The 122,466-nt window shown below is 44.6% G+C and overlaps 1 protein-coding gene across 1 annotated transcript; it reads left to right on the plus strand.

Annotated features, from left to right (window-relative positions):
- Positions 1 to 52,180: 52,180 nt before the first annotated feature.
- STUM (stum, mechanosensory transduction mediator homolog) lies at positions 52,181 to 103,375 on the plus strand. Its single transcript, XM_069954768.1, has 3 exons — positions 52,181 to 52,468; positions 80,901 to 81,080; positions 101,676 to 103,375. Exons 1-3 carry the CDS (start codon positions 52,309 to 52,311, stop codon positions 101,708 to 101,710), a joined length of 375 nt encoding a protein of 124 aa, XP_069810869.1. The 5' UTR covers positions 52,181 to 52,308; the 3' UTR covers positions 101,711 to 103,375.
- The last annotated feature ends 19,091 nt before the right edge of the window (positions 103,376 to 122,466 follow it).

Below are 122,466 nucleotides of genomic sequence, written 5' to 3' on the forward strand. Positions count from 1 at the left end.
GGACTTTGCTAATCCAACATGAAAAACATACGGTAATAGGAAACCCTAGATGTGTTCTATTACCGTGATACATTGCTGTATCTTCATGCCGCCCAGGAGCTGCCACATTTCCTTAAGGGGCAATATACACTCCTGATCTATATTAAAATTTGATGAAGAATGCCTCAATGCTGAAATGCGTCGGTGTATAAGAAGGTTTTATAAGGCTGGTGGCGTTTCCTGTGTTTTATATCTAAGACATGTCACCTGAGTAATCTGTAAATGTATAATATAGATCACAGTCATACATTACAGCTTGGCACAGGACATAGGGAGCTTTACGGGGCCTATAGCGATTCCCTTTGATGTTGTTATAAGGTATTACGGGTTATAAACAGAGATGATGAGCGGCAGAGAATCTCTCATCAGAGGTCACTTATCCAGTGTGACTGACTCCATAGAGTGGCCCTCCCGGACAAACCTCTGCTGTGATGAATGTCAAAATGGCAATCAGCCTCCAGATTACGCGTGAGATCTACAGTTAGCCCTTCATTACCAGACCCAGACCCCGGCACAAGCACCATCCGATCTCCCTAACCTCCTAATGTATACTTCCAAAAAGTCATAGAACTTTATTTTGCATTATATAGATATTGGTTATATACCGTATTTCTCCACTGTAAGTGAAAAAGGGGCATAGACCCAAATGTCTGCTCTACTGCTCCCCCCGTACATGTATAAGCCGCTGCCAGACTTCCACCTTGAGAACAAAGGATCAGGATTCTGCTCAATTCTTTTCTGCCATCAGGAAAAATCACCACCATCCACTAAACCAGGGATGGGGAACCTTTGGCCCTCTAGCTGTTTTCAACCTACAATACCCATCATGCCTGGACAGCCAAAGCTTTGCTTTGGCTGTCCAGGCATGATGGGTATTGGACTTTTGCAACAGCTGGAGGGCCGAAGGTTCCCCGTCCCTGCACTAAATGGTTGGTTTTCCAACACCCTCAATGTCCTTTCTTCTCACCTGTTTTTTGTGATTGGTGGCGATCAAAGTGGTCAGATCCCTACCAGATACTTTTCAGCTATCCTGTGGTTATAACATTGGGTTAAGCCTTTAAAATCCATACAATAAGCATTAATTTCATAAGCTCACCTAGACAGAAATTTATCCTGCACTTTATAGCTATGCAGAGGATTCGTAGCGAGGGTCCCTGGTAAATGGCGCTCCATCTACTTGTCCCTGGATTATTGCCAATTGCCTTGTTTATTGTTTTTTCGCTCTGATCTATGGTCGCACTCTCCGCTCTTGTTATTTTTATATTGCCCAAGCCGTGCTATTACTACATAAGGTGGATATTATCTTGTCACCCGCAATGGAGAATCCTCTCATACCAGAAAACTACCAGCCAAATGACTCCATTTGTCTACGCCTCCATTACAATACGGGGCTGACGCTGCCAGATGAATTGCTGCATTTACAGGAGAAGGGATAAAAGAGCTAGAAAAAACAAAAAAGAAACACATCAGAACAATGAAAAACAATCCTGCCCCATTCTCCTATATTACACTTATAGAGCTGAGTTGGATTTAACCCCTTCCTGCCACAGGCGTTTCAAATTTTTTTTAATTCCATAACTTTTGCATTTTTTCCTCAACAAGTCTTTTTTTGGCATAATTATTGTTGTGTAAATGGCACAATACAATATACTGTACTAAATAATGTTCCTTATCCTGAAGGAGCTGTGTATAGTAAGGCCTGCTTGCAGTGTAAGGCTATGCTCACACACCGTATATTTTCGTAAAACCACGGCCATTGCACAAAGGCCGTGATTTTTATGGAAATATACGTGTCATTGCGGCCTAGGAATCCTGGCCGGAGCGTATACACATAGTATACGCTCCGGTCGGGATCTCTCACGGCTGTCAGTTTTCTGCGGCCTCTATTCATTGAATAGTGGCCGCAGAAAACCATGTCAGTGCACACTATGGTGTGGGCGGATCCGGCAGCCCCTGTGTCCCTGCAGCCCTTGTTAAATGATAATTGGGCTGTGTAATAGGCCCAGTAAACGAGCACCGATCTAGCAGATCGGACGCTCGTTTACAGTTATTATCGGGTCCCCATTAGCCCGTGTAATAGTACCCTTACAGCGACAGGTGACACCAGTAGATAGATAGCATCAAGACAATAGTAGCTCCCTGTAGAATGACCTCTTCAGAGGTCACAGAGTGCGCTCAGTAATGCTTCACATTCATCTCAAGGGGACAGACTCTGTCGATTGTTGTCTAAGTTTATAAGGCTTGCTGTAAAGCATGTTACTAAATGCTGTTAAAAACAGCTCAGACAAGATGGCAGACTCCATATAAATGTAGAAAAACTGGCGAAACATTAGGGAAGATTTATGAAGTGCTGAAAGTTGCATTTTGTGGTGTAAAGGGCCTAGATGCGAATAAATCTATCTTTCGTGAATACATTTTCATATCTGGCCCCTCTATGTCAGTTGCGCCAGGCGTCGAGGAGGGGGTGGAGAGGGGGCAGAATGGCCAGGCGCGGCCTTTGCGTCTCCGAATTTAACATTTTTCTAGAGGAAAAATTATAAATAAACCTATGTCAGCTCTGAGTTGGTGTAGGCATCGTGCCTCTACATAAATCTGGGGAGCATCAGCACAGTGGGGACATTTTTAAGCTGTACTTAAAAAAAATGCTGGATTTAATAAATGTCCCCCATTCTCTTTAAGGGTGCCTTCACACCTACCGTATCGCAGCAGAAAATCCGCTGCAGATCCGCAGCTGATCTGCAGCAGATTTAACTAAATGAATGAACACAGCATTAAATACGCACTGTCAAATCCGCTGCGGATCCGCAGCAGATTTGTAAGTGCGGATTTGATGCTGTGTTCATTCATTTAGTTAAATCTGCTGCGGATCAGCTGCGGATCCGCAGCGGATTTTCTGCTGCGATACGGTAGGTGTGAAGGCACCCTAAAGGAGAAGTCCGGTGAAAAATTTTATTAAAGTGTTTTATTGCCCCCCAAAAGTTAGACAAATTACCAATAGACTTATTACGAGAAATGCTGCGCTTACTACTGCATCAAGGCTTCACTTCCTGGATAACATGGTGATGTCACTTCCTCGATAACATGGCGATGTCACTTCCTGGATAACATGGTGATGTCACTTCCTGGATAAAATGTCGATGCCACGACCCGACTCCCAGAGCTGTGCGGGCTGTGGCTGCTGGAGAGGATGATGGCAGGGGGATGCTCAGTGTCCCTCCAGTGCCCTGTGTCCCTCAGTGTCCCCCTGCCATCATCCTCTCCAGCAGCCACAGCCCGCACAGCTCTGGGAATTGGATTGTGACATTACCATTTTATCCAGGAAGTGACATCACCATTTTATCTAGGAAGTGACATCACCATGTTATCCAGGAAGTGAAGCCTTGATGCAGTAGTAAGTGCAGGGAAAAAAGCACTTTATATGCATTTCCCATAATAAGTGCATATTGGTGATTTGTATAACTTTTGGGGGACAATACAATACTTTAATAAAAATTTTCACCAGACTTCTCCTTTAAGCACAGGTTCTAATAGTCACTGAATATCAGTATTAACCGTATAAAATATAACACCGTCTCTTAGTTTTGCGAAAAAAATAATGTAGTTCCCTGCAGGGAGAGAGGTGCGCAGGGTCAGCATAGGTCGATACAGTGACAACTTTTTGCAAAGTGCAGTGTTGATGTTGGTTTTCCAGCTGACTGACCTTTCCGGAGACCTTTCTTACAGCTGAGAGCATGTTTATTACAAATCACAGAGAAATACCCAGTGCCCTGGAGAGCGAGCCGCACTGTTATTTCCAGCATAAATCCACAGAGACAGAAGAATCTTATACAAGTTCATTTGTATCTAAGCGGCTCATCAGGTGTAAATCCCCCCATCTCAGTAATGCTAAAAGCGTAGATGCTGTATATTCTGGAGGAGAGGGTTTATATGAGTTATAGTCCCTCAGCTGATTATGATACAACTGACTAAACCATTATGTGGTCTGCAGCTAGAATTTTAGGGTATGTTCACACTACGGAATCGATGCTGTGGATGACGCTTGAAATTACACCTGTCTCATTGATTCAATGTGATTTCTCAAGCGGAATCCGCCCTCCGCCCACAGAATTGACATGTCAGTTAGAATTCATTTGTCACTTATATTAGTACTAAATATTAGTGTCATGTAAGAATCTGTGATCAGATCTCCTGTCAACTACAACGTTTAGCTACAAACAAGTTAATTGGTTCGTGGCATCTGTCAGATGGAAATTGCACTTTTATAAATCTTCCGGAATGTTCTTGCTCTTCTCTTCTTCTTATCGGCACCAGGAGACGTATTTGGAGACTTTGCTGGCAATCCGCTCCACAAGTCGTGGACTGATAGGCGGACGGTCTAATCTGTCTTCCCGGCACTTAAAGGGTTCACATTGTTCTATGATACATCCGCAGGGACTTTCCCTTCCCAGCATGAAGAATAATATAATGTAGTCTTCACCTTAAGCAGAGCTGGCAGATTCTCTTAACGTGTATTTATTTCAGGATGTATTCACACACGCCTCTCGCCCTCCATCATTATTTTTGCTGTTATTTTTCGGACTTTCTAAACTCCTGGAAGTTCTGAGCCCTGATGGGAAAAGCAGTGAGGTCGCCTGAGGAGGGGGGGGAGGGGCGACTTTCCTTATATTAATCTGCGTCTGTTTTTAGTGTCTGAAACCTTCCATCAAAGCTACTGAAGAACGCATTATTGCTATTTTTGCAGTTTTTCATGGCTTTTTATTTCTTTTGTAAGGGTTTTAGGTGACTCTTTTGATTTTGTAAGGTTTATATGTTTTTTTCCGGTGTCTTTCAGTTCCTTTAAAAAAGCCTAAAAGAGGTCCAAAATAAATAACGCTTTACATGTACTATAGACTATATATTGTATATTACCATATGGCTACGGAGTTCACAAAAACGCAGCTAAAATGTCTTTATGAGTGGACAGGAGGAGCAAGGCCCACAGGCTTCCTCTATGGGGGAAGGGGGACAGGACTCACAGGCTTTTTTCTGGGTAGGGGAAGTAAGACCTACAAGCTTTCTGTATGAGTGCTGGGGGAAGAAGGACTCGCAGGCTTTTTCTATGAATGGGTGGAGAAAGCAGGACTCACAGGCTTTCTTAATGAGTGGGTAGTGGGAGCAGGACTCACAGGCTTTCTTAATGAGTGGGTAGTGGGAGCAGGACTCACAGGCTTTCTTAATGAGTGGGTAGTGGGAGCAAGACTCACAGGCTTTCTTAATGAGTGGGTAGTGGGAGCAGGACTCACAGGCTTTCTTAATGAGTGGGTAGTGGGAGCAGGACTCACAGGCTTTCTTAATGAGTGGGTAGTGGGAGCAGGACTCACAGGCTTTCTCTATGAGTGTATGGGGAAAGCAGGATTCACAGACTTTTTCTATGAGTGTATGCGAGAAGCAGGACCCACAGGCTTTCTCTATGAGTGTATGCGAGAAGCAGGACCCACAGGCTTTCTCTCTGAGTGTATGGAGAAAGCAGGACTCACAGGCTTTCTCTATGAGTGTATGGGGAAAGCAGAAATCACAGGCTTTCTCTATGATTGAATGCAGGAAGCAGGACTCACAGGCTTTCTGTACAAGTGTATGGGGAAAGCAGTAAGAGAAACAGATCACTAATCTCATGGAGACCAGCCAAAGATAACACTAAAGTGCACTATGAAGTGTAATCCTAGGTGCATTGCTCCTTGAGAAACATGAATATGCACAAAAGAGAGTTAGTGGAGCCTCATTTAAGAGTCTCGAAACACAGGACTAGCCAGAAATCCCTCCGGGAAGGACCCAGCCAAGGAGTGGCTCCTGTAGAGAAACTACCAAAACCACCATATTAAGTGGCCCTATAAGTCAATGTAATAACAAGCGAAAAACCAAGGCCTGGTATCCATCTACATACAGCTGTTTCGGGGTGTTGCCCCTCTTCAGTGTGGAGCAGGATTCTGGCTAGGTGGGAGCAATGCCTAGTAAAGCCATAAGAGAAACAGATCACTGATCCCAGGGAGACCAGGCAAAGATAACACTGCCGGCTGCCAATTGGAGCGCACAATGCAGTGGAATCCTAGGAAATCCTCTACTAGGCATTGCTCCCACCTCAGAATCCTGTTCCACACTGATGAGGGGCAACACTCCGAAACAGCTGTTACATTGACTTATAGGGCCACTTAATATGGTGGTTTTTGTGGTTTCCCTACAGGAGGACCCCCCCTTTGGCTGGGTCCTTCGCGGAGGAATATCTGACGAGTCCTGTGTTTTGAGACTCTTAAATGAGGCTCTACGGGCTCTCTTTTGCATATGGAGAAAGCAGGACTCAAAGTCTTTCTCTATGATTGTATGTGGGAAGCAAGACTCACATGCTTTCACTATGATTGTATGTGGGAAGCATGACTCACAGGCATTCTCTATGGGTGGGCACAGAAGCAGGACTCACAGGCTTTCTCTATCAGTGTATGCGGGAAGCAGGACTCACAGGCTTACTCTATGGGTGGGCACAGAAGCGGGACTTATACATGCCTTGGTGCATTGTAACCCTCTAGCAACAAACAATATAAGTAGAGATGAGCGAACCCCGAGTATGCTCGAGTCGATCCGAGCCCGAACATTCGGCATTTGATTAGCGATGGCTGCTGAACTTGGATAAAGCCCTAAGGCTATGTGGAAAACATGGATTAAGTCATTGGCTGTATCCATGTTTTCCAGACAACCTTAGAGCTTTATCCAGGTTCAGCAGCCCCCGCTAATCAAATGCCGATCGTTCGGATCGACTCGAACCCGAGCCCGGTTCGCTCATCTCTAAATATAAGTCATGAGGTCATATGAGGTTTTAGAGATGTCCCATAATGCCATTCTACTAACCTTTACAAAAATAGTAATAGCTTATTCCAAGTGTCAATCAAGCTGCCTGTCATCTGACACACACACTGAGGGGTGAATGTGGCACTTGTCTCCGTGCCCTTTATTCTTCTTCACTGCATTAATTTACATGTCATGAAACATGAAGTGATTAAATCTTCCCTCATCAGCCGCTCGGTGCACGCTCCAGTGTGTAATGTCTGTGCTGCAAATCTGAAGCTTGAAACCTTTCCCAAAACTGTGAACTGAGCAAACGTCAATAGGATTCCCCATGGACAAGTCACCGTCCTGAGCCAGCTGTGCACCAGCTGCCTAAAGCCATGAAGGGAATTTTTACTTTACATAAATAATAAATACACAATATATATATATATATATATATATATATATATATATATATATACACATACATCCTGTATTATACTCCAGAGCTGCGCTCACTATTCGGCTGGTGGGTGAGTCACTGTGTACATACAGTTCTATGCAAAAATTTTACACAGCTATATGCAGATGAACCTCTGGGGCTTTGACCCCTAATGAGAAGATTTTACTATTATAAACAGACATGTATGATATTCCCCATTGGATTCTTTTGCGGTGTAATACAAGGACACACTGGGTCACATCACCTTGTCGCTGCGTTTCTGCTTCATTTTGTACACTGTTCTCCACTGTTTACTTAGCAGCAGGTATGAACCGGCTCTGGTGTCACCTTAGCCATGAAATATGGAAGTGTTTCTCTATCACGTAATGTGCGGTGGAGGAGGGGTGTCCGTAGGTGACGCTCTCCACGTATAGTAAATGACTCTCATTAGCTCCACATGATACAGCAAATTATTGTGCACCAGAAACCTCTTCCGAGACGGCGACGTTGATGGCCACTTCATTTTTACTCTAAATGCAGCTTTTAGCCCCTGTCCCCAGAGGCACTCACTTCAGTAACGCAAGGATTTATGACGACACAATGAAAAGGAATTAAGGAGCGATTTTCTCTACTGCACTTTATCAGATTTTTTTCCTCCTCTTCTGGAATTTGCTAAAAAATCCACAGATCACTTTGTCTCCGTAAACCATAAGCTTAAGGAAAAGCTGGAGTTTTGCTCTAAGAATGCCACGGTTTACATCGCTTATATCGTTTTCAGTGAAATTATTCCAGTCACATAAAAAGTTGTACTCATAATTCTGTTGTCTCCCATTTGCTGATATCTTATCAACAAGACTTGTGGCCACAGGTTGCCTTATTCCTGCAGTCACAAGAGTCTAGGTGGACCTTGCCATTGGGGAAAATTAGCTACTGGGGATCTAGCTACTGGGGGAAACTAGCTACTGGGGGGACCTAGCTAATGGGGGAAACAATCTACTGGGGGGACCTAGCTAATGGGGGAAACAATCTACCAAGGGAAGACCTATCTAATAGGGAAACCACCTATTGTAGGTCCTCGTTAATGGATGAAACTACTTGTTGCAGGACCTAGCTTATGGGGGAGTCTGCCTATTGGGGGACCTAGGTAATGGGATTTCCAACATTACCTAGGTCCCCAAGTAGGAGGTACCCAGCTTGCGGAAAACTACCTACTGGGGACCTGGCAAATTGGTAAACTACCTATTGGGGGGGGGGGTACCCAACTAATGGGGAAAACTATGTATTGGTGACCTTGCTAAGGGAGAAACAACCTACTGGGGGACCTAGCTAATGGGGAAGACTACCTGGGGGGCCTGATAGGGAAGGGAGAGAAAATACTGATGCACTGTGTGGGATCCAGAAGACGGTTGGGTGAGCCAATGAAATTAAATACCTAAATAAAATACAAGGTGGACCATGCAAAAGGGGGAAAACCGGCTACTGCTGGGAAAAAGGATGTAACTAATGGGGGGGGGGGGGGGGGTTTCTACTGGGGAATTTGGCCAATGGGAAAAACTACTCACTGGAGGACCTAGATTATAGGGGAAACTATCTACTAGGGTGGTACCTAGCTAATGGAGAAAACTACTGGGTCCTAGCTAAGGGGGAAACTAACTACCGGGGACCTAGCTAATGGTGGAAAATACCTATTGGGGACCTAGCTAGTGGTGAAACTACCTGCTTGGGTTGGGGGGGGGGGGGGGGGGAAAAGGAGCTGCCTAATGGGGAAACCACCTTCTGGCCACCTAGCTAATGGGTGAGACACCTACTGTGGGACCTAACTTATGGGGGAAGCTACCTGGGGGTACATCTTAAGAGGTAAATCTACCTACTTTAATGTCTTCTACTTTGAGATACTCTGATACCACACTATACCACATGTGATTTCCAAAGGACAGAGTTAGACCCTAAACAAGCAATGTCAACAGAACTATTATTATGTTGGCTACATTATTTGTTCCATAGGCTTCTTCCGGTTGCAGTACCTAGGACAGCAGCTTCCTAGCAAGTAGCCATCTCATATCTAACCTTGTCGGACATATTAGCTCTCATGGGGCTAATATAGCGCACCTATAGGATCGGTAACTTTTTGTGAACCAACGTTCCTTCTATGCCTCTCACTGTGCAGAGTGAATCTCTTACTGTAGAGCATGAAACATTTTCTGACGTCAGTGACCATGTGACCTCGATGGTTTACAATGTCTGCGAAATGGAGGAAGTAGCCAACTTCTCCAATCTCCCTTAAGAAATAAACATGGCTACTGCCAGAGACATCACTAGATGAGTAGAAGTAAGACGTGAGATTTATAATGAAGAGATGAGGCAGATTTATTACCATGAGACCGTGACCCTGGAGAGTTGTGTTTCTGGGAATCTGCTTTATATGGAATGAATATTTCCTATGCGGAGACCACATTACAGAACATACCGGAACGTCTGACTCTTTGCTATAACATGAAATTGTTGCTAAGAGACTCAAAACGACAGATCTTTCTTCCAAAGATAGAAAAATCCATATTCATTAACTTCTCACTTCGTAGTCGCACCCGCTAATTCATTGAACATTATAAAATAATATTTGGGTGGCACAGGGTAAACGTGATTGTAAAACAGGAAGAAGTTTTTACATAGTTAGACGGGAATTCTGTGGGAATTGGAGAGTCGGGCTGAGCTGTGAATGATGGGTCCTGGGGGTACAGCAATAACAGCCGACAATATGGGGCAAATACCAGTGTTCTGTACAGATGGAGGGTGGGAGCTCAGATAACACCACCATATGGTGGCTAAATTGTACCGCCATACAGTGACCAGATAATATTACCATATGGTGAATGAATAAGAGCATTATGCAGTGACTAGATAAAACCATCATATCTTGGCTGAATAATCCCGCCATACAGTGACTGAATAATCCCGCCATACAGTGACTAAATAATCCCGCCATACAGTGACTGAATAATACTGCCATACAGTGACTGAATAATACTGCTATTCAGTGACTGAATAATACTGCCATACAGTGGCTGATTAATACTGCCATACAGTGACTGAATAATACTGCCATACAGTGGCTGATTAATACTGCCATACAGTGACTGAATAATACTGCCATACAGTGGCTGATTAATACTGCCATACAGTGACTGAATAATACTGCCATACAGTGGCTGATTAATACTGCCATACAGTGGCTGATTAATATTGCTTTATTAATTACTGCTGACACCAGTATAAGGCCCCTAGCATATTATACACCCCAGTATCAGGCCCTGAGTATATTATAGACACCAGTATAAAGCCCCCAGCATATTATAGACCCCAGTATAAATCCCTCAGCATATTATAGACCCCAGTATCAGGCCCCCAGCATACTATAGATCCCAGTATAAGGCCCTCAGAATATTATAGACCCCAGTATCAGGCCTCCAGCATACTATAGATCCCAGTATAAGGCCCTCAGAATATTATAGACCCCAGTATCAGGCCTCCAGCATATTATAGATCCCAGTATAAGGCCCTCAGCATATTATAGACCCCAGTATCAGGCCCCCAGCATACTATAGATGCCAGTATAAAGCCCTCAGCATATTATAGACCCCGGTATAAATCCCTCAGCAACTATAGATGCCAGTATAAGGCCCCCAGCATATTATAGACCCCAGTATAAATCCCTCAGCATATTATAGATCCCAGTATAAAGCCCTCAGCATATTATAGACCCCAGTATCAGGCCCCCAGCATACTATAGATGCCAGTATAAAGCCCTCAGCATACTATAGATGCCAGTATAAAGCCCTCAGCATATTATAGACCCCAGTATCAGGCCCCCAGCATACTATAGATGCCAGTATAAAGCCCCTAGCATACTATATATCCCAGTATAAAGCCCTCAGCATACTATAGATGCCAGTATAAAGCCCCCAGCATACTATATATCTCAGTATAAAGCCCTCAGCATATTATGGATCCCAGTATAAAGCCCTCAGTATATTATAGACCCCAGTATCAGGCCCCCAGCATATTATAGATCCCAGTTTTAAACCCCAATATTAAAACCCCCAGCACTGGTCTGTAGTGAATCAGTAAGGAAAGAATTCCATAAGAAATAACACCACAGACATTTTAGTTTAGAAGAAGAAGCAATGCTTCCTTTATTGAACATATTTGTTAGAATTTTATTGGGGAGTCTTACAGGGGTATTAGCTGCATTGCACCTGGACTTGCACCATATAACAGTGACAAGTCCAGCTGAAATTTACAAGTGCAAGCGATGGCTGCTAACACCCCTCTAAGAGCCCCCAGGATAGGCAGAGGTTCCATATTCTGTTACATAATGCGGCTGGCGGCTCTTCTAACTCCAGTGGAGTGTGAACCCGAAGAGTCACCACCGAGTGATCCAGAGGAAGGCGAAGAAAAACCCCGAAGATTTCAATCTCAGGGGAAAAAATAATTCCTTCCTGACCCCACAAGTGGCGATCGGATATCACCCTGGATCACGGCTATCATCTGCCTACCGCTGCTGGCCCTTACCTATTTATGGGGGATTCTAGGGGAAACGCCGTCAGGTGGTCTTCCTGATGTAGACATCCGCTCTTCCTCCCACAGGCGGTCTGCCTCCCACAGACGGTCTTCCTCCCACAGATGATCTTCCTCCTACAGATGGTCTTCCTCCCGCAGGCGGTCTTCCTCCCGCAGGCGGTCTTCCTCCCGCAGGCGGTCTTCCTCCCGCAGACGGTCTTCCTCCCGCAGGCGGTCTTCCTCCCGCAGGCGGTCTTCCTCCCGCAGGCGGTCTTCCTCCCGCAGACGGTCTTCCTCCCACAGACGGTCTTCTTCTGCTCCTCTTGGGCTCCTCTATCAGGCTTACCAGCTATGAATGCTGAAAAAGACAAGCAAAAAAAAAAGGGGGGGGGGGACCCTTACCTTGTACTGTATGCAGCTCCTCTTCAGCTTCTTTTCCAGGCTTACCAACACAGAAGAGACTCTCACCTTGTATGTATAAACGCAGTCTAAGCAGGTAGTGTTCCTGATGCAGACATCCATCCTCCCACTGGTGGTCGTCTTCAGCTTTTCTTCCAGGCTTTTCCAACTGCAAATGCTGCAAAATACAAGAAAGAAAAATAGGGAGAGGGAAGAGACTCTCACCTTGTATAAATGAGGAGCTGGACTGCTCAGCCAGGTGCGGCCTGTAGGATCGGCAAAAAGCTGCAAATGAGCCGCCCTGGCAGTGTGATTCCTTTATGCATATATGTCATTGTGATGTCATAGAAGGTTGTGATGTCACACAGGCATGTCTAGGCATGCTTTTTCCCATTAAGCCTCAGTGACATCACACCATCTAGTTACATTTGTATCCACCTGCTCCCTGTTAGCGCGGTTACTAGGCAACAGTCAGACATAGGATTGTCCCATTACCACCCTGTAAAGTGTAACTGTCATATAAAACATCAATAGTACAAGCAATTATAAGACTATATAGCGATTATAAGAAAGTCTGTAATAGGTTTTATGAGGCAAAAAAGCCTCTTTCTGTACTCAAAAACTGTTTCCCAGCCTCCCCCCCCCTCACTTTTTATCCCCTCATTACCAGGCAAAGTCCTTTACATCATTGTTTCTCAACCTGCAGTATGTGGCACAGGTAGAGCGGTTATGTTTGAGGTGTAAAAAAAAAACAACTTTTAGTTTGGGTGCCAGGACCCGGCTATGATTGAGAAATGTCCTGACACCAATCACCATCGCTGCTTTCACCTTCCCTCCCACAGCAGCAGCCGCTCAGCAGCCGGCACCAGCGCCGTGTGTGGGGGGGGGGGCGGAGATGGTAATGCTGCTAGGGGAAGTAAGGACACTGGGGGAGATTTATCAAACTAGTGTAAAGTAGAATCGGCTCAGTTGCCCCTAGCAACAAATCAGATTCCGCCTTTCATTCCTCACAGACTCTTCAGAAAATGAAAGGTGGAATCTGATTGGTTGCTAGGGGCAACTGGGCCAATTTCACTTTACACCAGTTTGATAAATCTCGCCCAGTTTGCCTAATTGGCCCCCCGTGACTGCTCCGAGCCCGCCTTCCTCCAGCTCCTCCCACCGGTCTCATCTTTCCTCGTACCATTCCTAGCGTGCATCGTCTGATCGCGGGGGAGGGAGTTATCAGGCTACATGGGGGGATATCTGGATACATGTGGTGTGGTGTCTGCCTGCATGGGGCCTACATGGTTGGGAGATACACTGTATGACTACATGGGGACGTATTTGGCTACATGGTGACTAATTTGGCTACATGGGGTGAGGTATATAATAACATGGGAATGTATCTTGCTACATGCTGGAGGTATATGGCTACACTGGGACATATATGATGTTGGAGTTGGTTTCTTATTTGTCAGTTTCTTATTCGCTGAATTGTTCATTTTAATTTTTTAGCCATTTTTCTTCAAGAAAATTTATATTAATCATAATTTACCCTTAAAGGGGTTATCCAGTGCTACAAAAAAATGGCCACTTTCTTCAAGAGACAGCGCCACTCTTGTCTCCAGTTCAGAACTTGTTTTGGCTCCCTTAGACATACCTGGCTGAAGGGGGTATACCTATCATAAAAAGGGCACATCTAGTGACAGACAGCATATGTGGCTACAAGGGGTGTATATGGACATATCTGGCTTCATACCTGGCAAGGGGCATATCCGACTTCATGGACCATAGTTGTATGGGTTATACCTTGCAGCAGGGGGCAAATCTGGTTATAACAAGCATTGCATTGCATTATTACTGGCCACAGGGCATGTTATAATTGAGGAAGGAGACATTATTACTGACTGAGGGGGGGGGGCATTATTTGACATTATTCGAGCATTGTTACTGGGTCCCACAGATCAGTCACATTGTTATGGGGGAATCTGATCTGGGAACCAACTGATGACAGAGACCTTATGCAGAGCCTATGGCAGGTATGTGACCTTATCATGATAACTTTTATTATCAATGGCATCTTTGGGGGGGGGCAGTACTCAGCTGGAGCATCTTATAACATGGGCTACCTGGCTTGCAAATGTTGTTAAACAGTGGTCTAGGGTAGTAAAGGGGTTAATGTCGGCTCTGTGGCACGGGAGAGGAATGTGTTTATATAGCAGATTTTGTTCTATTTATTACCAGCATTTAATATTCATTCCCATGTTTTTTTGGATTCCAAAACACGACAATATCGCGCTGGCAGCGGCCCCAGAATAGTGGAGCGGGCCAGTGACGCTGCCAGAAGTCCTCTAAGCAGAACACAATTTGAAGATGTCTCCCACATCCCGTTATTCCTACCTCCTTGGGGTCTGTGATGTCAGTTTGGGGTATATACAGTAAAGGGGTGTTGTTGTTGGTGGGGGGTGACACCATTTTATTCTCACTCTGGGTATCAGGCCCCTAATGATTTATTGCAGTGCTGAGGAGAAGACCGCAGACATTGTTCCATTTCCATTACAGGATCTACAGTAACATAAAACCTAACTCCCTCCCCTGTATCCAGCTGATCCTGAAACGTGAGCGTGGTGGGTGAGACGGGCCGTGTAATGCCGCTTTCTAGACTGGAGTATTTATAGACATTCAATTTCCCAGTCTTTATAGTTACATTTAGGGCCAATAAAGAGTTTACTATAGATTGCTGGAAGGAGCCCAATTCCCACAGACAGGGGGCCTGCTGCAGTCCATGTGTGGGGGTCTTATTGAGTAGTAGCTGCAGGGGTCCACCATACATCGGCATCACTGATAATTACAAGTTTTGAAATATATTTAACAATAGCGGCCAAGCTCATATATCTAAGTGTATTATGCATCTAAGATGCATCTAGCATGTGTGATACTGAGTCAGTGTATCTAAGTCTATTGTATTTTATGTTGCCTGATGTGTCATTGTATTTAATCAATGTCATTGAGTCAGTGCATGAAATGCTATAATCTGCCTAAACCAGTGTATCTCAGCCTATTATGTGTGATACACTGAAACTATTCCTGTCATGTTTAATACTTCCTGATAGGCCAATGTGTCTGAGCCTATGATATGTGAAACAGCCTAAATCAGTTTATCAAAGCTATCATATGTGATATCGCTGGCTGAAGAAGTGTATCTACATTTACCATGTGTGATACTGTCGGCTGATCTTGTGTATCTAATCCTATGTTTGATGCTGTCTGCTGAGTCTATATATTTAAGATAACCGTGTGATACTTAGCCTTAGATACACCAGATTATGGCTATCATTACTATTTCAACTACCTGTTGGTTACTGGCTCTTGTGTCACATGGGCCAATGTATCTAATCTATCATGTATGATACTGTCTACTAAGACAGATCTATGCAGAGGAGCAGTTGCCTATGTGGTGGCTTATTTTTCCATACACACTTGTGGTATATGGTCCTGATGGAAGGTGGCTATCAGTGCTACTGTACAGCTCAGCCAGAGGTGGAATAGTCATGACACCAGTGCTAGTCCAGTACACAGGTGTGATGTTGTTACCTGGCTGTACGCTCCAAAAATGGTCGGTGACCTGCCGGGTTGTGATGGGTTCCTTGGGCTCTTGTCATGGTGGTCCCGAGTGGCAACTGAGCCTTCTGGACTATCGGTACTGCCACCGACAGAAGGGGGAAAAATAACCCATGGTGTGCGACTAGTGTGTATAGGTGCTGGTGCGGAGGAAAGGATGACTGAGTCCCAATGATAGAAAAACACAACAGCTTTACTGTACAGTCTCTTAGTAGTACAATACAGTTTGGCAGCAGAAGATAAATCTTTACACAGACTTTAGTGCTTGAACTGGTTCGTACTGAGGAGATGCTTAAAGAAGTAAAGTAGAGGTAGTTGTAGCGGTGCTTGAAGAGTTGAAAGTAGAGTAGAGCGGCTTAGAGGAGAGGAGTTTGTCAAGGGAGTCCTAACCCAATTTAGCAATGTACTCTGCAGGAACTTGAGAGAATACTTCAGAGTGAGGAGTGTACTTGTACCCGTGTATAGACTTTAGTCTGACCACCTTTTGCCCTACAGTGTTGAGTGACTCGTCCTCTTAGGGTGATACAAGCCCCAGCCTTGGTTACCTGGATAAAGCTAAGTTCCCGAGGCGTCCCAGTTACCAATAGGATACGAGATAGGATATGTAGACCTTCTAGTAGCTTTGTCCTATCCAGGCTAGTTCCTCTTGTGTATCAGGATACTGCCCTGCACTTTTAAAAGTTAGGATTTTCTGACTCTTCTCCCTTTGTAGTGTTTAGCACTGCATAGTAGATATAGTAGGAATACCAAATGAACTGGTTGTCTCTAGCTGCATCTGACCACACGTGTGTTAGACTCCACACACAACTAACTGACTTGTCCCGGATGAGGGTCCTGGCAGAGCCAGGATTGGCTTGGCTGCAGCAGGGATGTCTCCTCTGTGTGACCTTCGCGCACCAGAATCTGGGTATGAACTGAGGCTCCCACCAAGTAACTTCCTACAGGGAATGTGTTATCCACCCTGTCAGTGGTGGAAAGGAATGTGTGCAAAATAAAGAAAAGAAGAGATAGGTTAGAAGTAGAGAGCATCTCCTATAGGTTAGCAAAAGCACATGGTATACACAAAACAATAACCCATTCCCAACTTCAGCTGTGCATGAAATAATAAGACTTAGAAATAACACTGACACCTAGTGGTGAAACTACAGAACACTACCTTCATCACAACTTAAAGGGGTTATCCAGCGTGGGGGCACTTTTTGGGGGGGGAACGGGGAGGAGGTGGCTGAAATAAAAGACGTCCTCTTACCTCCCCGGTTCCAGCGGCGGGTGACGCATCACGGCGCTCCGGTGCCCGGTTCCCGTCCGCTTCCTGGTGTCTGATGCCAGTGAAGGAGGCGGGATCCGAGCGGACTTCAAACGGATCCCGCCTCCTTCACTGAGTGGCTGAGCGGCCCTGAGACGTAGCGTCTCGGGCAGCGTCAGACACCAGGAAGCGGCCGGGAACCGGGCACCGTGATGCGGGACCCGCCACTAGAACCGGGTAGGTAAGTGGACGTCTTTTATTTCAGCAACCTCCTCCTAGGTCCCCCCAAAAAAGGGCCCCCACGCTGGATAACCCCTTTAACCTGGAGTAAGAAGCTTTTGCGACAGGTGCACAGGAGAAAAGAACACCTGTGGTGGGACACCACACCTACAGCAACTAGTTATATTGCAGCTTTCACTTTTGAGAGGCCTGACTGGTTGCTACTGGCAATAGCTTCACTGCCCCACTGCACAAGGTTTGATAAATCACCTATGGATCTAAGCCTATGTTGTCTTATACTCTTAATCAAGTGTATTACTATTTCACCTATGGAGAGGTCTAGACCATCATCATACTTCGTTATGGGTCAGGTGAACCTGAAGGGTATTGGCCAGGTTTCCCATGCGATGGGGCAGGAATGAAGGGATGGTGAACAATCTTCACCCCTGTGATTTTGAGGTCTTGTAATGACATGTTGTGGCCCCATTTGATCTCAGGGGCCCGCTGCGCTCTATTCATGTCCTTCATACATAGTCATAGAGAACTAAACCTGACTTCCACCATCTGCTCTTCGTGTCTTCTTCCTCTTGGATGAGCAGAGCTGACGTCTCTTCCATGTCTTCCTCCGAAACATTATCGCTCACCCAGGCGCAGTACATTCCCTATGTCGTTGTATGTGCTACGGTGAGGCCTTTAGGCGCTAAAAAGTTCCAGCCATGAAAGGGTTTACACATCTATAGTAATTTTCGTAATCCAACGCCTATGAGTATTATACATCGCCCTAACAACCAACCGTTAATTTATGGGGAGCTCTCCGTTGCTAAAGGATAATTGTTCATTTTCTGTCTAGGAAACAACTGGGGGGGAAAGTCTCAGTGTCGGCCCCATAATGCTCCTGACCTAGTTCAGTCCCTAAAACCCCATGATTACTTTTTTCACATTTATTTTTTCAGGTTTTTATTCAATTTTCCCTATTTTGTTTTTAATTAATTGTTTTATTATATTTAACCTAAGATTGTTAAACAAGTTTTATTTAACATTGTTGTTATTTTATGTATTCAGTTTAGCAAGTTTTTTTTATTTTACTTTCTTTTAAAAAAATACTTTTACCCCATGCACTTTTGGAATAAATCTAGATTATAATGTAGTGCTCCTCAACCTGTGGCTGTGTACCTGCTGCAAAACTTAAACTCCCAGCATTCCCTGACAGCTGCAACAGCTTGTACTGGGGGCATTGCTAAAGCATGTTTCCATAGCTAAAAATCGGTGCTGGTTCAGACATGGAACCCATACTGATTTCTTCATAAAAAGAGATTGAATGATGAAAAATCACATAAACAAATAATGGGAAAAAATTGCATCAAAAATGAATTTTCAGCACAAAAAAGGCATTTTTCTGTTTCCTCTCTACATGCATTCTCCCATTAAAATCAATAGGTTGATCTATTTGTTTAAATTAAGTTTGTAATTTGTAATATACTTAAATAGATAACTTAGACAGGAGTACAGTGACAGGTGACAACGGTGTATTTATATAACACAGACAGGAGTATAGTGACAGTTGACACCAGTATATAGATAACAGACAGTAGGACAGTGACATGTGACACCAGAATGCAATGTACAGGAATAGTTTTGCTACTGCTAAGAGTCTGTGTACTTATAGGTAAGCACTGAATTATTTTTGCTAGAGGTTCCTATGCAACCCTGTATTGTATTTCCCATAACTGTAGTATTCTCTTTTGACCACAAGATGACAATAGAGAGTATTTTTTTAACCCGGCCAAATTAAATTTTTGCGTTTTCGTTTTTCCCTCCTTGTGCTTAGAAGGCCATAGCACTTGCATTTTTCACCTAGAAACCCACATGAGCCCTTATTTTTTGCGCCACTAATTGTCAATGTGTGGTGAAATTGAAAACGCATTTCTTTTATTTATTTATTTTTTGTTTTTACGCCGTTTTCCCTGGGGTAAAACTGACTTGTTATATATGTTCCTCAAGTCGTTACGATTACAACGATATATAACATGTATAACTTTTCTTTTATCTGATGGCCTGTAAAAAATTCAAACCATTGTTAACAAATATACGTTCCTTAAAATCGCTCCATTCCCAGGCTTATAGCGCTTTTATCCTTTGGTCTATGGGGCTGTGTGAGGTGTCATTTTTTGCGCCATGATGTGTTCTTTCTATCGGTACCTTGATTGCACATATGCGACTTTATTACATTTTTTTCTGGATTAGATGCGACCAAAATTGCACAATTTTGCACTTTGGGATTATTTTTGCGCTTACACCATTTACCGTGCGAGATCAGGAATGGGATTAATTAATAGTTCTGGCGATTACGCACGCAGCAATACCAAACATGTTTGTTTATTTATTTATTTATTTGTTTTTACTTATAACATGGGTGAGGGAGGGTGATTCTCACTTTTATTAGGGGAGGGGGATTTTTATTAATATTAACACTTTTTTTTTTTTTTTTTTTTACTTTTATACTTATACTATAAGCCCCCCTGGGGGACTTCTAGTATAAGTACACTGATCTCTCATTGAGATCTATGCTGCATAGATATGCAGCATAGATTGATGAGATAGGCACTTTGATTGCTTCCGGCTGCTGCAGCCGGAAGCAATTGAGTGCCGAGCCGGGATCAACACCATTACGGCGTTGAGCCTGGACGGAAGAGGATGTGTGGATCGCTCCTCCGGGACGTTGTGGAGCGATCCACCCCACTAGACACCAGGGAAAGGCTGCATCAGGTAATCGGATGCAGCTGTCAACTTTGACAGCTGCATCCGATTACTTTATTAGTGGGCACGGTGATCGGACCGTGCCCGCTAATAGCCTACGAGCCTACGAGTGGCACCCGGGACCGCGGTGGTTTAGAGTGTGGCCGCCGCACGGCCCTCCTCTGAACACACAGAGGCAGGCCCTGGACGTACAGGTATGTCCAGGGTCGCCTAAGGGTTAAAAAACAGCACATTGAGGGGGAGATTTATCAAAGGGTGTAAAATTTAGACTGGTGAAAACTGCCCACAGGAACCAATCACAACTCAGCTTCCAGCTCTGGTGAAAGGAAAGAGGAGCTGTAATTGGTTGCTGTGGCAAGTTTGCACCAGTCTAAATTTTACACCCTCTGATTTTACACCCTTTGATAAATCTCCCCGTGAAAGTCTATTGGGGTTATTGTATTTTCTATGTATGCTGTTTTATGTTGCCAGACACGTCTCACTGCCCTGTCCTACCAGAGGCCTTTCCTAGAAAGTTCCCACCAATGGGATGTCGAGTTGCTTCAACTATTCTCCACCAATAGGAGATTAGCCAAGATTTAGCCCTCATATAGGGGGTAGTGGTTATCTTGGTTGGATTAGTTAGTTTAGGTAGGTATGCTATTATAGGGTTAATAGGTATAATAATTGATAATAATATAATCTATCTATCTCTCTACCTATTCCATCTATCTATCTATCTATCTATCTATCCATTCTTCTATCTATTTATCATCTATCTATCTAATATTTATCGGGCAGCATGAGGACTACACCAATGCTGATGGGCCTAGCATGGGGCACATACACAAGCTAAAGACTAGAGCAAATTTTAGGATGTATAAAAAAAATAAATAAATATATATATATATATACTAGAAAATGTACCCGGCGCTGCCCGGGTATAAAGTGTCAGTGTGTTAATTAGATTTGTTCTAAGGTGCCCAGGAGGCCAAGCTAAAGGTATTGTTTCATCTGAGTTAATCAGTGGAATTATTGTATACCTGTAGTGCATAGTTGGAGGGGTTCTGTATACCAACAATGTATAGTTTTTAGGGGTCTCGCATATGTGTAGTGCATAGTTGGGGGGGCTGTATACCTATAGTGTATAGTTGAGGGAGGTCCTGTATACCTGCAGTGTACAGTTGGTGAAGGTCCTGTATACCTGTACTGTATAGTTCGGGGGTCCTGTATACCTGTAGTATATAGTTGGTGCTGTATACCTGTAATGTATAGTTGGTGGAGGTCTTGTATACCTGTAGTTTATAGTTTGAGGGTCCTGGATACCTGTAGTGTATAATTGGTGGAGGTCTTGTATACCTGTAGTATATAGTTCGGGGGGTCCTGTATACCTGTAGTAAATAGTTTGAGGGTCCTGTATAACTATAGTATAGAGTTGATGGAGGTCCTGTATACCTGTAGTGTATAGTTTGGGGTCCTATATACCTGTAGTATATAGCTGGTGGATTTTCTGTATACCTGTAGTATATTTGGGGTCCTGTATACTTGTAGTATAGAGTTGGTGAAGGTGCTGTATACCTGTATTATAGAGTTGGTGTAGGTCCTGTATACCTGTAGTGTATAGTTTTGAGGTCCTGTATACCTGTAGTGTATAGTTTGGGGTCCTATATACCTGTAGAATATAGCTGGTGGAGTTCCTGTATACCTGTAGTATATTTGGGGTCCTGTATACTTGTAGTATAGAGTTGGTGAAGGTGCTGTACACCTGTATTATAGAGTTGGTGTAGGTCCTGTATACCTGTAGTGTATGGTTTTGAGGTCCTGTATACCTGTAGTGTATAGTTTGGGGTCCTATATACCTGTAGTGTATAGTTGGTGGAGTTCCTGTATACCTGTAGTATATTTGGCGTCCTGTATACTTGTAGTATAGAGTTGGTGAAGGTGCTGTACACCTGTATTATAGAGTTGGTGTAGGTCCTGTATACCTGTAGTGTATGGTTTTGAGGTCCTGTATACCTGTAGTGTATAGTTTGGGGTCCTATATACCTGTAGTATATAGTTGGTGGAGTTCCTGTATACCTGTAGTATATTTGGCGTCCTGTATACTTGTAGTATAGAGTTGGTGAAGGTGCTGTATACCTGTATTATAGAGTTGGTGTAGGTCCTGTATACCTGTAGTGTATAGTTTTAAGGGTCCTGTATACCTGTAGTGTATAGTTTGGGGTCCTATATACCTGTAGTATATAGCTGGTGGAGTTCCTGTATACCTGTAGTATATTTGGGGTCCTGTATACTTGTAGTATAGAGTTGGTGAAGGTGCTGTATACCTGTATTATACAGTTGGTGTAGGTCCTGTATACCTGTAGTGTATAGTTTTGAGGTCCTGTATACCTGTAGTGTATAGTTTGGGGTCCTATATACCTGTAGTATATAGCTGGTGGAGTTCCTGTATACCTGTAGTATATTTGGGGTCCTGTATACTTGTAGTATAGAGTTGGTGAAGGTGCTGTAAACCTGTATTATAGAGTTGGTGTAGGTCCTGTATACCTGTAGTGTATGGTTTTGAGGTCCTGTATACCTGTAGTGTATAGTTTGGGGTCCTATATACCTGTAGTATATAGTTGGTTGAGTTCCTGTATACCTGAAGTATATAGTTGGTGGAGTTCCTGTATACCTGTAGTATATAGTTTTGGGGTCCTGTATACCTGTAGTGTAAAGTTTGGGGTCCTGTATACCTGTAGTATATAGTTTTGTGGAGGTCCTGTGCACCTGTAGTGTATAGTTTTGGGGTCCTGTATACCTGCAGGGTTGTATTTACCCGTATGGCAGTGTTATTCAGTCACAGTGTGTTGGTATTGGTCATGTCTGGTATGGGGGTGTTATCCAGTCACAGTATGGCGGTATTGGTCAGGTCTGGTGTGGTGGTGTTATCCAGTCACGGTATGGTGGTATTGGTCAGGTCTGGTATAGCGGTGTTATCCAGTCACAGTATGGCAGTATTGGTCAGGTCTGATATGATGGTGTTATCCAGTCACAGTATGGCGGTATTGGTCAGGTCTGGTATGACAGTGTTATCCAGCACAGTATGGCGGTATTGGTCAGGTCTGGTATGGCAGTGTTATCCAGTCACAGTATGGCGGTATTGGTCAGGTCTGGTATGACAGTGTTATCCAGCACAGTATAGCGGTATTGGTCAGGTCTGGTGTGGCGGTGTTATCCATTCACAGTATGGCGGTATTGGTCAGGTCTGATATGACAGTATTATCCAGTCACAGTATGGCGGTATTGGTAAGGTCTGGTATGACAGTGTTATTTAGTCACAGTATGGCGGTATTGGTCAGGTCCGGTGTGGCAGTGTTATCCAGTCACAGTATGGCGGTATTGGTCAGGTCTGGTGTGGCGGTGTTACCCAGTCACAGTATGGCGGTATTGGTCAGGTCTGGTATGGAGGTGTTATCCAGTCACAGTATGGTGGTATTTGTCAGGTCTGGCAGTGTTATCCAGTCACAGTATGGCGGTATTGGTCAGGTCTGGTATGGAGGTGTTATCCAGTCACAGTATGGCGGTATTGTTCAGGTCTGGTGTGGCAGTGTTACCCAGTCCCAGTTTGGTATACCTGTTGTGCTCTGTATATACATGTACTGTATAGATGGAGTAGGGGGTCCTGTATACATGTACTGTATGGATGGAGTAGGGGGTCCTGTATACATGTACTGTATAGATGGAGTAGGGGGCACTGTATACATGTACTGTATGGATGGAGTAGGGGGCCCTGCATATACATGTACTGTATGGATGGAGTAGGGGGCCCTGTATATACATGTACTGTATAGATGGAGTAGGGGGCCCTGTATATACATGTAATGTATAGTTGGAGTAGGGGGTCTACCAGTTATTACTGTAGATGTTGTGGGGCAGCTTCCCTAGCAACCATTGCTTCCAGTGAAAATGAGAGCAGTAATCCTATTGGTTGCTAAGGCTCCAACTGCCGTGTCTGCTGCAGCTAATTATATCACCTGTGTTTGCAGTGAGGAGATTTTCCCATTCATCTCTATGGGGCGCCTCTCTTTCCCCTCCCCTCCTGTACATCTGGCGGGGACGGGACCTTCGCAATAACCTTCCTGGGCACCCAATGTATCTGTGTGCCAAATTTGGGGTCAAACGGTTCAGGCGTTTGGAAGTCTATAGAGGACAGACAGACAGACAGAAGGACAGACAGACAGACAGACTTTGATTTTTATGATATAGACTAGAAAATGTACCCGGCGCTGCCCGGGTATAAAGTGTCAGTGTGTTAATTAGATTTGTTCTAAGGTGCCCAGGAGGCCAAGCTAAAGGTATTGTTTCATCTGAGTTAATCAGTGGAATTAGTGTATACCTGTAGTGCATAGTTGGAGGGGTTCTGTATACCCACAATGTATAGTTTTTTGGGGTCTCGCATATCTGTAGTGCATAGTTGGGGTGGCTGTATACCTATAGTGTATAGTTGAGGGAGGTCCTGTATACCTGCAGTGTACAGTTGGTGAAGGTCCTGTATACCTTTACTGTATAGTTTGGGGGTCCTGTATACCTGTAGTATATAGTTGGTTCTATATACCTGTAATGTATAGTTGGTGGAGGTCTTGTATACCTGTAGTTTATAGTTTGAGGGTCCTGGATACCTGTAGTGTATAATTGGTGGAGGTCTTGTATACCTGTAGTAAATAGTTTGAGGGTCCTGTATAACTATAGTATAGAGTTGGTGGAGGTCCTGTATACCTGTAGTGTATAGTTTGGGGTCCTATATACCTGTAGTATATAGCTGGTGGAGTTCCTGTATACCTGTAGTATATTTGGGGTCCTGTATACTTGTAGTATAGAGTTGGTGAAGGTGCTGTATACCTGTATTATAGAGTTGGTGTAGGTCCTGTATACCTGTAGTGTATGGTTTTGAGGTCCTGTATACCTGTAGTGTATAGTTTGGGGTCCTATATACCTGTAGTATATAGTTGGTGGAGTTCCTGTATACCTGTAGTGTATAGTTTTGGGGTCCTGTAAACCTGTAGTGTATAGTTTGGGGTCCTGTATACCTGTAGTATATAGTTGGTGGAGGTCCTGTATACCTGAAGTATATAGTTGGTGGAGGTCTTGTATACCTGTAGTATATAGTTTTGGGGTCCTGTGTACCTGTAGTGTAAAGTTTGGGGTCCTGTATACCTGTAGTATATAGTTTTGTGGAGGTCCCGTGCACTTGTAGTGTATAGTTTTGGGGTCCTGTATACCTGTAGTGTCCTGTATACCTGCAGGGTTGTGTTTACCCGTATGGCAGTGTTATTCAGTCACAGTGTGTCGGTATTGGTCATGTCTGGTATGGGGGTGTTATCCAGTCACAGTATGGCGGTATTGGTCAGGTCTGGTGTGGCGGTGTTATCCAGTCACGGTATGGTGGTATTGGTCAGGTCTGGTATAGCGGTGTTATCCAGTCACAGTATGGCAGTATTGGTCAGGTCTGATATGATGGTGTTATCCAGTCACAGTATGGTGGTATTGGTCAGGACTGGTGTGGCGGTGTTACCCAGTCACAGTTTGCCGGTATTGGTCAGGTCTGGTATGGCAGTGTTATCCAGTCACAGTATGGCGGTATTGATCAGGTCTGGTATGACAGTGTTATCCAGCACAGTATGGCGGTATTGGTCAGGTCTGGTATGGCAGTGTTATCCAGTCACAGTATGGCGGTATTGGTCAGGTCTGGTATGACAGTGTTATCCAGCACAGTATAGCGGTATTGGTCAGGTCTGGTGTGGCGGTGTTATCCAGTCACAGTATGGCGGTATTGGTAAGGTCTGGTATGACAGTGTTATCCAGTCACAGTATGGCGGTATTGGTCAGGTCTGGTATGGTAGTGTTATCCAGTCACAGTATGGCGGTATTGGTGAGGTCTGGCGTGGCAGTGTTATCCAGTCACAGTATGGCGGTATTGGTCAGGTCTGGTGTGGCGGTGTTATCTAGTCACAGTATGGCGGTATTGGTCAGGTCTGGTATGACAGTGTTATCCAGCACAGTATGGCGGTATTGGTCAGGTCTGGTGTAGCAGTGTTACCCAGTCACAGTTTGGTATACCTGTTGTGCCCTGTATATACATGTACTGTATAGATGGAGTAGGGGGTCCTGTATATACATGTACTGTATAGATGGAGTAGGGGGTCCTGTATATACATGTACTGTATAGATGGAGTAGGGGGTCCTGTATATACATGTACTGTATAGATGGAGTAGGGGGTCCTGTATATACATGTACTGTATAGATGGAGTAGGGGGTCCTGTATACATGTACTGTATAAATGGAGTAGGGGGTCCTATATATACATGTACTGTATAGATGGAGTAGGGGGCCCTGTATATACATGTACTGTATAGATGGAGTAGGGGGTCCTGTATATACATGTACTGTATAGATGGAGTAGGGGGTCCTGTATATACATGTACTGTATAGATGGAGTAGGGGGTCCTGTATACATGTACTGTATAGATGGAGTAGGGGGTCTACCAGTTATTACTGTGGATGTTGTGAGGCAGCTTCCCTAGCAACCATTGCTCCCTGTGAAAATGAAAGCAGTAATCCTATTGGTTGCTAAGGCTCCAACTGCCGTGTCTGCTGCAGCTAATTATATCACCTGTGTTTGCAGTGAGGAGATTTTCCCATTCCTCTCTATGGGGCGCCGCTCTTTCCCCTCCCCCTCCCCTCCTGTACATCTGGCGGGGACGGGACCTTCGCAATAACCTTCCCGGGCACCCAATGTATCTGTGTGCCAAATTTGGGGTCAAACGGTTCAGGCGTTTGGAAGTCTATAGAGGACAGACAGACAGACAGACAGACAGAAGGACAGACAGACAGACAGGAGGACAGACAGAAGGACAGACAGACAGACAGACAGACTTTGATTTTTATGATTATAGATATATATACACTTCAAAAGTTTGGGGTCACCCAAACAATTTAGTGTTTTCCATGAAAAGTCACACTTATTCACCACCATACGTTGTGAAATGAATAGAAAATAGAGTCAAGACATTGACAAGGTTAGAAATAATGATTTGATTGTGAAATAACATTGTTCTTACATCACACTTTGCTTTCGTCAAAGAATCCTCCTTTTGCAGCAATTCCAGCATTGCACACCTTTGGCATTCTAGCTATTAATCTGTTGGGGTAAGCTGGAGAAATTGCACCCCACGCTTCTAGAAGCAGCTCCCACAAGTTGGATTGGTTGGATGGGCACTTCTGGCGTACCATACGGTCAAGCTGCTCCCACAACAGCTCAATGGGGTTCAGATCTGGTGACTGCGCTGGCCACTCCATTACCTATGATAGAATACCAGCTGCTGCTTCTGCTGTAAATAGTTCTTGCACAATTTGGAGGTGTGTTTAGGGTCATTGTCCTGTTGTAGGATGAAATTGGCTCCAATCAAGCGCTGCCCACTGGGTATGGCATGGAGGTGCAGAGTGATAGCCTTCCTTATTCAGAATCCCTTTTACCCTGGACAAATCTCCCACCTTACCAGCACCAAAGCAACCCCAGACCATCACATTACCTCCACCATGCTTAACAGATGGCGTCAGGCATTCTTCCAGCATCTTTTCATTTCTTCTGCGTCTCACAAACGTTCTTCTTTGTGATCCAAACACCTCAAACTTGGATTCATCCGTCCACAACACTTTTTTCCAGTCTTCCTCTGTCCAATGTCTGTGTTCTTTTGCCCATCTTAATCTTTTTCTTTTATTGGCCAGTCTCAGATATGGCTCTTTCTTTGCCACTCTGCCCTGAAGCCCAAAATCCCGCAGCTGCCTCTTCACTGTAGATGTTGACACTGGTGTTTTGCGGGTACTATTTAATGAAGATGCCAGTTGGGGACCTGTGAGGCGTCTGTTTCTTCTAATGTGCTTATCTTCTTGCTTAGTTGTGCAACGCGGCCTCCCACTTCTTTTTCTACTCTGGTTAGAGCCTGTTTGTGCTCTCCTCTAAAGGGAGTAGTACACACCGTTGTAGGAAATCTTCAATTTCTTAGCAATTTCTTGCATGGAATAGCCTTCATTTCTAAGAACAAGAATAGACTGTCGAGTTTCAGATGAAAGTTCTCTTTTTCTGGCCATTTTGAGCGTTTAATTGACCCCACAAATGTGATGCTCCAGAAACACAATCTGCTCAAAGGAAGGTCAGTTTTGTAGCTTCTGTAAGTTATACTGTTTTCAGATGTGTGAACATGATTGCACAAGGGTTTTCTAATCATCAATTAGCCTTCTGAGCCAATGAGCAAACACATTGTACCATTAGAACACTGGAAAGATAGTTGCTGGAAATGGGCCTCTATACACCTATATAGATATTGCACCAAAAACCAGACATTTGCAGCTAGAATAGTCATTTACCAGATTAGCAATGTATAGAGTGTATTTCTTTAAAGTTAGGACTAGTTTAAAGTATCTTCATTGAAAAGTACAGTGCTTCTCCTTCAAAAATAAGGACATTTCAATGTGACCCCAAACTTTTGAACGGTAGTGTATATATATATATATATATATATATATATATATATGCACAAGCCAAAAAGACAGAAATGGCTGCACATCGCACCCATGGCTGACACAAAAGCTTATTCAGCTACATTTAAAACCAACATCAGAAGTTAGTATATAATTTGGCCAAACCATATTGCCTCATGTACCACGTGCAGGTCTTCTGATACACATGAGTCCCTAACCAAAAAACATCACTGTGCTGGTCAGCGACCACAATCCCCGCAAAACGTGCGCAAGCAGAGAAGGGGGACCACGGAAGGGCCCTGCAACCCCATTGTCACAGGACCAGACCCTAAAAGGCCCCCCCAGACCCCGCAGACGCCACCGGCGGAAAAAGTGGACGCCAAGCAACACAAGTGTGAACAAGCTCTTACCTCTCTCTCCATTCCTCTGCAGGTAGAATGGGAGAATACTAGGAGATCCTCCCCTTATGTACACAGGTGCTTTTCCCATTCTGTCTGCAGCAGCTATGGTGAGCGCAATACCTCATCCAGACTTGTGCTGTTTGGGGGCGACCTTCTCCGCCGGCGGTGCTGGCCGGGTTCTGGTGTGGTGTTTTTGGGTCTGGTCCTGTGGCATGGGGGTCGCAGGGCCTTCGTTCCCTGACTGTGCACGCCTGCGGGGTAGTTAGCCACTGACTGGCATGGTGTGGACTTATTGTAGGGACCCATGTGTATCAGATACCTGCACGATGGTACATGGGGCAGTATGGCTTGATCAATTCATACACAAAATTCTGATGTGTTTTTTATTTAGCCTAGGGGCACTAGTATCAGCCATAGGTGTGAGGTGCAGCGCTCTTTTTCTTCCCTAAACGGCATATAAATATATATATTGTTAACATAAGACAATATTAAAGTAAGGCTATGTTCACACTACGTAAAAGACCGGCCGTTCCGTGTCCCCGGCCGGGTCACGGAACGGCCGGTCTCTCCCGGATCATCTCCGCCGATACTTAAGTACCGGTCGGATGATCTTTACGGCCCCAGAGCTTTGATGCGGGCGCATCAGCGCGCGTCCGCATCAGAGCTTCCCATAGCACACAGTGAAGTGAGCGGCTGGAGCCGCTCGCTTCACTGTGTGAACTGACAGGTCTTTCTGCGTCCGGAATTCACTGAATTCCGGCCGCAGAAAACGGGATGGGATCCCGGCCGGAGCATATACGATGTGTATACGCTCCGGCCGGTATCCCATTGAAAGTAAGGCATTGTTCCACCGCGCAAAAAGTACGTCCGTTGTTGCCATAGGCAACAACGGCCGTACTTTTACGTAGTGTGAACATAGCCTAATACCTTAAAAACATGACTACTAATATCATCACAACATAAGGACTAATACCACTATACCAGAAGAGTCAAACTCACAGCCCATTAGCTGTTTCAAAACTACAATCCCCATCATGCCTAGTCTATATATTGTTATTAGAAAGTATGTTACTGCACGCAGCTTTGGAATAAATCCAGATTATGAGGCGACAGCTTTATCTTATGTTTCATAGTGAATGTAAGTGACGTGATTCAAAGAGAATTTTATTTTTCCCTCTCTCTTAAAATAAAATTATACCCAGCAGGATTGGGAACATCTGTTGTCTGTCGGCTTTCCTATTTTAATCACTGCTTGGAAGGTCATAAATCATCTTTATAATGATATATTTATTTCTGGTTATTTATAAAGCATCAGCGTACATTTTTATCTCTGCTGTGCCGGACCCGATGCCCATCGCGGCGTTAGCTGCAAAATCCTTTCGCTTTGTGTTTTTACCAAGTTTTTCAATTATCTCCCCCTCAGGGAAGGCGCGATGCAGGGTCTGACATAGAAAGAGACTCGATGGGAGATCACAGGAAGATTTTGAATAAAAAATTTAGATATTTTAACTTTGTTGTATCCACAACTTGCTTGATATTACATGAAATCCAAGGTTCTGGAAATTGCACCATAATAATCTGCCACTGTCTATCTGAGATTGTGTCATTTACAGATCCCCCATAACAGTGTCACCCACGGATCCCGACTATCATAGAAACTCCATTGCAAACATTGGTAATGATCATTGGAGTAGTTGGAGTGAGAAAGAAGCGAATATTAAGTACTATCCCTCCTCTAGTGCTGGATTTACAATTTACACTGTTCAGTATTGCTGTATAATGTCCTCTATGCTACTGCTGCTTTAGAGGATATGCTATAGAAATATTAATAAGCAGGATCCCCTCTTCTGTGTATGTTGAGTACAAGTGGCTGCAGCAGGTGGTGTAGTGCAGGGCTAGCTGGGTGCAGTAGTGCATTGTCACGAGGCATAGTGGTGACGCTAGTGTCCCCTGTGTACCACACACACTCCTTTCTCAATGAGCTGTTTTAGTCATGCAAAGTGCAGGACACAACATTAAACTTTACTAAGCAGTTTTTGTGCAAGAAACCTGACTTTCTTATATTCGCTTGTACTATTAATTTCTGCAAAGTTGTTTAAAACGTCAGTTTCACTTTAAGGGTGCGTTCATACCTACAGGATCCGCAGCAGATCCGCAGCAGATTTGATGCTGCAGATTTGATGCTGTGTTCAGTTATTTAAATGAAATCTGGTGCGGATCCGCTGCGAATCGGCAGCAGAAAATACGCTGCGGATCCGGTAAGTGTGAACATACCCTAAGGCTATGTTCACACGCTAAATTTGATTAATATGAAACTTTGTGCTATCGTCTATGGAATCCCGGCCGAAAATTGTCATATACGAGTTATTCAATGGCTGCCCCTCATGTTCACACAGGGCAGATTATCCTGAAAAGTTCTCTTAAAATGACAGGTATGCTTTAGGGAGATTGTTTAGAAAGCAACATTATAGGGGTTATATGGACCTAATTTGATATCTGACTGTTCTCGTGTGTGATCTGCATACAGGAGGCTCTATATAATATGCAGTAATGATGTGCAGTGTATCATTAGCCTCCTGTTCATACACGGCCTCACAGCCAGGCAGCAGCTCATTTTTCCCCTTGTCCTTTCATCACACATCTAGGGGCGCTCGCCCTCTTTGATGGCAGGAATACCCCGCACCTTACCGTTCATTACTCTCCCGATCGCTAAATATTTACAGGCGACCAAGAAATACAATTACCCCTGACGCTGCCTCCGAGATATTGCTTATGGCGTTAATTGATGCTGAGGCGGAAAAAATCTATTTAAGTGAAATAAAAGAATTAGGAAACCTGTTTGTGGATGATTCTTTACGGGGATTGAAGCTCGGTGGAGAAATGCTCTGCAATTGAGTATTTCAAGATACTTTTTTTTCCCTGCAAATCTGCAAGGCAGATCATAAAAGCAGCAGGGAGGAGCCGGAGGCAGCGAATCCACCACCGAGCTGCAAAGGACTGTTAACTGCTTAGGTGCAATGATGAGATGGATAGATAGATATGAGATAGATAGATAGATAGATAGATAGATAGATAGATAGATAAAATTCCACAATGGATTGTACTCAAAAGACAATAGGGGACATTTATGAAGTCCGGCGTTTTTTACTTCTGGCTTACAAATGTCCCAGCAGCTCCTTAGCTCAGGGGATTTATGTAGAGGCGCATTGCCTCTACATAAATCCCGATCACACGGAGCCTGTCCGTGCGAAAATGATGAAACCTAGGTTTCAGTATCATTTTCACGGACAAATGATAAATGTGGCGCACGCAGAGGCCGCGCCCCCTCTGCGTGCAGCCGCACCAACGTAACGCTACCTCTCCGCCCCACTGTCGAAGGTGGGGCAGATGCGGAAAAATATTTGCATAAATTCATTCTAATGGAGCCGCGTCATACAGGGGAGGGAATTCCCTCCCACTGGGGGTGGGCCTGACGGCCTCCAGTGCTTGAGCACCGGCCGGTTCCGGTGCATAGAACGGCACTGTGCACGGGAACCGGGCCGTGGTCTGAAAAATGGACCGCGGCACCGGCTTCCCCATGACGGCGCTGTTCGATTCGTGGGTTCAGATTAAAGAGGATGTACCTGGTGGTACATCCTCTTTAAGTAAAGGTAAACTTGATTGGTTCTGAGTTGATTGTGGAGGTGACCGTCAGCTGTACAGCAAGTGTGTGATTGGTGTATGGAGACATAAAATAGACAAGCTACCTGATTACCACTACTAGAGTTGAGCGAACCTGCCGGATTTTTGGTTCATACGAACCAGAAATCTCGGCATCTGGCTCCCGCTGTGTGCCGGCTCTGTGCAGCGGGTGGATACAGCGTAGGGAACGCCTAGAAAACTGGGATACAGCCTATGGCATAGGCTGTATCCCAGTTTTTCAGGTGTTCCTTAGGCTGTATCCACCTGCTGCACGGAGCCGGCAGACAGCGGGAGACAGATGCCGAGATTTCTGGTTCGTACGAACCAGAAATCCGTCAGGTTCGCTCATCTCTAACCACTACCCTTGACAAAGCTTGTATAGCGAAACGCAGCATTGGGTGAGTGGTCTTACCAGGCAGAATACGTTCATACCCGGAGGTTCAAGTATACTCCTCTTTGTATATATTTTTTTACACATTTTTTTATTACCTTACTTTGTTTATATTACTTTGAACTTACACTTATATAGCAGTATATATATTTAGATATTTAATTTATTTAAGCACTGTTGGAGTTCCTTGTTTACTTGCATTTGTGCACTTTTATACCTCCTGGCACTGAGTGATATACCATCAACTTAATTTAGTACATAGAGCATACATTATTCATCTATTTTTTGCCCTGTAAGCCATCCAATGTATGTACTGTATCATTTTATGCTTCCCCCTTTTTTTAGTATTGTTTTAAAACATGTTTTTTGTATGTAACAATAAAGCTTTGATTTGATTTAATAATTTAAGAATATTGTCCAGCATCTTTTTTGGTTGTAGGATTTATATATTGTTTGATGTATATGGACATCAGTTACTAGTAGTCCTCTTTAGGTTACTATATTAGACATATATGTATAAGCTGTCTTCAGCTATTTCCAAGTCTGGTACCCGAAGGTTGCTGGGCTCCACATGGAGGTCACACTGCAGAAGATAATAGGATATTCTGGTAAATTATTTATAAGGAGACAACAATCTGTGACAGAAGTGATGGGGTAACTTTACTGAATACATGTCAGAAAATAACATGACACAAAAGGTCTCCCTGATTTATCAGATCATGTGACAGGACAATGTGAGAATTACTTGACAAGAAGCTGAAAACAAACATTTCCCTACATGTTCACTGTGAGATCAATCAGATGTGTGGACATGTTATATAACAATCATGTCGAGAAGGATGTATTCTATAAAAAGCTCACAAGAATTTAGAAAACTATTACTTTACTGAAAGAGTAGCAGATGCTTGGAACAAACTTCCAGCAGATGTCTGGGATGCCTGGGATAAACATATCTATCCTAACATAATAAGAAGGGAAATACTAAATGGGCAGACTAGATGGACCCAGTGAACTTTTTCTGCCAACAATCCTCTGTTTCTATAAAAATACTGTTCAAAAGTGCAATGCTACTCACTTCTCTATAATTACTATAATACTGCCCCTATGTACAAGAATATAAATACTATAATGCGGTTCAGTGAAGAAAAAGAGTGCTGCACCTCACACCTATGGCTGACGCTAGTGCCTCTCGGCTGCATAAAAAACATCAGAATTTTGTGTATGAATTGATCAAGCGACACTGCCCCATGTACCGCGTGCAGGTATCTGATACACATGGGTCCACACTGTGTCGGTCAGTGGCCACCACCCCCGCAGGCGTGCATGAGCAGGGAAGGGGGGCCATGAAACGGCCCTGCAACCCCCATGCCACAGGACCAGATCCAAAATGCCCCCCCAAAAAACTCCCAGCCAGCACCGCCGGCGGAGGAAGCTGCCCCCAAACAGCACAAGTCTGGATAAGGTATTGCGCTCACCATTGCTACTGCAGATAGAATGGGACAAACAGGAGGGATAAAAGCACATGCACTCAGGTGTCTCCTGCTAATTGCGGTCATGTGGGTCTTCCAGGAGGAGTGCAAAAACACTGAGAAAAGAGAGAAACAAAATACGGTTCAGGGAAGAAAAAGAGCGGCATTAGTGTCAGCCATAGATGGGATGTGCAGCCGTTCCTTTCTCTCCAGTCCGTGTTTTACAGTTCTCCCTCTCTGAACAGCTCGCACTCCTTTATAAGACCCACATGACCAAAATTAGCAGCATATGCCTGTGCTCACATGTCAGTACCTTATGTCTTCCCCATTCTGTGAGAGCAGCAGTGGTAAGTGTAATACCTTATCCATACTTGTCGTTTGGCGGCAGCCTTCCCCGCCGGTGGTGCTGGCCGGGTTCTGGTGGGGCTTTTTGGGTCTGGTCCTGTGACATGGGGGTTGCAGGGCCGTTCCATGGCCCCCCTTCCCTGCACGTGCACTCTTTGCGGGGGTGGTGGTCACTGACCGACACGGTGTGGAGTTAGCGTAGGGACCCATGTGAACCAGAGGACCTGCACGTTGGTAAACGGGGCTATTATGGCTTGATCTAATCATATACAGACACTCTGGTGTTGGTTTTTAATATAGGCCTAGCGGCATTAGTGTCAGCCATAGATGGGATGTGCAGCCGTTCCTTTCTCTCCAGTCCATAACTACTATAATACTGCTCCTATATACAGGAGTATAACTACTCTATTACTGCCCCTATATACAAGAATATAACCACTATAATACTGCTCCTATGTACAAGAATATAACTACTATAATACTGCTCCTATATACAAGAATATAACTACTATAATACTGCTCCTATATACAAGAATATAACTACTATAATACTGCTCCTATGTACAAGAATATAACTTCTATAATACTGCCCCTATATACAAAAATATAACTACTATAATACTGCTTCTATATACAGGAATATAACTACTCTATTACTGCCCCTATATACAAGAATATAACTACTATAATACTGCTCCTATATACAAGAATATAACTACCATAATACTGCTCCTATATACAAGAATATAACTACTATAATACAGACAAGAAGAGAAAATAGCGCTGCACCTCACACCTATGGCTGATACTAATGCTTCTCAGCTACATTTAAAAGCCAACTCCAGGATGTTGGTATATAATTTGATCAAACCATATTGCCCCATGTACCAGCGTGCAGGTCTCCTGACTCACATGGGTCCCTACACTAACTCACCACTGTGTCAGTCAGCGACCGCCATCCCCGCAAGGTGTGCACAATCAGGGAAGGGAGGCCATAGAACGGCCCTGCAACCCCACTGTCACAGGACCAATACCCAGAGGCCCCTGTAAATCCCAGCAGGCACTGCCGGCGGAGAAAGCCGTCACCAAACACAAGTGTGAACAAGGTCTAAAACACTCACCACACTCCAGCAGGTAGAATGGGAAGGATAGGAGGTACAAGTCATGTGTGCACAGGTGTCTCCTGCTAATTGCGGTCATGTGGGTCTTACCAGGAGGAGTGCAAACACTGAGAAAAGGGAGAAATGTAAAATACAGACAAGAAGAGAAAATAGCGCTGCACCTCACACCTATGGCTGATACTAATGCTTCTCAGCTACATTTAAAAGCCAACTCCAGGATGTTGGTATATAATTTGATCAAACCATATTGCCCCATGTACCAGCGTGCAGGTCTCCTGGCTTACATGGGTCCCTACACTAACTCACCACTGTGTCAGTCAGCGACCGCCATCCCCGCAAGGCATGCACAACCAGGGAAGGGAGGCCATAGAACGGCCCTGCAACCCCACTGTCACAGGACCAATACCCAGAGGCCCCTGTAAATCCCAGCAGGCACCGCCGGTGGAGAAAGCCGTCACCAAACAACATGGCCTCCCTTCCCTGACTGTGCACGCCTGCGGGGGGTGGTGGTCACTGACCGGCACAGTGTGGACTTAGTGTAGGGACCCATGTGTATCAGATACCTGCACGAGGTACATGGGGCAGTATGGCTTGATCAATTCACATACAGAATTCTGATGTTTTTTATGCAGCCGAGAGGTACTAGTATCAGCCATAGGTGTGAGGTGCAGCACTCTTTTTCTTCCCTGAACCGCATTTTGTTTCTCTCTTTTCTCCGTGTTTTGCACTCCTCCTGGTGAGACCCACATGACCGCAAATAGCAGGAGATACCTGAGTGCTCATGGTTTTAATCCCTCCTGTCTGTCCCATTCTATCTTTGATAGCTATGGTGAGTGCAATACCTTATGCAGACTTGTGCTGTTTGGGGTCAGCTTCCTCCGCTGGTGGTGCTGGCTGGGTTTGGGTGTGGCATTTTTAGGTCTGGTCCTGTGGCATGGGGGTTGCAGGGCCGTTCCATGGCCTCCCTTCCCTGACTGTGCACGCCTGCGGGGGTGGTGGTCGCTGACTGGCACAGTGTGGACTTAGTGTAGGGACCCATGTGTATCAGATACCTGCACGAGGTAAATGGGGCAGTGTGGCTTGATCAATTCACATACAGAATTCTGATGTTTTTTATGCAGCCGAGAGGTACTAGTATCAGCCATAGGTGTGAGGTGCAGCACTCTTTTTCTTCCCTGAACCGTATAACTACTATAATACTGCCCCCTATGTACAAGAATATAACTACTATAATACTGCTCCTATATACAAGAATATAACTACTAAGTATAAGAATATAAATGTAGTAGTTGTGGACACCTTCTCCCTATATTTCAGCATTGTTTAGATAACTTTTATTCAGAATACTATTATATATAACCACACCTGAAATTTTCAGACTTTGTGCAGTAGAAGATCTGGCCCAGTATCCTATGACCCAGGATATGTTGTTTTTTTGCTGACAAACAATGTGGTGATATAAATCTGAAATTTCCCAGATGGATAGTACTGGCAGAACTGATGAGCACTCCCAGCTGCATTACACCAAAGCTAAAATTAGCCGTATGATTCTATCTAGTGCACATAGGACCTAGGAGATGAAGAGGTGCCCAGCCCCCGCTGCCCTTGCATCCCCTCCTATTACCAGAATGCTGAGGGGACTGCTAGTACCTGACTCAGGTGACCCTGACCATTGGCAGCCAGCCCATATTAGTTGATACAATAACTGGTGGGTCCTCCTGTTTGCACTATGGCTAGGCTTCATATAGCAGAATAGCATTGATCAGGATGAGCGATGACTTATGGGACGTCTCTTGGGGCAGTCTTCATGGTGAGAGGTTATTACTGTTGATCCTGGACTGTCTCTCATTAAGGTATAGGAAAATTACAGCATTGTATGACTATTCCTTACAGACGGACACATAGTATGCACAGGAGAAAGCACAGTCCAGCAACAAGCTTATAATAATACACAGAATACCACACTTCATCCATTGTATACCCAACTGAGATGTAGGAAGTTGTCTGCAGGATCCAACCATATTGTTACAACATATGTACTGCATTAATGGGGTACCTATGGGTGGAGCCCACAGATTTGGATAACTGCATTGTAGTTTTGTGGAGAAGACTTTATGATTTGTTGTGTGATTTGGGTGTGATGTGTAACTCTGACTGTAAGCGGACAAAAAGTTTATTGCTGCAGGAGGGTCCTTGTACAGCTTCCCCTCTCTTGTTTGGCCAACTACTTTAAAGGGGGAGTTCAGCAAAAAAAAAAATCTTTCAAATCAATTGGTGCCAGAAAGTGTCAGAGACTTGTGATTTAATTCTATTAAAAAATCTCAAGTATTCCAGTTCTTATCAGCTGCTGTATGTCCTGCAGAAAGGGGTGTATTCTTTCCAGTCTGGAGAGCAGGTTAAGTTTTCTATAGGAATTTGCTGCTGCTCTGGACAGTTCCTATAATAGACAGAGGTGGCAGCAAAGCACACTGTGTCAGACTGGAAAGAATATGACTTACAGCAGCTGATAAGTACTGAAATATGCGTCTGGGTAAATGCGAGGACCTGTTGTAGGTGCAGAAATCTACACCTACTCTGGGCCATTACTGACATTACAAAGTTGCCACAAAGTTGCATATAGGGACTTGTTTACATCAACCTCTCTGAAGGAAGAGGAAGAAGGGGGTTAAGAGCAAAGACGGACTCAGAAGCTCTCTCACCGTCTTTAGAGTGACTGTGCGACTGACTGAGTGACTGAGTGACTTAGCGGGAGGAAACCCTAGCCCCTCTATGATAGGGTTCTATTGATTCTAATGGAGTCACGTCATAGAGGGGCTGGGGTTTCTTCCCACTAAGGGTGGGTCGGCCCGCCTTCAGTGCTTCTGCCTGGGCCTGGTGGTACAGTCACTTTAACAAAAATCAGCATGGGGATTTTCTACTGTCCTGGACAATTCCTGTCACAGAAAAAGGTGGTAGCAGAGAGCTCTGTGTCAGTCTGAAAAGAATACACCACTTCCTATAGCACATACAGCAGCTGTTAAGTACTGGAAGATTTGAGACTTTTTAATAGTAGTAAATTACAAATCTCTGGCCCTATGTGGGACCAGTTGATTTGAAAGATTTTTTTTGTGAACTACCCCTTTAAGGCTTTTCCCAAAAGTCTGCTGAGCTCTGGAGCTGCAAGACACTTCCTTATACTTCTCTGGCCAGGCAAGACTGCGAGGATAGTTCAAGCTATAAAGTACTATAGTACTTATATTTTTGAATATAGGAGCAGTATTATAGTAGTTATAGGCAACAGTAAGGAAAATAGAAGCGAGCACTCACCACTGGTCTCCGTGGAATGCTTTATTGATCCGGGTGGACACACAGCAGGGAAGGGGGAAGATGCAGGGCCGTCTTAACAGCATTATGGGCCCCTGGGCAGAGGTGCGAATTGCCCCCCCCCCCAACCGCCGCCATCAAATCCCCCACATAGTAGCCAATGCCCACATATAGTGCCCCCCATAGTAGCCAATCCCCCCATATAGTGCCCCCCATAGTAGCCAATCCCCCATATAGTGCCCCCCATAGTAGCCAATCCCCCCATATAGTGCCCCCCATAGTAGCCAATCCCCCCATAGTAGCCAGTGCCCCCATAGTAGCCAGTGCCCCCCATAGTAGCCAGTGCCCCCCATAGTAGCCAGTGCCCCCATAGTAACCAGTGCTCCCATAGTAGCCAGTGCCCCCCATAGTAGCCACTACCCCCATAGTAGCCAGTGCCCCCCATAGTAGCCAGTGCTCTTATAGTAGCCAGTGCCCCCCATAGTAGCCAGTGCCCCCATAGTAGCCAGTGCCCCCCATAGTAGCCACTACCCCCATAGTAGCCAGTGCCCCCATAGTAGCCAGTGCCCTTATAGTAGCCAGTGCCCCCCATAGTAGCCAGTGCCCCCCATAGTAGCCACTACCCCCATAGTAGCCAGTGCCCCCCACAGTAGCCAGTGCCCCCCATAGTAGCCAGTGCCCCCCATAGTAGCCACTACCCCCATAGTAGCCAGTGCCCCCCATAGTAGCCAGTGCCCTTATAGTAGCCAGTGCCCCCCATAGTAGCCACTACCCCCATAGTAGCCAGTGCCCCCCATAGTAGCCAGTGCCCCCATAGTAGCCAGTGCCCCCCACAGTAGCCAGTGCCCCCCATAGTAGCCAGTGCCCCCCACAGTAGCCAGTGCCCCCCCATAGTAGCCAGTGCCCCCAATAGTAGCCAGTGCTCCCCATAGTAGCCAGTGCTCCCCATAGTAGCCAGTGCCCCCCCACAGTTGCCAGTGCCCCCCACAGTAGCCAGTGCCCCCCCATAGTAGCCAGTGCCCCCATAGTAGCCAGTGCCCTCCACAGTAGCCAGTGCCCCCCCATAGTAGCCAGTGCCCCCATAGTAGCCAGTGCCCCCCAAAACAACAAACCAGTTACTCACCCATCCGCCGGCCCCAGCAGCTGATGTCTCCCGGCAGCGCGCCACTCCCGTCATCCTCCGGAAACAGGCAGCGGGGTACAGAGACGCTGCCTGTGACCTGGATGTGTCGAGCAGCCGGACACTTCCGGCACAGGCAGTCTCTCTGTACCCCGCTGCCTGTGCCGGAGGATGACGGGAGAGGAGCAGCTGGGGCCGCCAGACGGGTGAGTTCCGGGACCGCCCGCCCCTTCTATCGCCGCTTAGCTGAGCCGATCAGAAGCCCAGGAAAGTGCTGCTCATTGCACTTTCCTGGGCTTCTGAGCGGCTCAGCTGAGAAGCGATAGAAGGGGCGGGCGGAGGGGATCGCTCAGGGCCGCTCACTATGCATATGCATAGTGAGCGGCAATAGAGGGGGCGGGCGGGACGGCTTCCTTGCGGTGCTCAGCCCTGCTTGGAAGCCGTCTTCGCTTTATAGGACGCACTTAGTTTTATAAGTGCGTCTTATAAAGCAGAAAATTTAGGTATGTCACAGAGGGCAGGGGGCCCCCTAGGACGCAAGGGCCCCCGGGCAGCCGCCTACCCTGCCCAATGGGTAAGACGGCCCTGGGAAGATGGAGGAGCGGGTGCAAGCCAACAAACGTTTTCACGCAGTTACGCGCTTCGTCAGGTACGGCATATGTCACACCAGTGATATTATAGTAGTTATATTCTTGAATATAGGAGAAGTATTATAGCAGTTATGCGAACTGGAGAGAATGGAACCGCTGCACATCCCATCTATGGCTGATACTAATGCCGCTAGGCCTATATTAAAAATGAACACCAGAGTGTCTGTATATGAATTGATCAAACCATATTGCCCCGTGTACCACCGCGCAGGTCCTCTGGTCCACACGGGTCCCTACGCTAACTCCACACCGTGTCGGTCAGCGACCGCCAACCCCGCAAAGCGTGCACGTGCAGGGAAGGGAGGCCATGGAACGGCCCTGCAACCCCAATGTCACAGGACCAGACCCAAAAAGCCCCACCAAATCCCAGCCAGCACCACCGGCGGGGAAGGCTGCCCCCAAACGACACAAGTATGGATATGGTATTACACTTACCATTACCATACACAAAATTCTGATGTGTTTTTTATTTAGCCTAGGGGCACTAGTATCAGCCATAGGTGTGAGGTGCAGCGCAATTTCTCTTCCCTGAACCGCATTTTGTTTCTCTCTTTTCTCCGTGTTTTGCACTCCTCCTGGTGAGACCCACATGACCGCAATTAGCAGGAGACACCTGAGTGCACATGGTTTTAATCCCTCCTGTCTTTTCCCATTCTGTCTGCAGCAGCTATGGTGAGCGCAATACCTCATCCAGACTTGTGCTGTTTGGGGGCGACCTTCTCCGCCGGCGGTGCTGGCCGGGTTCTGGTGTGGTGTTTTTGGGTCTGGTCCTGTGGCATGGGGGTCGCAGGGCCGTCCCATGGCCCCCGTTCCCTGACTGTGCACGCCTGCGGGGGTGGTGGCCACTGACTGGCCTGGTGTGGACTTAGTGTAGGGACCCATGTGTATCAGATACCTGCACGATGGTACATGGGGCAGTATGGCTTGATCAATTCATACACAAAATTCTGATGTGTTTTTTATTTAGCCTAGGGGCACTAGTATCAGCCATAGGTGTGAGGTGCAGCGCAATTTCTCTTCCCTGAACCGCATTTTGTTTCTCTCTTTTCTCCGTGTTTTGCACTCCTCCTGGTGAGACCCACATGACCGCAATTAGCAGGAGACACCTGAGTGCACATGGTTTTAATCCCTCCTGTCTTTTCCCATTCTGTCTGCAGCAGCTATGGTGAGCGCAATACCTCATCCAGACTTGTGCTGTTTGGGGGCGACCTTCTCCGCCGGCGGTGCTGGCCGGGTTCTGGTGTGGTGTTTTTGGGTCTGGTCCTGTGGCATGGGGGTCGCAGGGCCGTCCCATGGCCCCCGTTCCCTGACTGTGCACGCCTGCGGGGGTGGTGGCCACTGACTGGCCTGGTGTGGACTTAGTGTAGGGACCCATGTGTATCAGATACCTGCACGATGGTACATGGGGCAGTATGGCTTGATCAATTCATACACAAAATTCTGATGTGTTTTTTATTTAGCCTAGGGGCACTAGTATCAGCCATAGGTGTGAGGTGCAGCGCAATTTCTCTTCCCTGAACCGCATTTTGTTTCTCTCTTTTCTCCGTGTTTTGCACTCCTCCTGGTGAGACCCACATGACCGCAATTAGCAGGAGACACCTGAGTGCACATGGTTTTAATCCCTCCTGTCTTTTCCCATTCTGTCTGCAGCAGCTATGGTGAGCGCAATACCTCATCCAGACTTGTGCTGTTTGGGGGCGACCTTCTCCGCCGGCGGTGCTGGCCGGGTTCTGGTGTGGTGTTTTTGGGTCTGGTCCTGTGGCATGGGGGTCGCAGGGCCGTCCCATGGCCCCCGTTCCCTGACTGTGCACGCCTGCGGGGGTGGTGGCCACTGACTGGCCTGGTGTGGACTTAGTGTAGGGACCCATGTGTATCAGATACCTGCACGATGGTACATGGGGCAGTATGGCTTGATCAATTCATACACAAAATTCTGATGTGTTTTTTATTTAGCCTAGGGGCACTAGTATCAGCCATAGGTGTGAGGTGCAGCGCAATTTCTCTTCCCTGAACCGCATTTTGTTTCTCTCTTTTCTCCGTGTTTTGCACTCCTCCTGGTGAGACCCACATGACCGCAATTAGCAGGAGACACCTGAGTGCACATGGTTTTAATCCCTCCTGTCTTTTCCCATTCTGTCTGCAGCAGCTATGGTGAGCGCAATACCTCATCCAGACTTGTGCTGTTTGGGGGCGACCTTCTCCGCCGGCGGTGCTGGCCGGGTTCTGGTGTGGTGTTTTTGGGTCTGGTCCTGTGGCATGGGGGTCGCAGGGCCGTCCCATGGCCCCCGTTCCCTGACTGTGCACGCCTGCGGGGGTGGTGGCCACTGACTGGCCTGGTGTGGACTTAGTGTAGGGACCCATGTGTATCAGATACCTGCACGATGGTACATGGGGCAGTATGGCTTGATCAATTCATACACAAAATTCTGATGTGTTTTTTATTTAGCCTAGGGGCACTAGTATCAGCCATAGGTGTGAGGTGCAGCGCAATTTCTCTTCCCTGAACCGCATTTTGTTTCTCTCTTTTCTCCGTGTTTTGCACTCCTCCTGGTGAGACCCACATGACCGCAATTAGCAGGAGACACCTGAGTGCACATGGTTTTAATCCCTCCTGTCTTTTCCCATTCTGTCTGCAGCAGCTATGGTGAGCGCAATACCTCATCCAGACTTGTGCTGTTTGGGGGCGACCTTCTCCGCCGGCGGTGCTGGCCGGGTTCTGGTGTGGTGTTTTTGGGTCTGGTCCTGTGGCATGGGGGTCGCAGGGCCGTCCCATGGCCCCCGTTCCCTGACTGTGCACGCCTGCGGGGGTGGTGGCCACTGACTGGCCTGGTGTGGACTTAGTGTAGGGACCCATGTGTATCAGATACCTGCACGATGGTACATGGGGCAGTATGGCTTGATCAATTCATACACAAAATTCTGATGTGTTTTTTATTTAGCCTAGGGGCACTAGTATCAGCCATAGGTGTGAGGTGCAGCGCAATTTCTCTTCCCTGAACCGCATTTTGTTTCTCTCTTTTCTCCGTGTTTTGCACTCCTCCTGGTGAGACCCACATGACCGCAATTAGCAGGAGACACCTGAGTGCACATGGTTTTAATCCCTCCTGTCTTTTCCCATTCTGTCTGCAGCAGCTATGGTGAGCGCAATACCTCATCCAGACTTGTGCTGTTTGGGGGCGACCTTCTCCGCCGGCGGTGCTGGCCGGGTTCTGGTGTGGTGTTTTTGGGTCTGGTCCTGTGGCATGGGGGTCGCAGGGCCGTCCCATGGCCCCCGTTCCCTGACTGTGCACGCCTGCGGGGGTGGTGGCCACTGACTGGCCTGGTGTGGACTTAGTGTAGGGACCCATGTGTATCAGATACCTGCACGATGGTACATGGGGCAGTATGGCTTGATCAATTCATACACAAAATTCTGATGTGTTTTTTATTTAGCCTAGGGGCACTAGTATCAGCCATAGGTGTGAGGTGCAGCGCAATTTCTCTTCCCTGAACCGCATTTTGTTTCTCTCTTTTCTCCGTGTTTTGCACTCCTCCTGGTGAGACCCACATGACCGCAATTAGCAGGAGACACCTGAGTGCACATGGTTTTAATCCCTCCTGTCTTTTCCCATTCTGTCTGCAGCAGCTATGGTGAGCGCAATACCTCATCCAGACTTGTGCTGTTTGGGGGCGACCTTCTCCGCCGGCGGTGCTGGCCGGGTTCTGGTGTGGTGTTTTTGGGTCTGGTCCTGTGGCATGGGGGTCGCAGGGCCGTCCCATGGCCCCCGTTCCCTGACTGTGCACGCCTGCGGGGGTGGTGGCCACTGACTGGCCTGGTGTGGACTTAGTGTAGGGACCCATGTGTATCAGATACCTGCACGATGGTACATGGGGCAGTATGGCTTGATCAATTCATACACAAAATTCTGATGTGTTTTTTATTTAGCCTAGGGGCACTAGTATCAGCCATAGGTGTGAGGTGCAGCGCAATTTCTCTTCCCTGAACCGCATTATAGCAGTTATATTCCTGTATATAGGGAGCAGTATTATAGTAGTTATATGGACAAGAAGAGAAAATAGCGCTGCACCTCACACCTATGGCTGATACTAATGCTTCTCAGCTACATTTAAAAACCAACTCCAGGATGTTGGTATATAATTTGATCAAACCATATTGCCCCATGTACCAGCATGCAGATCTCCTGGCTCACATGGGTCCCTACACTAACTCACCACCGTATCAGTCAGCGACCGCCATCCCCGCAAGGCGTGCACAACCAGGGAAGGGAGGCCATAGAACGGCCCTGCAACCCCACTGTAATAATGTAGGGACTCATGTGTGCCAGAAGACCTGCACGTAGTACATGAGGCAATATGGTTTGATCAAATTACCATATATACCAACATCCTGGTGTTGGTTTTCAGATGTAGTCAAGAGGCATTAGTGTCAGCCTTGGGTGTGAGGTGCAGCCGTTTCTTTTTCTCCATTTTTGCATTTTACATGTTCTCTTTTCTTCATGTGGCTAGCACTCCTCCTTGTAAGACCCGTGTGACCCTAATTAGCAGGTAGCACCTGGGCCCATATGGTAAGTACCTCTTCTTTCTCTCATTCTACCTGCTGGTGTAATAGTGAGTAGTCACACCTTATTCACACTTGTGTTGCTTGGCGGCCGCCTTCTCTGTCGGTGGCGCCTGCGAGTTGTGGGGGGCCCAGTGGGTTTGTTCCTGTGACAGTTGGGTTGCAGGGCCATTCTGTGCCCCCCTCCCCTGTTGGTGTTTGCTTGGCGGGGTTGGAGGTTGTGTTGTTTTTAGTGTAGGGACTCATGTGGCCAGAAGACCTGGTACATGAGGTACATGAAGCAATATGGTTTGATCAAATTACATTCCAACATTCTGGCGTTGGTCTTGGGGGCTGTGTTCACACTACGTACATTTCAGTCAGTATATTTCAGTCAGTATTGCGACCAAAACCAGGAGTGGATAAAAACACAGAAAGGATCTGTTCACACAATGTTGAAATTGAGTGGATGGCCGCCATATAACAGTAAATAACGGCCATTATTTCAATATAACAGCCGTTGTTCTAAAATAACAGCAAATATTTGCCATTAAATGGCGGCCATCCACTCAATTACAACATTGTGTGAACAGATGCTTTCTGTGTTTTTAATCCACTCCTGGTTTTGGTTGCAATACTGACTGAAATATACATATACTGACTGAAATATACGTAGTGTGAACGCAGCCTAAATGTGGCAGAGAGGCATTAATGTCCGCCATAGGTGTGAGGTGCAGCAGCTCCTTTTTCTTTTGCATTATAGTAGTTATATTCTTGTATACAGTATAGGAGGCAGTATTATAGTAGTTATATTTCTGTATATAGGAGCAGTATTATAGTAGTTATATTCTTGTATATAGCAGTATTATAGTAGTTATATTCTTGTATATTGGGGGGAGTTCTATAATAGGTATATTCTTGTACATAGGGGGCAGTACTACAATTGTTATTCTTTAAAGGAGAAAAAATAATGCAGAGCACTCAGTATTATACATATTTTACATATAAATCATATTTGACCTATTAAGAATTACAAGTTAGTGGGTATATTAATGAGGGCCACCCTGAGAATCAAACATCTGTCCTGCAGTTCCCCAGTATACTTAGAGAATGGCTGCCTCCATGCAGGGTAACAAAGGTCATTCTGTAAAACACATCGTTCTCCATGTCTTGGAGTGACAGCAGTACAGCAGCCTGGGATGAAATATTAGTAGGCTTCTTCTTTGGATTGTTTCCTCTTCATCTACAAGAACAGTATTAGAGCAGGAAGATTAATTGCTGGAAGAGAAAAACCTTTTGATAGGGATGCTCGGCTGCGTACTAATGTCCCATGTGAATAGTTTCCTGAAATCACAACGTGTTAAGCCGCTGATATTTCTTCTGACCTCCTGAATAATGAGATATCTGCTGGAATTCGCCCAGGACAACATATCTGGCCACATCTCCTATTTGTGCCTGTCATAGGAATGAGGATTCTGGTGGGGTCTAGGTTCCGAGTTAAAATAGTGAGGCCCCAAGAAAAGTTTTATCTATCTATCTATCTATCTATCTATCTATCTAAAATGTAATTTAGCAGCACTCCTTAGATGTCAGTGGTGCCAGTGGATTTTGCCCAGACCAAAGGCTAAAGCCCTTATTCCACGGGCCAACTGACAGGAACAAATCGCTGATCGTCCGGGCAGCCCATAGGGTACAGCACCATCTGCTGCCGACACTCCTATTCCACGGAACGACGGCAGCAGATCGTCGCTGTATCAGTCGTTTGTTTTTCAACATGTTGAAAAACAAATAACTGCAACGTTCAGCTGACATGAACGATGTCGGCTGATCGTTGCTGTGAATTCCACGGGACGATTACACAGGTCAACAGCATTTTTGGGGCCAAAGATATTTCAACGAATTTAGGGTAACTTTGGGGTGCTGATTCTGAATATGTCATCAGTTTTGCCAGATTGGCTCAAGTTTTTGAGAATTTTCGTGAAATGTGTAAAAAAAAAAAAAACGTAATTTGCTACACGCGCATTAACTTTATTGCTATTGTCATGAATACAATAAATTTTACAAAGTAAATGTTGATTTTAGTTTATTTTAACTAGTTTTAGAAAGTAATCTTCAAAAATGAACAAGACATGAAAAAAAACTTGAGCCAATCTGGCAAAACTGATAGCATATTCAGAATCAGCACCCCAAAAATACCCCAAAATCATTAAAATATTTTGGACACCAGTAAATTTTTTTATTTTGTTGACCTGTGTTATCGGCCGTAACGGCCGATATCAGCCGAATGCAGCCGATAATCGTTCCGTGGAATAGGGCCTTAAGGTAAATATACAAAGGATAGTCCACAGCACTCGATGTACACTCACCGGCCACTTTATTAGGTACACCTGTCCAACTGCACATTACCACTTAATTTCTAATCAGCCAATCACATGGCGGCAACTCAGTGCATTTAGGCATGTAGACATGGTCAAGACAATCTCCTGCAGTTCAAACCGAGCATCAGTATGGGGAAAAAAGGTGATTTGAGGGCCTTTGAACGTGGCATGGTTGTTGGTGCCAGAAGGGCTGGTCTGAGTATTTCAGAAACTGCTGATCTACTGGGATTTTCACGCACAACCATCTCTGGGGTTTACAGAGAATGGTCCGAAAAAGAAAAACATCCAGTGAGCGGCAGTTCTGTGGGCGGAAATGCCTTGTTGATGCCAGAGGTCAGAGGAGAATGGGCAGACTGGTTCCAGCTGATAGAAAGGCAACAGTGACTCAAATAGCCAACCGTTACAACCAAGGTAGGCAGAAGAGCATCTCTGAACGCACAGTACGTCGAACGAGGCAGAAGACCACACCGGGTGCCACTCCTTTCAGCTAAGAACAGGAAACTGAGGCTACAATTTGCACAAGCTCATCGAAATTGGACAGTAGAAGATTGGAAAAACGTTGCCTGGTCTGATGAGTCTCGATTTCTGCTGCGACATTCGGATGGTAGGCTCAGAATTTGGCGTCAACAACCTGAAAGCATGGATCCATCCTGCCTTGTATTAACTGTTCAGGCTGGTGGTGGTGGTGTCATGGTGTGGGGAATATTTTCTTGGCACTCTTTGGGCCCCTTGGTACCCCTTGTGGCGTTGCAACGATGCTCAATTGGTACCAATTGAGCATCGTTGCAACGCCACAGCCTACCTGAGTATTGTTGCTGACCATGTCCATCCCTTTATGACCACAATGTACCCAACATCTGATGGCTACTTCTGTTCCAACAAACACCCCTAATATCAACAAGCTGGCGCCATGACTCAAAAAGAAAAGTGCAGTGGTCTGGTATCCATGTCCCACCTACTATTAGAATAATGAAGTTGTTGTCTGGATAAGGGTCATCCTACTAAGTATCCTAAACTGTATCCGGGTATCGTAAGTCGTAAGTATTAGCTTCTATCTGACTTGTCACACTGCAAAACACTAATATACACTGGTATAAATTGCAAGGTTTATAGGGGTGTGCCAAGTTTAACATTACTGTGCATTTGCCACACCCATTAGTCACATGTAAAAGGAAATTAGAATTTTGGTCACATGACCTTCCCACAGACAGCTTCAATGAGTAGTGCACTCTGAGGAAGGAGTCTACCAAGTTCAAACTCTTTCCAGGTGAGAACCAATCCGTGCAAACCAAAGTCCAACCCTTCTCCGCAGAGAGTGGAAACTTATTAGTTAGTCCAGGCTTTACCAGCATGCAGCATGCCTTAAATCAGTGCTCCGTACCTCCAGTTCTCAGGGACCACAGGTCACTGACTATAATTATATTATTTGTGAAATACTAAGGAAATACTAAGGAAACCCATAGGTGGCCATGAGGACTGCAGTTGGGGAACACTGCCTTAAATTTTCTTCCTATGTGGGCACTTCTGGGTATCATACAGCGATGCAACTCTTGCTTGGCTCATAGGGGACCATTAGCTCACTCTGTCACATGGCAATGAAAGATAACACCACTACTCCCAGCCAGTCTACAGTATAATGCCGAGTTCACACAGCATATGACACTGGCCGTTCTGTGACACAGCCATGTTACAGAACGGCCGGTGTCAGTGAAGTTAATCACAGCCGATACTGCAGCCGGTACTTCATTTCTTTTGAATTAGAAGGCACATACGGGTGTATCTGCAGTCCAATTCACCATGGCCGACAATGTAAAGTGCGGCTGGAGCCGCACTTTACATTGTCTGCTCTGTCAGTCTTGTGCAGCCACTATTCAATGAAAAGCTGCTGCACAAAACTGACATGTCAGTTTTTTCTGCGGTCGCAAGGAATCCCATCCGGAGTGTATACTGTGTATATACACTCCAGATGGGATTCCATTGAAATCAATGTGATCTGCAATTTCATTAAATGTCGGCCGAGGTTGCAAAACTACAACTACAACTGTTGTTTAATAAAATTATATGTAGTGTGAACTTAGCCTAAAGTCACCCTGAGCTGAGCAGTCCTGATGAGCGAAGTAATGGATGATCGGAGACAGTTGTACAGCACCCTCCCCAAAGAGGAGAAAACTATAGCAGAATGATCCCTTGGATTCGTATATAGGAAAGCCAAAAACTGACTGTTCGGCCAAGAATTATTGAAAATGTATGAAGAGCTTTAGTAAAGGGAATAATATGAGTGCTTGCAGATTTCCCTGTATAACTAGAGGTCTTTGTATGTCTTTCCCAGGTTCTCCCTCCTCCATATCTAACATATAGGGGAAAAAATGTCTACTTCTGAAAGTGTAGTAATTGGTCAATAGAAATCTATGTGCCCCTGAGTCTGCTACATCATGTCCTTCCTGGGCCCCGGAGCTTATTATTCCCTACTGTAATATGTGGTGAGACGGGGAAGACGAGCTTCTAGAAGAGAATGACGATTATTATCCGGAGCTGTCAATAAGGTCTCTGACAACCTACAACCCGGTGTATGCATAACTATTCATCAGGAGGAAAATCAATACACAGCACTGGTTATAGAGGATAATACTATATACAGTATGTGTATATATATATATATATATATATATATATATATATATATATATTTAAGAATCAGGTGGCTGTCAGGAGGGATATATTAGGACCCGTCAGTCCGATGCACAATGGGCATCAGAACTGGAGCATGGAGAAATGGAAGAAGATGTCTGGTCTGATGGATCATGTTCTCCATCATATGGACGGTCGGATGCGTGTGTACCACTTACCTGGGGAAGAGATGGCACCAGAATGCACTATGGGAAGAAGACAATATGGTGGGGACAGTGTGATGGGGAATGTTCGGCTGGAGACCTTGTGTCCTGGTATCCTGTGGATGTTACTGCGACACCAACCACCTACCTAACCATTATACACACCAAGTCCTGCCCTTCATGGCGATGGGGCCCCCTAATGGCAGCGATCAGAAGTATATCGGTGACTCAGCCCACAGATTCCCCAGACCTCAAGTTATTGAAGATCACACCTCACAAGATAGATAGATAGATGGATAGATAGGAGATAGGTAGATAGATAGATAGGAGATAGATAGATGGATAGATAGGAGATAGGATAGCTTAAAATAAATCATCCCCTAAATGTAAGACCCCCGCCGCCACCAAGGTTATGTCTAGTTAAGCTGGTTTATGATGACAACTACTATACAGTATATAATAAATGTTCATTTTTTTTGTTCAACAATAAGTGTGAATTTTTCATGGAAAAATAAGACATCCCCTGAAAATAAGACAAAGCGCATCTTTGGGAGCAAAAACTAATAAAAGACACTGTCTTATTTTCTGGGGAAACACGGAACACGGTAGGACCAAGACTTCTCACAATATTCAAAAGGATCGCCCACAGCACTCCAATTCGTGTTAAAGAAACAGTGTTTATTCAAACATAATGTGCAGCACAGCACAACAAGTTAAGTTATAGATAGATAGATAGATAGATAGATGATACATAATAGATAGGAGATAGATAGATAGATAGAAAGATACATAAAAGATAGATAGATAGATAGATAGATAGATAGATGATAGATAGATAGATAGATAGATAGATAGGAGATCGATAGATAGATAGGAGATAGATAGATAGATAGATAGATAGGAGATAGATAGATAGATAGATAGATAGATAGATAGATAGATAGAACTGACTTTGTTGCCACTGATTTGTAACCAGGCAGTACTGTATTTTCCTCAGAGTGAATCACTTTCTATATATATATATATATATATATATATATATATATATATAGATATATATATATATATATATATATATATATATATATATATATATTCAGTGACGAATGTAGTGGGTGACATCAGGCTGTGACCATAGAGCAGGGACATGAGATCACAGATCCCATGGTAGAACATTGTAGTTGTCCTCTCTCCTGTCTATAATGGCAGATACCAGGGAGCAGCAGACTACAGGCAGGTAGAGATGACAGTCTGCAGATGTGGTGGCTCCAGGTAATGTATTATACACCAGTGATATTAGGGGTAGTAGTAGTAGTAGTAGTTGATGTGCGCAGCTCTGGAGGCAGCAGTGTTCTGGGAGCAGGGATGAGGGAGGAGGAGGAGGGATAACAGGCAGCAGAGGAGGAGGAAGGAGAGGAGCGGGCACAGTCTTCCCTCTACTCCGCCGCCATCTGACCCCACAACCCTCCACAACTTCCAGGACTCCCATCTCTCCTGACAGAGTCTGCACAGCTGAGGGGCAGCATGGATATCAAGGAAGGGGACACAATAGAGAAGGGGGCAGCCAGTGGGGTGGTGGTACAAGTGAGAGAGAAGAAAGGACCCCTCAGAGCTGCAATCCCCTATATGCCTTTCCCTGTGGCTGTCATCTGCCTCTTCCTCAATACTTTTGTACCAGGGCTGGGTAAGTGCCTTATTTCTTATGTCCTGGTGGGTAATGGGGCTGGGGGTGAGTGGAGCCTTCCATGTGCTCTACTCCTCCTCACCACCACCTGTTCACTGCAAAGTTTCTTTCTATGTGAATTGTTATTCCCGGCAGAGAGAATAGAATTGTTACACAGGTGTTACTGATATATACTGATATATACTGATACATTATATACTCTATACAATGTAACTATATTACTGTATATACCCAATACTCATACCATGCCATGTAACACAGGTACAGTATATACTAAATACTCATACCATGTAACTAGATTACTGTATATACCCAATACTCATACCATGTAACAGCTACAGTACATACTAAATACTGATGCAATGTAACACAGGTACAGTGTATATACTCAATACTCATACCATGTAACACTAATACAATGTAGCCTGATACAGTATATACTCAATACTGATACAATGTAACACTAATACAATGTACCCTGATACAGTATATACTCAATACTGATACCATGTAACACTAATACAATGTACCCTGATACAGTATATACTCAATACTGATACCATGTAACACTAATACAATGTACCCTGATACAGTATATACTCAATACTGATACAATGTAACACTAATACAATGTACCCTGATACAGTATACACTCAATACTGATACAATATAACACACTGATACTGTGGATATACACAGTACTCAATACTGATACGATGTAACAGACTAATACAATGTAACACAATGATACTGTACACTATATACTCAATACTGAAACTTTGTAATATACTGATACTGTGTGGGTGTATACTCACTACTGATACAATGTAAAACACTGATACAATGTAACACACTGACAGATCTGATGCAATGTACCACACTGATACAATGTAACACACTGACAGACCTGATACAATGTAACACACTGATACAATGTAACACACTGACAGACATGATACATTATAACACACTGATACAATGTAACACACTGACAGACCTGATACAATGTAACAAACTGATAGAATGTATCATAATGATATAACAGATACAATGTAACACACCAATGACTACTGTTATATCACTGATAAAATGTAACACACATAGAACTTCTACAATGTAGCACATGGAAAGGTACCAATTGTACTGTATATCATTGATACAATGTAACACACTGATATAACTGACACATTGTAGTATATGGATACAGCTATGTGAGTGATACAATATAACACTGATATACCTGATACAGTGTAGAATATGAATATGGCTATATACAGTGTAGCACATGGACACTCTTATATCATTGACACACTATAACAGATTCATGTCCTGGTTTTACAATAAAATCTAATATACCAATGTAATATAACACACTGGTACTGTAATTGTATAACATACTGATACTGTACTTTACTATCACTGATACCATGGGAAACAAGCTAATACATCTAATAGAGTTTAACACACTGATATAACGTAACAGATACCATGTAACACACTGTTACCCTGTTACTATAGCACTGATACCATGTAACACACTGTTACCCTGTTACTATAGCACTGATACCATGTAACACACTGTTACCTTGTTACTATAGCACTGATACCATGTAACACACTGTTACCCTGTTACTATAGCACTGATACCACTGATACCATGTAACACACTGTTACCCTGTTACTACAGCACTGACACCATGTAACACACTGTTACCCTGTTACTACAGCACTGATACCATGTAACACACTGTTACCTTGTTACTATAGCACTGACACCATGTAACACACTGTTACCCTGTTACTATAGCACTGATACCATGTAACACACTGTTACCCTGTTACCATACCTCCCAACTTTTGCAAAGAGCAAAGGGGGACATGTGCGCAGCGGTCCCCATAGCTACGCCCCCATAGCGACCCTCCATAGCCACGCCCCCATAGCAACCCTCCATAGCCACTCCCCTACAGCCACCACATGCTGCTGACTGAATAGTGCCCTATACAGTATCCAATCCCCCCCAAAATGCCCCACATTGTATCCAATCCCCCACATAGTGCCCCACATAGTATCCAATGCCCCATATAGTGCCCCACATAGTAGCCTATGCCCCTATATAGTGCCCCACATAGTATCCAATCCCCCCATATAGTGCCCCTCATAGTAGCCAGTGCCCCCATATAGTGCCCCACTTAGTAGCCAATCCCCATAGAGTGCCCACATAGTAGCCAATGCCCCATATAGTGCCCACATAGTATCAAATCCCCCTAATATAGTGCCCACATAGTAGCCAATGCCCACATATATGCCCCACATAGTAGCCAATCCCCCATATAGTGCCCCACATAGTACCCAATCCCCCCCATATAGTGCCCCACATAGTAGCCAATCCCCCAATAGTGCCCACATAGTAGCCAATCCCCCCATATAGTGCCCCACATAGTAGCCAATGCCCCCATATAGTGCCCACATAGTAGCCAATGCCCCATATATGCCCCACATAGTAGCCAATGCCCCCATAAAGTGCCCCACATAGTAGCCAATGGCCTTATATAGTGCCCCACATAGTAGCCAATGCCCCCATATATGCCCCACATAGTAGCCAATGCCCCCATATAGTGCCCACAGAGTGGCCAATGCCCCCAAATATGCCCCACATAGTAGCCAATGCCCCCATATAGTGCCCCACATAGTATCCAATCCCCCACATAGTATCCAATCCCCCATATAGTGCCCCACATTGTATCCTATGCCCCCATATAGTGCCCCACATAGTAGCCTATGCCCCCATATAGTGCCCCACATAGTAGCCAATCCCCCCATATAGTGCCCCACATAGTAGCCAATCCCCATATAGTGCCCCACATAGTAGCCAATCCTCATATAGTGCCCCACATAGTAGTCAATCCCTCCATAGAGTGCCCCCATAGTAGCCAATGCCCCATAGAGTGCCCACATAGTAGCCAATGCCCCGTATATGCCCCACATAGTAGCCAATGCCCTCATATAGTGCCCCACATAGTAGCCAATGCCCCCATATAGTGCCCCATATAGTGCCCCACATAGTATCCAATCCCCCATATAGTGCCCTACATAGTAGCCAATGCCCCCATATAGTGCCCCACATAGTAGCCAATGCCCCAAAATATTCCCCACATAGTAGCCAATGCCCCCCATATAGTGCCCCACATAGTATCCAATCCCCCATATAGTGCCCCACATAGTATCCTATGCCCCCATATAGTACCCCACATAGTAGCCTATGCCCCCATATAGTGCCCCACTTAGTAGCCAATCCCCCCATATAGTGCCCCACATAGTAGCCAATCCCCATATAGTGCCCCACATAGTAGCCAATCCCCATATAGTGCCCCACATAGTAGCCAATCCCCATATAGTGCCCCACATAGTAACCAATCCCTCCATAGAGTGCCCCACATAGTAGCCAATGCCCCATATAGCGCCCACATAGTATCCAATCCCCCTAATATAGTGCCCACATAGTAGCCAATGCCCCCATATAGTGCCCACATAGTAGCCAATCCCACCATATAGTGCCCCACATAGTAGCCAATCCCCCCAATAGTGCCCCACATAGTAGCCAATCCCCCCAATAGTGCCCACATAGTAGCCAATCCCCATATAGTGCCCCACATAGTAGCCAATGCCCCCATATAGTGCCCCACATAGTAGCCAATCCTCCCATTTGTGTGGCCCCAGCGAAAAAAACAATAAACCAGTAACTCACCTGTCCGCCGGTCCCAGCAGCTCCTCTCCCGGCAGAGTGCGCACTCCCGTCATCCTCCGGGGCGGGCAGCTGGGTATACAGACACTGACTGTGCCGGAAGTGATTCATGATAGAGGCTGCAAGTCACTTCCGGCACAGTCAGTGTCTGTATACACCGCTGCCCGCCCCGGAGGATGACGGGAGTGCGCGCTCTGCCGGGAGAGGAGCTGCTGGGACCGGCGGACAGGTGAGTTACTGGTTTATTGTTTTTTTCGCTGGGGCCACATATAATGCGGGACACTGGGTGCCATACCGGGACCGCGGGACAGCACCCCGAAGACGGGACACACTGTTACCCTGTTACTATAGCACTGATACAATGTAACACACTGTTACCCTGTTACTATAGCACTGATACAATGTAACACACTGTTACCCTGTTACTATAGCACTGATACCATGTAACACACTGTCACCCTGTTACTATAGCACTGATACAATGTAACACACTGTTACCCTGTTACTATAGCACTGATACCATGTAACACACTGTCACCCTGTTACTACAGCACTGATACCATGTAACACACTGTTACCCTTTTACTACAGCACTGATACCATGTAACACACTGTTACCTTGTTACTACAGCACTGATACCATGTAACACACTGTTACCCTGTTATTACAGCACTGATACCATGTAACACATTGCTATCCTGTTATTCATAAAATCTGAGATGTGTGATACAATGCAATACAGTCATATCTTATATTATTAACCCTGAGCAGTGTAATAAAACGCAGCGCAATATTAATCCCATACAACCTAGACCGGACACAAGACGGACGGAGCACAGACTTATACAATGTAACAGTCTGATGTGACTGATCCTGAGCTGCAGACACACTGACAGAGCCATGCACCTGATATTGGTGGGACAATGCACAGTGATGTATGTGACCCTGCTGGCAGATTGCTATCACAGATGATACTTAGAGTGAACCTGCAGATGATTATTCTGCCCTCTCTAGTAGCTGCAGATGACAGAAGGAGAGGAGATGAGCGCTCTCATATATACAGCGTTATAGGATTTACTGAGGGATTTATGAATAAAAGAAGAGTAAATCAAGAGTGGAGTCCTGCTCTCCCCTCCCACATATAGAGACTGATAGCATACTCCACCCACATATAGTGACTGACTCCTTACTCCACCCACATATAGTGACTGACACCTTACTCCGCCTACATATAGTGACTGACACCTTACTCCACCCACATATAGTGACTGACACCTTACTCCACCCACATATAGTGACTGACACCTTACTCCGCCTACATATAGTGACTGACAGCTTACTCTACCCACATGTAGTGACTGACAGCATAATCCACCCACATATAGGGACTGATAACATAATCCACCCACATATAGGGACTGACAGCGTACTCCACCCACATGTAGTGGCTGACAGCATAATCCACCCACATATAGGGACTGACAGCATACTCCACCCACATATAGTTATTCACAGTTTACTCCAATCACATATAGGGGGGGATTTATGAAGACCGGCGAACAAGTACGCCGGTCTTATTTTAGGCCCTGTCCTCTTTTCCCCAAAAGGATTCACTAGGAGGCGAATCCAGCCGGCCGGGTGCCCGAACCTGCACCCGGCATACTTAATCTTCCAGCAGGTGTAGATTTGGATCATGATTTATGCCTGCGAGCAGACGTAGATCATGATAGATGAGTCGCGGAAGGAGGTTACGCCTCCTCCCTGCTTTGTTATGCCCCTGAAGCTTCCCCAGCCCGCCGATCGGGCGAGTGGGGCGTACGGAGGCGTACGCCAGGGAAAAGGGGCGAATATGCACCTTCTCCCTGGCATATGCCTTGGGCATATCTTTCATAAATGTCCCCCATAGTGTCTGACCACTTACTCCACTCACATATAGTCACTGACAACTTACTCCACCCACATATAGTGATTGACAGCTTACCCCACCCACATATAATGATTGACAGCTTACTCTACCCACATACAGTAATTGACAGCTTACTCTACCCACATATAGTGATTGACAGCTTACTCCACCCACATATAATGATTGACAGCTTACTCCACCCATATATAATGATTGACAGCTTAATCCACCCATATACAATGATTGACAGTTTTAATCTGCTCTACACAGTGATTGACAGCTTACTCCACCCACACAGCTAATTCACAGTCCTCTGTGACTCTTTCTGATATTTTTAGGAGTCCTGCCTGAACTTACTCTGCTTTTTACTTCTTTTTCTGATGCTCTAAATCAGTGCTTCTCAAACGCGCCCCCTAGATGTTGGAGAGGCCCAGCAGGGGAGTTAGTTTTCACAAAAGTAACTATGATCTGCACAGTCCTTTTGCTGTTTGCAAAAATCTCCATTTTAACAACATTATTCATTTATTTTGTACTTGCTTTATTAGTATATAGAGCTTTGGAGACAGGTGAATGGTAGCCCTAGCATTATTTTCAGCTTTTAAATGGACTTTTACCACCGATAGTGAGGCCCAGGCATCGTCTTGGTCAGTCTGGTGAGGCCCAGGCATTGCCTTGGTCTGTTGGGTGAGGCTCCACTAGAAAAAGTTTGAGAAGCACTGCTCTAAATCATAAACCAATACATGACAGAGCTCAGCTTCTATCCCTCATCTTCCAGAGTCCTCCATCTCTCTCTGTCCTATTTAAAACTTGTATTGTGGCATTATGGATACAATGAAACACAATAGTATTCTCGCATCACCCATACAATATAACACGCTGGTATTGTGACATCACCCATACAATATAACACGCTGGTATTGTGACATCATTGATACAATATAACACACTGGTATTGTGACATCACCCATACAATATAACACACTGGTATTGTGACATCAACCATACAATGTAACACTGGTATTGTGACATCATTGATATAATGTAACACACTAGTATTGTGACATCACCCATACAATATAACACACTGGTATTGTGACATCACCCATACAATGTAACACACTGATATTGTGACATCAACCATACAATGTAACACTGGTATTGTGACATCATTGATATAATGTAACACACTAGTATTGTGACATCACCCATACAATATAACACACTGGTATTGTGACATTACCCATACAATGTAACACACTGATATTGTGACATCACCCATACAATATAACACACTGGTATTGTGACATCACCCATACAATGTAACACACTGATATTGTGACATCACGCATACAATATAACACACTGGTGTTGTGATATCACCCATACAATGTGACACACTGGTGTTGTGATATCACCCATACAATGTGACACACTGGTGCTGTGACATCATTGATACAATGCTATTGCTATTGTGACATCACTATAGGAACAAATTTAATAAATAAGACTTTAAAGAGGCAATGTCATGAATTTTTTTTAAAAAAATCAAAAAGGGGTTGTGATGGCCGCCCCCAGTGCACCAAACCGCCATAGTAGCCCGGGGATTAAATAACAAAATGCACACATACTGTATGACAACTAAGATAAAGCTAAGAAACTTACCTTCATCCTCAGCGCCCTGTGTACTATGGAGACTTATCAGCAGGTAAAAGTTTCCCTTTAAATCCGACTTATACATATGGCCACTAGGTGTCTCTCTTCACTGTGCATGTGTACAACTACTGTGCATCCACATTCGGTAGCTGAGAATCCAGGGGGTGCTTGCATTGTATGGTCAGCTCTCCTTTCACGCAGCACCAAAACCTCTGTAACCACACAGTGACATTATACTGACTGAATTGTTGCGTAACAAAGAGCATTGTCTCCAGGTAAGGCTGAGTTCACACATGCAGTGTCTTTCCTTGTGTGAGCGCACAAAGCACTGGGACTTTCTGTGTTTGGTATAGCAGCACGAGGGGACGTGGACCGCAGTTTGGCTGTATGTATAACGTTGAAAACGTTAAAAAAATAATAATAATAAAGTGAGTATATTACAGAACTGCAATCACAAACCTTTGTTTGTCTAAATGGCCGTTACCCCTGCCTGGTAGCCACGTCCCGGACGTACACAGATCATTATACCTGACATGAGATCATTGGCGCGGTGTCTACTTATTGATGCGGCCAGTGTAACCAGCCATGCTAATGTATATGAATGAAGCTGCTGAGCACAGGGAAGGTGTCGGTACTATGTGTAAGCCACACAGCAGGATACAACGGCCGCATGGCGCGGCTCTTACATTGTGTCTATAAATGGTATTATTACCAGGACATGTGGTTAGAATAGAGTCTGTGCTGTAAGAGCTGAAACCTTAGGACTCGAGGGCAATCTCCATGACGGAAACTGGGTCACTGCTCCCTGCAATGTTCCTATGAAGGTGACTATGGTTGTTAAGAAAGACGCAGATGCTGCAGAACCTCCTAACAGTCATAAGATGAAGCAGTTCGTCGCTATTCTCTCTGTTGATGAAGTAACCCATTTAAAGGGGTTATCCAGCACTACAAAAACATGGCCACTTTCCCCCTACTGTTGTCTCCAGTTTGGGTGCGGTTTTGAAACTCATTTCCATTGAAGTAAATGGAGCTTAATTGCAAACCGCACCTGAACTGGAGACAACAGTAGGGGGAAAAGTGGCGATGTTTTTGTAGCGCTGGATAATCCCTTTAAAGGGCTTTTCCTATTTACAATGTATGATAGATGTCCCGCGGTGGTAGCCACTAGTTGAGAGAACAGGATTCACACAGGCTGTGTCCATTCACATCTATGGGAGTTACAGAAACAGATGAGGAAGTTCTTGGATCCTACTTAAAGTGATAGTTCACCCCCAAAATGTTTTTGTTTTTTTAAATCAACCGTTGCTAAAAACTACCAGAGAATGGTAATTTACTTCTATTAAAAAATCCTAAGTCTTTTAGTACTTATCAGCTCCTGTATGTCCTGCAGGATGTGGTGTATTTTCTCCAGTCTGACACAGTGCTCTCTGCTGCCACCTCTGTCCATGTCAGGAACTGTCCAGAGCAGTAGCAAATCCCCATATAAAAACCTCTCCTGCTCTCCAGACAAAAAATAAAAAAATAAATTACAAATCTCTTGCTTTTTTGGCACCAGTTGATTTGAAAGAAACCATTTTTGGTGAACTACCCCTTTAATGCTCATCCCAGTAGGACAAAGAGAAATGGGGTGTCCTGAGAAAACAAGTGCTCTAAAGCTCTGCATGGGCATACTGTATACACCAGGTCTAACCATGTCACCATCCTAAACTATGTATACCACATTATAATAAATTATTATGTAATATTCTATATCACAAAATCGCCATCACCATCGAAGATATTATCTGCTGTAGATCACCAAGGATACTAGAAATTCATTATAGATAGAGGATAGCCACACCCTTTCCACATCACTAAAGACAACCGGGAATACTTCAGAAAAAAAAATACTATGAATAAAGGCCATCAAAGTTCCTCCTTGAAATTGAACTAGAATGGATAAAGGATATCAAATCCCTACATCACTCTAGACCACCAGGGATACAATAAAAATTCCAGGAAGGATAAAGGATATCAGACCCTATATTAATCTAGACCACCAGGGATACTAGAAATAAACCAGGATGGCTAAAGGATATCAACCCCCTTTATCAACCTAGACCCACAAAAATACTATAAATAAATCATGATGGATAAAGGATATCATACCCCAAATCACCCAAGGCCACCAGGGATACTAGAAATAATCCAAGATGGATAAAGGAGATTAAAACTAGTGATAAGAAAACTTAAAGTAAATTTGGGTCCGTAAACTCCCGAACACTCAGCATTTGACTCCCTCAGCCTCTGGCTGCCTTTTTAGTCCTCGGGTTGCATCTATCTTCTCCAGGCGGTGGGAGTCAAATGCTAAGCACTGGGGAGTTCATGAACCTGAGTTTACTGTAAATTTGCTCATCTCTAATTAAAACACTCTATCACCCTAGACTGCCAGGGATACTAAACATTTTTTTTGTATCCTTTTTAGTTTTGTCACCTTGGACCACCAGGGATATAATATATGAGTAAATAAGCCATTACAGATAATAAATATATCAACCCTCTTTATTGCTCCAGACCACCAGGGATACAAGAAATTAACCAATAAACCATCCTGTGTAAATTTCATGTTATAATACATGTATAATACAGTATATAATGTATAATACAGTATATATTGGAGGGTACAGAAGGGAAGGCATTGTATAGAATCTAATGCACGTAGAAACCCCCTTTAAAATTATGATTTTTCTACAATGGATAAGTAAAGACATGCAGGGTATGCTGAGACTTGTAGTATAATGAATGTAGACTCTGCTGACAGATGTGGTGTCATCCCTCAACCATTGATGAGCTGCAGGTCACCACCTTGTGCAGCATTTTTAGCAGAACAGAGAGCACATTGCCGGGAAATTCTAAGAATGACATTATAGAGATGGCACGGAGCAGAAGGTAGGAAGGGGAGTCAGCGCACACGCAATGTGTCAGGGAAGGGACGCTTAGCTAGACAGTAATTCAGTGTGGCATCTCTTATACCGCCATGTCTACACTGCTTTATACTTGTATGAATATTAGAAAATTTAAGAGGGAAGTAAGTTCAAATAAGGATTTAAACTGCACTGTTAAGCTCAATATCTAGAGCAATTGAAAAATTTTAAATTCTATTGATGCTTGTTTTAAATATTACATTATTTATGGTGGGGGAAGAAAGGGGATGTAGAAGGGGTAGAATGCAGATGCTATTAGGAGACAGGGTGGTTAGGTGGAGAATGCTACTTCCAGTGGAGCAATGCTGCCAGTGGAGGAGAGGGGGAAGATGGGAATGCTACTGTCAGTGGGGGACAGGGGGGAAGAGGGCAATACTTCTGCCACTGGGGACAGTGGAAAAGGGGAGCAATGGTGAAAGGGTGTGGGGTGAAGAATGCTGCTTCCAGCGGGAGTGGATGTTTAGGGATTGAATGCTGATGCCAGTGGTGAAGAAGTGGGAAGAATGCTGCTGCCAGTGGTGAAGAGGTGGGGAGAATGCTGCTGCCAGTGATGAAGAGGTGGAGAGAATGCTGCTGCCAGTGATGAAGAGGTGGGGAGAATGCTGCTGCCAGTGGTGAAAAGGTAGGAAGAATGCCGCTGCCAGTGATGAAGAGGTGGCGAGAATGCTGCTGCCAGTGGTGAAGAGGTGGGGAGAATGCTGCTGCCAGTGGTGAAAAGGTAGGAAGAATGCCGCTGCCAGTGATGAAGAGGTGGAGAGAATGCTGCTGCCAGTGATGAAGAGGTGGCGAGAATGCTGCTGCCAGTGGTGAAGAGGTGGGGAGAATGCTGCTGCCAGTGGTGAAAAGGTAGGAAGAATGCCGCTGCCAGTGATGAAGAGGTGGAGAGAATGCTGCTGCCAGTGATGAAGAGGTGGGGAGAATGCTGCTGCCAGTGGTGAAGAGGTGGGGAGAATGCTGCTGCCAGTGATGAAAAGGTGGGAAGAATGCTGCTGCCAGTGGTGAAGAGGTGGGGAGAATGCATTTGCCAGTAATGAATGGGTGGGGAGAATGCTGCTGCCAGTGATGAAGAGGTGGGGAGAATGCTGCTGACAGTGGTAAAGAGGTGGGGAGAATGTTGTTGCCAGTGATGAAGAGGTGGGGAGAATGCTGCTGACAGTGGTAAAGAGGTGGGGAGAATGTTGTTGCCAGTGGTGAAGAGGTGGAGATAATGCATCTGCCAATAGTGAAAATAGTGAAGATGTGGAGAATGATGCTTCCAGTGGTGAAGATGTGGAGAGAATGCTGCTGCCAGGGGTAAATATGTGGGGAGAATGCTGCGGCCAGGGGTGAAGAGATAGGGAGAATACTGCTGCCAGTGGTGAAGAGGTAGGGAGAATGCTGCTGCCAGTGGTGTAGAGGTAGGGAGAATGCTGCTGTTAGTGGTAAGGATGTGGAGAGAATGCTGCTGCCAGGGGTAAATATGTGGGGAGAATGCTGCGGCCAGGGGTGAAGAGGTAGGGAGAATACTGCTACCAGTGGTGAAGAGGTAGGGAGAATGCTGCTGCCAGTGGTGAAGAGGTAGGGAGAATTCTGCTGCCAGTGGTGAAGAGGTAGGGAGAATGCTGCTGCCAGTGGTGAAGAGGTAGGGAGAATGCTGCTGCCAGTGGTGAAGAGGTAGGGAGAATGCTGCTGCCAGTGGAAAGGATGTGGAGAGAATGCTGCTGCCAGTGGTGAAGAGGTGGGGAGAATGCTGCTGCACGTGGTGAAGAGGTGAGGAGAATGCTGCTGCCAGTGGTGAAGAGGTGGGGAGAATGCTGCTGTCTACACTGCTTTATACTTGTATGAATATTAGAAAACTTAAGAGGGAAGTAAGTTCAAAAAAGGATTTTAACTGCACTGTTAAGCACAATATCTAGACCAATTGAAAAATTCTTAATTTGGGCCCTATTGATGGTTGTTCTAAATATTACATTATTTATGGTGGGGGAAGAAAGGGGATGTAGAAGGGGTAGAATTCAGATGCTATTAGGAGACAGGGTGGTTAGGTGGAGAATGCTACTTCCAGTGGAGCAGAGGTGGGCAATGCTGCCAGTAGAGGAGAGGGGGAAGATGGGAATGCTACTGTCAGTTGGGGACAGGGGGAAGAGGGCAATACTTCTGCTGCCAGTGGTGAAGAGGTGGGGAGAATGCTGCTGCCAGTGTTGAAGAGGTGGGGAGAATGCTGCTGCCAGAGGTGAAGAGAATGCTGCAGCCAGAGGTGAAGAGGTAGGGAGAATTCTGCTGCCAGTGGTGAAGAGGTGGGGAGAATGCTGCAGCCAGAGGTGAAGAGATGGGGAGAATGCTGCTACCAGTGGTGAAGAGGTGGGGAGAATGCTGCAGCCAGAGGTGAAGAGATGGGGAGAATGCTGCTGCCAGTGGTGAAGAGGTGGGGAGAATGCTGCTGCCAGAGGTGAAGAGAATGCTGCAGCCAGAGGTGAAGAGATGGGGAGAATGCTGCTGCCAGTGGTGAAGAGGTGGGGAGAATGCTGCTGCCAGAGGTGAAGAGATGGGGAGAATGCTGCTGCCAGTGGTGAAGAGGTGGGGAGAATGCTGCTGCCAGAGGTGAAGAGGTGAAGAGAATGCTGCAGCCAGAGGTGAAGAGATGGGAAGAATGCTGCTGCTAGTGGTGAAGAGGAGGGGAGAATGCTGCTTCCAGTGGTGAAGAAGTGAGGAGAATGCTGCTGCCAGTGGTGGAGCAGTGGCTTTCTGTATTTATTTACTGGACTTGGTCATGGGCTCTATATTGGTTTTGGGGCCTGGTCTGGAATGTCTATTGATAGAGGACCTGATCTTGGGTCTATATAATTTTTTGGAAAGTTGGGTCTAGGGTCCTATTTTTTCTGAAATTTTGGAGTCTGTAAACATTTAGGACATATGGTCTGGCCTACATCTATATTTATTTAAGAGGTCTGGCTCTGAATTTATTAAAAGGCCCTGGTTTTGTTTAGGGTGTTTTTGATCTGTATCTGTTCCGGCAGGGTCTGTATATAGTTAGGGGCTCTTGTCTGGGGTCTGTCTACATTTTGGGGTGATGAAGGATTTTTACAAATTCCTTAAACTTATACAGAACAGATTTCTATAATGTGCGAACTTGAAAATGAATACCAGAGGATGAGAGCCAAAGCCCCCACCAGTCATATACCTGTGTCAGGGGTGGGGGGCACCATTTCACAGCTTGCCTCAAGCAGCTGAAAGTCTAGGTGCACCCCTGGATGTCACATTGAATAAACTTTATTTTTACCATCTCTATAAAGAATCTCAGAGCTGTGAGCAGAATCCGCTTGGCTCCAGTCATATTAACATCTCCTGCCTTACACTTTCTAGGCCGCCGTCAGCCGCTGTAAATCTCTGCTCAGATTGTTTGCAACCAGGGATTGTGGCCACTATAGCCGGCAGTAAGTGGGAACATAATCTGTTTGGACGGATTAGTGCATTTAATATTTATTATTTACAGGATTTTCTTGGATGTTTTGTGTGTAAGGTGACAGATCTACAGGAAAATAACAATGTATTCTGCTGTGGTAAAGAGGGGTAAAAAAAAAAGTACTAAAATAAAAAAAAAAAAACAAAGAGCACCAGAGGACAGCTGCTATGAGGTCTGTAATTTGGGGGAGCCTGGGCTGGCTGGGCATCTGGGACATGTGCCACTGACTTTATGGCCTTGTATGCCGTTCGGATCCCCACTTTTAACTATATCCACACAAATACAGTTTATAACTATAGCTAAGCAGAGAATGATGAGCTTTGTTATCAACGATTTACTCATGTAGGCCAAAGTGGTTTATGGCACTGGGAGCACATTAAGGATGTCAGTGGCAATGACAGCATCATACATGTTCTCAGCACACTTCAAGAGTCTTGCAGGGCATGGGTCCAAACCAGCCCATGTCCACAAGAGGACAACGCAACCAGGGAGAATAAAGAGCCCCAGATAGACGTTGTCATAAAATTGGGCTAGGTGGGGACATTATCACTGGGGGGTACAAGTGAGATGTTACTGTGTCGAAGGCCTAAAAGGAGGTATTATTACTGAGAAGGGCCCAATGGGTGCACTGTTAATGGGAGGACACAAAAATTACATTGCTAGTATGTTGGGGCACCGAGAGGGAATTTTAGTGTAAGAAGCATGAAAGGGGCATTATTATAAAAAGGGGGTACTATTAGTATGTGGGGGCACAAAGGGACATTATAATTAGAAGGGTATTATTAGTGTGTGGGGGCACTAAAGATGTGGAGGACCACAACGGGGACAATATTACTGTATGGGGTCTGAGAGGGTATGGAGACACTAAAAGTACCACTTACAGTGCAGGGCCTGTAGGAGACTCAAAAAGGGGGGACTATGCACAATGGGGACTATCATTGTCTGGGATATGGCGGTAATAGTCAGTCAATAAGCAACGGTAATATGCGGTCATGGTCTATCAATATTATTGGTAATGTTATACTATTGAACCATTGTATGGAGGTAATGTGTGGTCATGGTCTATCAGTACTATTTGGTAACTCTATACTATCGAGCACTATGTGGCAGTAATATGTGGTCATGGTCTGGTACTGTTAATTGGATCTTTTATAAAGTTATTATGCCCACAGTGCTGATTTTCAGTAAACAATATACCGTGTATACAGGGCGGTGCACTGCTACAGCGCTGCTACTAAGCCATTGGCACAGTCACCAGGGCTGTCCATGTATGCCATGCTAGGGTTCCAAGTGTTGTGCTTGCCTCTTATATGGCGGGTGTTGGCAGCTATTAGAAGCCAACATTTACCATCAATGACCAACATCAAAGATCACGCAGATTTCAGTCATTAATCCCCTTAAAAGGGTCAATAACAGGAGCAGGGCGAGTGCTACAGCCTGTTCTTTGTTTACTCTTGCTTGTCCTTGCATCGTCATACCGTAATTAGTCCCTGTCACATGACTGGTCAATGCTGCAGGCCCTTGTTACTAGGTAACAGGGGGTAAAAATTGTCCCCATGCTTTACCCTGCAGGTCTCTATGTTCAGATTGACTCTAATAAGCACAAGCCCAACACAAAGACAGTGGCTATAGAGAAGAGATTATTCACTACAAGCTTCCAAGCCGTCAGGCAATATAGAAAATTTAAGGTTGATGCTGAGAGTGCTGGGCAGGGCCCCCCCACAGGAAACATATGTGTGCCCCTTGTTGTTTACTATCTGATAATACTGCCCCCCTATGTCTCTGTGGGCTATAACATGACTCTGAAAGATGATATGGAGCTGGGATAGTAGTGCCCCATGTCTACTGGGTCCCTCCGCGGCTACTTAGCCTGTGCATGTCTTCTGCTGCAGTGAGTACTATAGCGGTGTGCTGGGGATTCGGTAATTTCCTGTTTCTAGATGTTACGTCTCCATGGAGCAACTGACGGAAGAGACAACACAACAACAGATGGGAACCGACTGTGTGTCATCAAGGTGCACAGATCAGGTGCCTATATGTGGAAAGTGACGTGTGTCTGGCGGCTTGTTGCCAGCAATGTGGGAGGGTACAGGAGGGTCTAAAGGCCCTGGGGCACTGTGACATTTATAAGGACCCTGTGAGTTCTTAAAGACGGAAGTGACTATTATAGGGCCTTGTTGATTCTATGTGAACACTGTAAATTCAATGGGGGGACTGAGACTTTTTTAGGGCAACTGTGACTAGTAGGGGGACATGACTACTATAGTGCCATTATAGTTATCAAGGGGGCACTGTGATTTTTGAGGTCTGAATTGTTACTATTGGACCCTGTTGATTCTGTAGGCACGCTCTATACATTCTGTATACTGGGGGCGCACTGTTACATCTATAGGGGCCAATGCAGCTAGTATGTGGGAACGGTTTGTTTTTTTGCTTAGAGCATGAAGATAAAGAATAAGCCCATAGTGGTCAATAATGTCTTATTGTACATTGTTACCTGTACAGAGTTTGGATTTATTTAAACGTGTGCTATGATATTTTGCATATAGAGCTATATTGATGCATACCATAAATGTATGTGGCTTGGCGGCAGCTGCCTGGCACTAGTTGCTACAGTCCACCTTCCTGGATTGCAGGTGAACCCTCTATCAGTGTATTATAAAGTGATGTCAGGCATGATAGACTAGATCTATGAAACAGAATGACTTATAGATGTAATATGTGATGCGGAGGAGGGAGGTGGGGGTGGATGTTGAGTGTTATAGTGCTGTAATTAGCAGCGGATGGGGAATCTCAGTGACTCGTGTCAGTGGGTTTTGTACGACGCTTATTAACCTTGTCTCCGGAGGACGGTGTCACAACCCTTGGAATCGTTGCACATAAATATTTGATGCCATTGACTAAAGCCGCTGTGATATTTCGCAGCCAGTTAATACATCATTCTCTTTGATGGTTCTGCTCATTGCAGTAACATGTTACATGTCTGGATATGTGATACATTACATCCATTGTGCTATGTTATAATGGCACGTGCCATATGTATGTTTTTTTATACTTCTTCCTTGACTCTATTAAGAAATTTGGCTTGGTGGCAGCCGCCTGACACTGGTTGTTAAAGCTGATTTTCTCATCTACCAAGGTTCCTAACTATACGTAATGGTGAAATCTGCTTTGTCAGCAAGTCACCTGCAGAACGTTACATTTATCTATATTAAACGTTATTTATATGAAACGAAATATCAACAGCGTCGAGTACGGCGACTTTTCCATAATTATGGAAACACTTTGCTTAATAATATCGCAACAACAAATTAATTAATTGGCTGTTAATTAAACAACATTGCGCTCTCTGGCAGGGACGGCGTGTCTGGGAAGAGACATTGGACAAAAGAGCTAAGAGAAAGACAAAATATGCTCCAAAATGTGGGGACTAAAGTGTAGAATCAACTGAGAGAACTAGGGGATTCAGCTCTGAGCAATTCTCCTATCAAATATTAATATTAGATTTTCTTATTTTGAAGAGGGAACTGGTTCCAGTATAAACTCCACAAGACAGTCATTGTTAATTCTTGTATATAGGAGCAGTATTATAGTAGTTATATTTTTGTATATATGAGCAGTATTATAGTAGTTATACTACGAACTGGAGAGAATGGAACCGCTGCACATCCCATCTATGGCTGATACTAATGCCGCTAGGCCTATATTAAAAATCAACACCAGAGTGTCTGTATATGAATTGATCAAGCCATATTGCCCCGTGTACCACCGCGCAGGTCCTCTGGTCCACACGGGTCCCTACGCTAACTCCACACCGTGTCGGTCAGCGACCGCTAACCCCGCAAAGCGTGCACGTGCAGGGAAGGGAGGCCATGGAATGGCCCTGCAACCCCAATGTCACAGGACCAGACCCAAAAAGCCCCACCAAAACCTGGTAGTTATATTCTTGTATATAGGAGTATTACAGTAGTTATATTCTTGTATATAGGAGCAGTATTATAGTAGTTATATTCTTGTATATAGCAGCAGTATTATAGTAGTCATATTCTTGTATATAGGGGCAGTATTATAGTAGTTATATTCTTGTATATAGGAGCAGTATTATAGTAGTTATATTCTTGTATATAGGGGCAGTATTATAGTAGTTATATTCTTGTATATAGGATCAGTATTATAGTAGTTATATTCTTGTATATAGGGGCAGTATTATAGTAGTTATATTCTTGTATATAGGAGCAGTATTATAGTAGTTATATTCTTGTATATAGGAGCAGTATTATAGTAGTTATATTCTTGTATATTGGAGGCAGTATTATAGTAGTTATATTCGTGCACATAGGGGCAGTATTATAGTAGTTATATTCAAAAACAGACAAAAGTAGTAGAATTATAATAAAAAATATAAAGGCTGTGCAGCACAATGACATGTGAGACCTTCAAAATTAAAAGCCAAATCCATCAATCCCTGAATCTTTCTGCTCCCTTGGATAGTTCTAAGTTTGATGCCCCTTTAAGAGAAGCTGTATTTAATGAAGTGATGGTGGAGCATATGGCATTGCCCTCCTCTCTAATAAGGTCTCTGTGACATTTGGCTCTTCCAGGAGTGCTTGGATAAGCAGAATAATTGGGCACAGGCTCTGTAGCTTTAGTATGAGGAATGGCTGTGCCTGATGACAGGTTGCGGTTACCCCGGCTCTCGTCTCTGTATATTAGCGCTCTCAGACTGGAGGTGACGCATTATTGCTGATGCTCAGTTTCCAGGTTGGGATGTTCACTTTCTCTGCAGTGGATCCTGGATTCTCGCCCTCCTGACTGGGTATAACACTGGAAATGGGCAGTGTTTAGTGTGGGTGAATGGAGATGTCTCTTGGCTCGGCATTGGCAGGGATGCTGGCTTCCTACAGAACAATCTGTCACACTGAACACGGCTCACGACACAATCTATTCCTGGAGAGAGATGGCTGATATTAGTGGACAGCTCCTTGCACTTCCTTCTACCCATCTTAGGCAGCCCATTTTTCCTTGGCTGAGGATACACACACAGATGGCTTAAAGGGCAATTCCAGTCATAACTGATCTTAACATCAGGGGATCAGTAAACATCTCCATGTCACACGATAAAGACAATTTATATATATATATATATATATATATATATATATATATATATATATATATATATTTTTTTTTTTTTTTACTTTTAAATCTGATTATCTCCCAGTTATGCTGCACACATTTCGTACTTAGTAATTTGGGAGAAGCTTCCTGCTGAGCTCAATGTCGCCCCCTGCTGACTAATGTACTTTGTAAAGGCAACATAGGCTACTGACTCTAGCAAATGCCCAGTATTAGTTATGGTGGCATTATGAAAGAATTGTGGTATTACATAAGATGCATATAGCAGTATTATGTGGACTCCTAAGTACTTGGAGAAAGCATATTATTTGGGCACTAAATGGCGGTATTATGTAAGCAGTATATGGCAATGATATCTTGGTTAGTCTTGGTTGATTAGCTTTATATGACAATGAAATCTTGGCAGTGTATGGCCCATTATGTAAATAACTATATGGCAGTAGTATGAGGGCTTTTAGGGAGTACTGTTTGAATAAAACACGATATGAGCAGTAAAAGGCGGTATAATGTTAGCTGTAATTATCAATGTTACCTTCACACTATATAATAGTATTAAAGGGGTACTCCACGGAAAACAATTTCAAATCAACTGGTGCCAGAAGGTTATACAGATTTGTAGATTACGTCTATTTAAAAATCTCAAGTCTTCCAGTACTGATCAGCTGCTGTATGTCCTATAGGAAGTGGTGTATTTTTTCCATGCTCTGCTGCCACCTCTGTCCATGTTAGGAACTGTCCTAAGCAGTGGCAAATCCCCATAGAAAACCCTCTCCTGATCTGGACAGTTCCTGTGTCAGTCTGGAAAGAATCCACCAATCCACCTGCGGGACATACAGCAGCTGATTAGTACTGGACGACTGAAGTTTTTACTGTGCGTCTTTTTACTGGAACATCCTGACTTGATAAAGGATAGTCACCCCAGACGTAGGCACACCCCACCTTTAGGCTTAAGCACTGCATAGAACTCTGGAACACACACTAAGGGCCCTATTCCACCGGACGATTATCGTTCGCATAATCGTTAACAATTAACATTCTCAAACAACCGCTATTGTGAAAGATCTAAAAACGTTCACTCATTTCCATGGAACGATAATCGTTACTTATGATCGTATTTGCGATAGTTTTTTCTTCGCTATTGCGTTCGTATCTATTGCGAACGACCGAACTATGTCTTATTCAATGCGAACGAGCAACGATAAAAATAGGTCCAGGTCTTATAAAGCGATCAACGATTTCTCGTTCGGTCGTTAATCGTTAACTGCATTTCAACCGAACGACTATCGTTTAGATTCGAACGATTTAACGATAATCTGAACGATAATCGTCTGTGGGAATAGGGCCCTAACCCTGAATGTGTGACAGGCTGTTGTGGTGTGTGGTACCGAGCTTAAGGATTGGTGGAACAGTGGCAAAGATAAGTACTTAGTTAACCCTTCACAAACATTCAGCTGTGCACAAAACAGTAACAGTGAAACGCCTAGGGGTGGGATAGCAGTAAGAACCCTTCAGCCCTGAGCCTAGACACATACAGAGTACCTGAGGACAGCTCGTGCTTAGGAAGTAGTGGCACGCCTGCTCAGGGACACTACAGTAGGGCGGCACCAACATATCGGGATGGATTGTAGCTGGTAGGATAGGACCTGAGTCCCCCATTATATTCCACACATAGTCTTCTCGTCTGTCAGACAGAATTCGCACTCAGCCGCCCCGCCGGGAATCATTTCATCTAATATTCCATTCAATACGGCTCCTTCAAGGATAGTGAGTTTTTATTTCCATGGGGAATTAATTTTCTAATTGATGTAATTATGGGTAATGACCGCTCAGACAGAAATTACCGGGGCGTAGATAGTGGCTTGTAAAGCAGAAATGGGTATCTTGCTATTTACACATTTGGGAAATATGCATTCATAATAACCGGAGAAAGACGTTGATATAGAAAGATGTGAAATACTTAGGTCTGAGGTTGTGTTCACACATGTCGCCGTATTATCAATGGTACTTGGTAGGTTGGGGGCGCTGCTGCATTTTCTGCACTGAATGAAGTCAAGTGCAGGACAGAGAGCAGATGATGCCTCCCCCACCCAGGATTACCCCGATGACTCTCTACAGTAACCTGACTTAGAACTTAATGTATTTATCATGTTCTCTATTAACACCTTGTATCGACTCAAGTGAATAAAAAAAAAACACGTAGATGAGTGACGGCAAGAAGAAGAGCCGCTCAGGGAGATGTAGCAAAACTGGTGCAAAGGAAAAGTAGGGCAGTTGCCCATAGCAACTGGCTACTTTTACATAAGAAAGTGATTTTTTGCTATGGGCAACTGATAACTACATATAAAACACATATATACCTAATACTGCTTTATTTCCATGCAATGCCAGATAATACGGCTGTACAGCGACCACACAATACTGCCATCCTGTGTGGGAACAAGGGACATACAGAGAAGCTCTCTGACAGTACACTATGGAGGTGGCTTTCACTGCAGGTCACTGTTTGACTCTATTAAGAAGCCTTAGGACGTGATTGGGGATTTAGTAAGCCAAATGAGAGAAGGAGGAGTTACCCATCTATAGAGAGCTGTTTGAGGATTCTCGTGCTCCCCAGTATGGTGCGCGGTGGTGGCTTGCTGCAGAGAGGCCCGTGTCTTGGAACTCAAGAGTAATATTTTTCCTTGAGGACAGCCGCATAAAGATGTATGGAGATTTATAGGGCATTCATACTGTAATGGGAATTCTAGAAAGAAGAATATACAAAGCAGCTCTCTGATGCAGCTGTCTATACACCTCCAGTATTTTGCTCTGTACTGAGGGGCAGGAACCCCAAAACAGCTGTCTACAGATGGGTAACCCCTCCTTAGCCTGTTATATCCTTAGGGTACTATTACACGGAACGATAATCGGCCCAATCGGCTTGATTCAGCCGATTATGGCTCCATGTAATAAATACAACGATCATCGGCTGATCGTTGATATAGGTTCTGACCTATTTTCGTCGGGCGCCGACCGCGCACCACTACGTGTAATAGCGGTGCGCGGCCGGCGACTGACAATATACATTACCTATCCACGTTCCATGGCTGCTCCTGCGGTCTTCTTCCCGGGTCCCGCTCGCTCTAGCTTCAGAGTGGCCTGTCATTGGTCCCGGCCTGTGATTGGCTGAGCGGCCTGTCAGCTGACAGGCCACTCTGAAGCTAGAGTGCGCGGGACTCAGGGAGAAGCGGACCGCAGAAGCAGCCCTGGAGCGTGGATAGGTAATGTATGTAGTTTAAACAAGGGCTGCAAGGACATCGGTATAGAAGAGACATAGGGGCAGTATAGAAGAGACATTATAGGGTATGTATAGAAGGAGCATCTTAAGGGTTTTCTTACTAATATAAGTGATAATATATTACTAGTGTCTGACTGCTGGGACTCCTATTCATCCTTCATGTGCAACAGCGCCCCCAGAGGTCAGACCCCCACAGATCTATGTTCATGTGGTCATATTGTAATAACATTATATGATAGGAGCAGCCCTGATATAATAGACTCAGTAGGGGCCCTATTACACGGGACGATTATTGTGCGAAAAATCGTTAAATCGTTTGAATTTAAACATTCATCGTTCTGTGTAATTGCAGGCAATGGTTGAAAAATCGTTCGTTTATTTAGATCTGAACCTAAAAGTATTGTTAATCGTTTGCTCTAATTCCACGTTCGTTCGCTCAAGTTCTGCATTTTTTCACTTATCGTTCAGTGTAATTGCACATTGTTCATTGTTTTTCTGGGATCAGAAGGAATAAACGATCGTAGTAACGATCGCAATAACGATCATAGTAACGATCGATCGTAACTAACGATTATCATTCTGTGTAATATGGTGAATGATTTCAGGTTAACGATAAACAATCTCGTTTGCGATCGTTTATCGTTAGTCGTTAAAAATCGCTCAGTGTAATAGGACCCTAAGGGAAGCACATGGTAGAGGCGCATGTGTACACATACATCTATTAGGTGAACATGCTAACTTCGGGCAGTTCTGATACTAGGGCCCCTGTGCAGAGCATACAGGACTTCTATATGTTTACATAGAGGATGTGCATTGGGTTCTGGACAGTGTCACTGACTGCTGTGTGATGTATGGGCAGGGGTCTCCATGCCCTCTGCTGATGTGTGAGGAATGTTTTATAGTAAACCAGAGCAGATACGAGTTAATATTTATAGAAGAGCCGGGCACAGGGCGGCATCTCCAGACAAGAGAAGATTTACTGTCCACATCTGAAGGGAAGATCAGTGGATATTAAATTGCATCTCAGCCCACTAGCTCAAAGGGGACGTGACCTGATAAATCATAGGCCAATAAGTTCCCAACTGTGGCTCTCTATTTGTTCCAAAACTACAACTCCCAGCAGCCTTGGAGAATGTAAAAAAAAAAAGTTGTAGTTCTGCAAAAGCTGTACAGCTAAAGACTATCATGGCATGGTGGGACTTGTAGTTTAGCAACTGTTGAGTCACAGGTTAAGGGAAAATGAGTGCTGTATTTTGACAATATTTGGAGAACCCTGGGCCGCCAGGGTATGATGAGAGTTGTAGTTTTGCAAAGGCTGTTAAAAACCACAGCCTCCAATAATAACTAAGGCTAGGTTCACACTACGTAAGTTTCCAGCCGTAGCACGCCCCGTGAATAAGCGGCCGGAGATTTACGTAGTTTGCGTACAATGGAAAGTATAGGATCTACGGCTGCACAGTTTACACTACGTACGAACTTACGCCCGGATCGTATGCGGCGCCGTAAAAAAATGAACCAGACCATTGTTTCGGGACGGAAATGCTGTAACTTACGCCCGTAGCGTAAAATGCGGTCCCGTACGGAGTGGTGATTTCTTCTTTTTTACACTTTGATTTGTTGATCCAAAAGGTTCTGTCGGGTGTCCGGGGCTAGCCGAAGATATCCAAGTAAAAGACCGCTGTCAGATCGCTACGTACTCCGCTCGGGGAACGTACGTACCTTACGGGCGTAAGTTCGCGGACCGTACGTAGCCGGCCGCAACTTGCGTAAATCCCTGCCGAAGTTTTACACGTATATGTCCGGCCGCGAAAAATATGCGGCCGGACATATACGTAGTGTGAATATAGCCTAAAGGTAGAGTTCCTCTTTATTAGGAAGGAATGTATCATCTGGAATCAGTGTTATCAGGGGTAATTGTAGAAATCATTAGCGGTGCGGGGATCAGTGAGTCCTGTGTTACCCACCCCCTGGCACAGAACTTTCTATGTGATTTACTGCTCATTGTGCTGCTCTTTTCTCTTTTGCTTCTCTCTGCCAGTTCATTTGTAGTAATTAATTTGTTGAGGCGAATTAGCTATGCAGAATAGTTCTAATTGAATTATTCTGTGTTTTACGCGCAGCCAAAAGTGAAGCGTAATGGCTCAAAAGTGCCAGCCACATATACCTTCTATATTGCTAGCCACAGATACTCCCAATAGTGATACAGACACATGCCCCCATTGTGGTAGCCATAGGCATTACTTATAGTGTTAGCAGAAGATGCAAATGTGCCTTATGCCCGTCACAGTTGCCCCATATAGTGCTAGCCACAAATCTCCCTATAATGCTACCCACAGATATGCCCTATAGTGTCAGCGGCAGATGTCCTGCATAGGGCTGTAACCTGTCAAGGTGGCTAGAAGTGCTATGCCCACCCCCACGTATACTAACACTAGGCTTTGAAAGGGTAGAACCAGGTATGTGAATGCAGGTACAGGTGCAAAATGAGAACAGCACCTAACCAGGGTAACACCTTACTAAGAATCCCCACCTCTGGGTTTAGTCCTGCATACTAAGTAGTGTATAGTTTCTCATAAGAATCTGTAATCCTTTGTCCCTATCAAGGCCCTGGCCCTCAGGCCAGGCCAGGGTTTAAGCTTCAGCAGGAACACTATGTCTTTCTCTCCACCTCCAACTAACAGAATACTATAAGACCCTCCCACAAAGAACTAAGGAACTTAATTAGGGGTGTCCAGGACTGACCTCCTATTGGTGAGGAAACTGCTAGAAAGAAAGGAGTGTGGGATAGATAGAGAAGTGTGAGGCACCTAAGCCAGTGCTTAGACAACAGCTAAACAGAAGCAGAGGGGAGAGTGAGACACCAAGTGGTGATAGTGTGAAATGGCACTCATCGTCTAAGAATGTGACACCTGACAGAGATACTTTTTGACAGGTGGAATACAGAAGAAGTCGCACTACTATAGATGTGCCTATAGTGTTTCCCACAAATGGTCCCTATAATGACAGCCACTGATGGGAACTATAATTCTACCCACATGTGCCCTATGATACTACCCACCGATGCCTTCTATAATGCTAGCCACAGATGCTTTTTTGCATAGGAGTACCACCCCAGTGGGGCTGGATGTGATGGGGTGCAATAATACTATAAAAAGGGGAGGTTTTTTTTTTTAGTCTCTGCCGGTGTGTCTGCCCTAAAGCAGTGTAATGCTCCATTTATATCTTTATTTTAACCCGCTCGGTCCGGAAGATGAATCGTGTTTTCTTTTCCTGATAACAAATACTGAGCTTGTGATTACCTCATGTGAATCTAAAAGGGACAGATTGAAATAAATAAAACCTGCCACAACAAATATCCCAGTTTCCCCCTCCAGTCTCTTGTTTACAGAACTGTTTACATAAATGCAATGATCTGGTGCATCTGGATGGAAGCTCCGTCATCTACATGCACAGAATCTGGGGCAGGGGGGTAGGTGGCTGTAAAAGTGAATTTATGACTCTGTGCCTTGTCCCAGAGCAGATGTTCCACTGCTATGTAGGTTGGTACTATGGCCTGTATATGCTGTGCGCTGAAGGGCTTGTCACTGTCTGTTATGCATTACTTAGCACAGCTGAAGGAGGTTTGCCTAAAGGCAGTGGAGAAGATACCATTAAGGCAGACCACACAGACGCTTTTGGGCCTGTGGGGCAGGGGGGCCTGGGCTCCCCTCTGCATAAAACCTGCCTTCATGGAACTATGGTACTGTACTAGCCACAGGTATGGATACAGAGGGGTAGGATGAGCCACCTTGTACTAGGCCCTGGTGCTGTAATATTGCAGCCTGATACCCGGAAACCAGATGGTCCTGTCCTTATAGTGGCAGGTGTCGTGTTATATCAGCAATATGACACCCACTCAACAGTGGGGCTGCAGGTGTCAAACCATCAGCTGAGTGCATCCAGGTGACCCACTCACTTGTGCGGTCCTGACTGCACTGTGGATGAGGTGCTAGAGGTTAGTCGACTGCCAGCAAGGTGAGGGTATAAGGGACCATATCCAGACCCTTTGGTATGCAGCTGTGGGGGCTTAAAGAAACAATAACTATGCTGGGTATGATCTTCCGCCTATTGCTGTCAGTGGGCATGGTGTGACACGCAATCAGTGACGTAGGCTTCACCTAGTGGGTAAAGCTAGCTGTCGGGGAGACCCCAAAGGAACCCTAGCAAGAGCAGTAGAATTTTTGGATGTAGTTGCACTTACCTAGCTACTGACTTGTTTGAAGAACCTCATGCAGACTTGTGCAGTGTTTTGAATAGAAGATGATAGATGCCCAGCATGGATAGGGTTTTTCTGTTTTCCTTCTACCGCAGCCTCACCTTGTCATGACCCTAGTCGAATATGGCTGAGGGGAAGATGCTTGAAAGTAAAAAAGGAAAGTCTCATATATGGTCCCACAAACGGGTCCTTGAAATAGGGTGCAGCAGGGACAAAGTCTTTTTTGTAAAATCTCTCGGGAACACAATGACTAAAGAGACTACAACCCCCCACCCCCAAACTAGTTTTACCTCAATATATTTATATATCTGTCAAGGGGGTAACTGATTAGGCAAGAAAGCTAGGAGGCACTGAATACTGGCCCTGTGATAGACTAAAACACAGAGGAGGGAATATTGTTAGCTACCTAGCTCAGGGATTGGCTCTTAGTTTACATACACTATGCAGTGGCATACACAGAAAATACAATACATAGGCAGTTAACCCTAATATTATTTCCCTGCAGCTGTGCCAAGTGCATAAGACTGAGTGAGACATCTAGTGGTGGGAGCGCAGAATACAGAACTTTCCTCCCAGAGCATAGAGACACTAGTACCAACCTACAGGTGTGCTGAAAAACAGCAGTGGCTCACCAGCTCTGGGACACTGCAGGTGGAGCTAGTTTGGGTGTGGTCTGTCAGAGTGTTCCAGAGAGGGAATACCAGAAAAGAGTTGCTCCTGTTGCAGTATCTTCCAGGGCCTGGCCAGGAAAGAGTTGCTCCTGTTACAATATCTTCCAGGGCCTGGCCAGGACCCATTTGTGAAAGATGATTTTTTTCAGCACCTCAATCCTAGCCATGTCAGGCTGGTGACCTCGTGGTGAGGTCACAGAAACGGGAAACCCTATCAACTCTGGGTGGCTAGCCACTTCAAACCCTTAAAACTGAAACAGGTGAAACAGACAGTAGTTATGTAAGCGCACTTCAAGCCTAAAACTCTGCTGCAACACGTTAAGTTACCTTAGGGGTCTCTAACCTTTAAGGGGAGTGTGTCAATATATTTGGGGGTGGGCAAATACCACTCCTGGCTAACGTGACAAGAGCCTAAGCCATACACTACCACCTGCCCTAGCTAACACTACCAGGCCCCCGTGGTTTACCCCATCTGGAGGCCCAGTGATATATGGTGGTGTTGTGCTGGATGTTTAAAGTGACTCTGTAACCACAATCTGACCCCCGCCAAACCGCTTGTACCTTCGGATAGCTGCTTTTAATCCAAGATCTGTCCTGGGGTCCGTTCAGCAGGTGATGCAGTTATTGTTATCAAAAACAACTCTTAAACTGGCAGCCCGTGCCCAACAGGAGTGGCCTAGATTGTGTATGCATTAGGCTGGCACAACCTCTCTGTCCCTCCTCCCCGCACTCCTCATCATTAGGAATGCTCCAGGCAGATTGCCTCCTATTCCTCACCTGTGTCAGCCTGGCACATGGGCTGGATCGGCACCTGTGCAAATGTTCAGCATGGAGAAAATATTCCAGTGGCATTCCTAATGATGAAGAGGGTGGGAGGAGGGACGGAGGGGTGGTGCAAAGTTAAGGTACAGATATTCTAAGCCATGGGCATGCCGTAGGGCATGGGGCTGTAAGTTTAAAAGTTGTTTTTTAAGACAATAACTGCATTACCTGCCAAACGGACCTCAGGACAGATCTTGGATTAAAAGCAGCTATCCGAAGGTACAAGTGGTTTACGGGGGGGGGGGGGGGGGGGGGGGTCAGATTGTGGGTACAGAGTTTCTTTAATATACTATGATGTGGGAACTATAGAGCAATATGATTTGGAAACTATATAGCAGTATTATGCCAGCTTTTTAAGAGACTTTTTGAATGTTCATTTTATTGGGGCACTACATGGTTGTATTATGTGGTATGTTTGTAGTCCTGTTTTCTTGATCTTATATGGCTATATTATGTGTGTTAAAATCATAAGAAACACTATCTAGACATGACCGTTTGCTTGCAGGGCTTCTTAGCATTGTCCTATGTGTGATTTTTTTAATCTTTTCTCTCATCTCTTCTAGGGACATTTGTGTCGGCGTTCACCGTGCTGTGCGGAGCCAGGACTGATCTCCCCGACCGCCACATATGCTGCGTGTTCTGGCTGAACATAGCCGCAGCCCTTATCCAAATCCTCACAGCGATTATCATGGTCGGATGGATTATGAGCATATTCTGGGGGATGGACATGGTCATTCTGGCAAGTAGGTGGCTTATTGAGTTTTACAGGAAACTTCCTCTATAGCTGCTGCCAAGTCCATCAGAGTGAAGCGCCATGTGCTACAGCCGCCCGTATCATATCCTGCCCAAATGAAATATTCCACTAATATCCCTGAGTCCTTTTATGTGATATTTCGTTGCCTCAGCTTTTCCCACAAATTTTTGTGCCTCCACTTCATTCATAAAGCGGGAAGCTCAGGATGAACACTGGCTGAGGGCAGATGGCTTTGGGTGGACAGTGTAAATGTGTTTGATTTCATTGGAAAGATGTGTAGAATTTTTAAAGTTAAAGGATGAATGAGGAGCAACACGAGTCAATGGACATCACCACCCATTGGTTATAGGGTCTTCAGCCTTGGTCGCACTTATATAAAGGGTATTGCGGGAAAGATATCTTGCTGAACTGACGGAACCGAGAACATGGGGGGTAGAATCTCAGCTTCATCCTTGGTCACTTAGAGAGCTGGTCTTACATTTTCCTGGGTACAGATTGGTTTCTAATAAAATTTAACCAGTTAGTTACTTCTTGCTCCAGCATTCCCATGCTATGGAAATCACCAATATCAGGACACAAGAGCATAAACCAAAGTCAGTATTATTAGCAAGTAGGCCTTCCTTGCTTCCCAAAATAATGATATCTGTGTGATATGTCCCAGATTTGGGCTACATCCCAAACATTTTGACAGTGGTGTTGTCATGCCCAGGGGTGCCGAATACTGGTGGGTTATACCCACCTCCAGACACACGAGCATCGGACCTTTGATAGGACTAATGTTGTTGTAGGTGTGGCCGCAGAGATGAGTCCTGACCGGATGTTAACTTTACCTGATTTAACTTCAGTGCAATACAAAAATATCAGATCAATACTGCTCACAAGTGCAAAAATATATAACACAATATATATTTTGGTAGGAGTTGCAGGCCTAAAGTGTCGCTGTCGTTTTTTGTGGGTTTTTTTTTGCAGAAATCAATAGTCCAGGCGATTTTAAGAAACTTTGTAATTGGGTTTATTAGCTAAAAAAATGCATTTTTATCATGAAAAAGCAGTTTGAAGCTCTCCCCCCTGTTTTCATGGTTCTCTTATGGAGAGGGGAGGGGTTGAGGGAGATGAGGCGCCAAAACAGGACAACAAAGAGTTAATTTACAGCTACATCACCGGACCATCTCCTCTGAAGTCAGCACTGACCTCTCTGACCTCTGAATACCGGCTTTCACCCAGCTCCCACTGTGTAATCCTTTGTTCTTTGTTCTCTGCTCTCTGCTGGCGACTAATTCGAGATTTCCTGATAATGAGCAGTGAATGAGAGAGAAGAGGGAGGGAGGACCTGGGTAAGGCTTTTTTGAATGCAGATAATGGAATATTTGCCTAATAAACCCAATTACAACGTTTCTTAAAATCGCCTGGACTATTGATTTCTGCAACAAAAAAAAAACTTCAGTGACACTTTAGTGTTAGCCCCGGAGATGCTAGTTTGAATATGCTAGAGTAGGTAGGACCATGTCTCTGAGGACACCTTAACTTTGTGACATGGTACACTCTGTTTGATCGTTTGGTAGCAGGAGGTAAAAGGAGTAGTAGGCCGGATAGGAGCCCTTGCCTAATTAGTACAGTACTTTGCTGGAATGTGTGTGAAGTATAACTTGAAGAGTTCTTTGTACTATGTTTAGATAAATCTACGTTATCTGACCGTCTTCTGCCTGCTTAGTTTTGTAGACGGCCCTGTGAGGTAGTACGAGTCCCAGGCCTCTGTCTGTGGGTGAAGCTAACTAGTGAAAGTTTACCCACGTAGTTGAGCTGTGTCAGTAAAGAGCAGCTAACTTGCATCTGCGCTCTACTGTGGATCAGTCCCTCTTCCTCTTTTTCTTAGGGGTGACTGTCCTGAAGGGAAGATCCTTAACATAGGCAAGGATGTTTCCTATTTCTCCGGTTACCCCACTGCTAACGTCTAGTAGCGCATAACTGCTGTAGTCTTTCTCTCTGGATTAAGACTACTCTGACTCCTCTCTGGTCTAGAGCCAGACTACAACTAACTAACTTCCCAGGATGCGTGTGACCAAAGAGTGAAAAGCAGGCTAAACCCTCCTACCTAAACTACAGCTGTGCACAGGGAAAGTGAGACACCTAGTGGCTGGAGTAGGGCACAGCGACTAACTGCACTAGCTGTGACACATGAGTGAACTAGTTTTACCTGGGTGTACAAGAACAAAAGAACCACCCGAGGTGGGACACTACAATGGCAGATCATCTCCCACTCTCTACAGGCAGGTGATAGCAATGGTAGTCCTTCAATGTGATTGACTGCCAGGAAGATCAGAGGACCAGAAAGGAGCTCTCTGGGTGACCAGGTAACAGTAAAAGCAGTCTGTGAGAGGTAATAGGATCCTGTCCCAGAAAGTAAAGCAATACGGATATTGTGTGTGTGAGTGTGTGTGTATATATATATATATATATATATATATATACATACAGTGGTGCCTTGGATTACGAGCATAATTTGTTCCAGGACTGTGCTTGTAATCCAAATCCACTCTTAAACCAAAGCAAATTTTCCCATAAGAAATCGTAGAAATGCAGAGAATTGGTTCACCCCCCCCCCCCCCCAAAAAAAATGATTTATTATTATAACATGTGAACAGATGAAACAAACGTTCAGAAACAGCAGCGTATGTTATATTATAAGTTACTGTACAGTAATGGAGAGGATGGGAAACACAAGGGCTGACAGAGACTGCAGGGAGCATGAAGAAATGAGCAGGGCAGATGTGGGCACAGTATAGCAGTATTCTCTGTCCGGGGAGAGAGGGGTTACAGCTATGGAGAGATTACCTCCACAGTCCTGTCCCCTGATGTGAGCCCCAGCCTGAAGTGGGTCTGCTATGATTTGGAAGGTGAGGGAGACTTCCTGGGTCAGAGTACAGGGCTGTATACCCCGCTATGCTGACCATGCCCCTCCTTCACTCGCGTTCCCACCCAGTACAGGGAGCTCTTAAACCAAAGCAATGCTCTTAAACCAAGTCACAATTTTGAAAAAATGTGAGCTCTTAAACCAAAACTTTCTTAAACCAATTTACTCTTAATCCAGGGTACCACTGTATATATATATATATATATATATATATATATATATATATATATATATATACACACACACACTGTATACAAAGAAGAGATTACTGTTCTCGGTAGGAGTAGGCAAAATGCTCTCGTCTGGCAGCGCTCTGTCTGTTACTACAGAAAAGTTATTTGTTCTATTAAAAGAATGCGTCTGGGGGATTGTTCGCTGAAGTTTTCTATAAACGTTCTAGATCACCTGAGTTCTGCTGTGTAAACACTTCACATACAGGAGCTGCCAAAGACAGATGTATTTACACCAGTCAGGATGTATGAATTGTATACGGAACATATACACCATTGCCGGAATATTGTGTAGCCGGCCCAGGAATGTTAAGGACAGGCTTACACGGATATGTTTGGACAGATGAGTCACAACACAGATGCTGCGAAGAGCCTGCAAGAAGGGAAGAAATGTGCTTATGATACACAAGACTAATCTTCTTTTTGTTAGAAAGATCCCCTGAAATTAAAGGGGTTATCCAGTGCTAAAAAAACATGGCCACACTCTTGTCTCCAGTTCAGGTGTGGTTTGCAATTAAGCTCCATTCACTTCAATGGAACTAAGTTACAAAACCTGCACCCAAACTGGAGACAAGAGTGGTGCTGTCTCTGAAAAAAGTGGCCATGTTTTTGTACCGCTAAATAACCCCTTTAAGGACTGGGATGTCCAGCAATCAGATTTTATTTGAGAGGTAACAGGCAGTAACAATAAACTCAGTTTCCCTGCAGCATTCCCACTGAAGAAATGGGGAATTGCATGTTGTACAATGAAGTCAATAGGCTGCATTTATAATGTGTGGACATGCCAGGTCCTCCGGACACTCTATGTGGGTTCATAGATAAGGATCCTGATTGAGGAAGCCCTCCGTTGGTCCTTGGAACTAATTGACCCAGGAAGTGCGGTGACCACCCAGGGCAGCACAAGTGCTATATTGCTGCAGTTTGTAATGTTACATTGGGTACAGAGGTTCTTGTCTCTGACCTCTGGTATCACCTTGAGTGAGGGGCCGCACTTCGGATGTTAGTCTCCCTAGTTAACATGGTTGTAGTTGATGGCAATTGGGGCACCACTCAAGTAGTTGCTTCACAATGGGTGAATTTACTTAATCCAAAGCGTCGAGGTGCTTGGCTTCAACAGTTCCATCAAGTAGTCTCTGTGATGGAAGAGGGCATTAACCCATTTAGAGTCACAGCATCGGACAGGGTGATGGAGAAATCACAATGGTTGGCTCCAGGTGGTAGAAGAAGCTCTTGCCCGACTGAAAGCGACTCTGTACCCACAATCTGACCCCCCAAATCGCTTGTACCTTCAGATAGCTGCTTTTAATCCAAGATCTGTCCTGGGGTGCGTTCGGCAGGTGATGCAGTTATTGTCCTAAAAAAATAAGTTTTAAACTGGCAGCCCCGTGCCCAACGGCCAGGGCTTAGATTGTGTATGCATTAGGCTGGCACACCCTCTCTGCCCCTCCTCCCCACCCTCCTCATCATTAGGAATGCTTTAGGCAGATTGTCTCCTATTCCTCAACTGTGTGAATACTGAACATGGTCTGGATCGTTAAAGCACCTGTGCAATGTTCAGACAGGAGAAAATGTTCCAGTGGCATTCCTAATGATGAAGAGGGGGGGGGGGGAGGAAGGACAGAGGGGTGGTGCAAAGTTAGGGCACCGATACTCTAAGCCCCGGACTTTGGGCACGGGGCTGCAAGTTTAAAAGTTGTTTTTTAGGACAATAACTGCATCACCTGCCGAACTGACCCCAGGACAGATCTTGTATTAAGAGCAGCTATCTGAAGGTACAAGTGGTTTAGGGAGGTCAGATTGGGGGTCACTTGAAGGTCCACAAAGGTCCAGACAGCTAAGGGGGCCTCAAAATTGCTGCAATGACTCACTTAACTTCAAAAGTTAAGCTCCACCTCTTTTATTGGAATAAGATCACAGGGGACTCTTGATTGCCTGAGAGTTGGGGTCCCAGAGGGGGGCTATGTATATACTACACATAAAAATAGTGGCTGCCAGGAGAATAGCTAGAAAACCCTAACTAAATATTTTTTTTTCTCTTGATAATTGCATATAAAAGAAATATCTTCTTTCTCCATATTGTGTTTGCTGTCAACATCAGGGTAACAGATTCCTCCTCTGTGATGATCTCTGGGGTCCGCACGCCTGGCGCACACTCGTTCCACGCTGAGCCGCAGCGGCGTGAATAATTTCTACATTCCTGAAATAAAGCTGACCTATTTTCTGCCTATCTGGTGTTTTACCTTTCCCTATTAACAAATATCTAAGATGCAGGGCGGTAGTGCCCTATGGACGGGCAGGCCGTAGGCAGATGGATAAATCTCTGTCCCTGGAGCCTTGTTTCCTTCTGTCAGAGTTTTCTAAATAGAGACTTTTCCTTTAATTAGCCCCCAGTGTCCCCTTAGTAAGACGTCTTCTAGTTAACCCCCCACGGGGATAAGACGGGGCTCGAGATACTTGTGGTGGTCTAATAAGTAAAGGCAAGTAAGTCTTATTATAGCCCCTATTTAAACATATTCACTGTTCCAAATACACAGCGGTTTCTAAAATTGACGTTGTGTGACGGTTATATCTATGGGGATGTGACCCTTCAAGTTTACTCATTTAGGGGTAGAAAGTAGAATATGACTGGTCTGTACCAATTTTTAATCCTTCAAAAAGAAAAAAAAAATCAGCCAATCATCTTTGAGCTTCAGGTGTCAGCGACACAATACATTTCTTACTACCTGCAGTCACCACAAGGGGAGCGAACTGAAATAAAATAATATATGGCTTTCACTGAACTGAGTACTACTAATTGTAAGAATGTGTATGTGAGCGGCTCCCCCTAGTGGTGACAGCAGACAAATAGGTATTATCACTTAATGGGGTTGGCTACTTTAAAGTAAAATTGTTCAGTGTACAGTATTAGTAAGTGTAGTCACTGTATATACTTACAGCCTGTGTACATCATAGAGCTAAAATCAGACTCCCCTCCTCCAGGCTGTGCTGTCCTGCTCTGTGGTGATTCTGTCCATAAGATGTCTGACAAGGAGGAGCATGTGACCATACCCTGCCCTCTGTGTCCACCATATGCGTATACAGGCACAGTGGCAGGCACTGGGGAGCAGGGTGTGGTCAAATTTGTAAATTAATTAATTTACCAAGAAATTACTTCTTACCTAGATCCCAAAAACCCTAAAGTCTTGGTTACTAGGTATCTCACTTTCCTGCTACCTGTTGTTAGGGGAAATATTTTTCACTTATTAGAAGGGTCCCTTAACTATAAGATAATAACAAAGTTGTGGTAACCCAGAAGCTGTATGTGGGATAAAGTGTGTAAAGTGTTCCTAGTACCCCCTCCTATGATGTGATGATATGAGGCTGAAACGCTGAGAGATCAGTGGTAGAATGACTTTTCTAACCAGTCTTTTATAAATTACAACACAATTTGCCGGCAAAATCCTTGTTCACAAGATGCGGTTAGCTTGAGATTTGATCTGTTAGCAGTTGCACTTCAAGAATACTGAAATCACTGCAATATCAGGTAGACGGAGGTTTGTGGCTTTAGGGAAAAGTAAGCTTTGATTTTGATCACTTACAAGAAAGTTTAGGGAGTAACAATCTCTTAGGTGACTGACAGTAGACTTAACAAGACTTACAGGGCGGACTACCTGGAGGGGCACTGTCCATTATATAAGGTACTCTGCTGGAAGAGGGTACTGACAACCTTGGGTTGAGAAAAAAACCTTTAGGTTGAAAAAAAAAAACGGTATTCACAGTAGAGAGTTATCAAGCTGAGATAAGTATGCCCAGCGGCACATCCAGCAGTATGGGCAACAGGCGGAACACTGGTAGGAGTTGACTTTCAACCCTAGTCCGATAGGGCTCAGTGGCTTGAAGAGGGGCACGTAGGCGAAAAGCACTTCTCCAACCTCTGACTGTAAACTGGAACACTGCGGATTGCAGGACCTAGGAAGACTTGTGTGAATGACTCCTCAGCATGGACAGGCTGGTTCCCTCAGGTGGTCATGCCTCTGGTGAACTTCGCAAGACATGCTAAGCTGGATCTAGAACAGAAGAAAACTGGAACAGTATAGCAGCTCAGGAATAGGCACTGGCCCAAGATGACACTCTGGCTCTGGATACTGCAGGATCAGCAAACACATGTCTGCATTTGGTGTTTTATCTGTAACACTTGTCACAGTGGCCAGGAGTGGCGTTACCCACCCCCGGACACACAGGCACGCAGGTGCGGGGAAAGAATGAGCATGACACTTAAATAGATGGAAACCTCAGTGCCATACAGGTTATAGTAACAAATAGCTCACTAGGTGCAGTTGTAGGTGACAGTTGTGCTTGAGGTAGTGACTTGAAATAAAAGTTGATAGGAAAAAGTGTAGTTTGACTTAGAGGTATAGGGAACCTTGTCTTGTAGTAGTGTACTCTGCCAGGATACTTAGAGAATGATTAAATGATAGAGAATCCTGGTACGAGTCCCAGGACTATACAACTGGGTGTAGCTAACTCCTGAAGGCTTCCCAAGGTAGTCAAGCGAAGATCAGTAGGATATGTCAGCTTAGGCTCTTTGTCCTACTGGGGATCAATCTCTTGACCTCTTGTAGATTGTCCTGACTAGTGAAGAAGGATCCCTGGTATAGACAAGGTTAACCCAGAGGACGGTTACCCCACCTTTGGGTTTAGCAGTGCATCTTGTGTTAAGAGTCTCTCTTACAGAAAAACTGTTTCTGTAGTTCCTGAAAAGGGCTCTGGCCCTGGGCCAGGACCGGGAATATGCTGCAGCAGGAACTCTGCATGTCTTGCTCTCTCCACCAACCACTAGACAAAAGACCTCCGACCAGGAAGTAACTAACCTTATATAAGGGTGACCTGGTCTAACCTCCTATTGGTGTGGACAGTGTAGAGAAAATAGAGGGGAGAAGTGTAGTTGGTGGTTTGTGTGTGAGGTACCTGCATCTGTGATTGGTCTAACAGTGAACAATGGAGTACAGAAGTTAACCCTTTCAGACAGATAGGGGAGAGTAAGACACCGTATGGCGATGGTACGAAAAAGCACCCATCATCCCAAAGAGTGACACCTGAAAGAGTTACCTTTAACCAGGTGGCAAAAGACTTACACAAGCAGGGTCCTGGAACACTGCAGTGTTTCCCTGCTTGGACCCCCTGTGATCATATGTGATCTGTTTAACCCTTTCGCGACCTGGGGTCGTTGATGCCTCAATGCCCAGATCGTTTTAGGATATCAGCTTATGGGATTATAATGATCCCATAAGCTGATGTCCCTGTGTCTGCCCCCTCTCCTTTGTCCCCTGCCGCTGTTACAATCTTGTGACAGCGGCAGGGGAAAGAGGGGAGGGGCAGAGCTCACGGCCGTGCGCCCGGTGGGCGCCCTGCCTTTCCTCCCCCTGCCGGCCTCCATAGCCAGGAAACCAGAAGCCTGAGGCTTCTGGTTCCATGGCTACCTTCGGGGCTCTGTGATCACTTTGCAGAGCCCCGATGGACACGGGCAGAGAATTCTCCCTCTGCAGAGGGAGAATTCTCTATCTGGAGCCCTATAGATGCTGCGGTTGTACTGACCGCAGTATCTATAGGGTTAACTCTCAGCACCAGAGCGCAGAGATTTGTTGCGGGTCCCCGGCTATCACTGATAGTCGGGGACCCGCTCCTGTGCCTGTGTCATCCTGGATCGTAAATTAACATCCCTGCAGCATCAGGCATAGGCTGCAGCGACGTTAATTTACTGTGGAGCGGCGGGAGAAGGTTAAGAAAACCTGTTATTAAGCGTTCACTTTCTCTGCAGTACCACCACAGGTGATAATAAAGCATTACACAGTGTCCATTGCCTCGTGTAAGGAAGGACAGGACAGGTCCTCAACAGTGAGAGGAGGTCTTTGTAATTGCAAACTTTCTAACTTGGCCAAGAGATGAGGATTCAAAACTGAAGACCCCCTTTATTAACTCTGAATTCCCTAACATGGTGTATAGATGAAGGGTTTATAAACTAGACAACCCCTTTAAGCACTGGAAGTCAGGAAACAGAAATATATTCCTTAAGGCCTTCTTACATGGCCCATTTAGTAGCTAAATGAGTGTTTCTTTTGCCCCTTGTCGGTCTTGTAGTTCCGACAATCTTTTCGTGAATCAGGAAGCTTGGGCTAAAGAGAATGTTAGGTTCATGGGTGAGTATTCCAGTGCATGGATCATTGAGCTTCTGGAATAGCCCTTTAAGGCCTGAAGTTACAGTAATGAAGCAATGTTGATCTCTCGTTGCTGCACATCCAGCTTCTTCTTCTTGAGATTTCTCATCCCTGTGAGTTCTGAAACATCCCGTCTCTGACATCAGTGCTGGGAATTATTTGTTGCCGCCCAGCGCCAGAGCAGGAGGACGCGATTCTCCAAACATAGAGATCTAATTTTACACTGTTTTATCCCTGTTGGTTGTCATGACGATAAATCTAAGAGAAGGTACGGAAGAAGATTAACTCTTTAAAAAAATATTTTCCAGCATCTTTTCTGTGGATAGATTACAGGCAGATCACCAGCAACATGAGTGCCAGGATGCCCTGTGGAGACAGGGAAGTGATTCCTGGGGCATAAGATTGCGAGCAGAGAGGTTATAAATGCCGGAACTACATATGGTCATAATGGGTCCTGTTTGTCTGCACAGTGTGTCATTCATTAGATCCGCAGTGTGTGCTTCAGAGCTGCTCTTCTTACTGTGATGGGGAATAGAATACAATACTATTGTCAGTCAGCCATTTTAAAAGCTTTGAGGATCCACTGTATCTTTGGTCACCTGGTCACTAAGCATATACATAGCTCCCAACTGTCCCGGATTCCGTGGGACAGTACTGTTTTCGGGGTGCTGTCCCGGAACGGCCCCCCCGTGTCCCGCATTATATGTGGCCCCACCGAAAAAAACAATAAACCAGTAACTCACCTGTCCGCCGGTCCCAGCAGCTCCTCTCCCGGCAGAGAGCGCACTCCCGTCATCCTCCGGGGCGGGCAGCGGGGTATACAGACACTGACTGTGCCGGACAGGGCCGCCATCAGGAATTCCAGGCCCCCATACTGCCAACTTGTCTGGGCCCCCACCTTACCAAAGACATTAATCCAAAAAATCTTCAGCTCAAGACATACGTTTGGCTATTTAAAGCCCATAATATGTGTTACATTACAAGTCAATTAAGTCATGTTTTCAGCCTTAAAAATAACTATTGTTTTATAAAAGAATGGCTGAAAAATGTCATGTTTTTTTCCACAAATAATACTGACACATCATAATCACAATAATGTTTTGCCTGAATTCTCCTTTAATATATATAGACAATAGATGCACAAACCCATACTGTACAAATAGGCAGATACACACATATATGCACACACACTCACACAGATACATATAGATCCACAATACATGTATACACACATATAGGCACATTACAAGATGTACAAATATACCAACATAGAGAAATTACACAGATACAAACACATGCAGGTTCCATATATATATACCTCTACACAGACACATAGCATAGATGCAGACACACACATGCAGATTCCATATATACACAGACACAGCATAGATGCAGACACACACATGCAGATTCCGTATATACCTCTACACAGACACATAGCATAGATGCAGACACACACATGCAGATTCCGTATATACCTCTACACAGACACATAGCATAGATGCAGATACACACATGCAGATTCCATATATACCTCTACACCAGGGGTGGGGAACCTTTTCCATGTCGAGGGCCGGTCGGGCATTAATAAAATCATTCGAGGGCCGCATACCGTGCGCGGCAGTTAGTAGCGGGGGTTTGCAGCACGCAGGACAAGGCATAGTATTGTTCCCCTAGTGCCCCTGCTATTGTAGTTAACCCCCAGTGATGCCCCTTGTAGTCTAGTTAACCCCCAAGTCATGTCCCTGGTAGCCTAGTTAACCCCCATCAGGCATGTCCCTGGTAGCCTAGTTATTCCCCCCCCATCAGTCATGTCTCTGGTAGCCTAGTTGTCCCCCCCATCAGTCATGTCCCTGGTAGCCTAGTTGTCCCCCCCCCATCAGTCATGTCCCTGGTAGCCTAGTTATTCCCCCCCCATCAGTCATGTCCCTGGTAGCCTAGTTATTCCCCCCCCATCAGTCATGTCTCTGGTAGCCTAGTTGTCTCCCCCATCAGTCATGTCCCTGGTGGCCTAGTTATCCCCCCATCAGTCATGTCCCTGGTAGCCTAGTTGTCCCCCCCCCATCAGTCATGTCCCTGGTAGCCTAGTTGTCCCCCCCCATCAGTCATGTCTCTGGTAGCCTAGTTGTCCCCCCCATCAGTCATGTCCCTGGTAGCCTAGTTGTCCCCCCCATCAGTCATGTCCCTGGTGGCCTAGTTGTCCCCCCCCCCATCACGCATGTCCCTGGTAGCCTAGTTATTCCCCCCCCCCCCATCAGGCATGTCCCTGGTAGCCTAGTTAACCCCCATCAGGCATGTCCCTGGTAGCCTAGTTGTCCCCCCCCCCATCAGTTATGTCCCTGGTAGCCTAGTTATTCCCCCCCCCATCAGTCATGTCTCTGGTAGCCTAGTTATTCCCCCCCCCCCCATCAGGCATGTCCCTGGTAGCCTAGTTATTCCCCCCCCCCCTCAGTCATGTCTCTGGTAGCCTAGTTATTCCCCCCCCCCCCCATCAGGCATGTCCCTGGTAGCCTAGTTGTCCCCCCCATCAGTCATGTCCCTGGTAGCCTAGTTGTCCCCCCCATCAGTCATGTCCCTGGTAGCCTAGTTGTCCCCCCCATCAATCATGTCCCTGGGATCCTAGTTAACCCCCAAATAAAAAAATAAACATCCCACTCACCTTACCTCCGCTCCCACGCAGTCCAGGTCCTCTTCTCTCCCAGGTCCTCTGTGCCGGTCTTCTCCTGCAGGCGGCGCGCGATGAAATGACGTCATCGCGCGCGGCCCGCAGGAGACTGAAGACACGCGCCGCTCTGCTGGGGAAGAAGCCGGCACAGACAGCATCCTCCGGTGTCCGCCAGCTGTCACAGACACCGGAGGATGCGGTGTATGCCGGCTTCTTCCCCAGCAGAGCGGCGAGCATCACAGGGGAGCTGCGGGCCGCGGGCCGCATCGGGAGGTCTCAGGGGCCGGATGCGGCCCGCGGGCCGGAGGTTCCCCACCCCTGCTCTACACAGACACATAGCATAGATGCAGATACACACATGCAGATTCCATATATACCTCTACACAGACACATAGCATAGATGCAGATACACACATGCAGATTCCATATATACCTCTACACAGACACATACATGCAGATTCCATATATACCTCTACACAGACACACATGCAGATTCCATATATACCTCTGCAGCCACATAGCATAGATGCAGACACACATGCAGATTCCATATATACCTCTGCAGCCACATAGCATAGATGCAGACACACACATGCAGATTCCATATATACCTCTGCAGACACATAGCATAGATGCAGACACACACATGCAGATTCCATATATACCTCTACACAGACAGCCACATGACATAGATGCAGAAACACACATGCAGATTACCAAGATACAAACACATGCAGATGACATATATACCTCTACTAGCACACAGACAGACACACACACATTCATCCAGAAGCACACATATGCAGATTGCACAGATATATGATCAGGGGCTCAAACACACACACTCTCACACACACACTTTTTATCCTTGAGGCCCCCAGTGATACAGTGCTCAAATACAGATTATAAGTGACACGTCTATAGCTCAGATACAGATATGAGTGACACGTTTATAGCTCAGATACGGATATCAGTGACACGTCTATAGCTCAAATACAGATTATAAGTGACACGTCTATAGCTCAGATACGGATATCAGTGAAACGTCTATAACTCAGATACAGATTATAAGTGACACGTCTATAGCTCAGATACAGATATCAGTGACACGTCTATAGCTCAGATACAGATATCAGTGACTCGTCTATAGCTCAGATACGGATATCAGTGACACGTCTATAGCTCAGATACGGATATCAGTGACACGTCTATAGCTCAGATACGGATATCAGTGACACGTCTATAGCTCAGATACGGATATCAGTGACACGTCTATAGCTCAGATACGGATATCAGTGACACGTCTATAGCTCAGATACGGATATCAGTGACACGTCTATAGCTCAGATACGGATATCAGTGACACGTCTATAGCTCAGATACGGATATCAGTGACACGTCTATAGCTCAGATACGGATATCAGTGACACGTCTATAGCTCAGATACGGATATCAGTGACTCGTCTATAGCTCAGATACAGATATCAGTGACACGTCTATAGCTCAGATACAGATATCAGTGACACACACTACACACTCTCTCGCACACTGTCTCACATACACTCTCTCTCACATACACTCTCTCTCACATACACTCTCTCTCACATACACACTGTCTCACATACACACTGTCTCACATACACACTTACTTTTAATCCTTGAGGCCCCCAGTGAGTGAAGTCTCTGCTCCCAGTCAGCAGCCTGCAGCCCCTCCTCCTTTGCCCCGACTGCAGAGCTGTATACTGGAGGGAACAGACGTCACAGCTGGGAGGGAGGGGGAGGGAGGAGAGAGGAGAGGGGGCCCGCTGCATCTTCCTGTCACCTGGGAGAGTACACCGACTATGTCCTAATATGGACACTGTATACCAGGCTTCTCATAAAAGTGAAGTGTGTGGGAGACCCGGGCCCCCCCATAGGCCGGGCCCCATACACCTGTACTGCCAGTAATGCCCTGTTGGCGGCCCTGGTGCCGGAAGTGACCTGCAGCCTCTATCATGAATTACTTCCGGCACAGTCAGTGTCTGTATACCCCGCTGCCCACCCCGGAGGATGACAGGAGTGCGCGCTCTGTCGGGAGAGGAGCTGCTGAGACCGGCGGACAGGTGAGTTACTGGTTTATTGTTTTTCTGGTCGGGCCACACAAATGGGAGGATTGCCTACTATGTGGGGCGCTATATGGGGGATTGGCCACTATATAGGGGGATTGGCTACTATGTGGGCACTATATGGGGGATTGGATAATATGAGGGGCACTATATGGGGGATTGGATAATATGAGGGGCACTATATGGGGGAATTGGCTACTATGTGGGGCACTATATGGGGGAATTGGCTACTATGTGGGGCACTATATGGGGGCATTGGCTACTATGTGGGGCATATATGGGGGCATTGGCTACTATGTGGGCACTATATGGGGCATTGGCTACTATGTGGGGCACTATATGGGGGAATTGGCTACTATGTGGGGCACTATATGGGGAATTGGCTACTATGTGGGGCACTATATGGGGGCATAGGCTACTATGTGGGGCACTATATGGGGCATTGGCTACTATGTGGGGCACTATATGGGGACATTGGCTACTATGTGGGGCACTATATGGGGGCATTGGCTACTATGTAGGGCACTATATGGGGGGATTGGCTACTATGTGGGGCACTATATGGGGGATTGGATACTATGTGGGGCATATATGGGGGCATTGGCTACTATGTGGGCACTATATGGGGGAATGGCTATGTGGGGCATATATGGGGGCATTATCTACTATGTGGGCACTATATGGGGCATTGGCTACTATGTGGGGCACTATATGGGGATTGGCTACTATGTGGGGCACTATATGGGGATTGGCTACTATGTGAGGCACTATATGGGGGCATTGGCTACTATGTGGGGCACTATCTAGGAGCATTGGCTACTATGTGGGGCACTATATGGGGGCATAGGCTACTATGTGGGGCACTATATTGGGACATTGGCTACTATGTGGGGCACTTTATGGGGCATTGGATACTATGTGGGGCACTATATGGGGGCATTGGATACTATGTGGGGGATTGGATACTATGTGTGGCACTATTGGGGGGATTGGATACTATGTGGGGCGCTATAATGGGGGATTGGATACTATATAGGGCATTTTTGGGGGGATTGGATTCTGTATAGGGCAATATTCAGTCAGCAGCATGTGGTGACTGTAGGGGAGTGGCTATGGAGGGTTGCTATGGGGGTGTGGCTATGGAGGGTCGCTATGGGGGCGTGGCTATGGAGGGTCGCTATGGGGGCGTGGCTATGGGGACCGCGGCGCACATGTCCCTCTTTGCAAAAGACCCTAGACCAGACCCCAAAATAAGTACAGACCCTAGAGCAGACCCCAAAATGAATACAGACCCTAGACCAGACCCTAAAATATAGACCCTAGAGCAGACCCCAAAATGAATACAGACCCTAGACCAGACCCCAAAATGAATACAGACCCTAGACCAGACCCCAAAATGAATACAGACCCTAGACCAGACTGCAAAAGAAATACAGACCCTAGACCAGACTGCAAAAGGAATACAGACCCTAAAGCAGACCCCAAAATGAATACAGACCCCAGAGCAGACCCCAAAATACAGACCCTAGACCACACTCCAAAATGAATACAGACCCTAGACCAGACCCCAAAATGAATACAGACCCTAGACCAGACTGCAAAAGAAATACAGACCCTAGACCAGACTGCAAAAGGAATACAGACCCTAAAGCAGACCCCAAAATGAATACAGACCCCAGAGCAGACCCCAAAATACAGACCCTAGACCACACTCCAAAATGAATATAGACCCTAGACCAGACCCCAAAATGAATACAGACCTTACAGCAGACCCCCAAAATGAATGAAGCTCCCTAAAATGAATACAGACCAGAATCAATAGCCCCCAATAAAAAATTCTGAACCCAACCCCCCCAAATTAATACATCCTTCAGACATCAAAAGAGACTCTTAATCCTAAAGTAAATACAGACTATAAACTCTGAAATGAATGTATTCTGCAGATCAGACTTTAAATTAAAATCAGACCCCAGACCAGACAATAGACTCTAAAAGAAAGACAAACCCTAGCCCCCAAAATAAATTCATAACCCAACAAAATTTAGACCCAAGACTAGATCCCTAAATCAATAATCAAAAAATAAAATACCAATCCTAAAATAAATACAAATACAAACCAGACAAAAACACAGGGCTCAGCCTCAAAAATAAATTCAGACACCAAAGCGTGAAATATACACATTCCCATGATTCCCCAGACTCCGAAAACACTAGACACTAGACCAGACCCCGACATGAAAAAAAGTTATACTGACCCTAGATCCTAACATAGATACAGACTTCATATACCCAATATATATATATATATATATATATATATATATATATATATATATATATATATAAAGACTCTTGGCCAGTCCCCAAAATGACAACATTCCATACATCTGACTCCAAAAAACATTTAAAACCAAATAAATATAAATATAGACCCCTGATTCAGACTCCAAAATAAGAACAAAATCCAAAAATAATTTCAGGCTCCTGAATCAGTACAGACCCTAGATTCAAATAACAGAATAAGACCAGACCCCAGGTCAGACCCTAATATATACCACAATACAGACCCCAGACAAAGCCTATATAAAAACTACATGTAAGTCAGACCCTAAAATAATTCTGACTTTAGCGCTCCGCCAAAAATGTCCCCAGACCATAAGATGAATACAGACCCAGAATCAGTCCTCAAAATTAATCCAGACTTTAGTCCAGGCTCTCAAAATAAATTTAGACTAAAGAACAAATACAGACCCCACACCATGTACCACATTAAATAAAGACCCCCAGACCATATACCACATTAAATACAGACCCCAGAATAAATACAAACCCCAGAGTATTGTCATACCTCAGATGAGACCCCTGTGACCTAGGATTCTTTTTCACTCAGCTTCAGCTGCATCAGGCCCCATCAGCCCCATGATCAGTCCTAGATTCTCCCTGACACAGTGCCCCCTAGAGGTTAGGCATGTCTTCTTATAGAGGTCTCTGATATTTAAAAATATAGAATAATATAGAAAAAAATGTTTTAAGATCAACTGGCATTGATTTGTAAATTACTTCTATTTTAAAATCTCAAGTCTTCCAGTACTTATAAGCTGCTGTATGTCCTGCAGGAAGTGGTGTATTCTTTCCAGTCTGACACAGTGCTCTCTGCTGCCACCTCTGTCCATGTCAGTAACTGTCCAAAGCAGTAGCAAATCCCCATAGAAAACCTCTACTACTCTGGATAGTTGCTGACATGGACAGAGATGGCAGCAGAGAGTACTGTGTATGACTAAAGAATACAGCACTCCCTGCAAGACATACAGCAGCTCATAAGTACTGGAACATTTTTAAATAGATTTAATTTACAAATCTGTATAACTTCCTGACACCAGTTAATTAGATTTTTTTTTCTCTGGTCTAGCCCTTTAAAGACATTTATGGCCGCTCTGATTGCTCAGATATTGGAGTAAATAAGCGCACTAATCTGTGATAACTTCCTTTAATATATGTGAGGTTCCTACAAAGGGAAAAAGGCAATTACGCAGCGGTGATGTGACAGCACTTTAGCACTTTACTTAATGCTGCTGATAACCGGATTAGCGCTAATTACAAGGAGTCTTCAAGTCATTATGTCTGTCAGACAAACCACAAACAGCGCTCCCTCCGCCTCATTTTTGGTAAATTCACATCAGACAGAGCCGCGCTGCTTTAACTTAGAAAACTCGCATAAAGGCCCTATTACATGCAGCGATTATGTGCCGAACCAGGCCGTATTGAGCAGATATCACTCTATGTATTAAAGCCAAGGATCAGCCGAGGAACGAGCAATCGTTTGCTTATCGGCTGATTACTGTCGTTCAACAAATCTCATTGCTCCATGTAATGGTGCATTTACACAGACAGATTTATCTGACAGATCTTTGAAGCCAAAGCCAAAATCTGTCAGATAAATCTTTCTGTGTAAACGCACCCTAATGGGTGTTACTCGGCAGATGTCTGTATAGCCCCACCCACGTGATTATTGAACCCTCTAACAGGATCAATAAGCAAGCGTCGGGCCATCTAATACAACCTTAGGATTAATAATTGTAGAAAAAAGTTAAGTTACTCAGCTTCCACAATTGCCCTTTATCACATATAAAATATGACAGGCTTAGATACAGTGCCTCCCTTGATACACTGTATCACGGACTCTATTCATAATATAGTGTTCTATATATGATAGTATTCTGATGAATAATACTGTCCTAAAGTTATCAAATAATGTAAGGGGCAAAGAATATTACCATATCACTGTAACAGAACAATATTCACTATTCCAAGGCAAACAAGGGACAGATAATAAAGTTCGCCCAGTTCCACATATAATGACTGAATAATACCACCATATTGTCACTAAATAATAACTACTACACAACGGCCAGTATCCCTCCATACAATCATTATATTGGTAGATACCACTGAATACAGTACAGTTACATCCAGTGACTTTTCTCCAAATTGTTCTGTTTCCCTTCTCCATCCGTCTCTCCACCATGACTCTTTGCAGAATCTGTTGGAGAAACATTGAGCATTTCCAGGACTATCCCTACTTTCCCCCCCGCTCATAGTGCCCCAAATAATGCACCCCTAGTGTCATGCACAGTTATAGCACGATTCTTACTGTGCCGCTAAAACAGTAAAAACGGTTTCCCCCATTTTCAACCCTAGTCAATGATTTTGCACCACCATTAATGATTTTGTCCACTTTTCCCCCCAGCAATGCAGAAATGATGTATATATCACTAGCCAATTTTTTTTTTTTTATTTATGATTCTTGAGATATTGGGTAAGTAAAAGCCTGTGATGGTTTTAATAAAACGGAATAGGATTTTTAACACCTTGATTTTCTTTATTATTGGAAAAATAATGCCTTGTAAGCAGTACATGTCACTACAGACTTCATACTGCAGTAAAGATGTTATATTTGTTTTGTCCGCAACCGCCTCTAGGGGGAGCTCACTGCCTTTGAATTTCTACTGTTCTTATTTTTACATTTATGTTTAAGGAGCTCCCCCTAGTGGTAAAAGCAACATAAATAATGAATTCAGCTGGCAGGAAGCAAAGGATGCAAAGCTCTCTATGATGTGCTTTCTAGGCAGAGGGCTCTGGGCTTCGCTAATGTTTAGGGATCTTGGTAGGGTCTGAATGGTTAGTCTGAATGTTTAAGCTCCTGCTTTGTACTTTTCAAGAAAATTTACGCTGGCCCACCTCTAAAAAGGCTAGTGTGTATATGATCTGCCAGCCAAGGAGAGTATGTATGGAGGTGTAAAAGCAATATATGTGTAAGTAAGATCTGGGGCTGGTCACTGTTGGTATTACTGCCTGTTATGTTCTTACATGAATATCCAGCCTGATTTCCACCTTTTGTATTCACCATTTCCTCTATTTTCTCTTCTTTTTTTATGATTCTTTCTGATGATATCCTTACTTCACTTGTTTCACAGTCTCTCAAGGTAGGTGGTATCTATCTATCTCATATCTATCTGTCACCTCTCTCTCTCTCTCTCTCTCTCTCTCTATCATGGGTTGTGAAAGTACTTACCCCCCCCCCCCTGGCTTTTTACCTATTGTGTTATATTATAGCCTGTATTTAATTTTTTTTTATCTGAATTATGTGTGCTGTATCTGCACAAAATAGTAAAGGCCCAGAGGCTCCAACAACATTAAAAGGGTGTCAGACATTTTTTTTCAAAAGAGCCAGGGAGGAGGTGGCTGAACATAAGGTGGGGGTTTCCTGAGTCACCCCCTGGCAGAAGAGTGAAAACCTCCTGCATACCACACAAGCTGTTGTCAAGACTCATGTGGAGGCACTGCGCTAAATGAGAAGGTGAAACAAACAGAAACCCCTCTCCTTACACTGGAAGCTCCATTAGGGGTTGTTACACAGGGATATAACTTGAAGAAGCTTGAGCAGTTTTTGGCAATATGTGACAGCTTACAGAGACTTATTCAAAGCCACTTGCAGCTGTAATTGCCGCAAAAAAAGTGTTTCTACAAATGACTGACTATAGGAGGGTTATCAGGTCTGCAGACTGAAGTTTTCTGTTATTTTGTCCTGTTTGCTGTTTGCTTCACAATAAAAAGAAAACAGTTGGCAAAACAAGGAGAGTTCCAAGGGGGGTGAATACTTTCAAAAGCCTATCTATCTATCTCATATCTATCTATCTCATATCTATCTATCTCATATCTATCTATCTATCTATCTCATATCTATCTATCTATCTATCTATCTATCTATCTATCTATCTATCTATCTATCTATCTCATATCTATCTATCTCTCTCATATCTATCTATCTATCTCTCTCATATCTATCTATCTATCTATCTCATATCTATCTATCTCTCATATCTATCTATTTATCTATCTATCTATCAGTCTGTCTGTCTATCTATCTATCTTTCCATCTCTCTTTCTACCCTTTAACCAACCTGTATACTTCTTTGCAGGGTATAAAGAACAAGGCATCCCGCAGCAGCTGTAACCTCAGCATCCACCATGTATAGGAGGTCAGAGACATGTTTCGGTGCTTATGTCTTTTTCTAGAACAGTTTTACACAAGACAGACAGACGGCGGGGGGACAATCGGCACAATGGCGACTTTGGCTGCCGCTATATAAAGGAAACCGTCAATGTACAGACAACCACCCAGTTACTCTTCTGGAACCTACAACAATAAAGGAACCTTCTCTGCTGTATTCTGGACCCGTCAGCCCTCAGATCTCCTCAGTCCTTGTAAGCTCACTATCACAACTCACTTTTGGAAGCTTTTTCGTGCCATCCTTTTTCCTAACTCCATATCCTCCATGTTTCCATGTTTTTTTTTTACTAAATGACATTGGGAAGGGGACTGAACTATTGAAAGAATTTGTTCATGAAGCTATGGAGTACAACTTGGAGTCACCCTACACAGGAGAGAAGCCTGTAGAGTCTTCAAACCCGCAAGACACAATGTCTATGAATCTTATTTATATGGGATTTGAATGGATGTAAAGACTAATGTCTGAATATTCTGTATTTCTGAAAAAAACATTCTATGGCAAAGATTCAGAATTTTTATTGTTGTCCTTTTCTCTTGTAAATATAAAGTGTTTATACGTCCTTGGGTGTAAGACTGAACATTGGGCTTTCTGTTTGATTTCAGACAGAATTTCAGTTGAAAAATGTACAAAAAATTTTGGCTACATTTTTTTTAGCATATCTGTGGTTATAAGCCTGGACAGATACCAGGGCTGGAGGGGCTTAGGGGCCATTATAATCTCTAAAAGATAAGGACCCCAATGTATATCTGTCCTCTGGGGGCCCCCATATATCTGGAGCCGACCCTGTAGGTACATGCAGATTGTCTCCTGAACCAGAGAGCCCTACTCTGGTCAACTTTAGATGGAGGTCATTGTCTAGTCTTCATAATACAGCACAACCCAATGGGGGAGATTTATGAAAGGGTGTAAATATAGACCTGGTGTAAGCTGCCCACAGCAACCAATCACAGCTCCTCTTATATTTTACCAGAGCTGAAAGCTGAGCTGTGATTGGCTAGTGTGGGTATTTTACACCAGGTGTATATTTATACCCTTTCATAAATCGCCCCCAATATGTTTAGCTTAATGGTTATGAGGAGGGATGAAGTGACGGTTTTGATAAGGTACGCTATTGTTTTCCAATAAAGGTTGATAAAGAAGTATAAAAATAAAAGATAAAACTTTTAGGAGACAGTATCACATACAAAGAGCTTAGATACACCAGTTCAAAAAACAGTATTTAGGTTAATACACTAACTTAGCAAATAGTATGAAGCATTGAATTCTTAGATACAGCAGCTCAGTTGACAGTATACTTCATGAGCTTAGATACACCAGTATCACATTATCACATTTCATACTCTTAGATACACCAGTTTAGCAGAAAGTATTATACATTAAGGGCTAAGATACAGCAGCTTAGCAGACAGCAAAACACATGATTAGCTTAGATACAGCAGCTCTGTCGATACACATGCTTGGCTTAAATACGCGACTTCAAGCCATAGTATCACACAAAAATGTCTTAGATGCACTGCTTGGTGAGCAGTATCTCGCATAACGATTAGATACACCAGCTCAGTATACAACCCCTGGTAAAAAGTATGGAATCACCAGTCTTGGATGAGCACTCATTCAGACATTTCATGCTGTAAAACAAACTCAGATCAAAAACATGATACAATATTAAGGTCATTCCAAAGTGCAACTTGTTGGCTTTCAGGAACACTCAAAGAAATGAAGAGAAAACATTGTGGAAGTTAGTGAATGACACTTTTATTGACCAAGCACAGGGAAATAAATATGGAATCACTCAATTCTGAGGAAAAAAGTGTGGAATCATGAAAAACACATAAACAAAAGACCATTCAAAATACATCACTAGTATTTAGTTGCACCACCTTTGGCTTTTATAACAGCTTTCAGTCTTTGAGGCATGGACTTGATGAGTGACAAACAGTATTCTGCATCAATTTGGTGCCAACTCTCTTTGTTAGCAGTTGCCAGATCAGCTTTGCAGGTTGGAGCCTTCTTGTGGACCATTTTTTTCAATCTCCACCACAGGTTTTCAATTGGGTTGAGATCTGGACTATTTGCAGGCCATGACATCGACTGAATGTGTCTTTCTTCAAGGAATGCCTTCACTGTTTTTGCCCTATGGCACGATGCATTGTCATCTTGGAAAATTATTTCATCATCTCCAAACATCTGTTCAATTGAATTGGAGTCTTGTTTTTTTATGTTTAGGTGTCAATGCTGGTTTTCGTTTAGCTTTCCTGTATAGAAATCCCATCTCCTTTAGGCGATTTCTTACGGTTCGGTCACATACATTGACTCCAGCTTCCTCCCATTTGTGCTTCATCTGTTTAGTTGTACTTTTTCGGTTTTCAAGACAAATGGCCTTAAGTTGTTTGTCTTGACGCTTTGATGTCTTTCTTGGTCTACCAGTACGCTTGGCTTTACCAACCATTCCATGCTGTTTGTATTTGGTCCATATCTTAAATACAGCCCACATCTTTAGCAACCATGCGTGAAGGGTTACCTTCTTCAAGAAGTTTCACAATCCTCTCTTTTGTTTCAAGGAACATTTCTTTTGTTGGAGCCATGGTTCTCGCCACTCCACTTCGTCCAGCAGCCCTCCAAGGTGTCATGACTGCAGGTGTTTTTAACTGCAGACTAACGGGCACATCTAATCTGGGGCAGGTGTCCATTTAGGGAAAGGAAATAGACTGGGTGTGTCCTTTTTTTCTACCTCCAATTTGAGTGATTCCACACTTTCTTCCTCAGAATTGAGTGATTCCATATTTATTTCCCTGTGCTTGGTCAATAAAAGTGTCATTCACTAACTTCCACAATGTTTTCTCTTCATTTCTTTGAGTGTTCCTGAAAGCCAACAAGTTGCACTTTGGAATGACCTTAATATTGTATCATGTTTTTGATCTGAGTTTGTTTTACAGCATGAAATGTCTGAATGAGTGCTCATCCAAGACTGGTGATTCCATACTTTTTACCAGGGGTTGTATAATATCACATATGAAATGCCTTGGTACACCTACTTAGGAGATATACCATCTCAGCGGTATCTAATCTTATGTATAATACTGTCTGTTGAGCCACTATAATTAAGCCTGTCATGTATGAAGCTATGTTCACACAAAGTAAGATCCACGGTAATCACGAATGGCCGTGATTAGTGGGGTACTTATGTTTTGCTGCAGGCTGAGAGAATCCTGGCCGGAGTATATACACGTTATACACTCTGTCCGGGATCCCTAGCGCCGCCGTAGAAAACTGACACCCTGTCAGTGCACACTGGAGCGAGCGGCTCCGGCCACACGCTCCATAGTGTGCAGTGGGGAGTTCTGATGCGGGCGCACACATCAGAACTCTGCAGCGCTAAAGATCATCTGGACGGTACTGCAGTATCGGCTCAAAGAACGACCGGTCTTATACTACATTTGAACATAGCCTGATATTGTATAATGCTGCTTTTGTATCTAAGCCTGTGTCATGTTAAAAGGGAACTATCATCAGGTCAGACGAATCTAACCTGCTCATAGCTCCCTAGTGGGCACGGGGCGCTGAGGATGATGGTACGTCTGTTACCTTCATTCTTTGCGCTGTTCCCATGCTGTTTATTCTGAAATCCTCAGCCCGGTAAGCCATAAGGAGCACAGGGGGTGGTGCTACCACCCCCCAAGCACCGATCCAGCCTGCTCCCTCCATTGATGATCATTAGAAGGGGCAGGCATGGGAATGGCGCAGAGGATGAAGGTAAAAGACATACCTTCATCCTCAGAGCCCCATGCACACTAGGAAGCTATTACCAGGTCAGACTTGTTTAACCTGCGGATATTCCCAGTGGGAATAGCTTTGATGTGTGGATTTCTCGTGGATAGATCTGTTATTTTCCCCAGACAGTAGAATGAGGTCATAGTGGGAGTCGGCGCGGCTCATGTCATCGGGTAGCAGCCGGGAACAGTTACTTTCCCATGAACTTTGCACGAAGCAGAATCTGTCTTCCTTCTGTAAATGTCACATATGGCTAAAATTGGAGCAAGTGTCAGATTTAGTAATAGAGTCGGCCAGATCTCAGCGCCACGCCGAGCAGGACACGGCCAGGGGCACATGACATTTCTACATCTCCTTGTGTCCTGAATGTCACGGCCGCTCGCAACACAAAACACTGAGCACGACCAGAAGTCAGGAAGCCATGTTTATGTAGTGTTTATTGGAGAGAACCCTGACAATTGTGAGAATGGCGGTTCCCCCGAAGTCTATTGTTGCTATGGAAACTACGGGGGAAAATAAAAAAAAAGCTATAAAATTCCACATGATGTTAAAAGAATTTAAGGGAGATTTATGAAACCTTGAACAAAGGATCAGTACAGTAAAGCAGTTGCCCATAGCAACCAATCAGGCTCCAGCTTAAATTTTTAAAAATGCCTCTGAAAACTAAAAGCCGGACCTGATTGGTTGCTATGTGCAATGGAATCTGGTTGCCATGGACTGCTTATCTACTTTTCCTTTAAGCCAAATTACAGCATTTATTAGGCCACACCCCTTTCTGCTCAGGAACACACCCACCTGATCCTGCATGTATTATACAATGTGCATAAGTCCCGCCTCTTAGTAGTCTCCTGAAATAGATTGTCTATTGGGAGGTATCATGGGAATCCATATCAGGATCCAGAGCCGTCTTTATAGGGTTGTATCTAAGGCGAAATTCACATCATAAAAAAACTGCAGATTTGACATAATGTGAATGAGATTAGTAAAATGTTGTTTTCCTAAAATTGCCAGAGGTGCCACCATATTTCGGCAAGTTTCCCCCATGACCTGAATTGCTTTGGCGGGATATCTAAGCTGTCAGATATACTAGGGCACAGTATCTAAGGTAAGTTGTTAGATATACTATGGCATTGTATCTAAGCTGTCAGCTGTACTATGGCAGTGTATCCAAGCTGGTGCTATGCCAATGTGTCAAATCCATCAAATATACTTTGCTATTATATCTAAGATGTCAGCTATACTATCTAAGATGTCAGCTATACTATGGCAGTGTAACTAAGATTTTAAGTGTAGAATATCAGTGTATCTAAGCTTGCAGTTGCTCAATGACACTATCAGTTGTGCATATCAGGGCATCTAAACTGTTACTTTACTATAGCATTGTATCTAAGCTGTCTGCAGTACTATGGCTATGAATCTAAGATCTACTCTAGGAGGGTATCTAAGCTGTTAGCTGTACTATGGCACTGTATCTGAACTTTGTACTATGTTGGTGTATCTAAACTGTAAACTTTACTACAGCATTGTATCTAAACTGTCAACTGCACTATGTCAGTGTAAGGAACCTGTCAGCTATTCAATGGCAGTGTATCTAAGCTCCCAGCTATGGCATTGTATTTAGGCTGTACTATGTCAATGTATCTAAGCTGTCAGCTGTACTATGGCATTGTATCTAAGCTGTCAGCTGTACTATGGCAATGTATCTAAGCTACCAGTTGTACATTATACTGTATATAAGGATTGTACAGTCCCTCACATCAGTATAGCGCATGGGATTTGTGGTTTTTAATGTTTTTAAACTAAATGATGAATGTGAAGACATTTCTTTTGTATTTAATAAAAGTTAATGTGATATTTCCTCCATCGTCTGCTGTAAGCGCCAAACAATTCCATTCCATTGAAATTCCATCAAAACAGGTGTATGTGGTGGTCGAGGTCTTCCAAGGCGGGTTTTTTTTTGGGATTATAGTTAGTATTTTTAGTTTAATATTAGAGGGGAATTTATCATGTTAGACTAAGAGCAATAGATAATATTCTACTGCTGCAATAACCTGAATTTCTCCTATACCCTGGAGAATAAATATACAACTAAATTATTAGAATAAGATCCTCAAGACTACACTAGTACTTTAAAAATAAGTAATACCCTAATGATAATTAAAAAAAAAAATGCAAACTGTAGGCAGATTTATGTAAATTTTATACAAATCAATATTATGCCCTTAAACATGAACTATCACATAATCCCTTCTGGTCTTTTCTGTTTTAAGAAAAGGAGACTTAATAAAGGAAGTGACTTATGCAGTCCTTGTCCTTTGCACAGAGAAGCTATGTTCACACAACGTCAAAAATGGAGAAAAGGGGACGATTTTGATATTTAAAAAAAACATAAATTTTTGCGGTGATTTGACTGACTGCAATGGCATTGCATTAAAGTCAATGGGAAGAAGGATGTCCAATGCACACAATGCATTAAATAATGGACGTTTTTACCGCGGACGTCAAAATAATGAACATGATCGTTATTTTCTGACGTCTTTTGCAAACAGCGAACTTTTTTTATTAGTTGTTCACACACAGTTTTTCTTTTTCCGCCGTTCTTTCTCCGTTTTTACTATTAAATTTAATGGACTTTTCAATTAAGCCGCACCCAAAGGCCAATTAGTAACCCCAAACTAGAACAATGTACAAACACCAGTCATTGCACTAAGGGGAGGCCAGACAGCTAAAAGACATCTGTTATTTTAGACTCAAAATAACGGATATCATTTTAAACAGAACTTAAAAGACATTGTGTGAACAGAACTAAATGATTTGTGTGTGTGTGTGTGTATGTCTGGCATGTGTGTAAGAGGCAGCAGAATGGTGGCTAGAACTAGAAATGAGTGAACCGGGTTCCGGTTCGAGACGATCCAAACCCGATTGTTCAGCATATGATTAGCAGTGGCTGCTGAACTTGGATAAAGCTCTAAGGTTGTCTGGAAAACATGGATACAGCCAATGACTATATCCATGTTTTCCACATAGCCTTAGGGCTTTATTCAACTTCAGCAGCCACCGCTAATCAAATGCCGAAAGTTTGGGTTCGGATCGTCTCGAGCATGCTCCAGGTTCGCTCATCTCTAGCTAGAACTGTAGCCTTGCAGCGCTGGTATCATATCCCAGGTACTCTGTTTTTTTCCATGCTATATTTGTATATACATTTCTTTTTTTTCCATTTTTGCCATATACATTATTATTGTTTGCAATGTTGTTCCCTTTTGTTCAAAACAGGTGTACACCTTATTTGAAAATGTGCATATGATTTTAATTCATAAGTACAGGTATTACAGGTATTACTTCTTTTAACAGTACTAGCCTAGCCTTGAGGACCTTATTCTATATGTGTTCAGTTGAATTTATCATGTGTTTCATGAAAAGGAGTATGCAGTACAACAGAGACCTGGACCAGCTTACATTCTAGAACATTCGTTAGAAATAGAAAAAAAAGACACAAAGATGGTTGCCAGTAGAACACACACATGACTTCCTTTGCCTTCTCTGGCACAACACATGGGGAGTAAAATGCGCTACCATGCACTTCTCCTGGCTTGTACTCCTGATCAGTGGGCGTCTTAGTAGAGAGACCCCAACTATTTAGAGAGCGAGAGACGTTGTTTTTTTCTTTACAGTGCCCCTTTAACAGAATGGCACCGTCCATTTGCCCTAAGCATTATGGGAGGTCAGATATGTACGGGAGGCCTTGATTTTCCTTTCAGGAGCAGTGTGGATCATCTTGAGCAAGCAGACTGGTCCCTTTGTAGGTTCAGAGGAAAGTCCCCCTCCTAGACAAAACAATAGCTAAGCCACACCCCACTTCCTGTGTTCTTTCTTGTTGTCTCTGTTACTAGAGACATAATTTCCCTAACAAACTGGCCTGCTTGTTAATGGTTTCTAGGAAACAACTGAAAATGTTGTTTCCACTTCTAACAATTGTGGGACAGTGTATTTCCTCTACTTAGCAACATTTTGTGGTATGCACACAATGAAAAAGATTTTTGAAGCCCTTGTGCTTTTTTCCAAAATACCAATGTATAGGGAAAAGTGGGTGTTTCTTTTCATTTATCCATGAAGGGGCTGGCTGGCTGGGGCAGATTGGAGCACTGTTGGTGATAGCCCCACCCCCAGAACACCAAACTGCCTCATTAGCATATGGATCAAACTGCAAACTGAACTAAAACAGCACTGGGGATCAAGATAAAGAGACTTCATCCTCAGCGCCCAATGTTCTATTAGGACATGATGCATCTAACCTGCTGTTAGTTCTTTAAATTGTTAGAACTCTAGATCCATTTGTCAAATTCATGGCCGAATGCAATATTTACTCCAATGTTTCCCAGCCAGTTTTATTTTTCTTTTCAGTTTCATAAAATTTTTCCATTTCAAAGCTGCAAGAAATCCAGCTGAAAAGATCAAAGGGGCTAAGGAGGCAAGCATATTACCCAGCAATTACTGTACCGTCTTTCCAAAAACAAGCTCCTATCTCAATGTAGTTCTATACACTAAAAAATACATCTAGACTTTATCAACATGCCGAATGGATAAAAAAAGGAAAACAACAAAGCAGATAAAAAACAAAAAAACTGGTTCAAAAAGTAACAAGGGACCACATGCTACAAGGCTATGTTTACACACAGTAAAATAAAAGCAAAATGTGACAGAAAAATAGGTATAAAAAGTGGCGGTATTTCAAATCTTATAACATGCTGCATGTAAGTTTATGGAAAAAGTGCTGTCAGTGCACAAACAGTCAATATCCCATATTATATATAATATTTTATTGTGTCAGAACATGTAGGAATAAATCTATTAATGTGCACAAGCCAAAAAGACAGAAATGGCTGCACATCGCACCCATGGCTGACACGAAAGCTTATTCAGCTACATTTAAAACCAACATCAGAAGTTAGTATATAATTTGGCCAAACTATATTGCCTCATGTACCACGTGCAGGTCTTCTGATACACATGAGTCCCTAACCAAAAAACATCACTGTGCCGGTCAGCGACCACAATCCCCGCAAAACGTGCGCAAGCAGAGAAGGGGGGCAACGGAATGGCCCTGCAACCCTATTATCACAGGACCAGACCCTAAAAGGCCCCCCAGACCCCACAGGCGCCACCAGCGGAAAAAGTGGACGCCAAGCAACACAAGTGTGAACAAGCTCTTACCACTCTCCATTCCTCTGCAGGTAGAATGGGAGAATGCTAGGAGATCCTCCCCTTATGTACACAGGTGCTTCCTGCTAATCTGGATGACATGGGTCTTACAAAGCACGAGTGCTAGCCACAATGAAAAAAGGGACAGAATACATAAAATATGCACAAGCCAAAAAGACAGAAATGGCTGCACATCGCACCCATGGCTGACACGAAAGCTTATTCAGCTACATTTAAAACCAACATCAGAAGTTAGTATATAATTTGGCCAAACCGTATTGCCTCATGTGCCAAGCAACACAAGTGTGAACAAGCTCTTACTTCTCTCCATTCCTCTGCAGGTAGAATGGGAGAATACTAGGAGATCCTCCCCTTATGTACACAGGACCATTCCGTGGCCCCCCTTCTCTGCTTGCGCACGTTTTGCGGGGATTGTGGTCGCTGACCGGCACAGTGATGTTTTTTGGTTAGGGACTCGTGTGTATCAGAAGACCTGCACGTGGTACATGAGGCAATATGATTTGGCCAAATTATATACTAACTTCTGATGTTGGTTTTAAATGTAGCTGAATAAGCTTTCATGTCAGCCATGGGTGCGATGTGCAGCCATTTCTGTCTTTTTGGCTTGTGCATATTTTATGTATTCTTTCCCTTTTTTCATTGTGGCTAGCACTCATGCTTTGTAAGACCCATGTAATCCAAATTAGCAGGAAGCACCTGTGTACATAAGGGGAGGATCTCCTAGTATTCTCCCATTCTACCTGCAGAGGAATGGAGAGAGGTAAGAGCTTGTTCACACTTGTGTTGCTTGGCGTCCACTTTTTCCGCCGGTGGCGCCTGCGGGGTTCTGGGGGCCCTTTAGGGTCTGGTCCTGTGACAATGGGGTTTCAGGGCCATTCTGTGGCCCCCCTTCTCTGCTTGCGCACGTTTTGCGGGTATTGTGGTCGCTGACCGGCACAGTGATGTTTTTTGGTTAGGGACTCGTGTGTATCAGAAGACCTGCACGTGGTACATGAGGCAATATGGTTTGGCAAAATTATATACTAACTTCTGATGTTGGTTTTAAATGTAGCTGAATAAGCTTTCGTGTCAGCCACTGGTGCGATGTGCAGCCATTTCTGTCTTTTTGGCTTGTGAATAAAGCTTTCTAAATATAAAAGTATAACTACTATAAGGCTATTCCTAGAACAGCTGTTTTGGGTGCACGCTCGCCTTCCTGGCTAAAAGAAGGGTGTGTGCCCAAAACAGCTGTTCTAGGAGTAAGTCTACCTGTTCATCCCCCTCCCTGCCTTTGTTTTAGAATGAATAAACTTTATTGATCTTCACATTCGGTAAGTGCCGTTTTTGTTTTCTCTGCATGTTAATGCTGGATACTAAAGATGAGCAAATTTACAGTATTAGCTTCTCTGTAAATGGTATGTTCAGTTACTTCAGCAAAGCAACATCACAAACAAATTTTTTTTTAGGCTACTAGGAGAATTTGGCCGTAGTAGCAGCAGCCAAGAATAACGTGCTATAAAAGACATGCAAATGCTTGATTTCTGCATTGGCTAAAGATGGAATCGGAGGAAGAGTTAATGCTTTGAAAACTAAACACAAATCCCGAGAGACAACAGGGAACAAATATTTCAACTGAGATTTTTCAAGGCCTTAAATAATCCATCCACAAGAGGTTGAGTGGAGAGTTTCCCGTCAGTAAAGGCATTACACGCTGTCATACCAACTCTCAAGATATTTGTCCTTAAACCTTTCTGGATTTCATTGTGCAGGAACTGAAGAATGACAGAAAGATCAATATCGGAATGATGAGAATCTTCAAGCAGACCACTTCCCTCAATTTCTTGAGCACAGTCTGATGGCGGAGGGTTTTCTAACATATACACAAAACCTATAATTAGGTCCTCTGACCACAAGTACAACCATACAAGGGCTTTACTCATCAAATTGAAAACCAAACAACAAAAAACCCTAGTTAATAAAATCAAGAAAGATATAACCAGAATATTTTGACCCGAACTGTTATTTTATTAATTCATAAATCCCAAAATCATCCCATAAAAGCAACATATACACTGAGGACACTTAAAAACAGGGTGGAGGGGATCATACCATAATACAAACCAGATCACAAATTATCACTCACATAGGGGAAACAATAAGTACACAATAAATATCATTCCAATATAAATACAATAAAGTGCAATGTGCATTAAAAATTTGTAAACCAAACAGGTTCTGTAAACCAAACAGGGACTGAGTAAATTGTAGTAAAATTGAGGGGCTAAATTGCCCTTCACTCAGACCAAACTGTGCAAAAGAATCCTATTCCCTTCATAAAGGTCTACGAAACGCGTTGGAGGGTGAAGTGCAGGGGATGTGTTATATGGGGGAATAGGATTCTTTTACACAGGTTGGTCTGAGTGAGGGGCAATTTAGCCCCTTAATTTCACTACAACTTACTCAGTACCTTTGGTTTACAAATTTTAATGTACATTGCACTTTATTGTATTTATATTGGAATCCTATTTATTGTGTACTTATTGTTTCCCCTATGTGAGTAATGATATGTGATCTGGTTTGTATTATGGTATGATCCCCTGTACCCTGTTTTTAAGTGTCCTTAGTGTATATGTTGCTTTTATAGGATGATTTTGGGATTTATGAATTAATAAATCTTTCTTGATTTCATTAACTATGTTGTTTTTTTTTCAATTTTCTAACATAAGGCAGAAAAAAGATGTCATCTTCTGTCCCAGTCTAGAATCCATAAGATAAATGGAATTGGTCCAAGTAAAGACAAAGCAGATCTTTCCGTATTGGGCTATGTTTACGCATAGTATTTTTGCTCAGTATTTTGGTCAGTACTTTTTTACCAAAACTAGAAGTGGATTGAAAACACAGAGAGGCTATGTTAACACACTGTTGAAATGTAGTGGATGGCTGCCATTTAACGGAAAATAGCGGCTGTTGTTTTAAAACGGCAAAATAAGACTCCTGGACAGATGGCAACAACAGCCATACTTTTACGTAGTGTGAACATATAATACTGCTCCTGTATACAAAAATATAACTAGTATAATACTGCTCCTATATACAAGAATATAACTACTATAATACTGCCCCTATATACAAGAATATAACTACTATAATACGGTTCAGGGAAGAAAAAGAGTGCTGCACCTCACACCTATGGCTGATACTAGTACCTCTCGGCTGCATAAAAAACATCAGAATTCTGTATGTGAATTGATCAAGCCACACTGCCCCATGTACCTCGTGCAGGTATCTGATACACATGGGTCCCTACACTAAGTCCACACTGTGCCGGTCAGTGACCACCACCCCCGCAGGCGTGCACAGTCAGGGAAGGGAGGCCAAGGAACGGCCCTGCAACCCCCATGCCACAGGACCAGACCCAAAAATGCCACACCAAAACCCAGCCAGCACCACCGGCGGAGGAAGCTGCCCCCAAACAGCACAAGTCTGGATAAGGTATTGCACTCACCATAGCTATCAAAGATAGAATGGGACAGACAGGAGGGATTAAAACCATGAGCACTCAGGTGTCTCCTGCTAATTGCGGTCATGTGGGTCTCACCAGGAGGAGTGCAAAACACGGAGAAAAGAGAGAAACAAAATACGGTTCAGGGAAGAAAAAGAGTGCTGCACCTCACACCTATGGCTGATACTAGTACCTCTCGGCTGCATAAAAAACATCAGAATTCTGTATGTGAATTGATCAAGCCACACTGCCCCATGTACCTCGTGCAGGTATCTGATACACATGGGTCCCTACACTAAGTCCACACTGTGCCGGTCAGTGACCACCACCCCCGCAGGCGTGCACAGTCAGGGAAGGGAGGCCACGGAACGGCCCTGCAACCCCCATGCCACAGGACCAGACCCAAGAATGCCACACCAAAACCCAGCCAGCACCACCTGCGGAGGAAGCTGCCCCCAAACAGCACAAGTCTGGATAAGGTATTGCACTCACTATAGCTATCAAAGATAGAATGGGACAGACAGGAGGGATTAAAACCATGAGCACTCAGGTGTCTCCTGCTAATTGCGGTCATGTGGGTCTCACCAGGAGGAGTGCAAAACACGGAGAAAAGAGAGAAACAAAATACGGTTCAGGGAAGAAAAAGAGTGCTGCACCTCACACCTATGGCTGATACTAGTACCTCTCGGCTGCATAAAAAACATCAGAATTCTGTATGTGAATTGATCAAGCCACACTGCCCCATGTACCTCGTGCAGGTATCTGATACACATGGCTTGATCAATTCATATACAGACACTCTGGTGTTGATTTTTAATATAGGCCTAGCGGCATTAGTATCAGCCATAGATGGGATGTGCAGCCGTTCCTTTCTCTCCAGTTTCCGTGTCTTACAGTTCTCCCTCTCTGAACAGCTAGCACTCCTTTATAAGACCCACATGACCAAAATTAGCAGGATATGCCTGTGCTCACATGTCTGGACCTTATGTCTTCCCCATTCTGTGAGAGCAGCAATGGTAAGTGTAATACCATATCCATACTTGTGTCGTTTGGGGGCAGCCTTCCCCGCCGGTGGTGCTGGCTGGGTTTTGGTGGGGCTTTTTGGGTCTGGTCCTGTGACATTGGGGTTGCAGGGCCGTTCCATGGCCTCCCTTCCCTGCATGTGCACGCTTTGCAGGGTTGGCGGTCGCTGACCGACACGGTGTGGAGTTAGCGTAGGGACCCGTGTGGACCAGAGGACCTGCACGGTGGTACACGGGGCAATATGGCTTGATCAATTCATATACAGACACTCTGGTGTTGATTTTTAATATAGGCCTAGCGGCAATAGTATCAGCCATAGATGGGATGTGCAGCAGTTCCTTTCTCTCCAGTTTCCGTGTCTTACAGTTCTCCCTCTCTGAACAGCTAGCACTCCTTTATAAGACCCACATGACCAAAATTAGCAGGATATGCCTGTGCTCACATGTCTGGACCTTATGTCTTCCCCATTCTGTGAGAGCAGCAATGGTAAGTGTAATACCATATCCATACTTGTGTCGTTTGGGGGCAGCCTTCCCCGCCGGTGGTGCTGGCTGGGTTTTGGTGGGGCTTTTTGGGTCTGGTCCTGTGACATTGGGGTTGCAGGGCCGTTCCATGGCCTCCCTTCCCTGCATGTGCACGCTTTGCGGGGTTGGCGGTCGCTGACCGACACGGTGTGGAGTTAGCGTAGGGACCCGTGTGGACCAGAGGACCTGCACGGTGGTACACGGGGCAATATGGCTTGATCAATTCATATACAGACACTCTGGTGTTGATTTTTAATATAGGCCTAGCGGCATTAGTATCAGCCATAGATGGGATGTGCAGCCGTTCCTTTCTCTCCAGTTTCCATAACTACTATAATACTGCTCCTGTATACAAGAATATAATTAGTATAATACTGCCCCCTATATACAAGAATATAACTACTATAATGTATAAAATAAAAAATAAGTCCAAGCACTCACCGGATGAAGTGATCTCTTTTTGCGTTTATTCAGACATCACAGGGAGGGAGCGGTGGCAAGGGTGCGGGAGCGTGTAGCAGACAACTGTTTCGCGCCTCAGCGCTTTGTCAAGTCTTACATCACTACCGGGGGAGGGTAGTTTAAATAGGTTACATCATGCATATGCAAATAATATTCAAAATAGGTGAAAACAAAAAAAATGTTAAATACAAGTACAAATTATCTCGTAAGAAAACACTCCAATCATTCCTCTCATTGAGGCCATTGGGACCGGTCGCATCTAGAGTGGCAATCCATGTTGCCTCTTTCCTGAGGAGGTACCGATGCCTGTCTCCTCCCCTATCAGGTTGATCCACCTTCTCTAAGCCCAGAAAACGCAGGGAGCTCGTGTCACCTTTGTGGACAGAATTCACATGTTCAATAAGGCGGGGAACACCTGTCCCCGTCCTAACTGAATAGGCATGCTCCTTGTACCTGGTCCACATCGGGCGTTTAGTTTTGCCAATGTAGAAGCGGTGACATGAGCATACAAGCGCATAGACAGTGTACAAGAATATAACTACTATAATACTGCCCCCTATATACAAGAATATAACTACTATAATGCAAGAGGAAGACACAGTAGACCCGCACCGCCTCGTAATATTCCAGTGACCAGAGACCCACGGAAGCAGGCATGCAAAAACTGTCCGTGGCGTGTTTGGCTGAAGAGCGGAGGTGCAGGACAGTAGCACAGAAATACAATGTATGTTAGATAGATGAATCAGCACTCACCCGGTATCTTGTATCAGCTCACTTTATTTCATCTGTCGCGGATAGCAGGGAGGGAGAGTTGAGGACGCTCACTGGGACGGCTGCTTCGGGGACACGCCCCCTTTGTCGACAAAGGGGGCGTGTCCCCGAAACAGCTGTCCCAGTGCGCGTCCTCACCTCTCCCTCCCTGCTATCCGCGACAGATGAAATAAAGTGAGCTGATACAAGATACCGGGTGAGTGCTGATTCACATAACTACTATAATACTGCTCCTATATACAAGAATATAACTACTATAATACTGCTCCTATATACAAGAATATAACTACTATTATACTGCTCCTATATACAAGAATATAACTACTATAATACTGCTCCTATATATAGAAATATAACTACTATAATACTGCTACTGCTCTTATATACAAGAATATTACTACTATAATACTGCTCCTATATACAAGAATATAACTACTATAATACTGCTCCTATATACAAGAATATAACTACTATAATACTGCTCCTATATACACGATTATAACTACTATAATACTACTCCTATATACAAGAATATAACTACTAAAATACTGCTCCTATATACAAGAATATAACTACTATAATACTACTCCTATATACAAGAATATAACTACTATAATACTGCTCCTATGTACAAGAATATAACTACTATAATACTGCTCCTATATACAAGAATATAACTACTATAATACTGCTCCTATGTACAAGAATATAACTACTATAATACTGCTCCTATATACAAGAATATAACTACTATAATACTACTCCTATATACAAGAATATAACTACTATAATACTGCTCCTATATACAAGAATATAACTACTATAATACTACTCCTATATACAAGAATATAACTACTATAATACTGCTCCTATGTACAAGAATATAACTACTTTCTTCTTTGTCTCAAGGCAGCACAATAGGGTTATACAGCTCCTCCTTAGATCCTCCTATGAACGCCCACCTAAAAAAAACCTCATTAACAGCACCAATACCATTGTATGATCCCCTTTAAATCACTCCCACTCACACACTGACACGTGTTTTTTCATATCCTCCTAGTCCTGGGAGGTTAGGCAAGTATATGCCTTAGTAGCCCACCATGTATTAACACTGCTTATGTTTGTTTTTTGCAGAGAGGCCGTTGTGCCTCAGCACTGCAGCCTAGGCTGCTGCAGGTACCCTGCCTTAGGTGCTGGGGCTGTTTTGGGGTACCTGCTGGCATCGGTCAGTAGTTCCTGGACCTAGTTGCCAGAGAGAGATACCTGTGTCCCAGAACTGGTGTGAGGGATAGGGTGCTGGTATCCTGCCGGCGGTCTCTCTCCTGTACGGCCCTTGGTGCAGCGTGGGGGCGCGTGCGTTCCAAAGGCCGGTTCCTGCGTTCCACGGTGTTCCGCCCTCTACCGCGTCACTTCCGGTCCGGAGTTCCGAGTCACATGATCGGGCGCAGCGTGTGACGCGCTGCAGGAGGATTGGCTACATTGAATCAGGTGATTCGGATGACGCGCACAGGAAGTGCGTCACGGAGGGTCCCGGTATCCACGCATGCGCGGGTTCTGCCGGGTTATTTAAGCAGGGAGAGTCTGCCGAGCGGTACCCTTTGTGCAGGGCAGCCGGATTCTCTCCTTGCTAAGGTCAGTGGTAATGCGGCTGCACATAGGTGGGTGGGTGGGACCCGGCCTACTAACTATGTGCACTTTTATATCCCTACAGATGTCTAGTGAATCATCTAGAGGAAAAAGGAGGACTAAGACTAAGCACAGGTTGTGCCGAGTATGTGAACAACCACTACCGGATGATTATGGACATTCCATTTGCCATCTCTGCTCATCACAGGGAGCGCCGTCAGCCAAGCGCAAAAGAGGCAAAGACCGTTCGGACCAGTCAGCTGACTTAGGTGCTGCTGGATCTTCTCAAGGTGAAACCTCAGTGTTTCTGAATGAGGCTAGATCATTCTTTTCATGGTTTAAAGAGAATATGCCTAATAAATCAATGGCAAAAAAGAAGAAAAGATCTAGCAAAAGGAAAGAGCCTTCCTCATCAGAATCTTCCTCTTCCTCTTCTTCCTCTTCGGCCTCTGAAAGTGAATCCTCAGATGAGGAGCCCCCTACAGAGGATTATTATCTCTTCAAGAAAGAACACGCGGACAAATTAATCAAAGCTGTCAAAGAGATTATAGAGGTTAAAAAAGATAAATCATCCTCTCAAGATAAAGATAATCTTTATTATTTTCCACGAAAAAAATCGTGTGTATTATCTGGGCATCAAGTGCTCAAGACAATTATGGAGAAGGAGTGGAAGAAGCCGGATAAGAGGGTAATCCTGGGTTCTCGCTTCAAGGCTGTATACCGCCTGGATCCAGTGGAGTCAGAGATGTGGGAGGCACCAGGTAAAATTGACACTGCAGTCGCCAAGTTGTCAAAGAACACCCTTTTCCCGGCAGAGGATTCGTCTATCCTAAAAGACGTCATGGACAGGAAGTCAGATGTGCTATTAAAAAAGGCGCATTACAATGCTGCAGATTTAAGTAAAGCGGCCTTGTCCACTGTCCCAGTGTCTAGGGCACTGCGCGTATGGCTTAGTCAATTAAGCAGACAGATTGAAGACCGAGTCCCAAGGGAGGAGCTATTGGAACAGGTCTCAAGCCTTAAGGTTTGCGCAGATTTCCTTTGTGATTTCCCGATCGACGTCCTTAAGATCTCGGCAAAAACCATGGCTTTAGTGAACTCTGTGAGGCGTGCAATCTGGCTCAAGCCTTGGCCAGGTGACGTAGCCAATAAAAACAATTTTTGCAGCCTGCCCTTCGAACCTGGTCAGCTTATAGGTGATCAGTTAGAGAAGATACTGGAGCCTACCAAGGAAGGCAAGGGACTCTCCTTTCCCATGTCGGGGAAAAAGAAACCTTTCAAATATTTTCGAGGCAAGGGGAGGAATGCCTTCAAGCGGAAAAATTTCCAAAGCAGATCTAACAAAAGGAGTTACAATAAAGGCAAAGGAAAACCAGGAGAAGGACAGTCAAAGACTGAATTCTGACGCCAACCCCTCCCTTCATCCACCTCCGGTAGGCGCAAGGCTTTCAAGGTTCTGGCAGGTCTGGCAAAGCATCACCACAGACGAGTGGGTTCTAAGCATAATAAAAGCCGGCTACAGAATAAATTTCGCTCACAAACCGAGACCTCGGTTTGTAATCAACAAGCCAAGCAGCAGTATTGTACCATCTCTATTGGAGGAATTTCTTGCGAAAAATGCGCTAGAAGAAGTTCCGGAGGAGGAGAAAGGGAGCGGAGTATACTCTCGGGTGTTTCCGGTGCCCAAGCCGGAAGGAAAATCCCGCTTAATTATAGATCTGCGCTATGTGAACAACTTTGTGAAAAAGGAGAAGTTCAAGATGGACTCCATTCGGTCAGCAATCAGCCTTATCCAACAGTCAGATGTGATGGTCTCCATAGACCTCATGGATGCCTATCTCCATGTCCCAATCCATCCGATGTCCAGGAAGTATCTCAGGGTGGCGATTCAGGTAGGGGACAAGGTGATGCACTACCAGTTCAGAGCACTCCCCTTTGGCCTAACATCCTCACCAAGGGTTTTTACCAAAGTAGTGATTGTGCTGGTGGCTCACTTGAGGCTTCAGGGTGTACAAATAGTCCCCTACCTGGACGACTGGCTCTTGATAGCTCCCTCGGTTCAGCTTCTACTACATCACCTAGCTCTGACGCGCCAGTTACTAGAGTCAGTGGGATTCCTGATCAACATCAAGAAATCGGACCTCTCCCCTGCTACGACAAAGAAGTTTTTAGGCTTCTTGATAGACACGACTCGGATGAAGCTTTTTCTGCCGACAGACAAAGTAGTGACACTGCAGAGTCAAGTATATGCTCTGATAGAGACTCCCGCAGTGTCAATTCGGAATGCCATGAGTACTTTGGGCTTATTGACGTCAGTCATCGAAGCAGTCCCTTGGGCCAGAGCAAGAATGAGACCTCTTCAGAAGGAGATTCTGAATACGTGGGACAGGAAAGTGACGTCGCTAGCAACAACAGTGACGCTGTCACCTGGGACGCGGAAGGATCTGCGATGGTGGTTGGTTCCAAACAATGTGAACAAAGGCAACAGCTTTCGTCCGAGCAATCCGGTGATCTTGACCACGGATGCCTCAGCTATGGGTTGGGGGGCCCATCTGGGGGGTCAGTGGGTACAGAGAGCCTGGTCAGCTGTGGACAGGAAAGCGATGTCCAATCTGAAGGAGCTCAAAGCGGTGAAGCTAGCCCTGCGACATTTCACACTGCAGTTGAAGAACAAGTCGGTTCTGGTCAGATCAGACAATGCAGCTACAGTGTTTTATATAAACAAGCAGGGTGGAACCAGAAGCCCCAGATTGGAGAGAGAATGCAAGTCCATCATGCGTTGGGCAGAACACACAGTGAGATCAATCTCAGCGCTGCATATAAAAGGATCCAGCAATACAGTAGCGGACCTTCTGAGTCGTCGGACTCTGAGCCCCAACGAGTGGCAACTCAACCCTACCTACTTCCAAGAAGTAGTCAGCAGGTGGGGCTATCCTTTATGGGACATGATGGCGACGAGGGAAAATCGTCAGGTTCAGAGGTTTGCATCACTGAACCCCAGAGACGAACCGGATATCCTCGATGCATTCTCAGTGTCATGGAAAGACAAGTCCATGTACATTTTCCCTCCACCAGTTCTGATTCCCAAAGTCCTGAAGAAAATCTTGATGGACAGCCCCGAGGCAATAGTCATAGCACCATTCTGGCCTCGCAGAGTGTGGTTCCCGTTATTGCTACGCCTGTCCAAAGGGATCTTCTGGAAGCTTCCGCAAGTACAGGATCTGCTGATACAAGACGGCCTATTTCACCCTCACCTGGCCCATCTCCACTTAACTGCGTGGAATATGAAAGATCTAAATTCAGACGGTCTGGTCTCTCGGATCAGGTGATAGACACCCTATTGTCGGCCAGAAAGCGCTCAACTAATAGAGTATACTCCAAATGATGGAGAAAATTCACAGTCTGGAGACAAGAAAAGAATTTCCAGGATATCGACCTACCGGTCATATTACAATTTCTTCAAGAAGGGTTCGTAAAAGGACTGAAGGCGAACACACTTCGCGTCCATATGACAGCGATTAATTCCTTCACTGATGGCCAGTTTGCAGGTCACCCATTGATCATACGCTTCTTCAAGGCGTTAAAAAATCTGAGACCTGTCATAAAGTCTCCCATCTCTTCCTGGGACTTAACAGCAGTCCTAAACGCATTGACTGGTCCACCATTTGAACCTCTCCAGTCAGCAGACATGAAGTGGCTATCCTGTAAAACTGTGTTTCTAATGGCCATCACATCGGCAAAAAGGCTGGGAGAATTACAGGCGTTATCATCCAGAGAACCCTTCCTGAAGTTCATCCCAGATGGGGTATTGATAAGAACT

This window comes from Dendropsophus ebraccatus, chromosome 15 (assembly GCF_027789765.1).
Source record: "Dendropsophus ebraccatus isolate aDenEbr1 chromosome 15, aDenEbr1.pat, whole genome shotgun sequence".
Lineage (NCBI taxonomy): Eukaryota > Metazoa > Chordata > Amphibia > Anura > Hylidae > Dendropsophus > Dendropsophus ebraccatus.

Excerpts from the sequence above, each read along its gene's own strand:
- STUM (XM_069954768.1), top strand. The coding sequence starts at position 52,309 with ATGGATATCAAGGAAGGGGACACAATAGAGAAGGGGGCAGCCAGTGGG. Across the intron at positions 52,469-80,900 it reads TACTTTTGTACCAGGGCTGG|GGACATTTGTGTCGGCGTTC; the intron begins GTAAGTGCCTTA and ends CATCTCTTCTAG. Across the intron at positions 81,081-101,675 it reads GGACATGGTCATTCTGGCAA|GGTATAAAGAACAAGGCATC; the intron begins GTAGGTGGCTTA and ends ACTTCTTTGCAG.